The sequence below is a fragment of the Megascapheus bottae genome, chromosome 25 (genome assembly GCF_031878675.1).
Source record: "Megascapheus bottae isolate mThoBot1 chromosome 25, mThoBot2.hap1, whole genome shotgun sequence".
In the NCBI taxonomy this organism is placed as follows: Eukaryota; Metazoa; Chordata; class Mammalia; order Rodentia; family Geomyidae; genus Megascapheus; species Megascapheus bottae.
This window is the reverse complement of record NC_143533.1, coordinates 13436483-13580661: the sequence shown is the minus strand read 5'-3', so window position 1 is coordinate 13580661 and position 144179 is coordinate 13436483. Positions and strand designations below refer to the sequence as shown.

General features: G+C 44.4%; 3 protein-coding genes and 2 pseudogenes across 3 annotated transcripts in view; 2 read left to right on the top strand and 3 right to left on the bottom strand.

The window, feature by feature from the left end:
- Positions 1-46566, bottom strand: part of Aldh1a2 (aldehyde dehydrogenase 1 family member A2) — a 160277-nt gene extending 113711 nt beyond the window's left edge. The window contains exons 1-2 of the mRNA XM_090358323.1: positions 46467-46566; positions 29985-30085 (exon numbers count right to left, since the gene is read on the bottom strand). The gene's annotated coding sequence lies outside the window, so the exon portion shown is untranslated. The remainder of the gene's footprint in view (positions 1-29984; positions 30086-46466) is intronic.
- On the bottom strand, positions 12898-13340 carry LOC150046418 (large ribosomal subunit protein eL32 pseudogene; annotated as a pseudogene).
- A 30323-nt stretch (positions 46567-76889) lies between the features above and the next one.
- Lipc (lipase C, hepatic type) lies at positions 76890-143732 on the top strand. Its single transcript, XM_090358319.1, has 9 exons — positions 76890-77016; positions 124989-125176; positions 126110-126292; positions 126773-126890; positions 128878-129111; positions 132482-132724; positions 138449-138566; positions 139843-140061; positions 143363-143732. The coding sequence occupies exons 1-9, from the start codon at positions 76932-76934 to the stop codon at positions 143457-143459; spliced, it is 1485 nt and encodes a 494-aa protein (XP_090214445.1). The 5' UTR covers positions 76890-76931; the 3' UTR covers positions 143460-143732.
- LOC150046416 (U6atac minor spliceosomal RNA) lies at positions 83771-83879 on the top strand (annotated as a pseudogene).
- On the bottom strand, positions 96632-113904 carry LOC150046415 (uncharacterized). The gene is made up of 4 exons (XM_090357753.1): positions 113665-113904; positions 112303-112429; positions 110466-110558; positions 96632-96968 (listed from the first exon to the last, which is right to left on the bottom strand). Exons 1-4 carry the CDS (start codon positions 113720-113722, stop codon positions 96827-96829), a joined length of 420 nt encoding a protein of 139 aa, XP_090213879.1. The 5' UTR covers positions 113723-113904; the 3' UTR covers positions 96632-96826.
- Positions 143733-144179: the final 447 nt, after the last annotated feature.

The window sequence follows — 144179 nt, the reverse complement described above, 5'->3', positions numbered from 1 at the left end:
GTGTGTGTGTGTGTGTGTGTGTGTGTGTGTGTGTTTGTCATGGGGTTTGAAGTCAGGGCCTAGGTGCTCTCCCTGAGCTTTTTTTTTTTTTTTGCCAGTCCTGGGCCTAAGCTCAGGGTCTGAGCACTGTCCTTGGACTTTCTCAAGGCTAGGGCTCTACCACTTGAGCCTCAGCACCACTTCTGGCTTTTTTCTGTATGTGGTACCAAGGAATCGAACCCGGGTCTTCATGCATGCTAGGCAAGCACTCCACCACTAGGCCATCTCCCTGGCCCATCTCCCTGAGCTTTTTTACTCATGGCTAGGGCTCTACCAGTTTCTCTTATAGTGCTCTGGAGATGAGGGTCTCATGGACTTTCTTGCCTGGGCTGATTTCGAACTTTGATACTCAGATCTCATCTTTCTGAGTAGCTATGATTACAGGTGTGAGCCACCTGACTCTGGCCACATTTTAATATTTTGAGCAAGAAGAACCAAAAGAAAATGGATTGACACAGTCCAGGGCAGATGGTTACTGTGAACAGATGGAAGACAGAAAGCAACACTGCTTTTATTTTTTGCTTTGTTCTTCAACACAGAGCCCTAAGAATAGGGATAGACATGTGTTAGTCTATTTTCCAGAAAAGCAAAAGGAAGGAGGTCAGTTTTAAAGACTATGCATGAACGGCTTCTCATTATAACAGTACAATGGCATCATTTATAGACCTTGGCATATGTTAACTATTATTGGTCATGCATGGAGCTACTTTGTTTTCCATACATTGTCTTGTGATTACATCACACTCATATCTTAGGTTATTCTCTGAAGAAGATCTCCTTGGAGTTGGGAGAAGTTACTATAGCCGACATAACCTTGTGTTTAAACTCACATTTCCACTGGGTGCCAGTGGCTCACACCTGCAATCCTAGCTACTCAGAAGACTGAGATCTGAGGATCATGGTTCTAAACCAGCTGGGGCAGGAAGTCTGTGAGACTCTTAGTTCTCATTAAAAATGCTGAAATGGAGCTGTGGCTCAAGTGGTAGAGTGCTAGAGTGTTCACCTTGAACACAATAGCTCAGGAACAGCACCCAGTCACCCTGAGTTCAAGCTCCAGGGCCAGCACAAAAGCAACAAAAAATACTCTTAACATTTACAATAAACATATCTGCAATGTTATGCTGACTTAGTTTGATTATGATTGTTCAAATAATGTCTAGAAGTGGAGCTTTGTTTTTCTCAGTCTTCCCAACTATATTAAGGAGTTTGAGTAACAGTGACTTGGTATGTCTGTGAGGAATGACACGGACACAGTGAAAGCCAGGAATTTGAGGTGGGCAATGCTATTGTACCATGTCATACTGCCTTCCAACTAGTTTTTTGTCAATTTAATTATTAACACTAAGGCTACTGGTAATGCTCTTCTTAGGGGAAGTTCTTCAGGGATGACACAATGTATGATTTATGACAATGAACTAAGTTGTCCCCTCACGGCCTCTGTTCTCCACACACAGTATGTTAGTGGTGTTGTTCTAATGATCAACTCCGCCCCCCCCCAAAAAAATTACTCAGCCCTGTGTAGTTCCTACAGATAAAGGGTCTTTGGGGGCATGATATTCAGGACCTTCTAGAACAAGAGGCCTAATTCCAACTCTGTAGGTCACTGCCAATATACAAAATAGGGACATTTTCCTAGTGAAAAAATCTTGAAGACCTCTAGCATTTGAGATAAAATGTTGACTCTGATGCTTATAGAAGGAATCCTAATGAGGCAGAAAAATGTCACTTGAAATACCGAAACTTAAATTATAATATTAATTTGCACGACTTAATATTCCCCGAGTTTCCAATTCTACCTACATGGAGTAAAGAGAAATAACACCTACTTCACAGGATGTTCTGTCCAGGAAATGCTGGGTGAATAAGTGAATCATGGAGCTAATTAACTTGCTGAATAGATGAGTCATACCCCTCAGTTGTGAGCACTAGGAACCAGAGATGATGAACTCAGGAACAAGAAGGATTTACAGGCAAGGTACTAAGAAATCACAGCAATGACTAGAAGTCAGGAGAGCCAGCATGTGGCTAGAATCTAGGCAGCAGCCACCACAACCAAGCTCTGGCCAAAGGACACAGCTTCCCTGTCCTGCTGGATAAGTTCTGGTCTTCAGGGTTCTGGAAAACTTCTACTAAAGAAAACAGTGATTGGACTAAGAGCATGGCCTAGTGGTAGAGTGCTTACTTACATGCACGAAGCCCTGGGTTCAATTCTTTGGTTAACCCATATACAAAAAAGTCAAAGTAGTGCTATGGCTCAAGCGGTAGAGTGATAGCTTTTAGAAAGCCAAGGACAGTGTTCAGGCCCTGAGTTCAAGCCCCAGAACTGGGGAAAAACAGAGGGAGAGAGGGAGAGAGAGAGAGGGAGGGAGGAAGGGAGGGAGGGAGGGAGGGGGAGAATAGTGATTAGTGCATGTCTGGCTCTCCTAGCTTTACCACTTAATGTCTGAAACATGTATCAATATGAAGGAAAAACACATTTTGAAGTGACTATTTCTTCTACAGGCAAAGTGTTAAGCTTAAACTATGTCTAATTTCTGACAAGAACTTGGACCCTAATAACAGATTAAAATACAGTTTTATTCCCTCACAAAAATGGATGTATGCATCTATACATGGACAGAAGGTCTAAGAAGAAGAAAAAGTAACCACAGCAAAATATAACCTAGACACATGAGTAGATGAACACATTTTGACAATGAATTTAGCCATAAGCTAACTAGTACCCAAGACTTGGAAGAAAATGTGACAGATTTGGTAGTTTTAATTTTCTTCCTCACAGCAGAATTTTATCTAGGGATAAAATGTTATCGAGGGATGTTTTCTGATCATAATCCCATACCAAAAATTTCCAGCTAGGGTTATTATATATGTAAGGGGCTATATGAAGTAGCAGTATCCCCAGTGACACGTTCTCAAACACCAAGAGGGTAAAGCTCATGTGCAGTGTTTTCTGCAGTTAAGTTGTATTTCAGAAATGTAGGCTGGACACATGGGAGACAGAGCCAGGTGATCTGGCTCCAACTGGAGAAGGTGGCCATGTCTGGGCAGAGGCCCATCCTCTCATCACCAGCTATAGGAGAGCAAGACTGGGCACAGGTTGTGCCTCACACCACGATGATGATGTGAACCACAGATGTAAACCTACTGTGCCCTACCATGGTGGCAGGTCCTGGTAGGCAGGTACAGGGATGGGTTAGATCCAGGAGGAATCTAACTGGAAGGCAAGCTGGCATTTTGCTCTAGAAGGTTAAAACCTGACATGTGGCCCTGCCAGACTATGGCACAGGCAGAAGGAGTAATTCACAAAAATGAGTTTTCTTTTCTCTTTTTTTCTTTTTCTTGAAGAAATTCAGAAGCTGGCCAACCTTCTGCATAGTGATGGAGCCATCCATTTTCTGGGAGAAACCTTCCAGAAATGCCAACAGTGGGAAGTTTATCAGAAGCAAGGGAGTAAATTCAAGTGCTGATTTTCTTTATATACAAAAGAGAGAAAGTACAAAACAGCATGGAATTTGAATGATTAAAAAAAATATCAAAATTCTGGAAACATCAGCTTCCTTCCAAAAGAAGATTGGAGGAAGTGTGTGTGAGTATGTGAGTGTGTGTGTGTGTGTGTGTGTGTGTGTGCGCGTGCACACACACACACATTTCCCATTTTAGTAAGAAATTCAGACCAAAACCAGAATAAACTGGTAAGAAAAAGTCTGGCATCAAAGCGGGTCTTGTGGAAATGTATGCATGAGATCCTGTGAGAACTGCCAGCTGTCTGCCCCTGGGCCAAGACAGAGCTGGCCCCAGAGCAGGGGAGGAACAGTGACACAGCCTTTGCTGTTGTCTGCCAGGACCCCCTCCTCTCCCACTCTGTTCTCCACGGACGGGACCCAGCCCTCCTTCCTAAGACTCAGCTCAGACCTCAGAGCCTCTACACATCTCCTTGAACTCCACTTCCCCCCACTCAGGCACCCCTCCTTAAGGTCCCTGAACTCTTAGGGTGTACTCTCTCTCTCTCTCCTCTCCCTCTTCACTCACACTCCTTCCCCCTTTCTCTTCTAGCAGTTCTGGGGCTTAAACTCAGGGCCTTATACTCCACATGCTCTTACTGAGCTTTTATGCTCAAAAGACTAATGCTCTGCCATTTGAGCCACACCTCCACTTCCAGCTTTTTGCTAGCTGACTGGAGATAAGAACCTCTCAGATTTGTTTGGCTGGGCTGGCTTCAAATCATGATCGTCAGTACATAGGATTATAGGGATGTGCCACTGATGCCCAACCTTGGCTCTTCTTTTATAAAGCATCAGTCAAGCATGTAGAAGAGATAATCACAGTAAGTGCGTGCCATACAGAGCTGGAACCAGGGGAGAGAGAAAGGAATCAGACAATTGTGAAGACTGGATGAAGAGATTATCATTTTGCTCATAGGAGAGAAGCCAGGGCTGAAAAAGAAGAACACCCCCTTTTCTCCACATTCACACCTCCCATTTTTACCACCTACTCCCTCCCTCAGTCTAGGTCTGACACCTAGGCATAGGGAAAGAAGAGACTGCGAATAGAGGCTATGAGAGATCCTGGCAAGGCCAAGAAACGGTAGGTTAGGCTAGAATTCAAATTTTCTAGATATCTCCAGGAAAAATGCCGTGGGCTGTGAATGGACAGGAACTCACAATCTGGAATCTTTGTGTTCGGTTTGTGTGTAGTAACAGTATCAGACAGATGAGCAGTGTATGCACAGACACAGCAACTTATGGGGCTCTCACCCCAGTCCAGAGACATAAAACTATCTCAGTCATATAGATCCCAAACCCATACCTCAGGAAAATGATTTTCTTTACCCAAAGAAATTTTTAAAAATACAAGTTGGTTAGACTTCTGTTCCCAAGTATTCAAAGATACAGCAAGTTTAGACACTCTATCAGATGATGCAAAATTGATAAAAAGAAACTTTAGATGTATATAAGAAAAACACTTTGCCTTTGTAAAAATAGCCACAATTAAACTCCCTGATGTGAATTCTTAATCTTTGTGCTTGCTCACCATGAACCCAGTGTGATAATAGATATAATGAACATGTCAGATCAATACATTTTTTACACGTCTCATTTGATTGGTATAATCTAATGAAATTCATAGAAATGCTATTTTCACAAATTGTGTTTCTCATGGTGTCTGCTTACAATGTTCTTATCTTCTCTAAGAAATTAAGGTATTCAGTTATTTTTAAAGCTTCCTAGGCAAACATGAAGGTTATAAGGCATTTGTAAACACTGTTTTGCCCCAAATCGACACTGAATTCCAAATAAGAGCAACAGCATTATATGAGACAAATTGGTATCCTTATAATTAAAATTTTAAGATTCAATTTTCTAAAAGAGTGCACACGTGCACGCACGCGCGCACGCACACACACACCCTGTGGGTGGTTGGGTGGGGCAAAATTCAGGTATGCTGCCACTAGATGGAGGCAGAGCGCCATGCACAGTACACTTGGTACCAATAGATGGAGACTGCTAAAATTATAGTTCGCGACTCTGGATTCAAAGTGCACAGATTTAGAATTACATTTTCCCCCCTGTTACTTAAGTATTGGAAACATTGATTGAAATAGCAAAATCCAAACAAACTATACATTTTTTATTTTTCTGCCAGTCCTGGGGACTGAACTCAGAACCTCAGCACTGTCCTTGGGCTTGCCTCAAGGCTAGTGCTCTACCACTTGAGCCACACACAGCACCATTTCCCACTTTTTCTGTGGTACCGAGGAATCGAACCTGAGTCTTTGTACACGCTAGGCATGCACTCTACCACTAGGTCAAACTCCCGGCCTGAGCTATGCACATTTTAAGTAGCTTTAGTGTGTGTGTGCGCGTGTGTGTGTGTGTGTGTGTTTATATATATATTGGGGGAGTCCATCATGGGGCTTGGACTCTGGGCTGGGTACTGTCCCTGAGCTCCTTAGCTCAAAGCTACTTCCCTGCCACTAAGCCTGGGCATTGTCCCTGAGCTCTTCAGCTCAAGGATACTACCCTACCCTTTGAGTGACAGCCTCACTTCCAGTTTTCTAGTAGTTAACTGGAGATAAGAGTCTCTCAAACTTTAGTGCCCAGGCTGGCTTTGGACCTTGACCCTCATATCTCGGCCTCCTGAGTAGCTAAGATTGCAGGCATAAGCCATCACTGGCTTCTTACATTGAGCTCATGTGAAGCCCTCGAGATCTCTGCATTGTGTTTGGGATTTCACATCTCTTCTAGCCTCCAGTTCTCTCGGTTAGTATAAGAAAGACAAGGGGTTTTGGAAGACAGTAGCAAAGAAGGCTCAGAAGGTGACCATCTGTCTCCATGTAACCAACCAACACTGTCCTAGTGTTTCACAAATCCCAAGCAAATCTAAAGAAAAATACAACTAACTTTCTTCATACCTTCTGCTCCAAGATCTCCATTTTTTTCCATTAGGAGAATTAAAAAAAAAGTAAAACATCCCCCCCCCACACACACACATGTGATAGACCCTTGTCCATCTGAGGAGCCCACAAACCTTCCTTCATGGGAAGTCTTGGGGTGGGGGTTGGGATCTGAACTCACTTGCTAAAGCCAGCTCTCCACTACTGAGCCATGCCTATAGCTTTTTTTTCTGGTTAATTTTAGGACAAAGTCTTATTAATTCCTTCTCGGACTTGTACCTGAACAGCAATTATTCTACTTTAGGGGGATGCTAGTTACTGGGCTTGAACTCAGGGTCTGGGTGCTGTCCCTTAGCTTTATCTATTTTAGGCTGGCACCCTACCACTTGAGCCACAGTTCCATTTCTGGATTTTTTGGTAATTTAGTAGAGATAAAAGTCTCATAGACTTTCCTACCCAGGCTAGCTTTGAACCATGATTCTCAGATCTCAACTCCTGAGTAAAGATTATAGACATGAGCCATGGGTGTCTTGCTTCAATCTTCCTACTTTCAGCTTCCTACTGTTGCTGGGGTAACAGGTGTGAACCATGGTGTTTAACCTCCCACCATGGAGATAGGGTGTTGTGAACTTTTCTGGGACCAAGAATTTTCTTAACTCAGCCCTCACATAGCTTGAGAATGAGCACACAATATTGAGCCTAGCTATGAGTTGAGAAGAAGTCTCCTGAGCTTTTCTGTCCATACTTGTTTCAAACCAGCATCCTCTTGATCCCAACCTTTCAAGCATCTAGGATTACAGGCATGAGCCACTGGTGCCTAGCTGTGTGTCTTGAAGATCAATCAGAGTTATATACTTCACTGGGAGGAAGTGTGCACAACCAAGGCATAAAAGTGTGTGCTGGTAAAGTGCCAAGGGTAGTTAGCCATGTCAAGAAATAAGGCCTTTCAGAAGTCTCTGGGCTTCTTATGCCAACCTCTTGGGAGGTTGAAATTGACCCTTTTGTCTTCTGATGGGGCTGCCTGGTGACAGGAAAGCAGCAGAAAGATGAGGCCCAGCTGACAGAGGATGCAATCTAGGAGCAGAAGCAGGAGGCCCCTGGATGAGATGTACCCAGTCCAGCTCTGGTGACAGCTAATCCCTTGTGTCTCCCCAGGAAGGCAGCAGGCAAGCATGCTTGATAAAACATCAGGGGAGAAATATATATATATATATATATATATATATATATATATATATATGATCTAAAATAAGGATGACTCCATAGGGAGTGGATGGAAATGTTAATGTGATTTTGTGAATTGCTTTCCTGAGTCGTTCTTTTTGTTTTTAATATTCCCTTCCTGTCTTCTTTCCTGTAATTGGCCCAATCATAATCTAGGTTTTCTTTAGGACAAATGTTCTTTCTTGAGTTCATGTTGTCAGCCATCCAGTACCAGCAAATCCTGCTCTGTACACCTGTCACCTGCCAGTGTCTACTGATGAAGGAAGTGAAAGGGATGGGTGACGTGCTCCAAAGCCAAGACTGAGTAAGAATTACATCCAAGGAATAAAACAGGGATGCCAACCAGAGAGGCAGGTCACACTGGGCTGGCAAAACGCATTATGTTCTGAGTGTCAATGCCCAGAGAGAGTACAAATAATAAACAAGGGTGACAGTGTGGCAGAAACACTGTTAGAATAACACTTTTTATTTATTGACTCTGAGGCAGGGTGACTGAAGACAGTTGAGAAACAGCTCTGATTTCCTAACTTGACAATGAATAAGCAAACTCTAATTTACAATTGCACAGGTGTTAAGCTGGCATATGTTATGTGAATAGCTGTGGGTCCCTTTAAGAAAGGAAATGTTGGGGGCTAGGAATGTGACTTGGTGGTAGAGTGCTTGCCTAACGTGCATGAAGCCCTGGATTTGATTGTTTAATCATACATTATCAAAAATAGCTGAAGTGGTGCTGTGGCTCAAATGGCAGAGTGCTAGGTAGCTTTGAGCACAAGAAGCTCAGGGATACTGCCTAGGCCCTGAGTTCAAGCCCCAGGACTGCCCCCACCCCCCAAAAAAAAAGAAAGAAAGAAAAGAGGGGGCCAGGAACATGACCTAGTGGTAGCATGCTTACCTAGCATGCATGAAGCCCTGGGTTCAACTTCTCAGTATCACATACACAGAAAAATCTGGAAGTGGTGCTGTGGCTCCAATGGTAGAGTATTAGCCTTGGGAAAGCCCAGGACAGTGCCTAGGCTCTGAGTTCAAGCCCCAAGACAGGCAAAAACAAAACATGAAAACAAATGTTGGGAGAAAAGGCTCTTAGGTACTCCAGACTGACATGCTTCGTGTGTGTGTGTGTGTGTGTGTGTGTGTGTGTGTGTGTGACACACAGAGAGAGAGAGAGACAGAGAGAAAGAGAGAGACAGAGACAGAGAGTCAGAGACAGAGAGACAGAGACAGAAGATACAGAGAGAGACAGAGAGTGTTTGAACCCAGGGCTTGGGCTCTGTCCCCAAACTTTTTTTTGTTCAAAGCTAGTGCTCTACCACTTGAGCCACAACCCCATTTATGGTTTTTTTTTGGTAGTTTATTTAAGGTAAGTCTCACAGACTTTCCTGGCTTTGAAAACTGATTGTCAGATCTCAGCCTCCTAAGTAGCTAGGATTATAGGCATAAACCACTGGCATACAGCTCCTGTCTGATAATCTTGGCTGAGATCTACCTTGATTGGCCAAGAGATTAAGAAATATGATCCAAATGACAGAATAGGAAAATGAGAACTGAAAGACACAGAGATTCTTTAGAAGCAAGAGAGACTGCATGGTTATGAGCAAAAGCCTTGACATACACATAGATGCAAATATGCATGCACATTGGAGCTCTGTGACTGTCTTAATAGGCTATTAAAACAACAATCATCTGAGATCATACTAGTTAGTCACAGGTCCTTTACAAAGATTCCCCCAGGTTCCTCATCTGTAAAATGGGGGTGATGATACTACCTATCCCCTTCAAGTGACCTAAGATCATACATGTGAGAGGGCTCATACACATAGCAGAAATGTAGTCTACATGTCCTCTACTTGTCCAAGTGGAATATGATGTTTTCATAGTGACATTTGGGGTTAGAACAGTGGTTCCCAATAGAGTCCTCGGGCATCCACTGAGTCAAGGACATAGTTGTTGGGGCTCCTCTAGCTATTTTCTTCCAGATAGCCTGCCTGAGAGGCACAATTGCTAGCCATCAGCCTGCCCCAGCTTGTTAGCCACGTCACTTTCTTTCACCTCAGGTTAGAATTAGCATTCCGGGCATGGTTATATGTTGGCCAGAAGTTTGGGTTTGGCAGGTCTAAAAGCCTTTGATGTATTAATTCATTATTATTTAGAGAATACTGTTCATTGGGAAAATAAGTCTTTTAAACTCGGGGCGAGAGAACTAATTGAAGGGATTTGGGGAAGATGTTGAGAAGCCTGGCACCAGGGGGCTCTGGCCTCCTTCCAGTGCCATTATTTGATTTTTGGAGGATGCCCATTTGCTAGAGATGGGGAAGACAGCAGGGTAAAGCTCGGAGCCCCAGAGATGAGAAGTGCATTGGGGCAGGGAAGAAATGTTGCCTGACTCCTTTCTGGAAGCTTTCAACTGCTCAGCTCTAAATTTTGGCAGTAGAACCCCTCGTATTTTGAAAGCCATGCCAAGATATTCCAGTTCATATCCCTGTCACTCTGCTCATCTTTTATTTGGTGACAATACTAGGGTCACAGCCATTGCTATAAGTCATTATGATCCCAGGACAAATGGAGGCTTGATATGGCTTCTTTTGCCTCCTAAGTCAACTCTGATAAAGCCCTCAGTCTTCCACAGCAACAATAGCAGCAGAAGAGTCCCTTGCTAGGGAGAAGAAAGAGCCACCTGGGACTATGATTTCAGGTGTGGCTGATCCTGAAATGCCCCGGCAGCTGTGCACACAGCCATATGAGGTGGGAGTACCCTACTGGACTCTAGAGCTGCCTTCTTTGTCTAGGTGCCAGCTGGCAGGAACAAAGGAAGAAAAGGGCTTGCCTGGGAGTGCTGGCTGCTGTCTTCCAAGAAGCTTCTCAGAATGGCAGATACCCATCTCATGACTTGATCGGAGCCCAAGGTCTGACTTTGAGTAGAGAACAGCTGGCCAAGGTCAGCTGACTGACATGGAAAGCCATTTTCTTCCTGAACATGTGTCTGGGAGGGAAGCTTGGCTATGGAGTTGTCATTCTATGGTCCTCAATCAGCACACAGAAGACTTAGGAAGGGAAATGATGAAAATTGTTAAGATTATCTGGAGAAAATTGTTAAGATAATCCACAGTGGGATCTGACCTAACAGTGCATTGACTACTCAAAAAATACATGGAGTCTTCTGGGTGCTGGTAATTCATGCCAATAATCCAGGCCACTCAGAAGGCTGAGATCTAAGAATCCCAGTTCAAAACCAACCCTGGAGAGAAAATAAAAAGACATAATCTCCATTAACCAACAAGGTGCCAAAGTGGAGATGTGGCTCAAGTGGTAGAGCACCAGCCCTATGCAGAAGAGTGGAGCAGGAAGAGTGAGAGGTCCTGAGTTCAAATCCCAGTACTAGTGTGTGCACGCGCACACGCACGCACACACACACACACACAGAGTGATGCTTCCCCATACCAGGTCCACCCAAACAAAATTCACAAAGACACCTCCCATCTTTGTCTAAAGGTTTCTCCTTTTTTCTTAGTTTCCATGGTAATCAGGCCTTTGTGATTGGCTTTACCTTTTAAAAGCATTACAATATTCATCATAGATACAAGGCTGGTTAACATTCACGAATCAATAAATGTAATGCATCATATCAACAGATCTAAGGATAAGAATCATATGATAATTTCTCTGGATGCTGAGAAAGCATTTGACAAAATACAACATTCATTCATGATGAAAGCACTAGAGAAAATAGAAATAGAAGGTACATTCCTTAAAATAATTTAAAGCCATATATGACAAACCTACAGCCAGTATCATACTAAATGGAGAAAGACTAGAAAGCATTTACCTTAGAATCAGGAAGTAGACAGGGATGCCCACTCTCTCCATTTCTCTTCAATATAGTGCTGGAACCCTTAGCCAGAACAATAAGGCAAGAGAAGGACCTCAAAGGGATCCACCTAGGGAAAGAAGAAATTAAACTATCCCTATTCACAGATGACATGATCCTATACCTGAACAACCCAATAAGCTCCACTCCCAACCTCCTAGAACTAATAAACCACTTTAGCAAAGTGACAAGATACAAAATCAACCTGCAAAAGTCAGTAGCCTTTCTGTATGCCAACAATATGCAAACAGAAGGTGAAAATGATCCCATTTGCAATAGCCCCCAAAAGAATAAAATATTTAGGAATTAACTTGACCAAAAATGTAAAGGAATTATTTAATGGAAAAAAAAAACATTGTGATATTCAATCAAATCCATCCAATCACAGAGGCTTAGGGATCTAGCTGGAACCTTGTAAGACTGTCTGATCTCCCTCTTTTTGAGAGTGTTCCAACGTAGCCTCTGGACGTAAATAACAGCAGGCTCACATCCACTGATTGCCCAGGACATGCTGGGCGCCACACTGAGGATTTGGCATGAGTGAATTCATTTGATCCCTGTGACCCCCCACTCTGTTCTGGTTCTGTTACTAACTCCATCAACAAATGAGGAACCCAGGCAAGGACAAGCAACTTGCAAAAGGCTGCATAGTGGAGGTGGACTCAGAGCATCCACTTCCCAAGCCAATGATTCTAACCCAGTGTGTCACAAGTACTACAAACTGGTACTATTTGAAAGACGTACCCCTCAGGAAAGGAGAAATGTTAGATCCCAGATGGAATTTGCTGGAGATTCAAGATTCTTCTTCTTTTTTTTTTTTTTTTTTTTTTTTTGGCCCCCTTCTCTTTCTGGCCCCGCTCGCTCCGGCCCCTTCTCGCTCTGGCCCCGCTCACTCCGGCCTCGCTGGCTCTGGCTCGGCTCGCTCCCGCACGCTCCAGCCCTGCTCGCTCTCAAGATTCTTCTTAAATGAAGGGAAAATTCTACCCCTAGTCTCTCTGAATAAGTCGACTATATCTCAGAAGGAGAAGGAGGTGTACTCAAGTCCTGTGCCGAGTCACTTTTCTCTTGTCTAGTATGGATTCCATGTGCCATGGTCACTCTGCTGTATTGCAGAGGGTGGTTGTCCCAAGGCCCTCCCAGAAAGCATCAGAGATGGATGTTTGTCTTCATTTGTGTAACGCTGAAGAACTACCCATGACAGACATAAGCCTGGTGAAACCCAGTTATTGACTGGGAGAATGGTGGCTCTGGAAGATATAGCATCTACTACTCACATTCACTAGAGTGTACTTCAGTACTCACTAGGGGTTATTTTGAGTGTTCTGTCTTGTTGCTTTCATTCTACAAAATCTATCCACATGGCCAATCAGTTAGTGGTTTATTTAAGTACAAATGAAAGGTATATATGAGCCATATATTCATTTTCTTTGCTGCACAGCCCGGCATTGGGACTGGTGACTGATGGCTAGTAGGGCTGCTCTTTCCACGATGGCTTTTGGGCTCTTGGAGGAAGCACTGTGAACAATCTCAGCGCAGTAAGACTTGTTGTACATGAGCAGTATTTCCAGCTCCTTGACACTGTGGACCAGGAGCTTCCGGAAGCCTCTGGGCAGCATGTGCTTTGTTTTCTTGTTGCTTCCATAGCCGATGCTGGGCATCAAGATCTGGCCCTTGGATCTCCTCCAGACCCTGTTGTCAATACCCCCTGGGTTTCTACCAGTTACACTTAATCTTGACATATCAGTCTGATTGATGGCGGCTGAACTTCGTGGTCCTCTTTTTGATGATCTTGGGCTTCACCAGAGGTGTGAGGGCAACCATGATGCCAAGTAGGAGATGGTAGCCACCTCCCGAGGCAGTGCCAAAGTAGAGGACAAGACAAGAGATTTTTCAGTACACTAAATTTCTTGTCTTCTATTCTGAAAGTATGTCCTTCCTATTCTTTGGTATTAAAAGTCCACTTTATAAAATAATGATAGGGCTTTATTCTCTTTTTAATGATTTATATAGTAAAACAATATGTTCATAATCATGTTGATTTTCAAACCTGCTTTGTGGTCTTTGAACCACTGAGCTAAAATATGTATGGTCCCTGGGGTAGAAGGAAATGCCAATTGGCTTTCCAGTACCAGAGGGGACTCTCTCTCACCATCTGCAATGCCCACAATGTCTGAGGTCACGGACATGACAGGACTGGGATGCCATGATGGGAAGGGCAGGGTGCCATGATAGGAAGGAGAAATGATATGCTGCAGTCCTTTTACTATGCTGTAAGCCAGACTCACCACACAGCCAACACAGCCATGGCAACTAGCCCAAATGACAAGACTGATTCATTTCACAAGTGCATTATTCATGTGTCACCAAACATTGACTCTTATCAACTCCCTTCCCCCAACCATCTGCCCTGGTGTATCAAATCAAAATAAATCAACAAATACAGAGTGGCAGGCAGATGCCATACCAGGGATGCTACAGCTAGTGTTAGACTGAATTCCAAGTGGCTGCTCCATCCTCTTCCTCCCTTTTTCCCCCAGGTAACTGGGAGTGCATGGGCAGGTATGCACATGTAAACACACACACACACACACACACACACACACACACACACACACACACACACATTTAGATGGCATTGCTATTGCTTTGTGAAGGAAAGAGTTGAGGAGGGCAGTTAGACGTAAAAGATCCTACAAGTAGTGAATGACAATAGTGACCACTTGTTGAATTTAGTATATTTCAGACATATACATAACAATTAATATTTAATCCCCACCACAACAGTGAAATATAAGAGCGATTATTTCCTCCTTAGAGATGAAAACTAAAGTCCACTTACCTTAATCTACTTGTCCAAGGCCAAACATCTACTAATTTAAGATCTGAACTCAAAGTCAATGCTTTTAATCCCTGAATATGTCAATTTCCTGGTCACTGCCACCTACAAACATTCTTCTACCCCTTTGTGCCTCTACTTCTCCATCACAGTGGTGGGATAATTACCTGCAATCGCAGGTAGAATGATTACTGTCTAATGCCGGCCCCCGTCAAAACCTCATCTGAAAAATAACTAAGCATAAAGAGCTAGAAGTATGGCTGAAGTGGTAGAGCACCTGTTTAGCAATTAAGAAGCCGTGAGTTAAATATATGGAAAAAAAAAAAGAAGAATCCGTGAGTTCACACCCCAGAATCACAAAGCAGGAGGGGAAGAAGGAGGAAAAGGAGAAAGAAAAAAGAAAGAAGGAGGAGGAGGAGGAGGAGGAGGAGGAGGAGGAGGAGGAGGAGGAGGAGGAGGAAAAATGAATCCTAATAAGTGCTCAGTATTTATTAGCATTAGTATTGATATTACTTTTATTATACACTATTGCCTTCTGAGTGGAGTGCAGAGGACTGAGAATTTAGAAGCAGAAACATAATAAAGTATATGACTATTCTTTCTTTTTTTTTTTCTCTAATGGTCGTGGGACTCTACCACTAGGCCAAACTCCTAGTGACAACTACACTTCTGTTAGCAAGTGAAGGTAAGTCACCTTTCTCTATACTGGCACACACAAGTGTATACATTGTAACCTGGTAGATTTTTTTGTGGGGGTCATGGGGCTTGAACTCTGGGCCTGGGAGCTGTCCCTGAGCTCTTCAGCTCAAGGCTACCTTCCTGCACCTTGAACCACAGCTCCACTTCCCGTTTTCTAGTGATTAACTGGAGATAAGAGTCTCACAAACTTTAGTGCAGGGGCTGGATTTGAACTGTGATCCTCAGATCCCAGCCTCCTGAGTAGCTAGGATTACAGGTGTGAGTCACTGCACTCGGCCCTGGTAGAGTTTTGAGCCTCTTGTTCTTCCCATCTTTTTCCTTTACTCCCTGCCTCTGAAGCTCTCTACAGAAGCCACTCAGAATTGCCCAGAGTCCTCTCTCCACTGGATCAAAGCTATTAAACCATCTGTTCCCCCAAACAGGTCAGAAACTATATCAATGGCTTCATGGTGGTCTGTGTCATATCTACAGAAAGTTCCCCTGAGACATACAGAAGGAAATCACCTTGCATTCACATGCTCATCTTTATTTTACTAACATCTTGGCGTTATTTGGCAGATGCCTGATTCTGCTACTAAAGCTAAGCCTCAACCCCCTTTTTGCATTGATTATTTTTTAGTTAGGGTCTTGCTTTATGCTCAGGCTAGCCTGGACTGTGATCCTCCTATTGGTACTTTCTGACATCACTGGGGATGACAGGGCAACACCCATTATATTCAGTCACTGTGCTTCCTATGCAGCTGGGATGGCAAGCATGCAACACCATAGCCCTTAGCTGAGATGGGATCTTGAAAACTTTTATCCCCAGAGTGAACTCAAACCACAATCCCCCTATCTCCATCTCCCAAGGAGATAGGAAAACAGGTTTAATATATCACACATGGCTGGCCTATTCGGGTTTTTTTTGTTTGTTTTTTGTTTTTTGTTTTTGCCAGTCTTGGGCGTAAGCTCAGTGCCTGAGCACTGTCCTTGGATTTTTCTCAAGGCTAGAGCTCTACCACTTGAGCCTCAGCACCACTCCTGGCTTCTTCTAAGTATGTGGTACCAAGGAATCGAACCTGGGTCTTCGTGCATGCTAGGCAAGCACTCTACCACTAGGCCAAACTCCCAGCCCCTGGCCTATTCGTTTTACAAAGCAATTTTCCATTACTTTCCCTACCTCTGCCTCCCACCAAACTATGAAAAACAGAAAGATTAATTGACTGTAACATCTCTAGCAGCTGCTACTTGTCTCCATATGAGGTTAGTGGTGCACATTAATGACTTTAAGCTTAGACTTAGGTTTTGTAACTTGGAAAATATAAACAATAACCAGTGAATGTAAGTTATTCTAGCAATTTGTCTTTTCCAACATCTGAAGCAAAGGACTAAAGTCCCAGTTGCCAGCCAGGACATCTCACAAACCTCTTTCCCACCTGATTCAGCATGACTGAATTTTTTAAAGCAGCCCAAGGCCAGGGAACAGCTGTTTGTTCGTTCCCTCAAGAATGCACTGCAAGCAGTGCATGACTGGATTCATTCTTTGCTTCTCTGAGGAGCACATTTAAATGTGGAAAGTGGCAGAGAAGAAACACAGAATGGAGAAGAGGATGCTGAAGTGCAAGTATCCATTAGTGCCTCAGACATGATGGATGAGAAAGTAAAAAATGAAGTGTAGATTAAAAATAAGCAAGGTTGGGGACCATGACATGTGAAAGGGTATCACTGTGTGGGAATTAAGGCACCATTTATCTGGCAAATATCATGTAACCCTTCTATTAATTACAATAAAAATATATTAAAAAAATAAAAATAAGCAAGGAGCAACAGTTCTGTGCTCCTGGTGTCAGATTGTTGATTTGTTTCCCCTGAACATGTCATCTTTATGGAGCCTTCCAGATTTGAGATTACTGAATGGTGGGGGGGGGGGACGTGGCAAGACAGGAGCAGCCTTTCCTCTCTGGAAGTCCCTGTGGGTGTGGAGAGAGAGTGTTAAACACACAGGTACACTTTGCTGTAACCTCTTAGGTGGCTGCCATGAAGAAATAGCTGTCTTCCTGAGACTCCCAGGCCTTTCCTAGATGGAGGACATTATTTCCATTTTATAGGTGGCTCATCCCAGGGACAAGTCCTTGCAGTCAAATATGAAACAGGAGAGGCTCAGAAACAAAGTAAAATACCCCCACAGGTCCTTGAGGTAGGAGGGTCATAAGTGGGTAAAAAAGTGGCATAGGTGTTGTGTTAGGGTTTCCAAAAAGAAAGGCAAGGGGGCCAGGGTACTTTAGGCTGGTTAGTTTGAATAATTCCAACAGTTGACTCAGAACTCTAAGAGCAGGGCTCTGTCACAAGGCATCTGGCCCTGTCATGATTCAGGCAAAGGAGTAAGGCCCGCCTGGTACCTGGATTAACTAGAGGAGATGTGCTCTGGGTTGACTAGTTTCTAAGAATTGGCTGGCCCTGTTTTTGTTGTTGTTGTTGTTGTTTTTTCTTTCTTCAACTAGCAAGATCTTTCTTTCTAGATGTCAAAAAAACTGTATAGAAAATATAAATGCAATGTATAATACACAATATCCATGGGCACCTTTTATTTCAGAGCAGCCCATTCACTTTCCAACTACTGGTTGTGCAGACAGTGTGACTGTTACCCCACCCTAATCTGGCACCTTTGTACCCCTCACCTATAAGAGAATGTTTATAGCTAAGCCTAGGGGAATAGCTCTGAGCCTGTCCACTGTGCGGCACCCACACTCTCCCCATTTATTTGTATTTGTTCATTTTACTGATATACTCATAAATCACACTATCAGGGACAGAGGTGGTCATAAGCTCTCCAAGTGTGCAGGCAGTTCCCCTTAATGGACCTGGCGGGAGCAAAAGGTGAAGCTCTAAACGGAGCTCTGCAAGCTTTCTTTCCATGCTGGAAACAAATCTATTTGTTATTTTGAGCTCTGACTGAGATGACACTTATGACATATAGCAAGGAGAAATTATCTTTAGGAGCAGAAAGAAGAAGACATACTGTGAGTCTGATAAGATAAAAGAGGCAGCAGATAAAAACATTTATAAAGGGATATGATGGCTATCTGCCAGGCAGGAGAAAGGAAACTCACTCACTAAATAGAAAGAAGAAATGAAAAGAAGTCAAGCTGAATTTTATGGTGGGCATTCACATTCACATCCCTTCCTGCAGGAAGATTCAGCCACAAGAGAGAAAATGGAAAAGGATTGCTGCTGGGTGGTGGCATTTGGGGACAATATGTGGCCTGGGACGATGCTCTTAATGCCTCTCCCCCACCCACTCAACAGTTTCCTATATAGAAAAGGGAAGGGAGGCAGCCTTACTTCCCTCTTGGAATCATGGTGACATCAAATGAATTAATGCACATGAAATGATGTCTTAGCTGGAAAACAAGCCCCAGTGTGTGGAGCCTGAACCGTAATTCGTTTAAAAATCACCACTGGGAGGAACTGTTAAAAATACCCATCCTGGGTCTTAGCCCCAGAGAGGCTGATTTAGTAGTTATGAGCTGGGACCCGGGAATCTGACTTTTGGATTACTCTTTTTTTTTTTTTTTTGCCAGTCCTGGGCTTGAGCTCAGGGCCTGAGCACTGTCCTTGGACTTTCTCAAGGCTAGAGCTCTACCACTTGAGCCTCAGCACCACTTCTGGCTTTTTTTTTCTGTGTATGTGGTACTCAGGAATTGAACCCGAGTCTTCGTGCATGCTAGGCAAGCACTCTACCACTAGGCCAAACTCCCAGCCCCCTACTTTACTCTTCATGAAGCAGAAAGCCTTTACAACTTTGTGTGGTCCACAGTTATGATCTCCATTTTGCACAGAGGAAACTGAGGCACAGTAAAGTCAAGGTGCTTTCCTAAAGATTATCTAGTAAGTAAATGCTGGAGGAATCATCTCCCAAGAGATTTTCCACCCAGAAAATGGAGGGTCATGGGAATCAAGCCCGGCTCTCCTTCCCAGTCTTCTGAAGCAGTAAACAGAGTGCCAGCCCATTTCCAGAAGCAAAACTGGGATTTCAGAAGTCCCCTTCATTGTTTGAACCTTGGGCAAACACATATGCATGTGAGAGGCACAAAGAGAGGCAAACGTGAATGATGGACACAGAGGGAGGAAGGGAAGCGCCTAGTTAAAATGTATAATTTATAATCTATGTCAACAGTATGTTTCTCTGCATTAGTTATGAAGGTTCAGTAGGATAAAAAATAATGCTCCAAATATGTCAAGGCCAAGGTGATTAAAATGCCATTTTGTGACATCAGTGCACAGGCAGGAAAGGGCTCTGCGATAGGGGCTTAATGTTTTCAGAAAGTGAGTAAGTAGGTCTTTAAAACCCTGAGTCATTGGAGGTTGAGACTGGATGCAACTTTGCAATCATCTCTATTTTCTCCTTTAGATGAAGGGTGGGGAAACTGAGTCTTGGTATGGGAACTACCCATGTTGGCAGGCAAAGCCCAATTCTAAGCCTTGTAATACCTACAGGAAAGGATGTCTGGAATCTAGCCTTCCTTCAAAAAGCATTCTTTAACCTGTGCCTAGCCTGTTGGGGCTAAAAGAAGAATGTAAGAGAGGTGAGGAATTCCAATCAGCTGACACAGCAGAAGGGAAGACAGTCAGAATTAGTTAGCAACTCTGTCTCATTTGGAGACTCTGCAATGGGCCATGTGACTGAGAGGTAAAAAACCCACAGAAGGACTGACAGGAAGAGACTAGGGGAGGGAGGACATTTCCATTCCCCCAAGGATGCTCTACTAGGAAGTCAAGACCTTTAGGCCCCCAGCTGCAGCAGCTGGAAGTAAAATAGGAGTGCAAGATAGGTGCTTGACTTCCAGCCAACACTCTCACTTGGCCAAGAATCCCAGGTCCCACCATGATCTGACTATGCCCCCCACAATGACAGTGCACACCCCTTCCCTCCTCAATTGTTCTGACTTGCCTACAACCTGGGGAGAACTGGCTTCGCCTGGAGGGCTCGGCCAGGGACTACCTGTAGCAAGGGGAAGGAGTAGTTTCGGGGGGGGGGGGGTTTGCAGGTGAGGTTAGAGAGGGGCTGGGTGGGAAGCATGGCAAATCTGTAGGATCAGGCATGGGCTAGGATCTCCAGGATTCCTCGCCATCTCCGGGCCCTTCAACAGGACCTTCCCTCCACATGTGCTCATACCCCAGCCCAATGGTTACATCAGCCATAGGAAAGACAATGACCCAACTTCAGCTTCTGAGCTCCCAACCTGCCAATAGCCAGGTGAGTCAACACCAAGGCCTAGAGCAGTTCCTTGGCCTGGGTTTTGGCAAAAGAAGCATGTAGAAACAGAGTGTGGAGGAAGAATTATACACTATCAAGTCGCACCAGTTATTATTAGAAATGGGGATTCTGAAGCTGGTGGCTCAGGCCTGTAATACTAGCTGCTTAGGACACTGACACCTGAGGATTGTGGCTCAAAGTCAGCCCAGGCAAAAAAGTCCATGAGATCTTTATCTCAAATTAACCACCAAAAGGCCATAAGTGAAACTGTAGCAGTAGCCTTAAGTGAAATAGTACCAGGCCCCTAAGTTCAAGCCCCAGGACCTGCACACACCCTCCCCCCACCCCCACCCCCAAAAAGAAAGAAACAAAGAAGAATTTTGGATGTGAAAAAAGGCATTATCTTAATGGTGATAAACAAGTAAGATGAGTTGATTTTCCTGGGATTCAGAGTGTAGGCCATCTATTGGCTTTGTCTATAGCTTCACCAACTATTCAGCCAGCTTGCAAAACAGTTGAAGGGCAGTTGGGTACAGTGGTACAGGGAAGGTTGAAGCAGGATGATGTTGGGTTTGAGGCCAGTCTAGCCTATATAACAAGATCCTAACAACGAAATGGAAAGGAAGAGGCTCAAGAAAATGAGCCTCTAGGAAGCCCACTAAAAAACCAAGCTCATTTTCCAAAAGGAGCTGGGATATGGTGAAACACCAAAAAGAGTAATTGCCCAGCCGGCCCTCTGATGTCCTAAGGAGCCTCCTTAAGTGCCCGTTCTCCTGTTTATCTTGATCATGAATTCTCTGAGCCTGGGGCCTGCCAGTTCCTTATCTTCATCCTTCTCTGACAATAGCAGAGCTGTGGGGAAAGATAACATTTTCTTAATCAAATGAGGGCCAGTTCTTTCCACAGAGCAGTTTCTGCCTTATTTCTTAATGACTTTATCTCGGGAGAAAGCCTTTGGGTATGATATGAATATGAAAGAGTGTACTCAACTTTTTGTTTTAAACTTTAAGAGGTGGTGACAGGATCCCTGGAACTTTTGTAACTTTTTCTACATAGACAATGAAAAGGTGAGATTCTGACAATTTCAAACCTTTGATCAGTTTCAACTTCTAATTTGGATCCTTAGGCATATATACATATATATATATATATATATATATTTTAAAGAACATTAAAAGTACCTGTTAGAGCCAGGCACTGGTGGCTCACACCTGTAATCCTAGCTACTCAGGAGGCTGAGTTCTGAGGATCTTAGTGGCACCAAGCAGACCTAGGCAGAAAAGTCTCTTGAGCCTCTTATCTCCAATTAACCCCTCAAAAGACCACAAGTGGAGCTGTGGCTCCATTGGCAGAGTGCTAACCTTGAGCACAAAAGGTTCAGAGATAGTGCCCAGACCGTGAGTTCTAGCCCCAGAAGTGTGAGGTGGGGAGGGGAGAAGAGGGAAGAGGGAAGAGGGGAGGAAAGAGCGAGGGGCAGGAAGGGAAGGAGGGAGGGGAAGGGAGAGGCTTACAAGCTAAGAAGATGTTTTCAGGACCAGATAAAAAGATAAAACAGCTGAGCCAAAAGTAGGATAAAAAAATTAAATGTATCATCACTTACTTTGAACATTTTTTCTCGTATGTTTTTGAGAATACAATGTTCTATAAAGACATAATTAAACTACATGTAACTAGAAGAAAAAAAAAGTAAGATGAAAAGATGGACCAGCTATGAAAGCACCTGCTTGAGTGACAAGCAGGATTCTCTGTCTCTGCCTGTCCATCTTTTCCTCACAGGTCCCTCTCTGCCCTGGCCTTCACTCTCCCCAAGGGAGCCCTGGGAATCAAAAGGCCTAACAATTCCAGCTGTCTTGCTTCACAAATATAAATGGAAGTCAACTGTTCTTCCCCATCCTGGGGGAAATCCATCCAACAGCATGTTCCCAGCCTGCCCTCACTTTTAAGGCAGAGTGGTACTAATGCCAAGTGGCATATGCCACACATAGGACCTTCATGTCAGAAAGCAGTGTGAGAACTAGAGGGGGGGAGGGGGGGAACAGAGACAGCTCTGGAGGAAAAGGAGCCCATCATTTAGCTAGAAGCCTCCTGAGTAGTTAGGCTTAGCCAGCTCCAGGTATGGAAAGAGAAGCTAAAACTGCATTCACACTGACTCAGGAACAGACTCAGCAGACCTCATGAGGTAGGGCACATTTGACTTAGATATTAGGGAATGTTTTCATTGCTGTTAGGTTTTGGTGGTCCTGACAACTGAACTCTGTCTCATGCTGGCTAGACAGGCATTCTGCCACTAGCCATGCCTCCAGTCTTGTTTTCTGTTGTTATTTTTGAAAACCAGCTGCACCTCATTGTCAAAGGCTGGCCTAAACTGCGATCCTCCTCCTTCTCCCTCTTGTTGCTGAGGACGACAGGCATGTGATACCACTCTCAGCCAAAGGTTGAGTTAAGTCTTTTTGCCCAAGCTGGACATTAATGCTACTAAACTATGCTCCTAAAAATCAAGAAGACACTAATATTTTTTTTATGTATATTTTATCCAATGAAAAATGTTCAAAATTATAAGACTGTATATTATAAGATAAAGATGTCCAATTTTATTGCATTGTAACTTTTTGAACTAAAAGCAAAAAACTGAACCAAATATTGCAAATTATAATATATTCAAGCTAGATAATAGATATGTATGTTGTTTAACTTTAATTATTTTTTTTTGTTTTGTTTGTTTTGCCAGTCCTGGGGCTTGAACTCAGGGCCTGAGCACTGTCCTTGTGCTTTCTCAAGGCTAGCTTTTTCTAGTTATGTGGTGCCAAGGAATTGAACCTGGGTCTTCACGCATGCTAGGCAAGCACTCTACCACTAGGCCAAACTCCCGGCCAGACTTTCACTGTTTTTGCACTTTTAAAATGTCCTAATAAGCTATTCATTGTTGAAGGCAGAATCCACATTTTAGGACTGCAAGAAACTTTTGAGATCACTTGCTCTGAAGTCCTTGCTTGAACAGAGTAGAAGTGAATTTTTACAGCTTAAGCCCATGATTCTCAGTCCAGTGATTTATCTATGTGTGTTACTGAGAACTGACGCTTCTAACTGACAATAAAAATCAGACTTGTTCACTTTAGAAAGTTTTTTGGGTGCAAAGAGCCACACAAAGTATGATCAACTTTCCTCAGTCCACAGGAGACCATTTCTATGTAACCAGAATGGCCAATTAAGCTTGTGCTCTCCTCTCTCTCTCTCTCTCTCTCTCTCTCTCTCTCTCTCTCTCTCTCTCTCCCTGTGTGTGTGTGTGTGTGTGTGTGTGTGTGTGATATACACACAGAGAGAGAAAGAGAATTAAAATTTAGTTCAAGCCCCACAACTGACAAAAAAGTTACTGAGAATTAAAATTTACATAGCAGATCTCTTTAAAATGCTAAAGTAGTTTAAAAAGAAGTCATATAAATAATGTGTCAATTTTACTTTGAGATATTCTAATTGATCTAAGACATTTTAATTTGTTTCATCTTTTGCCAGCTGCCTATCTTTGTTCTCTCCTCCCACTCCACCCCACACCCACTCTTCTCTTATCTAAATACAATCCTATTATGAATAGCTTCCATGACCTCCTCTCACCCTGCCTCTAATCTTGAGTGAAGATTGCTCTAATTAGAATTGGCTTTCTTTAGAAAGTAGTACTCTGTGAAATTCTAGGGTGAAAAATAAATCTTTCACCATTGCACTTGCAAGGTTCTTGGTTGTAAGAACAGAAGTGACAAGCAAAACCACAAAAAAAAAAAAACAGACATAGAGGGCATTGCATGAGGAAAGAAGCTGGGCCAAGAGCTCCAAAGACTCTCCCTGAGGTGCTTTCTGTTATGGTGTGGAGTTTGGATGGTCCCCAAAGGGTCATATACTACAGGCTTGGTGCTAGGTTCTGGCACTATTGGGAATGACAGACCCTTGAGTAGATAGAGCCTAGTAGGAGAAAGTTAGGTCATTGGGGAAATCATGCTCTTAGAAAGGATGTTGGGACCCTGATCCAGTCTTTATGTTTTTTGCTCCCCACTCACTGTAAGATGAACTGCTTCCTCCTCTAGCTCTACTTTCATGACTCACTGTGCCACCACAGGCTCAGGGTACCAAGTGCAGAAACATCTGAAACCATGATCCAAAACAAACCTCTCCTTCTTATAAACTGAATTTTATAGATTGTTTTTCCCCCAGTAACAAGTTTCTAACATGCCACCTTTGGTGCCTTGGGCTACTGGCTGTGCAGTCATAGCTCTAATGAAGAATTTCCCCAGCACTGAAGTGTTATTCAGGGATCCTTCAATCAAGCCTGAAGGTGTAGGCGGGATACTCAAGTGACCAAGCCTCAGACCCCAGCCCATTCTCTACCTCTGGAAGCTTCTCAAAAGAGAGTCACAGCCCCAGCTGCCCCTACTCTCCTCCACCAAGCAAGGAGAGGAGCCTTCACTGGGGCAGCAGAACCAGGAAGAACTGTCCCAAGCAGTTTCCCCAGGCTTCCCGCCATCTATGCCTCCCTCTGCAATTGCTTCAGTCCCCTCACATCCCTCACATATCAAAAGCCACACAACTGTCCTGCAGGCAACTGACCATGTACTCACCCCTCCCTCCACAAAGAAGTCAGTAATTCTGTTCCAACACTCAGCTCCCCTAGTCACCCCAGTCATTTCACCTACAAAGTACAATGATAATTGGAAAACCGAAGCCAGATCTTATCAGTCTTCTGGCTCGACAGTCACTAGGCATAGGCCCAGTCTTCATAAGGGTCATCCAGTCCCTGTGTTACAACCCCTCCCCATCTGTCCAGCCTCGCACCCCAAACTTTGCTCACCTTGAAAACTTGGAAGAAAATTAGAAAGCTGGAGAAGAGGAGCAGTAGAGAACACAAGGAAAAGGCTGCCAAGCTTAGGGTCTTGTCAGAAATTGCCTTGGGACTTGACAGATGACTCACTGGACACCTAGACCTCTCCTCGGGGGCTCTACTAACCTACCCTCCCAGGCTCATCATCCAGGTGCTCTGCTCCTTCCTGCATGTGTCTTGTCCTCTGTAATCCTCAACTGATCCCCAAAACCATGCCCCCTCATGCTGCTGAGCCTTTGCATAGGACCCTTCCCTTGCTGACACCTTTATCAGCATGCCAAACTCTTTTTTATATATATTTTATTGTAATTAATAGAAGGGTTACATTATATTCGCCAGATAGAAGGTGCATTAATTCACATACATTGATACCCTTTCTCATGTCTTGGTCCCCGTTTCCCTCCCCCAACCCCCGCCCCTCATCTTGTTTTCCTCCCTTCCCTATCCGTCTTCAAATAACCAAATACACATATATACAATATATCAGATAACCAGGACAAATACTGTAACAATATGAGATAACCAAGGGACAGCAAAAGAGATGAGAGATAACAGAGTACATTAAAGACAACAATCACTCATTATATGGCTTTTGTTTCATCCTGGAGGCCCTTTCTTTTACTCATTCTATATCAGCCTGCCAAACTCTTTTTTTTATTGTAATTAGTAAAAGGGTTACATGATATTTGCCAGATAGAAGGTGCATTAATTCACATACATTGATACCCTTTCACATGTCTTGGTGCCCATTACCCTCCCCCCCACACCTTCCAGCCTGCCAAACTCTTATACATACTTGAAGACCCTGTTCAACATCACCACCTGTAGGAAGCCTTTTTGTTTCACTCAGCTAGTACACTGCTTCCAAGCACCCAGGAGATTTTCTATCTCTCCCCCCATTATTTTGTAATCATCTGTTTCCATGTCTGTCTTATTCACTGGACCATTAACTTGCAGAGGGCAGGCATTGTGTTTAATTAAAATTAGCTAATTGGATAATTAATTAATTGGGTTGTTATTAATTAATTAGGTTTCTCTGATTAGCCTCCATGGGAAGGCCTGGTTATTTGTCCCCATGCAAAGTACACTTGCGTTTCACCAATGCTGAAGACATAACTTAAGTAATTAATAGAGACCCAGAAAGCTGGAAAATATCCCAGAGGTATTTTATATTTAATGGATTCTTCTGCTTTTAAGCAGGCATCTACAGAAATCTGTTCAATTTTCTCCTTAAACCTGAGATAATTAGGACTAATCCCAATCCTAATACCTCACCTATATTTGCAGAATGTGTCTATGACTAATGTAAATTCCTCTTATTGCATTTTTTTTGCCAGTCCTGGGCTTGGGCTCAGAACCTGAGCACTGTCCTTGGACTTTCTCAAGGCTAGCACTCTACCACTTGAGCCTCAGCACCACTTCCAGCTTTTTGCTATGTATATGGTACCAAGGAATCGAACACGGGTCTTCGTGCATGCTAGGCAAGCACTCTACCACTAGGCCAAACTCCCGGCCCATCCTCCTATTGAATTTTACCATTTGCCTTGAGTTGTTCAATCAGAGGGAAGGCTGATTGTCCAATCATCTAAGGCCCTTTACTGTCATTCATACAGTTTTTATATAAAAGTAGGTACGGATGGCAATACCTGGTTTACTAGCATTACCAGAATAAGATCTCAGACTTAGTTGTTTATATGACAGGAATTTCTTTTCTCACAGTACTGGAAGCTGAAGTTCAAGTACAAAGTGACAGCTGCACTGGTTTCCTCTGTGGTATCTGGCTATGGCTTGCAGATGGTTGCTTTTGTGTTCTAATGCATGGCCCTCTCTCTGTCTCTCTCTCTTGCTATATATCTCTTATCTTTGTCTCTCTGTCTCTCTGTCTCTGTCTCACTGTCCGTCTCCCTCTCCCTCTCCCTCTCCCTCTCTCCCTCTCTCTTCTCTCTCTCTCTCTCTCTCTTCTCTCTCTCTCTCTCTCTCTCTCTCTTTCTCACACACACACACACACACAAACACATACACAAGCATGTGTGTGTGCGCATGCAAGCAAGAGAACTCAACACAGACTCATGGTAATACTCACAAGGAAAAAAACCCAGGTGGGAAACCCAGGAGTCAGTGGGGAGCTGTGAAGGTTTGGGCAGGGAAGGTGACTGGGGCCTGGACCTCTCTGGCAGGGCTGGGGGCAGAAGGTAGTGCACAGGAGCTTGTTGATGGTGAAAGGGAACTATGAGGCTGGCTGGGCTCCTTCCCAAAGGTCATCACTCAGGAGGAAGTTGTGTGGTGACGTCATATTTGGGACTGCATTTCACAACTGGCTTCAAAGGGAAGAAGATGGGGTGACAAAGAGGAATTAAAGGATCAGGTTAATAATTGGAGTGACCTCTGGGCTGGAGAAAACATCAGTTGTGTGGCTGATCATTAACCTAGCTGGAGACAGGCTGACGGGTGCACAGCTCTGGAGCTGGCACTGGGCATCTGGCCTTGGGAAAAGTGAAAGGATTCAGTCTGTACTCTAAATAAATGCCTTGCAAAAACCTTTCCAGTCTATCTGGTGAATATAATGTAACCCTTCTATTAATTACAATAAAAATACATGGGAAAAAACCTTTCCAGGCCCCCAGTGCGCCATTGACACCCCGGGGGCTACCCCCAAAGGGCCTGTGTCTCTTCAAGCAGTGCAGTGAAGATGTTTGAATCCCTCCAGCTGTGGGAGCTGGGGAAGGTGCCCTGTGAGCATTTGAGACCTCTGCAGTAAATGGACAGAAAACTGAGCAGCAGGGCCCAACCATTCTATTTTGACGGCTTATGTCTAAGACTAGCAGGAATCCCTAACTGAGAACTTCCCCCTGGAACTCCTGCACCCCCCTTTCTAGCTCATTCTAAACATGCACACACTGTTTACTCATAACGACGTGAAGATATGTCACAATGAACGAGAACATCTGAGTGCATAACAAACTTAACGTTGGGCACCTTGGCACCGGGTAAACATACTACATATGCTCGCAGGTGTTCTCAGGACAGATTTTTTTTTAAATTTCCTTTTTGACTAAAGAAACCACAGGGAGATGATGATACTGGTAAATCAATTCCATAAGACCAGATATATACCACCATCTTCCATTCCTTCCCTCCAGGGTTGGCATATTGCATCTAATTGTCTCCTCTGGTCTGTGCAGTTTCCCAGTCTTCCCCTGCTTTGCACAGTTCTTAAGATTTATTGGAGTTACTATCTGGAATTAGTATTGTTTTGAAGGTTGATCCTCAATTTCAAGTTATTTGAGATTTTGCTCAGAATTGGACTGGGGTTAAGAGGTTCAGGAACAAGAGACTCAAGATGGCATCACTAATGCGCCCTTCAGAACAGGGAAACCTCTGCTTAGTCTAGTTGTCAGATCATTTGGAGAGGACCATAAGCGAAGGGGGCCTTGCTTTCACAGCACCTAGGAATCTCACTTTGGCTGAAACCCCAAGTCCCTGCAGCATCACAGTTGTGTACTTGAAGTTCTCATCACTCCTCTAAAAGTCTTGCCTGTGTAGTTGCATACTCCATATCCCATAATCTATATCATGGAAAGGTAAAATTTTCAAGAGGACAAGCAATTTCACTACCCTGAATTCTACCAAATCATCCTATGTTCCCTGCAAAATCTACCTTCAAAGAAAAGAGCCAATGCTTTGTCCCTCGCCCCCCACCCAGGAAGATTTGCTGCTCAAAGGCTTTTGGAAACCATAGTAGCCTAAGTCTTCCCCTGGACACCTTGGTGGTATCTTTGGGAAATTCTCTGTTGCTTTTGAGCCAGAATCTCAGACCTATAGAAAGAGCGGAATACAATTATTCCTATCTCTGCTTGAAGAAGCTCACCTAGAGTCAAGAGTGCTGCAATGTGAGGCTAATTACTGTAGCCTTTTAATATTCTCTTCTTCGTGGCTCCCCAGGGAAGGATAAAATAAAATGCTGCATTACAACATGTGAACTGAAGGGTGGACTGGGAACCTTCACTTGGCTGGGCAACCTTGGACAAAGTAGTTGACCCAGGCTTGCAATCTCATTAACACAAAGGAAAAAAGAGAGAGGGGAGAGGGGTAGAAAGAGGGAGAAAAAGGAGGAGAGAGAGGGGGAGAGGGAGAGGAAGAGGGGACAGGTCACTTCTCTTTCATGCCAGAGCTCACAGAATCAGAAAGAAGCCAGGGTGTACAGAGATGTACCTATAGAACTGGCCCTGGGAAGGGACATAACCTTGGCTTTGGCAGAATACAGGACCTGGGCGTTTGGCCCTGAGTTCTCCATTATAGAACACCTTTCATTCTCCATGCAACTTTTCTTCACTTGAAATTGTCAGTTTTATTTACTCTATAGTTGTTCACATGTAAACTAAATCATACACACAGAAGGGTATAAAAAGTTGAAGTTCAGAGTCAGGTACTGGTGGCTCACATCCAGCTATGAACAAAGCTGAGATATGGAGAAGTGTGATTCCAGGATAATCCAGGCAGAAAAGTTCACAAGAGTCCCATCTCTAAAATAACCTGCAAAAAGCTGAACTGGAAGCATGGCTCAAGAAGCAGAACAGCAGCCAAGGAGGTAGGTGGTGGGGAAGTGGGGATGAGGAGAAGAAAGAACAAAAAGGAAAAGGAAAGGAATAAGAAGAAAAAGAAAAAAGCTTATGTTCAGTTAAGAAAATAACAAAACATACACATAGATACCAACAGTCTAATGTTAATTTGTGATTCCTTGGCTTGTCTTATTCCATTTCCCATCGCTGTATATAATATAATACCTGAGACTGAGTACATTATAAAGAAAAGAGGTTTCTTTTGACTCACAGTTCTGGAGCCTAGGGAGTCACAGGCCTTGGCATTTGCATTTGCTCAGCTTCTGATGAAGGATCATAGGGTTTCAATTCTTCAGAGAAAGCAGAAGATGCCTGCAAGACAAGGAAAATGGGTCAAAATTCTTACAGTGGCTTATTCATTCCCTGAGAAAAGCAATGATCCATTCATGACTGTTCTGACAAAACACCATCCATCAGGCTCTCACTCCCAAAACCACAGCAATGAGAAAGTAAGATCTCCACATGGGAACTCTGGAGGACCTACGCACACCATGCTATTAGTTAATAATGAAAATGGGTGTCATTCATATGACTCTGGAGTCATGAGCTTTCTTCTCTTGGAAAACTCCTGTTTATAGCATTTGCGTGCGACTAAGTCATTTGTTTTATTCTCATTACCTCTTCTGAATTATTATATATTCTAAAAGTCCTTTGCAATCATATATTGTAAATACCTCATCTCCATTTGTACCATCTGTCTACACGCTTGAAGCTATCTTCTCATAAAAAAAAATTATTATTGCTAGGTGCCGTGGCTCCTGTAATCCTAGTTACTCAGGAGACTGAGATCTGAGTATTGTGGTTCAAAGCCAGCCCAGGCACTAAAACGTCAGTGAGACTCTTATCTCCAATTAATCACCAGAAAACAGGAAGTGGTGCTGTGGCTCAAGGAGTAGGGCAGTGGCCTTGAACTGAAGAGCACAGAGACAATACCCAGGCCCAGAGTCCAAGTCCCATGACAGTCAAAAAACAAAACTAAAAACAAACCATAGTTGAATTTGTAATCACTTGTAAGAAGTTGTTCTACATAGCAGGACAGTTCCTGACATGGTTCTGGGATTGTTTTAACCATTGTTAGCCTTTTGATAATGTATGTAAGTTTAAAACTTTTTTTTTACCAGTCCTGGGCTTGAACTCAGGGCCTAGATGTTGTTCCTGAGCTTCCTTTGCTCAAGGCTCGTGCTTTATCGCTTGAGTCATAGCGCCACTTCCAGCTTTTTTTTTTTTTTTGCCAGTCCTGGGCTTGAGCTCAGGGCCTGAGCACTGTCCTTGGACTTTCTCAAGGCTAGAGCTCTACCACTTGAGCCTCAGCACCACTTCTGGCTCTTTTCTATGTATGTGGTACCGAGGAATCGAACCCGGGTCTTCATGCATGCTAGGCAAGCACTTTAACCACTAGGCCAAACTCCCGGCCACACTTCCAGCTTTTTTTGTAATTTATTGGAGATAAGTCTCACAGACTTTTCTGCCCAGGCTGGTTTTGAACCATGACCCTCAGATCTCAGCCTCCTGAGTAGGTAGGATTACAGGCATGAGCCACCTGGCTAACTTTGAGACTTTTATAGAACAACAACAAAACTCATCCTGGAACTACACTAAATCCTAGACTAGAAAGAAAGAAACTTGCACCTTTATAGTACAACATCTTTCTATTCAAAAATATATTTGAAATATGTTTGCATGGTTTTAGGATTCATTTAAGTTCTGTGCAGGGTTTGTTTACCTTCAGTTATATTAGAAGGGGAAATGTTCTGGCTATCTGATTGGCTGTAGTACTGGAAATAGACACAATCAAGCTGCTTTATTTTTAGCCAAAGCTAATTTCCAGATCATCCTGCACCTGTGAACCTGAGCCAGTTTGCAAGGACATGCCTTCCCTTTCTAGTGCAAAAGAATTTCTAAAGAGGAGAACCAATAGACCTTCCATTAGAGAAGAAGCAACAAGCACATTGGTCCCCTTGACCTAACAGCTCCTGGTTCTACTTTGAATCATGCCAAATGTATGGGTATCAATATCTGCTAGGATAAGGCTTATTAGGCCAAACACTAAGGGCATCATATACTATTCCTCAGTTTTCACAACAACCCTCTGAAGTGGGTACCATTAGTGACATCTTACAGATGATGAAGAGTGAAAAGGTTAAGAAATTTATCCCAGAAGTGTGGTATAAGTGGGAGGTAACTGGGTCTTACTTAACAGATATACTACTGTTGATATACACAAAACTATCTGTAAAACATAATTGCTCTTCCAGTCCCAGCATTCTCAACCTGAGCAGCCCATTAAAAAGGTCCTGGAAGGACTCTCAACATATCTAACAACTTTCAAGCAAAGATCCACAGCTGGCCTGGGTGGGACCACAGGTATTCTAATGGGCCACCTTGATTAGAGCCTCCCCTGTGTGAATTATCCAGAGCCCCACCCTTAGAGGGCTTACTCTTCTTTTGTTTGAGCCACCTAGTAAAAGGGACATTGAATAAGCCTGAGCTGAGCTGTTGTATTACTAGTCTCTTGGTCACCTGATAAGTCCAATTTCTTCTGAGTCAGTGCCCTGCATCTGTAGGTCTGGGCTTGGATGTGATTGCTAGGCTTCAAGTACCCATCAGTCGGTTTGCTCAGATGTTTGGAAGTGAGGGTCACCGTGGGATGCTTCCACCCTAGGGAATCTAAATGCTTCCCACACTGGAGAGCCTTCTGAAATCTCTGTTCTGTCCTTCTTACGTTAAATGCTTATGAAAATCAAAACATACAATTTAACTGGGAAAGAGTCACAAAGGGACAGAAGCCTAAAAAAAGAAGAGGCTCAGACTGAGAATGCCACCTACCTCCGCATGTTCTAACACACACACACACACACACACACACACACACACACCTTCTGTCAAGGCTGCTGGAGCCATCTGGACAGAAAGAGGCTGCTTTTAAGGAATTGGCTCTGCTGGGGCTGCATAGGAAGAGACCAACAGAGATGTTCCTAAGCAACTCCATGTTCTGGACCAATATGGCAACACTGTTCCCTCTCTGGCTGGTTCTAACTCTAGGTTTGTATCACAAGCTTAGGCCTTCCAGTCAGGGCTTCTTGTCTGAGCCCTCCTAACTTACTGCACTAGATCCATCCAAGAGGTAATAATTCCCCCACAGGACTCAGCCTGATGTCTGCCGCTTTGCTCACTATGAGCTCTGCAGGGCTCCAGTGGGCTGTACAGCATCTTTCAAACTTTAGCATACAGATGTTTTGATTATAACATGTTACATGAGGTCAGATGTAGGATTTTCTGGATTTCATGTCAACACAAAAGGCGTCAAGGTTAAGATTTTAGGATTAGGGATGCTCAATCTGTGTGGAAAATGATATCCTTCACGATTATCATGTCACTCTTCATCATGTCAATCAAAGCACCTCACCTGTTTGTGCATCCCCAGCTTTAGCATTTGTGCAAAATGGGGTTCAGCTTTGTTCACTCTGCAAACATCATTGAGCAGGCACTTTATTCCAGGAATTTTTCTAAAAAGCCGGGGGGGGGGGTGAGGCAGGAGTTTGGTCTAGTGGTAGAGTGCTTGCCTAGCATGCATGAAGACCCAGGTTCGATTCCTTGGTACTACATACATAGAAGAAAGTTGGAAGTGGTGCTGTGACTCAAGTGGTAGAGCACTAGCCTTGAGTAAAGTCCAAGGACAGCGCTCAGGCCCTGAGTTCAAGCCCCACAACTGGCAAAAAAAAAATTAAAAAGCTAGGGAAACACAAGCTGGAGTAAGACACGTTGTTGATTCTTGGGAGCCCATACAGGAGACAAATCATTATGATGTATTCTGAGAACAGCTTCTAGCAGATTCTGCAATGAGTCCAGATGATCCCATAGTTGTTGTTGTTTTCAGAGACACACCCTGAGGACAATCCTAGATGGAGAACATACATGCCTATTCCTTAGCAGCTTAGATCAAGGGCGGAGGTCTCTCCATATATGTGATTCTTGCCCTACAGATATCCATGTTAATTATGTGCAGAGTGTCAGATTCTGGTATGAATCAGATTATATCACAACATGAAAGAACTAGGCTTCAGTGGGAACATGGTGATTCCCCTTCCACTGTGATTAATCCATTTCCCAGAATCCTCTACTTCCCAGAAATCTCCCTTGGGGAATTCCCAGATGCATTAATGAACTCTTCCAAAGGGCATGATTTCAGATCATAGTTGCCTTGGCCTTCCAGTAAGGAAAACTCAGCCTTCCAATATGGCAAAAATCTTTCCTGTTGAAGATCTGATTGAGTTTTATCTCTTTAAGTCCTTTCCCCTTGCTTCTTTTTATGAGTTAGTTTGGAATTACTTTTCCCCTCACAAGTACTGGACTTGAACTCAGGACCTCTCATTCTTCAATGAATTTTTTGATCATGACTGGTACTAGCCCAGGTACTTCAAAGCCTTGAGACTCTTTTATCTCCAATTAATCTCTATAAAATGGAAAGTGGGGCTGTGACTCAAGGGTAGGGCAGTAGTCTTGAGCTGAAGAGCTCAGGAACAGCACCCTAGGCCCAGAGTTCAAGCCCCATGACCCCTTCCCCCCAAAAAAGAAAACTCTGATCATCAATTCCCAAACAGAAGCTTGAAATCCTCTGGGATACACCTAGAGCTACTGAATACTCTTCCATAAAGATCAGTCCCCTCCCAGGCCCCCCTGTCTGGAAGCAAAAGACATTAGTACTGGCAGATTTGCTCTGGCTTCCACTGTCTGTTAAGGAAAAACACAAAAAACAAAAACAGAGTTAGGAAAGTGGCTTAGTGGTACAGTGCTTGCCTAGCATGCATGAAGTCCTGGGTTTGCTTCCTCAGTATCACTTACACAGAAAAAGCTGAAAGTGGTACTGTAGCTCAAGTGGTAAGAGTGCTAGCTTGATCAAAAGAAGCTCAGGGACAGTGTGTAGGCCCTGAGTTCAAGCCCCAGGACTGGCAAAAAAATAAATAAAGCCTCACCAGATATTATTAGGCTCCAGTCTCCAGTACCATAAGCTATTTTATAAGCCTCTATTTATAGTACCCTGTCTGAAGGTCCTGTTTGTTGACAGGACTTGGGATGGGAGGCTGAAGACTTAAAGGATACCCCTTCAAACACAGACACAGACCAAATGTGAGCCATTGAGGAAGGAAATTTCTATTTCCATGAACTCTTTTAGTCTTCTAATTTCTTGCAGCAGAGCAGACACAACATGAAAACTTCAGAAAATTAAAATAAATACACCATACACTGACATAAGGCTGAGCAAAAGAAGCTAGACACAGAAAGAGCTCACACTTCCTGAGTGCACTGCTATGATGCTCAAGTACAAGAAGATTCACTGACAGAGAAAGTGAACAGACAGGTGGCCACTTGCAGGGAGGAATGACTGGAAAACTCACAAGGGTAGTTCCTGAGGAGACTAAGAGGTTCTGTACTGTGAGGGCTATGGGAGATTTACTGGAGCATTCATCTGTGAAAATTAACAGTAAGGACGATGTGTTTTGGGGTATGAATTTTATCCTAAACCTACATAAAGAATACAATGAGCAACATTTTCAAGTCACCCCAACCAAGATCACCTATTGGCATAGCTTCAAAGGGCAAATAGCTCAGATCAAACAACCCATGCAACGTTCTTTTTCCCTCTTCTTGCTGACATGACAAAAGCATTTCCCATATCACTAATGTCTTCATTAACACATTTTTGGTAGCTCCCTGGCATTTTGCTGTTTGGGTTGTACTCTAATTCACATCCATTTGCACAATATTGGCATTAATAAATAATTTTGTGATTGGCACCAGTACCTCCTTTACATCCTTGTCTGCATTTCTGATTATTTCTCCAGAAGATTCCCAGGAGAATTACTGGGGAAAAAGTAGGAATGTTTTAGTTTTTTTTCTTCTTGCCAAATGTTTCCCCTTCAGCAGTTAGGGTGACTTCTTTCCCACCCTCAGGAGCTTTGAAGAGACTTGTAGTCATAATCTTGCATGGCATACCAGGGACAAGAATGGCATTTTATTGCTGTGATTTGCATTTCTGTGATTACTGGCAAGGCTGAACAGTGTACCATATGTTTCTAAGACACTTTTATTTCTTTATCTGTGAATTGTCTACTCATGTCCCTTGTCCACTTTCCCATAATATTGAGGTTTAAATGTTTTCCTTATCAGAGTAACAATTCTTTAAAGACGGAAGCTATTCACTCCTTCTTGAACACATGGTTGATTAATTTTGTGTGCCTTTTTAAAAGAGATACAAAATATCCACCAACTACACATCCATCTAGTAGAATTATTTGCTTTCTTTGTCTTCACGCTTAGTAACCCAAGCTGGAGTATTTTAAGTGTAATCAACCAGATAAATGTGGTCTAGATGATGAAGCCAACAACAATAGCTGGCAGGGTGGACAGGTCTGTCTTGGGGAGGAGCCAAGAGATGTATGAGGAGGGGAGTGAATGGGTGGAGCTCTACCTATGGGCTGGGAACGGGGAAGGTGTGGCAAGCAGATGCAGCCTAGATTCTCAAGCTGAACACCAGCAACAGGTGGCTATCCAGTCTCTGTGCTGAATCCAAGCAGCATGGGGAAAAAAACAAACCTCAAATCATTTCTACATAGACTGCATGCCAAAATGATGACATGTTCACTACCCTGCATTAAGGTATAGTATTATCCAAATAATTTGACTTACTTCTTGTTAATGAGGCTACCTGAAAATGTGAAGTTACATTCATGGCTCACCATCCGTAGACTGGGCACTCAGTCTATTGGGCAGCTTTGGAATAGAATCAGAGGTCAGCCTTCCTGGGAAGAGCCTGTTATCTACATGCTGAAAACCTCATCTATGAGTTAGCCAAATAGTGGTGGGTACTACTGGGTTTCTCTGCAGAAAGATTCACAATAGCTCTGTGAGTCAGCTCATATAAGAAGAGGGAAATAATGGCTGGGACTTTCCTGTGAATAAAAGCACACCATTACTGACCGGTAAAACAAGGACATCTGATTTCGGTCTTGTGATGTTTCTCCCTCATGATGGAGAAGTCACTTTTATTTCTCTAAGTCTCAGTTTCCCCATTTTTAAGATGTGTGTGTCACAGGTAATATTCTTTAGGAACCAAATGAAGCTATATAATGAGGAAGTAACTTATCAAAAGGGTATTCTTTTTGTGTTAGGTATAATAGTGAACTATTAGATGCATCATGTTCAACAACACATTTTTAAGAAAGGTAACACATAAGCCAAACACATGGCAATGCCCACCTATAATGCCAGCTATGCAGAAGGTACAGGTAGGAGAATCACAGTCTGAGGCCAATCAGGGCAAAAGTGTGAAACGCTATCTAAAAGAAAACTAAATCCTCCCAAAGTAGAAAGGGTTGCAGAGATAGAAGCATGGGTTCCACAGAAACTGAAGCCTCTGAGTCCTAGTGTACTGCCAGGCTCAGGTAGGCATAAGGTCTTTGCAGGATGGAGGGAGGGAGGGATATTCTTCAGTTTCCTTTCTGATCCTGGTACATTTTCCTAAGTTGTCCTCTCTCCTCATGAAGGGCATACACAACGTTTGGAGAGGAAGTAATTAGTTAAAGACAACCAAGTGTGGGGGCAGCGGGAAGGGGGGGTTATGGGAAGAAAAGACAACCAAGTGCAAAAAGAGACATCAGCTCCTGTGAGAAGCCATCCAGGGCTATCAGGAGAGCCAGAGAAGGTAGATGGGCTTTCAGTCTTTGAAAAAGCACCCTGGTCGTACCTCTTCACCAGACAGCTTGGGGACCACAGGCTTTCATTTCCAGCTCACCTTGACTGAGCAGCAAGATGCTGAGCAAGCCTCATGTCTATGATTTCACTTCTCCCAAAGACTTTCTCTACTAACTGACACATACTATTATTTTGCCTGATTTAAAAATGGGTAAATTGCCATGTGTTAATGGCTCATGTCTATAACCCTAGCTACTCAAGAGGCTGAGATATGAGGATCACAATTTGAAGTTACGGGCACATACACATCTGTTAGGCTTATCTCCAACTAACGGTGGAGAGGAGGAGCTGGAAGTGGAGGTGTAGCTGAGTACCGAGAGAGAGAAAGAGAGAGAGGGAGAGGGAGAAGGAGAAGGAGAGGGAGAGGGAGGGAGAGAGGGAGGGAGGGAGGGCACAAGAGTACAAAGCTCTGAGTTTAAGCGTCATACTGGCACTAACACAAAAAGTAAAACAAATTTAAAAAATCAACAACAAACATATGAGGAAATATAGGCATAAGGTCAAGTAACTTAGCCAGATCCCACAGACTAATAAAAATAGTAGAATTGAAGAGGATTCTTTAGTTTTTATTTTCACTGAAATGGTTCCATTTTATTTTTTAAAATATCACAATTTTTCCAAATGTTCAGGTGTCTTGGAATGTGCTATTTTCATATCTAGCCATGAACTACAGAATGGTAGGGGTGGAAAAGCCTTGGAGAAGGATTAGTTCTGTCTCCAGGTAGGAGAGGAAAAGGAAGCCCAGCTGAGCAGGCTGGGAGCAAATCCCTCCACCCCCCCCAACACTCCCATGTTCGTTCTGCTACAAAATAAAACATAACAAAAGAAGACAAGAAAGTCAGTGTGTGAGAGCATTCAGTATGTCCCTTCTGAATGCCCTGTGATGTCTTAATTCTAGGACCTATTTTCTGAAGCAGGCAGAGACCAAGTTCACTGCGGGGGGGGGGTGATTTTACAAACAGAAGAGAGAAGACTGCTGTATTTCCATCCATCAGTCTGGGGCATCTTCCCAGGGCCAATGCTGCTAGGCTGCAGACTACAAACCCCGGAGTTTGTACTGGGATTGGCCTGGGGAAAAGACTAGCCAGCCTTTCAACAACCTTCTCCTCCCATCTGTGTCTCCAGTTGGCATTTTCTATTGCTTTTCCCTGGTGACTTCATTTTTCACTCTTGGCTTAAAATGGACCTCTGCTGATTTACTCTATCCTGAGTGTTGACAAGCTCAAGAAATTGTGCTCAGCCTGATGCCAGGCCCTCTAGTGACAAAGCATTATTCACCACTAAGAGGTGTGGGGACAGGGGACAGGGAAAGTAGCTGACAACAGTCACTGCCCTGCCACCAGGCCCTAGGCCCTCTTCTGCCAGGCAGCTGCATCTTGAAGATGGAAAGGAACACCTCTGAGCCCCATGAGGGACATGGGACAGCAGCCCCCATGTCTGTCACATCCCAAGGCAGATGATCTAGGCTCTACCTCCAGTGCCACATACTAACCGCCTTATAGAAAGAGCCCTATAGCCTGGAGTATAGACTAGTAGTAGAGTGCTTGCCTAGCATGCACGAAGCCCTGGGTTTGATTCCCAGTACTACATACACAGAAAAAGTTGGAAGTAGTGCTGTAGCTCAAGTGGTAGAGCATTAACCTTGAGAAAGCCCAAGGACAGTGCCCAGGCCCTGAGTTTCAGCTCCAGGACTGGCAAAAAAAAAAAATTAAAAGAGCCTCATGAGGAAGTAGAAACTCAGCTTTCCTCACACGTCTCTAATCACATAGTCACAAAACATCGACAAAAAAGAAGGAAAAAGATAATTTGTCTCAAACTTCTTATTTTGTGGAAAACTGAAGCTCACAGAGATCAAGCATCTTGACCAAGGCTACAGTGTGAGTTAGAAGTGTTGAATGACAACACTTCTGAACTGTGTCACCCAGCCCTGAGAGGGGCTGACTCTCCCCTGCCTTTTATAACAAAAGCTGGAAGGTCTGACCTTCAAGGGGAGATGTTCTTAGTGGGCTTTCAGCCTTACCCTCCCTCCACTGGGGAGTTTGGCAGACAGCTTCTTCTCAGCCAGTGGAGCCTGTGGTGACGGGGTTAGGAATCTCATCTCTGTCCTAGGTGAAATATCTCACTCTGCAGGAAAATATAAACTACGGATGAGCCACAATCCGTGTCTTGGCTTAGACAACAGCCAAGTTGTACTTATAAGGGCATTCAATGAGGCTAACATCCTCTTAAAGGCACACCACCAATGACCTCATTTTTTCCCACTGGGTCCCTATTCCTAAAGGTTCCATAACTTCCCAATAGTGTCTCGGGCCAACAAATTTGCCTTTAAGAGCTCTTGAGGCACATTTCAAATTCAAACTATAACAGCTGGTGTCAACTGAGGTGAGGCTTGGGGGATGAGGTTTGGGTTCTATCTTAGCAGCTTCCATTCTGCCTTCACAGGTCCTTGTCTAAGGCAAACACCTCAGCTGCTTTGTTACCTGGCTGTGAATTCTGAGCTTAGAGCTAGTCAGAGCTGTTAGTGTATATGCAAGAGGTTGCAGAAGGCTACTGAGAGGAAATGTTAAAGGTAATTGGAAGGATATGGACCATCCCTGTCCAAAGGAGAGAGAATGTGAGCCACACACGTGAGTTTTCTAGTAGCCACATTTTTAAAGACATATAAAATTGAGTGTAACAATATTTTAACTAAGCCTAACACATGCAAAATAGGATCTTGCCACATGTAATTATACTGAAGCATTATTGGTAACTAATATTATGTTTCTTCACATGAGGTCTCCAGACAAGGTCCATTCTAAGTATTTCATCTGGTGGCTACCATATTGAACAATACAGATTCAGGTACTCCTGAGTCCCAAAGATAATATCTGCATGTGGAGCCACCTACAAACTACTTACTCATGCTCTAAGCACATCCACACCAATTGCAGCCCATTTGCAGAGTTCATCAAATCATCACCAAAGGCAGTGTTCCATCGTAACTCTTTTCTTGTATGCTAGGATATGTAAAATACACATTCTGAAATAAAATATTCTTGGGATTAAGTTCTTTGGAAACATGTGAGAGATGAGATCCTGTCACCATTTTAAATAAACATTAAAAAGAAGAACCCCGACAATTAAAAAAAAAAGAAACAGAATTGGGAGAGAGTGAAGGAAGGGGTGATACTGTCCAGAAAAAACTGTACTCATTACCTGATTATGTAACTATAACCCCCTTTGTACATCACCTTTATAATAACAATTAAAACAATTTAATGCAGGAAAAAAGAAGAGATAAGTGCACAAGACCTCTAAGGCTGTTTCTTTTTCTCCCAGACATGTCTTGATTCCAGACATGTGTCCTAAGCACAGTTCCAAACTTAAAAAAAAAAATTAAACACCCACTCCAAACCTTTTCACTAGCTTAGCAAACATTTACTAAGTACATCTGTGTGTGAAGCACCACTCTAACAGCAAGGACCCAGCAGTGGAAGACAATATATGAGGTAAAAGATGATTCCTGCTTTCCTAGAGAAGTTGCATGCACAAATACATTAGCAGCACATCAAACTGTCTAGCAGCCACCACCAAAGGTAGAAATAGTCAGGTGGCAGTGGTTCACATTTCCACTCCTAGCTACTCAGGACGCTGAAATCCAAGGATTATGATAGAAGGACAGCTGAACCGAAAAGTTATGCCAGATGGAACCCCTAAGAACACTGTCATTCTAGTGGACCCCATGTTGACTTGGCAGAGGGAGTATGGTTAGTGGTTGAAAGTCTAAGTTATGGAGGAAAACAAGATGATTAGAATGGGGTGGGGGGAGGGAAATAGGGACAAAAACATGAGAAGGGGTACCAATGTGTGAGAAGTAATGCACCTACTACCTGGCAAATGTAACTGTAACCCCTCGATACATTACCCTGATAATAAAAAAAAACAATAAAATACACAATAAAAGTACACTAAATCCTAAAAAAAAAGAGTAAGCTATGAAGCCCCATAATTTAAATCCCCATTTTCCCACCCCAGTCCAGTGATGTTAGGAAACTTTCCTAATCTCCTCATGTCTCTCTTGCCTCAGTATAAAATGAGAGTAACAACAGAATATGCAGGAAGGGACACTGCAATTTAGAACAGACCCTGGCACGTAGTAAACACTAGATAAGCAAATGTAAAAATCAGCCTCTGGCCGGGTGTGGTAGCTTATGCCTGTAATCCTAGCTACCCAGGAGGCTGAGATCTGAGGATCATGGTTCAAAGCCAGCCCGGGCAATAGAAGCCAAAGCCACGACTCTTATCTCCAATTAATCACTAGAAAACAGAAAGTGGGGCTATGGCTCAAGGAAAAGTGTCCAGGCCAGCGTTCAAGCCCCATGATCCCCTAGACCCCCAAAAATCAGCCTCTGAAGTTTTTAATATAAAGATAATGGGCTAGATGTGCTACCTTATGCCTATAATCCCAGATAGTTAGAAGGCAGAAATCAAGAGGATCTTAGTTTGAGGCCAGACAAGGGTGAAAAGTTAGACAGATGTCATCTGAACAAGAGAGTTCAGCATGGGGGTTTCTTATTGATAATCTGTTATGTGGGAGACTATATGAAAAATAATATAAAGAAAAAAGGGCTATAGACATGGCTCAAGTAATGGAGAAGAGAGTGAGGTGGAGGGATGAACAGAGAGAAAAAAAGACAAATACAAATGGAAGGAAGGAAAGAAAGTAGGTAGGAAGGAAAAGAAAGGAGAAAAAGAAAGGAATGTGGGCAAGATGTCTCTAGGCAAGTAGAAGTTTTATATGGCTGTAAGTGACCTTTAAGAGATGCTCAAAATAAGCTTGTTGAATAAATGAGTACATGAATAAACAGATAATACATCAGAATGGCACCCTCACAATGCCAGCTTTGTTCCCCAAGGATGAGAATCGCCAATCCTTCCTGTGAACCACAGCTTTGCTTTTATCTATCTCTCCTCCTGGATGTTAACCTCAGAGCTTTCCAAGAATCATTTGAGTGTAACCTCGATAAATGCTTTTCATAATTGAAGACATTCCAAGGCGACATTCAGCAAAGCTCCCAGCATGAGCAGAAGCAAAGCTAACACTTTGTATTTATAGAAGGTCAGAGGATTAGAATGTGGCAGCAAAAAAAAGTACAAAATACAAAATAAAAACTGGAGAAACAAGGCAATGGATTTTCCCCCCCTGGAGTTTTAATGTTACCTTACTAAAAAAGGGAACATTCATTATTCTTCCCTAAATGGTGCTGATCAAATTGAGCTTTTAGTTTCCTCTAATGGGTCCAGGGAAGGATAATGGACAAAAGAAGAGGAATTTCTGTGCAGGTATCTCAGAATACACAGTTTGCCAAGTTCCAAGACTCTGAAGAGAGATTGGTGGAGAGGAGGCATGGGTAGGATAGAGGAGTACAAGAGACTCTATGTGCAAATCTCCTCTGGATCATCTCCCAGAGAACCTTCTCCACAAGTCCTGGCACCCCTCTCTAAATTTTCCAACGAAGTTGCAAAGCTGATTACCTCTGGCAAATCTTGTTGCTGAGGCAAAGGAGAGACTCAACAGGAGAATAAGACAAGCTAGAAGTTTTGAATTATTTCCTGGGAGCATGAGCGTTTCTGGCAGGAAGAAAGTAGTTGGGCTGTTTGTTGGTCTATCTTGGAAGGGTAGAGAGGCTCCCTGGAGCAAACCCTGAGGAGAGGCACCACACAAACTACAGTGCTCAGGGCCAAAAAGCTGGGCTTGCACCAGGAAGAGTCCTGGAGCTTCCTGGGAAAGAGGAGGCTAAGGGTACACACTGGTCCTGGAGCAGAGAAGGTTCTCATCCCTACCATATCATACATATATCTAGCTAGCTAGCTAGCTAGTTGTCTACCTACCTACCTATCATGCTAGTTCTGAGGCTTGAACTCAGGGCCTGGGCACTATTCCTGAACTTTCTTACTCAAGCTAACACTCTACCCTTTGAGCCAGAGGTCCACATCTGGCTTGTAGTTGTTAATAAGAGTATTACAGACTTTCTTGCCTAGGCTGGCTTTGAACTGCAATCCTTCAGTCTTAGCTTCCTGAGTTGCTAGGGTTATAGGCACGAGCCATGGGAACCCAGCATGCCCTTTCAATTTTTATTTTATTTATTTATTTTTCCCTGTGTTCTACTTAGGCATAAACAACCCAAGGGCCAGGACATGTGTCTTTATCATAGCTATATCCTCAGGCCCCAGCACCAGACGTTTAGGAGGTGCTCTGAATGTGTTTGCATAAATAATTTAAAGCAGTGAAACTGAGATGTGCTCTCTGGAAATAAATAAATAGTTAATGACAGTGCTATGGTTTGAATTGCAAAGGCCTCCAAAGGTTTATGTGTTGCAGACCCAGTCCCCAGTGATAGTAGTGTTCAGAAGTGAGGCTTGGGGGATGTGACTGGATCCTGAGAGCTCTGACCTCATGGATGGACTGACCCATTGGTGAGCTCCTAGCTGCACAGACTCCTGGGAGGTGGTGGGAACTGTAGGCAGGGCCTCGCTGGAGGAAATGGGTCCTAGAGCACAGGCCCTTGGGTACTATTTCCTGTCCTTGGTGTCTTCCCCCTTTTCTTATGAGGCAAGCGTGATAGTGTAGTAGAGGGAGTTGCTTTCCTCCTGCTCCCAGATGGGCGGGGAGGAGGCAGGGCGGAGAAGATGAGAATTGGTTAGGGAAATCAGCTCATCTGATTATGGAGGCACAGAAGTCCTCCAAGTCACTGCACAGGGATATAATTCTTTCAAATAGCTACCCCATGGTGCACGAGATGAATGTGTACTTTACTCCGCTGTTTTCCCATAAGAGGATATTCAGATTCTCTTCTGGTAGGATTTTTCTCTTTGTTTGATTTTTGTTATGGTCATTACACACATACATTAAACATCTTTGTACTAGATCCTTACCCAGGAAATCTTTCGTTTCTAAAGGAAACATGTGCAAAAATAGAATTGCTTGGAAATGGGGATGTGTTCTTTTTTTAAAAAATAGATATTACTAAATTGCTTTCCAAAATTAGAAATCCACCTTCCCAAAAGCAAAATATGAAAATGTCAGCCTTCCCACACCTTCACTGGTACTCTGGGAAAATGAGAAAGCAGTTTCCCTGTTCACCACCGCCCTCCATGCATCAGATCTTCCCATATGTTTGAAAGGCCATTTCAGCATACATTTTGTGGCAGACACGATGAGTGAGGCAATCTCCCAGATCCACAAAGAGCCTTTCCCCCACCTGCCGGGAGGGAGATGAGACCAGCTCTTACTGCTCAGCCACTCCCCAACTGCATCAGATGAATGCAGAGACTACTCCCCAATGTCATGGGTTTTGTTTTGACTTTGGTCTTGTTTTGGCAGTACTGGGGTACTCTAGACCTCAAGCTTGCTAAGCAGGTACTCTATCATTTGAGACATGCTTTCCAGCCACCACCACCACCTTCATCTCCCTTTTCTTGTGTGTGTACTTGTCCTGGAAAGTAAACTTACAGCCTGGACACTGTCCTTGAGGTTTTTTTCTTTTTTCTTTTTCTTTTCTTTCTTTCTTTCTTTCTTTCTTTTTTTTTGTTGTTGTTGTTTTGTTTTGTTTTGTTCTACCACTTGAGCCACAGCTCCACTTCTGGTTGTTTTGCTAGACATAGAGTCTCACAGGCTTTCTTACCTGGAACAGCTTTGAACTATGATCTGCAGATCTCAACCTCCTGCGTAGCTAGGGTTACAGGCACCAGCCACTGGTGCATGGCAGCTCAGCCCCCTTTTGCTTTAGTTGTTCTTAGGGTAGAGTTTTAAAATTTTTGCCCAGTTTGGCCTAGACTGTGATCTTCCTGATATTGGTCATCAGTTTCCTTGATCTCAATTCTCTGGCAGGCAGCCTCCACATTTCCACCTCTAGAGTGTCATTTCATAGTGCTCCACTCCCAATGGCGGGGTCTGAGTTCTGCATCATGTCTTGAAGGCAGGGATTACGTGCATCATTTGCTAGCATGGGCTGTTCACTGCTAGAGGCTACAGGGGGCTGTGTTAGTGGAGAGAGCCTCCCTTGCTGTCTCCACTACTCAGACGCCGATGGCCCCGAAACACTACAACCAAATCTCAACTGTTTATGTATGAACAGTGCAATTAGATCACCCTGGAGTCAAAGATTCTGAACTTGATCTTTGCTCACCACTTAGCAGCCTCTTGCCCTGCTTTCTTCAACTGAAAAAGAGCCAAGAGTTACCGCGAAATGACAAAAAGACAACGAACACAAAAATACCTTCAAAAAGGAAATTGTCACTGAAACATTAGCATTGGTCTTAGTATTTTAAATGAAAGATTTCTGGTCCCTTTAAGCCAATTTTGGTGGCCCATGGCAGGGGCATAGTAATATACTCTTTTTTTTTTTCTGTTCATGCTGATCATCAACTATGATTCTCCAGACCTCAGCCTTCTGAGTAGTTAAAATTACAAGGGTGAGCCGCTAGCACCTGGTGTTTCATTCTTTATTAACTTCTTTGGGAAATGTTAGATCATTTCTGGGTTTTCTCACTGGAGAGGCAGACTTTGAGGACATGTTTTGTGTGTGTATTGGGCTGAGACTTTGAAAGTTCAGAAGTGTGAAAGGAAGGCTAGGGACAGTTCCTTTAAAATTTCCATATTGCCAGGCACCACTCTAATTCCACAGGACAATTACCTTCTAGTCCATCATCTACAAAGTGGGGAGGAGGTATTTGAGAAGCAGATTTTAACATGACAGGAAACCTACCTAGGCCTCTGGATGAATGAGTCTCAAAGGATGTTCCAACAGAGTTTTTTCAGCAAAGAGTTTCTACTTTATGTACTGATAAACAAAGCCATAGTACTGTTGTTTACCCCTCTTTTGTGGAATGGAATTAACCATACTCCTTTTTATCCATGATATAGAGGAAACATACCCTAAGTGATAGTCGCACTCACCTGGAAGCTGCCTCCAAGTTACCCCTCCATTTAGAGATGCTTGGGAGACAGAATTGCTCAGAGGATGCTTTGTACAGCAAGTCTCTGCCAGCCACAGACAACAAGATGACAGCATCATTCCTCTGCTGGGGACAGTGATCTGAGAAGAAACTTTAAGAAGAAGGAAAAATTAAGTTGAATCCAGGCACTGGTGGCTCACATCTGGAAGCCTACCTACTTGGGAGACTGAGAACCTGAGGATCTTGGTGCAAGGCTAGCCCTGGGAAGAAAAGTCCAATAGTCTCCATCTCCAATCACCCAACAAAAAGCAGATCTCAAGAGAGATCTATGCATCCTATGGTGCATGGTTATGTACATGCGCTTCTCTAGCCATCTTCCCCAAGACTCCGTGGTCTCTCAGTGAGTAGCTCCATCACACACAGGAAATGTACAGCCTGGAGAACTTCTGTGGCCACAGCAGAACCTAAACCTTGGGGGTGGTGGATCTTAGGAGGCCTCTTTAGTCTCCAGCAATGCAGGGTGAGGACAATAGGAGCCTGGAAGCCACTCCTTCTTGCCAGTCCCCAAATCCATTGCCAGGCCACACGGTTCAGCAACAAAGACTGGCAGACCTATACTGTAGAGGAAGAACAAGCTCCAAGACCTTCCATGTGCAAGGTCTTGTGGTGAAGCTAATGCTCCAGAGAATACAGCTGGACAGTGGCCTGGCCAGTCTCACGTCCAGAAAGACATGGCTGTGTCAAATACGCCACCATCTTCACAGAAAGTGGTAAAAAACCCTGCTCCAAATCCTCCCAATGGGGCATTCATGTGCTGCTAGTCCTGGTTACCCCACAATTGCCAAAGCTGGGTCTTCCTGGATGCACTTCCCTCCTCTCCTCCTGGGCTACCTCAGGGGTGGGTTCTGCCATTCTGCCTTCAGAAGCAGGGAAACTAGAAAGGACCACTTCTCCCACTCTCCCCTCAGGCATGGCCACTCCTTCCCAACTCTCTCGCCCTCAGCTGCGTAGGCAGAAGTGGGAAATCAGAGCCCTAAGGAACCCCAACTTCTTGTAGGTATGAAGGGGCTTCCTTTCCCTCCCACTGGAGCCAGACTGTGGGGACTCACTTTTGGGGGCCACATGACTATTTCTGCCTTCTCTTTCTAGTTCCACAGCTCTGTTTCTCTTTTGAAAAGCTCCCTCTACCTCCAAGTATTTACTCAGGGCTCATCAAAGGCAAGAGCCCTTGAGATGTTAAAGAAACCCCAATATTATAGAACTTCTGCAAACACTGGTTAGTCTGATCTTGAGAGAGCCCTGGCAAATAACTAGAAAACATAGAAGGCATACTATCAGCACTTCTATTCCTGTGGTCTAAGTACCCTATCACACCCCATCTGATCAAGAGGATTTTAGACTTTTTCAGATTCTGAAATATTTCTATCCCATAGTTATGATCTGACCCCAAGCCTACACATGAAACCAGTTTATGTTTCATATACATCTTATGCCCATAAACTGAAGGTAATTTTAGATAATTAGTGTGTCTATATTTTCTTATTGCAAACCATCTCTGGAGGTCAAGCATGGAATTTTCTACTTACAGAATCAAGTAGGCAATTCAAGAGAGTTTGGGGCTCAGGTACATTTCAGATTTTATATTTTTGCATAAAGGATACTCAATTCATGTATATATTAACATTACTACTTATATCTGTGTTCCCCTTAGTATTAATATGTGTATCCACATTGATGTCTATGTTGGTATTTGTAAGTACTGATATCAGAACTAACTCTTTACAAGGAAAATGGGTGTAGACACAAACAGGTAGAAACTCAGGGCCAGGCCCCCTTGTTCTCTATCCTCAGTAAAGATGATATGGATTGCCTTTAGCAATCTGAGGATTCATCTTGATTGCCAACTTGATTGGCTTGAGAAGCACCTAGGAGATTAGAAAAGCACTCCTCTGGGTATGCCTGGAAGGACATTTCCAGACACAGGATTAACTAAAGCAGGGAGACACACCCTAAATGTGGGTGACCACTCGATAGGCTGGAGCCTGGGTAATGGAAAAAGGAAAAAGTCATTCTCTGGGCTTCCTGGAAGCCATGATGTGAGCTATCCTGCTCTGCCACACTCTTCCCACAGTGATGGGCTGAAACCTCTGAAATGCTGAAGGAAATAGACCTTCCTTCCTCCTTTGTTAACTCCAATATTTCATGAAAGTGACACAAAGTAACTAAGATCAATTCTATTTAATCTGGGACAGGCAGGGGTGTGCTAGTGCCTCCTTCTAGGACTCTAAGTTTTCTTGAAAACAGTTCCTCACCCTGAAAAGTGAGGGTGGGACAGCAGCAAGGCAGTTGGAAATTATGCTGGAGATGAAAACCGGAGGGCAGACCCAAATTCTAAATTACATTATAGTCATACAACCAGGGTTTCCTTACCAGCCCCCTCTCCTTCCAGCCCCCCAACCCCTGCCCAACCCAATAAAAATGGTCACGAGGCAGTCCCAGAAGGCAGGTCCACTGTTTTTTTCCCTTGCCCTAAACATGCCTCCAAGCATGCTTCTGTACATTCACACACTATACACAAAGCCTCTGACAGCCACTCATCACTGGTTCTGTTGCTTTGAGAAGGTTCTCAGAGCAGTCAAGCTTGTTAACTTAGCCAGGGAGAATCTGAGACTTGTCTCAGATGTCAGCCGCAGGGCACAAGGTGGCAGATGATAGTTGCGTTATTCCTGGGGATTTTGTGTGGCCTCAGCACTTCTTTAGGGCAGGAAATCTAAACCTTCTTGCTCTCTGAAGCATCAGCAGGCTTGCTCTTTATGGTACCTTTAGCCTGTGGTCAGCCTGGAAGGGGAAGAGGTAACTTTGTGGGCAACAAGGCCCAGGGTGCCTTAGTCACCCTCAATGCCCATGGCCCTTTCAGAAGGGGCAAGCACTTCCTGTCCAATCATTCTTTCATCTCCTATCTTCTGAGAAAGGACTCAGTGTGAGATTTCACATCTCTGAGACCTTCCACTGCAGGAGGTCAATACAAAGCCAGGGGGTTCATTTTTTTTTTCCTTCATGTTATTTCATGACATAAAAGAAAGCACCCACCCAGGGAGCCAGGTTTGAAATGTATGCATGCTCCTTTACATTAGCATTCCTTTGATCTGTAAGGGCAGCAGAGGGAGGCATACTGAAGCAGGCTGTGGTAGCAGCTTGGTCTTTTCCAGTTCATTGCCTCTTTCCTGCCCTAGGACCACAGATTCTCCTGCTACCTGGAAACCAGGTAGCAGTGAAATAGATGGCATCCCCAAACACATTACCAGTCCAGCTCAGGCGTCCAAGTGTAACCTTTTAGCATCACACAGATGCAAGCTCCTGGTGCTTATTATAGCTATTTCACACCACTGGAAAGAAGTCAAGAATTTTCCACTTCAACTTCGAGTGTGACTTCATTTTTACAGGGGAAAGGTAAAAAGCCTTTTTTTTTCTATATGATTTCTCTTTCCCCTAACCAACTGCAACAGAACCACAAATGAGTAGATGAACCCTTATCTCCAGCCCACAACCATCACCATCCCCTCAGCCTACCCACCTGATGGACTCAATCAAGATTTGGAACAGAGCCAGGCAGGGGTGGTTCATGCCTGTAATTCTAGCTAATCAAGAGGCTGAACCTATGAGGATCACAATGTAAAACCAGCCCTGGTAGGAAAGCCAGGAAACTCTTCTCTCCCAGTTAACCAGTCAAAAGTTTGAAGTGATGCTGCTGTGGGGACTGAACTCTGGGCCTGGGCACGGGCACTTTCCCTGAGCTTTTTTTTTTTTTTTTTGCTCGAGGCTAGTGCTTTACCACTTGTGCCTCAGTGCTATTTCCAGTTCTTTCTGAGTAGTTTTTGGAGCTGAGTCTCATAGACTTTCCTTCCTGGGCTAGTTTTGAACTATGATCATCTGATTTCTGCCTCCTGAGTAGCTAGGATTACAGCTATGAGTGTTTTTTCTTTGCCAGTTCTGGGGCTTGAACTCAGGGACTGAGCACTGCCCTTGGTTTTTCTGATGGCTAGCACTCTACCACTTGAGCCACAGCAACACATCCAGCTTTTTCTGTGTATGTGGTAGCAAGGAATTGAACCCTGGTCTTCGTGCATAGTAGACAAGCACTCTACCACTAGGCCAAACTCCCAGCTCCAGCAGAGCACTAATCTTGAGCATAAAAAGCTCAGGGACAGTGTCTAGTCCCTAAGTTCCAGTCCCAGCATGTGTACACACACAGCAAGTACAGCATGTGTACACACACACACACACACACACACACACACATACATTTTTTTTTGCCAGTCCTGGGGCTTGAACTCAGGGCTTAAGCACTGTCCTTGGGCTTTCTCAAGGCTAGCACTCTATCACATGAGCCACAGAAGCACCATTTCTGGCTTTTTCTATGTATGTGATACCGAGGAATTGAACCCAGGTCCTCCTGCATGCTAGGCAAGTACTCTACCACTAGGCTAAACTCCCAGTCCCCACACACAGATTTTTAAGAGAAAAACTAGAAATGTACATATCAAACATTCTCTAGTATACTCCCATCCTTGACATTTTTTTCCTGATGGTACAGTTGGTTTTGACACTGTAACAATAATAACTACAAGCACAATTCTTTCTTTCTTTCTTTTTTTTGCCAGTTCTGGATCTCGAACTCAGGGCCTAAGCACTGTCCTTTGGCTTTCTCAAGGCTAGTGCTCTACCACTTAATCCACAACACCACTTTTGGCCTTTTTTATGTATGTGGTACCAGGGAATTGAACCTAGAGCTTCATGCATGTTAGGCAAGCACTCTACCACTAGGCCACGCTCCAGGCCACAAGACCAATTCTATTTTTTTTTTTTTTTTTTTTTGGCCAGTCCTGGGCTTGAGCTCAGGGCCTGAGCACTGTCCTTGGATTTTCTCAAGGCTAGAGCTCTACCACTTGAGCCTCAGCACCACTTCCGGCTTTTTATCTATGTATGTGGTACCAAGGAATCAAACCCCTGTCTTCGTGCATGCTAGGTAAGCACTTTACCACTAGGCCAAACTCCAGGCCTCCACAAGCAGAATTCTTAAAAGAGATCAATTTGAATAGGCCCTAGGGCCCCGCTCTCTCTTCATCTGGGAATCTAGCGCTGGCTCCGTGCGTTCTGTGCCCCACACAGGCCCAGAAGTACCTTCTCCTCAGCTTAAGAGGGGGCAGTTACTCTGGAAGGGGGCAGTTACAGTGAAAGTCCTTCTTGCCTGGCAGGAGGCAAGAAAGTAAGGAACTTCTTTTCCAAGGTGGCCCTGAAGGGGATACTGAGGAACATGTCCTTCAAATGGCCCTAAAGGTAGGCTTCATGTCCTCCACAGGCCCTGCCTCCAAGGAGTTGCTCATGGAGTTGTCGCTAACTTGGAAAGCCCAAACCGCAGGCACAAAGTCGTCACCTAGAGATACAGACCGGCTCTGGTGGTTCGCAGTCCCGGAGGCAGCAGTCAGCGAGGCCTAGTCCAGACCCACAGCCCGGCCTCAAGCCCGGCCGCTTCCATATCACTTGAGACTGCACACGCACGCACAGGCGCATGCGCGCGCCCATGCACGCACAGGCGTGTACGCACGCATGCGCACGCATAGCCATGCGCGCATGCGCATTCACAGGCATGCGCCACTACAGATAAAGCAGGGTGGGCTGCGGCCTGTGCTGATGTTGCCCTAACTGGGCTAAGTTAGGTTTCTGCCTGAAATGTCTGCTCCGGTCGTGTGACTGATGCACCAGCTCAAGCAGTGACCACTCCAGTCCTCACCAGCCTGTCCTCAAGAAACTCTAGCACTAGCTGCCAAATTGGTTCCTTTTCCTGTGCTGCAAGGTGTTAAGAGTCAGACAGGCCTGAGCTACAATCAATCCCCCGGCCATCTCTTCCTTGCTGTATTACCGTGGATAATTTCTTGGTGTTTCTAGTCCTCAGTTTTCCAAAATGAGATCCTTCTCTCCAGGTACGTGGTGGGCTACAGATGGCCATCATAACATCAACCATCACAGCCTAAGTAGGTGCTTCGCAATAGCAGCTTTTGCTGTCACCGTCCATGTATCCTTGGTTAAATGACCTAAATCCCTCCAATGAACCCATACTTTGGGAGATACTTGACTGAGCACCTACTGTAACCCAGGCATTGCCCTAGGCATAGGAAATGCCACCCAAGTGAGACAGAATACTGGAACTGACAAGGCAAAATGGCTGCATTCCTTTGCTAGGGATGCCACAAAAGGGGGTCTGGTAGCTCTGGAGCTGAACATCCAAGATCAAGATACCAGCAGCATTGGTTTGCTGAAAAGGGCCAGGGGGAGAATCCACTCAGGCTTTTCTCCTCACTTCTGGTGGTTGGCTGGTGGTGTTTGGTATTGTCTTCTGGATAAAGCATCCCTAAACTTGCCTTTGCTATCAGATAGCACACAAATATGACAATTTCTTGCAGCTGTGTTGTATGTCTGCTTCTAGATGGAGGTTTTCTATGATAAGGACAGTAATCAGACTGGATTAGAGCTCTCTCTAATGACCTCATTCTAACTTGATTACCCCTATAAAAACCCAATTTCCTAACAAAGTACCCTTCTGGCTTACAGTTGGCTTTCTGTGGGGATGACACAATTCAACCATAACAGGACTCCTTTCTGCTCACTTTCAGCCTCATTGGATTTGTGAATTGACTCCATACAGACCTCCTTCTAAGCCAGCTTAATGTTAAAATTTGAAATGTCCAGTACATCCAACACCTTTGAAGGCTATCTCCAAGACCTATCTCTGTCATTCTCCTCTGCTCTCAAGCAAGTAGATAGATCTTTCCCTGTTTCAAAGAAACTACATGAGCTAGGCTGCCTGTAATCCTCACTACTGAGGAGCCTGAGATCTAAGAATGTGGTTCAAACTCAGTCAAGGCTGGAAAGTCTATGAGACTCTTATATCCAGTTAATCACCAAAAAGCCAGCAAAGTGGCTGTGGCTCAAGTGGTAGAGTACTACCCTTGAGCACAAAAGTTCAGGAATAATGCCTAGACCCTGAGTTTAAGCCCCGAGGACAGTGCACATGCACAGGCACACGGGCACCACACACACACTGAGACTGAATGACCCCAAAGGAGTTCAGATCATATTACTTAACCCCTCTCCTGGCTAACTACCCATCATACACAGTACTTGATGCATGTACCCTGGTACCACTCATTGGACAAAAGACTTCCCTCCCTGCACCTTACATTTCCTTTTTTTACAAGTGCATCTTATATAAATGGAGAAAGCATCTCTTTGTGAAATTGACTATCTCCTACAGCTTAAGTTGGAAAAATGTTTACTGATTTGTCCTCAGGGATTCATAAACATCTTGCAGCGCATGTTAACCAATACTACATAACACTATTCATTTTTAGTATCTGAAATTGCAAAACACCCCCACCAGGCTTCACCTCCAGTGGTTTTCAACAGACTCAGGGCCTCTTTTCCTTGTCTCTGACCTCAGATGGAGTGATATTATTGTTTTTAGTTTGTCCCTTTCAAATAACAACAACAATCTCTTGATGGGGAAAAAAAAAGACTAGACCACCAGGAGTGAATTGTATCAAAAGACATCCAGAAATGCTCACATGGAGAAAAATCCAATTACTTAAAAGGATCCATGGTTACCAGGAGTAAGGGGCAGGGGTGGGGGAAGAAGATAAGAGGTAGAGCACAGGGGAATTTTATGGTAGCGAATTTTTTTTTTATGTAGCAAAGAGGCTACCTGTTATTGAAAAAAAAAACCCTCTGGGAAATATGACACTAAAAGGATGAACTGTGGGGGACATAGGGAGGTGAGTCAACAGTGTCCAAACTGCTGTGGAAGGGGTGGGGGAAGGCTCCTTTCCCAGGCACAGGACCCAAGAAGGAAACTCCCCCAGTGTCTCTTTGTGAGGATGTTGTGAGAACAGCTCTGATCTTCCTCCTCAGGATCAACAGGTCAGCACACTGGTAACTTGTATCCCCAAACCCATCCCTACACAAGTGCTCCATTCATTGCTACTGCTGACATGTTGGTCTATGTTTGTTGTTATTGTGTGGTGGTGTGGTGGTTGTTGCTGCACTTCTCCTCCTCCTCCTCCTCCTTCTTCGTTATGTCCTCCTCCTCCTTCTTGCTAAATTTCCTATTGACCTTGGGAGAAAAGCTGACCTTAGCAGTGGCAGAGGACATAGCTACCTATTGGCTGTGATTGCATTCTATGGTCCTGTAAACAACAAGATTTGCTGACTGGGCCTGTCCCCATGCCTAGAAAGCCCTAAATCACACAGTAGATTCTTGAAGATCACAGTTCAAAGACCCTTTTTATGATGTCAACCAACATTCTTCCTTTAACTGAAAGGATACAGGAGATCTGTACAGGAGATCTGGTACCTCTGTTAAATTCCCTCTTTCTTAAAGGAAGTTTTTATTTGTAGAAAGGAGCACGAAAGGCCTGACCTTGTAAGATGTACTTCATGTACGTCCTTACAAAAATGCTAGCTTGCTCCAGAAATGAAAACAACACCTTACAATTTCATAGCTTGTTTTTATTGCTCTATTTCTGCTGGTTTCTTCACCATCGCCTTGTAAGTTAAGCATGGAAAGCAAATATCCTTTCTCTACTCAACAATCTAAGAAAGAAAAGAAGATGTACTATCTTGAAGAGATTCTGATTTTTTTTCTTTCTTTCTTTTGATTCTTAACTGAGAAGTATAAAGAATGTCAAGATTTACAAATAGCGAAGCGTAGTGGCTCATGCCTGTAATCCTAGTTACTCAAGAGCTGAGACCTGAGGATTAAGGTTCAAAGCCAGCCCGGCACAAAAGGACCTGAGACTCCTATCTCCAATTAACCTTTAGAAAATGGGAAATGGGGCTTGGCTCAAGGTTAGGATGGTAGCCTTGAGCTGAAGAGCTCAGGGACAGTGCCCATGCCAAGTACAAACCCTACAAAAAAAGAAAAAGAAAAAAAAGATTTACAAATAATTGTGGCATATTAAGGGACTTTGATTTGCTAGACTTATTCACTTATTGGATACAAGAATAATTTAAATGCTTATTCATAACATAAGTTTATGCTGCCAGGATTTAAAAAGTAAACATGTTAAATTTATAAATGGGGTTGAAGATGTGCTTGAAGAGAACATAATTAATGAAGTTTGTCAATGGGACTAATTTTAATCTGTGCCCATGAGTTCACTGAAAAAAATTGCCCAACATGTGAAAACACTTGCTTTTTCCCCCTTTTACCAGACTTATGAGATGTATGATGTATAGAAAATACTTGAATGTCAACTTTAAATGCATAAGCAAATCTAGCCTTTCCATTTGAACTTGGTGTCTAGCTAAGTGTTCGTCATTATTGCTCAGTTAAAACTGAATGTTTGTCTCCACTGTGCTTCCCCATCTTAGAAAATGTCATCTTTATTCTTCTATCTGTACAGGGCAGGAGGGAAACTTACAAAATTAATTACCTTTGACTCTTCTCTTTTACTCATACTAATGCAAACAAAAAGCTTAAAGTCCTTCAAGAGATCTTCAAAATTCAGCCATGTGTTATGGCTATCCTTTCTGCCTTCCTGACTAAACCATCTTCTTTTTCTTCTGCAGGATTACCGTCATCACCTCCTAAGAGGTCTACCCTCCACCCCCACTCATCTTGGATCAACTCACAGCCAGGGACAGACCATTAAAACAGCTCATGTTGCTTCACCTCTGAAAACCCCCAGAGGCAAAGCCAAAGACCTCACAGGTCCAGAGCAAACAGATTCCTCTCTTTTGCAAACCATGGCAGAAACATAGAACGGACATATACAATGTCCTTGCACAATGTCAGAATTTATTGGCTAGCAACGTATTTACAAGCTCTGACAATTTGATCAGCATTCAAGTCACAGTGAAGATGACATTTGATCACCTAGTAATGACAGGTTCTTTATTCTTCATTCCTAATTGTTCATATTCCTAATATGAACTCCTAGATTGTACATCATATTTCACTGGAACAGAATTACGGGAAAGGGCTCAAATGGCCATCATGGGTGAAAAAGCCTTTGCCTAAGAAAAGTGCAGAAAAAAGATAGAGATGCAGAGTCATTGTGGGTGGCCAGAGAAGATACAAGTAAGGAACATGGAGAGTGATTGAGGCCCCCAAGTTCAGACTTGTTCTGAGGGGAATTACAGAGGGGAATTTCACACACAGTGTAGAGTCCAGCCGAGACCCTACTGGACATGGCTGGACTGTAATCCCAGCAGGCCACACGGTCTTAGAGCCATATTGGGGTATGGAACAGGTTATGTGCCATGAAGAATAATTCTCCCTGCAAGTTGCTTAAACTTTGCTTATCTATAATTCCAGAACAATGATGTCATCTTATGTTAAAGGGCTTTTGTGAGGCTCCACTCATGCACAATGTAAGCAGACAGCCACTATCTTTCCAACCAGGATGAGGATTAAAGCGTGCACATATTCTACTCTTGAGAAAAATCTTTCAGGAGGGAATTATTCCCCTCCAAAAGTATCTCAGAGGAGATCTTTTGTACTTTTTTTCCTGGAAGGCAAAAAGTCTCCACCCTCTACTTATTTCACCATGCTGTTGATTTCTCATTAAGCTGAGATGCTGGCCACGGTCTGCGTTTCACCAGGATGCACTGGAAATCCTTATAAATAAGAAATGTGGATAAACCTCATGAGAACAACATCATTACGGACTGTAGCCGGGAGGCTCATGTCTTCCTCCTGCTCTCCCTGAAGGGCCTACTCTCTGAAAGCTCAAAGGCTTTGCGGACTTGCATGGATTAGAAAAAAGCATTCCCAGCAATGCAGGCGGCACTCTGTCTGAATGCTTTAATCATATGCGAGGCTATAGGTAAAGGGAACAAGTAAACTAGACCTCTGTAGCCAGGCTTTATCCCTGCCTGGGGAGGTTGAGGAAAGAGCTTAGTGAGCTGGCCAGCATTTCACACAGAGCAGTCAGCTAAGTTCAGAGACCAGAGGCTATGAGACCTGTGGGTCTACCAATGGGCCCAGGACCTCTGAACTGCTGAGTGGGAGGCAAGGCAGGCTACTAGGCAGGGACATGTCATGTGGGGACTTGCTATGTGGCACATTGGAAGGTTCCTATGGTTAACTGAGGATGTTTTCATTGTCAGTGACAAAGGAAGAAAGAAAGAAAGAGAGAAAGAAAGAAAGAAAGTCCAACTTGCCCTCGTTTAAAAGGAAAGGAGATTTCATGGTAAGATATTTCACAAAATCCAAGGACAAGAGGCCAGAACAAGGAGCATTCAATCTCATTCTCAGCCCACTGACATCCCCCCATCCCCCTTATGAACTTTCTCAGCCTGAGCAGAACACATGGGTGATAAAAATGCTTATCACATTGCACCCACGCTGACATCTCTCAGATTTTATGGTCTGACTTTTTTTTTAATTCAATTACAATATTCTAGGAAAGAGGCTGTGATTGGCTACCTTGTGTTCAGTATGGTCCAATCAAATGTACCTTGTTGAGAAGCCAAGACCTATTGTCCAATAGAAATGCTGGGGCTTAATTGTGGATCAAAGTTGAGCAGTGATGGGCTCTTTATAAATCAGACACTTAGAATGGGGTAGCACTGGGGAAGGTTCAAGCAAACTCCAAAGTTCTTACTCACCTGGGTATTTTTTTATTTGATCTTTGTGTTTAATAACGTTCTCTCCCCATCATCAATGGAAGGGGGCAAACAAGCTTCGAGTCTGGTGGCCCTGTTGATAAGTTTAGACCAAAAAGATGAGACTGTGACTAGCTCTTGGGTCACAGACCTGTGACAAGGTTTGACACAGTGTTCTCAATGGTGATGACATTGTAAATATCAATGGAACCAACCTGAGTTATTATTCAGGGAGGTTGAAAAAAATAAAGGGCCAGCAAGCTAGCAATTCGTGAAGAAAAGCCTTCTCACAATTATGTTTTTGTAAACCATAAACAGTAAATTAACAACATTCAAGTTCTAGAGGAAAAAAAAACCACCCACCCATCTATGCTCCCTCTGTTTCCTCTGTCCCTCATTTCTTCCAGAAAAAAAAATCTCTTACATCGTTTGAGAAAGTATAAACAACATTTTGAGCTCCAGATTATGTAAGGAGTAATTTCCATATTGCTTTGCCATCTTCCTATCTTTATCAATATACCATTTTTCCAATTAAATATGCTGTGCTTTCCTTAGCACAGAATTAACATCCAATTTTAATTTGAGACTAAGGAACAAGCAGAGATCCTTAGAAATCAAGAAAAATGAACAGAGAGAATGCCTTTCCCCAAGGTCACAGAGCTGGTTAATTCCAGAACTTGATGCCATTTGCTTTTTCCAAACATAACTCTGCAGTTTATGTTAGATAGTGAGTGTTGCGTGAGTTTCACAACACTTCAGAACTCCTGGTCACATTGCATGGCTAAATTAGAATTTGTTAGATAAAAGCTCTTTTCTTTCTCCTTTCCTCCATTCCTCCCTCCCTCCCCCTCTTCTTTATCCTTTTTCTTTCTTGCTTGCTCTTTCATTCTTTCTTTCCCTCCTCCCTCTTTCTTTCCTTCTTTCTTCCTTTTCTTTCTCCCTCTTTCTTTCCCTCCTTTCCTTCCCCCTTTTTTTCTTTCTCTCTTTCTCTCTTTCTCTCTTTCTTTCTCTCTCTCTTTCTTTCTTTCTTTCTCTTTCTTTCTTTCTTTCTTTCTTTCTTTCTTTCTTTCTTTCTTTCTTTCTTTCTTTCTTTCTTTCTTTCTTTCTGTGAATATGTATTCCAGTAGTGGGAGTGGGGCTTATGAACTCAGGCCTCTGTGATATCTCATATCTTTTTTTCACTCAAATCTGACACTCTACCACTTGAGCCATGGCTCCACTTCTGGCTTTTTTTGTTGTTGTCCCAAGTTTGGAGTTTCATGAACTTTCCTGCCCCAGCTAGCTTTGAACCACAGTTCTTAGGTCTCAGCCTCCTGAGTAGCTGGGATTACACATATAAGCTGCCAGGACTCAGCTCTTACTTTTCTTCACTGTCATGAATGTAGAGGTTGTAGGGAGGACGTGAATGCCGTTAATTTTCAATCTGACTGGTTTCCTGACAACTAGATAAGTCAGCTTGCAAGGACATCTATGTTTCCCAGGTTTGGCTTGCTTCCTCTGCGCCCTTCACAAACTCCACAGGGATTTGAAGCTTTAAGCCTGGTTATAAGCTTATGCAAGCTGTTAGTCACCTTGTTCCATGAAAAGCACCACAGGCTGGTGCTTGAAAATGTTCTGAGCTTCACTATGGATTTCTTTTGAGTAATTCAGCCAGGGTGTGATTTGGACATAGAAATGATTGAGCGGATACATTTCAAAAAACACATTTGCATTTGAAAACAGGAGTTTATCAGCTAAAAGAAGCTATTCTTGAAAGGTACACATGCAGAGCAAATTTAGAACAAGCACAGAACCATTTAAATATGATAGCCATAAATTGCCCCAAATTTAAAATACTAGAGGTATTTGATCATGCTGAGGCCTGGACATGGATTGAATTTTGACTATCTGGTGGTTTTTCTGTGGAAACATATTAGAAAAGGAAATTTGGTCTCTGCCATATTTGCTACAGAACATTCTAAAAAACATTTTAGAAGCCTGCACCAGCACAATTACGAACACATATTTGACCACATTTGGGATTGTGAAATCTGGGGGGAATTCTGGGGTCAGATTTCTTGAGTTGGTTTCTTGATTCTTCTTGAATCTACCAGTTGCCAGACACACAAACTTGGCAAATGCAAAATGGGAGAATACGCTGAGAACCAGTGGCTCGTGCCTGTAATCCTAACTACTCAGGAGACTGAGATCTCAGTGTCAAGGTTCAAAGCCAGCCAGGGCACAAAAGTTAGTAAGACTCTTACCTCTAATTAACCACCAGGAAACCAGAAGTGGTGCTATGGCTCAAAGTGGTAGAACACTAGTCTTGAGCTGAAGTGCTCAGGGACAGTGCTCAGGCCCAGAGTTCAAGCCCCACAACTGACACAAAAAGGAAAAGAAAAAAGAGAGAATATTTTTTTTGTTTGTTGGGGTGGTGTGTGTGTGTGTGTGTGTGTGTGTCCATGAGACCACTAAATAACCACCAAAAAGCTGTAAATAGAGCTGTGGCTCAAGGGGTAGAATGCTAACCTTGAATAGGAAAAGCTCAGAGACAGTGCTAGTCTCTAAATTTTCAAGCCCCAGGACCAGCATTATTTTCAAATGGTAGATTTCTTTCATTGGAAGAGATGTGAAATACTGAAGTAAGAAAAAATACAGCTTTACTACCCTTTGTCCTAGATAATCTTATTTCTAAGGAAGTTATTACTTTTCAAGTATGGGGAAGATTTGCTAATGGGAGAAAAATTAGTCATATGTCTCAGCTCCACTGTCTAACTCTAGTGAGTGACAAATCTCCTGTCCAAATGCACTTATAAATTCTACAGGAGGCCTGCTAGTTTTGAAGAATTAAATGGTTCTTCAAATGAATCCATAATCTATTGTGACTCTGGACACATTTAATAACAGATTCTGGGAGTGTAAGATTAAGAGACACAATTCTTCCATCTTTTCCCCAAACAGTTTTATTACTGAAATGATTCATGCATTGGAAGTCATTGAAATTGATCGTAAGTGATTTATGTTCCTTCCACACTGTGCTTTTGAAGTTCTTTTCCATACTCGTTCAATGTCAGTCATTCAATGAAAGTTGCCAGTTGTTCAGTGAAGAATTTGGTTCAATTCTCTTAAGAAATGCAGGGTCCTTTAAGCATTGTAGTCTTCAGGGTTTTGAGAGGTAGCTTTGTATGCTGGTTTTTAAGCAAGTTGCCATGTGGCTGAATATAAAATACAATAACACTAATCGGAGATACAATATGGCAGTCAATAGCCCTTCCATGTGTGCCGAATTGTCGGACTCAATATAAGCTTAGTTGCAATAAGAAGCTGGACCAGAATCAATGGAGGGAGTGTGGAATGGCATGGGGAAAGATAGCACTTGGGTTCAGCAAGTGCATCATCTAGAATTAGATGAGGAAATTGGCCTGAGCACTTGGGGCTGAATTCAAAGCTGGGCTCCAGCACTTGAATTTATTTTAGAGTCCCTTGTCACTTGTGAAGTAGAGCTCATGGAAATTAAGAGTTGACCTCTGTTCTACCAAATCACCACTGAGCTGAAAGGACCCAGAGGGCACATGACTGGACTTCTTATTTGTGTAGATGAGGAATTGCAAGTCACAAGTGAAAATATAATCCTAGATGATGATCATCATCATAAAACTCAGCACACAGGGAGTGCTGCCCAACAGATCCTGCTGAATGCTCCATCCACACACTGTCAGATTTCTTTTCTAAGATGTAGACAACCGTATTGCTACAGGTGAGGAAACAATTCAGCCACTGGGCAGAGTCATTCTGAAAGCAAGGTCTAGTACTCTTCCTCCAGGGCACTGCTTGTTGGGCTGGTTCTCTTCTACTTGAACCATACCTTCAGCCAGGATTTTGGCTGCTCCATCTTGGATTTTAGCAGGATGAAGAGCAGGCTGCTCTTCTGTGATACTTCTGTAAGATTAGTTTTTCTTAGATTCTACACATGACTTGTTTTGATACAAGCTGAGAGAGAAGACTCTAGTTTCAGTCTTCTATATGTGGATACTTCATTTTCCCAACACCATTTGTTAACAAGGCTGTCTTTTTTCCAATGTATTTTTTTCATAGTGTTGTCAAAAATCAGATGGATGAAGCTGCGTAAGTTTATTTCGGAGTCCTCTATTTTATTGGTCTATGTCTGTTTTGTGTGTGTGTGTGTGTGTGTGTGTGTGCCAGTACTGTGATATTTTAGTTCCTGTAATTGCATAGTAAAATTTCAAAAAATTTCAAATTGAGTGTGGATTACCTCCAAACATTGCTCTTTTTACTCAGGAATATTTTGGCTATTTTGGGTCCTTCGGGGTTTTTTTTTTAAGGTGAATTTTAGGACTCTTTCTATGACTGTAAAGAAAGTTATTGTCAATCTAGATAATGGTTGTGTTGAATCTGTAGATTGCAGTCAACAATATCACTATTTTAGTACTAATTCTGCTGGCCCAAGAACATGATAGGACTTCCTCTCCTCTTCTACTCAGTATGTCTGGTGTTACATCTTTGTCTCATCTTTTCTAATCTGTGGCTTCTGATGTACTGAGCCCTTGGAAATCAGTTGAACTGTGTAGCTCCCCTGAGTTCAAAGAGTAAATATTATCTGAGTCAGAGATCAAAGTATGAGCTGAGTGCAAGTGGCTCCCACTTGTAATTCTAGCTACTCAGAAGGCTGAGATCTGAGGATCACAGTTCAAAGTCAGCCCACGCAGGAAAGTCTTTGAGATTTTCTTATCTCCAATTAATCACAAAGAAAGCCAGAAGTGGCGCTGTGGCTCAAGTGGGAGAGAACTAGCCTTGAACAAAAAATGAGCTTAGGGATAGTTCCCAGACCCCAGGACCTGAGAACCAGAGAGGCGGGAGTGGGGGGGGGGGGAATTCACAAATAGGCTTTCTTGCCACCTCAGCTGCACACAGCCCATCCTGGCTTGTCTCTTGGTTCCTGAGTGGACTCTAGTTTTGTGAAGTTGCTGGGGACAGATTTCCTACATACATGAAAAGGTTTTTCTAGAACAAATAGCTGCTTGGTGAAGAAATAGCATGTCTCTGACTTTCTGCCTATTTCCCTCCAAGAAGGGGCTGCAGATGGCAAGAGCAGAGCCAACTGGGGTCTCGTCTGTCCTGATCAAAATGAGGTTATTTAGGTTCACCACCTGGCTATTATGTGTGCCAGATGGCAAGTCTCTGAGTAGCTACTTAAAAAGAAAGGCGCTACCCAATCCATCACTGGAGCTCAGAAGACAGTGTTTAACATGTGAGGCACATAACTGCACATACCGTGAGTAATGAGGCATCAGAGCCATGATAAAGGCCACCATCTGGGCCTGTGTTGGACAGCTCTGTGCACAATGGACACTGGAACCACACAACTGAGTTCTATGGAGGCAGGGCTGGGAAGGAGTGGTGGAGGTGGGGCAGGGAGAGCGGATGGTGGCCAGAGAGAATGGAAGAAGGAGAGCGGAAGTGGGTGGTGCCTCTGTGCACACGTGCCCCACACCCTGCTGTCCTTGGTGCTGAACTCATTTTTGGCCCTTAGAAGGTTAGTTGCTTCCAATAGGACAATTGTGGCTTCCCATCCAACTTCGCTTACATCTCAGTTTCTCTTTGTTATCATTTTCTACTTGGATGGAAAAAATAATGCTATTTTTATACCAATGCAGGAAAAAAGTAGAACTGTGCCCAAAAAAATAATAAGTGGTTTGAAGACTTTGACAGTTTTAGTTCTACTCTGACATTGACCAAAAAATGGCTTTCCTTTAAGAAATAGTATATGTAACTGTCTGAGAGGGGAGGGTCCATGTAACTTGGCTATTCTCTGGGGAACAGGGTGCTGACCTCCCTTCCCCAAAGCTCTGAATGGTCCAACATAGTTGTTAGCGGTAGGTCTGAAACCCACAAGATCAGGGTACCACAGATATTTCAGACCAGGAAAAAAAAATAAAAGCAGGTGAGCAAATACTGACAAGGATGTGGAGGAAGAGAGACTGTTACTCTCTGTGGGTGGGGATGTAAATCAGTAAAGCCATTATGGAAATCAGTCTGGAAGTTACCCAAATGCTAGTTCCTGCCCAACTTATTCAGGCATTGTAGATACTCAAAGTGGAAAGCATTTCAGGTCACTGTTTTGTTTGTTTTTGTTTTTTGCCAGTCCTGGGGCTTGAACACAGAGCCTGAGCACTGTCCTTTGGTTTTCTCAAAGCTAGAGCTCTACCACTTGAACCACAGCACCATTTCTGGCTTTTTCTATGTATGTGATACTGAGGAATAGAACCCAGGTCTTTGTGCATGCTAGACAAGCACTCTACCACTAGGCCAAACTCCCAGCCCCATCAGGTCATTGTTTATATACCTTTGTGCTCCTCCTCTTACCCCACAGTGCCCAGCATGGCACTGCCCAAAACAGACAGTCTATTTCATGGTTTTTGCTAGTCAATTCATTTATTCAGCAAATTTTAGCACCTAATGGTGCTAAAAATATAAGGTTAAATCAAACAGTCAGGGTTCTTTCTTACATGGAGGGTTCAACTACTATACCAGAGTATATGCAGAAGGAAGGAAGAAGGAAAGAAGGAAGGAAGGAAGGAAGGAAGGAAGGAAGGAAGGAAGGAAGGAAAGAAGGAAGGAAAGGCCAGGAGGAAAGACAGAAGCAATAGAAATGGAAGAAGAAAGAGAAGGAAAGAAAAAGAGAAAAGAGAGAAAGAGAGATGAAGAAAAGGAGGGAGGAAGGGAGGGGAAAAAAGACCATAATGAGACATCATTTCACTCCACTTAGAATGACTATAATCACAACGACAAAAATAACAAATGCTGACAAGGATGTGGAGAAAGAAAGACTTTTATATCCTATGGGTAGGGAATGTAAATTAGTAGAGCCGTTATGGAAACCAGTATGGAGGTTATTCAAAACACTAAAAATAGAACTACCATATGATCTAGCCATCCCACAGTAGAACATCTAGCCAAAGGAGATGGAATCAGTATTCCAAAAGACATCCTTCCCTGTGTTTATTCCAATACTAGTTGAAATAATGAAATACAGAATCAACTTAGCTGTAAATGGGCAAAGAAAACATAGTATACCCACATAATGGAATATTATTTCACCCTCCACACACACACGTAAAATTCTGTTATTTGTAGAAATATGGGTAGAACTGAAGGACATTATGCCACATGAAATAAGCCAGGCACAGAAAGGCATATTCTATTGGTTCTTCATATGCAGACAGACACTAAAGCAATTGATTTCCTTGAGGTAGCAAGTATAACAATTTCCACTAGAGGCTAAAGAGAAGTTGGACAGTCAATTACAAATGCAATTAGATCAGAGGAATAAACCCTAGCATTCCATTACTAGAAGGGTGACTATAACTCATTGTATATTTTCTAAAGAATTTAGAAGAAAGCTAAAGTCTCCAGCAAAAAGGTATAAATAAACAAGTGGTGCTGTGGCTCAAGGAGTAGGGTAGTAGCCTTGAGCTGAAGAGCTCAGAGACAGCACCCAAGCCCAGAGTTCAAGTCTCATGACCGACATAAAAAAAAAAGATGCCAGCACAGTGGCCCACTCCTATAATCCTAGCTATACAGGAGTCTGAGATCTGAGGATCAAGGTTCAAAGACAGCCCAGGCACTAAAGAACTTGAGACTCTTATCTCCAATTAGGAAATGGCACTGTGGCTCAAGAGGTAGGGTGGTAGCCTTGAGCTGAAGAGCTCAGGGACAAAGCCGAGGCCCAGAGTTCAAGCCCCATGATCAAAAAAAAAAACAGATATAAATAAATATTTAAGGAGATCGAAATATTTGTCATGGAGGCTGGAAGTGTGGCCTAGTGGTAGCGTGCTTGCCTAGCATGCACAAAGCCCTGGGTTCCATTCCTCAGTACCACATACACAGAAAAGGCTGGAAGTGGCACTGTGGCACAAGTGGCAGAGCATTATCCTTGAGCAAAAAATGTGTCCAAGGACAGTGCCTAGGCCCTGAGTTCAAGCCCTAGGACAAGAAAGAAAGAGAGAGAGAGAGAGAGAGAGAGAGAGAGAGAGAGAGAGAGAGAGAGAGAGAGAGAGAGAGAGAGAGAGAGGAGGAAGAAGAAGAAGAAGAAGAAGAAGAAGAAGAAGAAGAAGAAGAAGAAGAAGAAGAAGAAGAAAGATTACTCATCCAGATTTGATTATTACAAACCACATGCATATATCAAATTAACATTCTGTACCCCATACATATATACAACCATTTGTCAACTAAAATTTTTAAGTGAAGGTTGGGGTTGGTACCTCACACCTGTAATCCTAGCTGATCAGGAAGCTGAGATCTGAGGATCAAGGTTCCAAGCCAGCTTACATAGAAAAGTCTGTAAGACTCTTATCTCCCATTAACCAGCAAGAAAACAGAAGCAGAAGTATGGCTCAAGTGGCCAGAGCCCTTGAGAAAATAAAAAAGCCAGGCAAAAGCATGAGCCCTGAGTTTGAGATCTACCACAGACACAAAGAAAAAGGTGAATTGAAGAATTGAGGCACCAAAGGAAAAGTGTACCTGGCTATTTGGAACAAAAGGTCATAGGAAGAGGAAATAAGTCTCACAGAGTTTATAAAACACAACCCATATGTTGCAATGCCCTTATTTTTTGTGTGCTGGTACTGAGGCTTGAACTTGGGTCTTGGGTACTGTCCCTGAGCTTTATTGTTTACGGCTAGTAACTCTACCACTTGAGCCACAACTCCATTTCCAGCTTTTGGTAGTTAATCGGAGATAAATCAAGTAGCTCTTCCTAGGGGGGGAAAATCTCATGGATTTTCCTGCATGGATTGATTGGCTTTGAGCCACAATCCTCAGATCTCAGCCTCCTGAGGAGCTAAGAAGACAGGTACGAGCCACCAACACCCAGATATGCATTTTTATGGGACTTTTCACATTAAATGATAGGCAAGACTTAATAGCTGAGTATCCCCATCATAAGAAAACACATTCTGTCTCCTAGATAGAGTCCAACTCTTCCAGCACATTGATTTCTGTTGTTTGGCCCTCAAACCACACTCAAATCCCCTGTGATCTATATTCCAATTAGCGACATTCCCTGGTTCATAACATCTATTTACATGTGACTCCCTCCCCCCACTAACAGAAAGTCAGTTGTCTCCAAGGAATTTATACTTGTTTGAACAAATAAGTGAAAATCCTTAAGAAGTACAGGATCAGTTCAATGCCTGGCAGAAGTCTTGACTTCGATGGAGGCTTGTGTTTACCTTTTATTTTAAGTACTTTCAAGTCTGTCCTCTTTGAAGTATCCTGCCTCACCAGACATGGCTTTGCTCTTGAAACTTTCTTCAGGTTTCCTATGCTTGCAAGAAGAGACTGACTCCTGGACTCAGCCAGGCTCGACATTTGCCTTTCACTTGGTGGATCTGGGTTGGCCAAAGTTGGAACGTTTTATTTCTTCCAAGTGATTATACTTCAAAATTTACATACAGCTCCCCTGTTACCATGGTTACCACTTCAGGACCAAAGACTCAGCTGATCCTTCGGCCAATGGGCATTTCTTCTGTAGCTGGGGCCTCCTCCTTTCCTAATATGATTTGTAAGATTCGACAGCACGTAGCTTTCTGTGACATTTCCTTGACTCTTCTGCAGATTCATAAGAACCCTGATGTTGATGAGGATTTAAAGTATTGTGTTAATGGAAAAGTCAAAAGAATTGTTCAAGATGGGATAGATAATCACCCCAATAGTGAACTCTGAGGGTCATCATCTTTGTCTTTTGTCTGCAGAGGATTTGCAGTGAGTCCTAGAAAGTCCTGGGCTGAATGTCTAACCCACCACTGGCAAATCCAAAGGATAATGCAATTTGTATTTGCTGCACAATTGCATCTGTACAGTCACTTATGTTTTCCCCACCTACAAAACTTTTCTTTTTCATATGTCTCATATTGTTTTTTGTCAATAAAAGGGACTTTCAAAGGAACACATTTCACTGGAAATGTGTTAAACCCTAACCAGTAAGATGGCAGAGGAAAAAGTACACAAGTTTTGGGATCCAGGAAAGAAATTTTACCTAAACTATATTCTCTGCTGTAAAAGCAAATAGGATCATTTTATCATGTATTTTCCTATTGAAGAAAAAGATATCAACATGATTAACCTTAAGAAAACTGGAATTTCCGGTGCAAGAGAAAGACGAGGCTGTGGCATTCCTTCTCAGGAAATGACCATTCCTAACTAAGGGACAGCTTGATCAAATTGCTTGGGCAAGAAATTTGGAGGGTACTTTCTAAGCCTGGGAGGGAGGGGCAGGGGAGGGTTCTGCACAGACACTTCACACCAGCAAGGAAAGCTTTAGGGATTCCCAGATTCTCCAAATAGAACAACATCAAAAATCACAAAATTTTCCCAAATAAACATCCAAGGGAAGTAATAATCTCTCCACCTACATAAGATGGATTGCACAGATAATTTCCCTATTATCCTAGATAGGAAGACATCATTTGATAATATCAAGAAATTTGGATGCTATGAGGCAGATGTGTAGAGACAGACATGATCTTTTCCGTATTTTTTTTAAATAGGATTTTTTTTTTGCCAGTCCTGGGGCTTGAACTCAGGGCCTGGGCACGGTCCTTGAGCTTTCTCAAGGCTAGCACTCTACCACTTGATCCACAGCACTACTTCTGGATTCCAGGGCTTCATGCACCCTAGGTGAGCACGCTACCACTAGGCCACACTCCACGCCCAGACATTTTCATCTCTACTTTTATTCAGATTCAGTTAAGGAAGGTGTCCCAAGGCTACAACACTAGTGAATGAGACAGCCAGGATTTAAGCCCTGTTTCTGAAAGCAGATTGCTCACTCTATTGACTCTCCTACTTCCCCAAACTCACATAAATAACATGAGTGTGAGCTCCTCACCCACACAGAGTCTCCTAGATTGGAATCTTTGGGAAAGGATTTAGAAATATTAACTTCCACAGAGCCATAATGGTGATTACTTACCAGAGATGGGCTTGAGAATGAATGCACTGGATGGAAAGTCCACTTGTGTCTTCCTCCCAGAGACAGAAGAATGAAAATCATCCAAGATATGAAGTTCATGTGACTAAAAATAGTCATGTCCTTCTTGAGTGATCAGATTGTATTATTCCTCCATTTGGCACAGACAGCACGGTGTAGCTGAAGGTTATCTAGATTCTAAAATACCAAGAATATTTTGTGACGTTATCAAGGGCTTTCATTTAAACCTCAGGCTCATTGTTACAGCAGCTCTTCTTCTTCTTCTTCTTCTTCTTCTTCTTCTTCTTCTTCTTCTTCTTCTTCTTCTTCCTCTTCTATTGGCATTATTATTATCTTTAATGGTACAGAGCTGTTTCAATTCAACACGTCAGTTTGTAAGCATAATACATCTCGATCCTTGTCATCCCTTCCCTCACATTCTTTCTCATCTCTCCCTACCTCACCCCTCCCCTCAGCTTACCTGGTTCCATATTCACATCTGTACATTGAACATTACAATTGCATTCACCTATCCTTCTCTCCACCAGTCTGCCCCCCTCCACTAGACATTCCCACTCCTAACAACCTATGTTCCAGCTTCCTGCTATTCATTTTGTGAAACTGTAAATTAGTTGCAGTCCTACCCTGACGACACCATAACTTCAGTCAATATATTTGTGACTCTATGCATATGGCCCTGAAATGTTAAACCTTGGACTTTTTTTTTTTTGGTCAGTTGTGGGACTTGAACTCTGGGCCTGGGCATTGTCCCTGAACTCTTCAGCTCAAGGCAACCGCCTTGAGCCACAGCACCACTCCCAAACCTCAGACTTTTTAAGCTCCCCTCTCTGCCCTGCTTGAAGCAGATAAGAATAACCATGGGGTTTTGCATTCCCACCACTTGTAATGAATCCAGCGGTTGCAGCTGTGCACATGTAGGAGCGGGGCCGGAAAGAAGCAGAGACTGAGAATCTGTTCTCATATTTAGTTGTTCCTTCAGAATTGCCTTTCATGGGTGAAGCAAGTTAACACCATCAGGGAAGTAAGAATACAGCATTGCTTGGTTTGTTTCCGTTGGTTTTGGTGGGCTTTTTTGTTGTTTTTGTTTTGTTTTGTGGGTTTGTTTGTTTGTTTTTTTGGCATGTCTGATTAGAAGAGCCAAAGGCACAACAGAGCTGGCAGCTTCAATATCCAATGCGACAGAGATACTGATTTTGTTATGACCTCAACCCTTTATTCACTAAAGCAAAGCAGTCATTCCTGACCTGACTGGATTGAAATCAAGCTATAAAGCTCCATGGTACTGTCAGAAGTGAAGATGGACAATTTATCTGGAAGCCCGAGAACATCCAAGGGAAATACTGGACCATTTCATCCCAGCAAGTTTTATTGTAAGTGATTCCTAGCATCTCAGAGAGAAACTTGATGTCTAATGAAAGCATAACAGATTTCCCTCATTCCAAGCATGGATCTTGCTTTAGAGGCTCTTTCCGAGAAATGTTCTTTCGATGATATTCCAGACATGCTGTCTATAATAGTGGGTGATAATAATTACATTTTATGAATCATTTAATTTAATATAGTTTAGAATGCTTGCCTTCCTGTTCTTGGTTTCATTTAACCTTCACAGAAGCTGGAAAGTTTGTGAGACTTTTACCTCCAATTAACCACCAAAAAGCTGGAAGTGGCAGTGTGGCCCAAGTGGTAGAGCATCAGCCTTGAACAAAAAAGCTCAAGGACAGTGCCCAGACCCTGAGTTCAAGCACCAGAACTGGAATTATTTTTTTTAATTCAATGCCATTGAAGTTTATCACTAGTTAGCTGTTTGTGTTCATCAAAATATCAATAGTGGTTATCTCCAGATGTAAAAATTGTGAACTGCTGATTGTCTTTATTTTCTTTATGCTCTTGTTTTTTAATAATAACCATTCATTGATTTTATAATAGGAAAACTTATTCAAGATAAAATTTTCACTAAATAAGAATTGGCTGATTAAAGATTTACATATAAAATCTAATTATGGAAGAACTTACACAAAATTGAAAAAAAAAACCTGTTCATCACTTCTCTGGGGGAATTTTAACTTTCCAGCTTTGAAGTAATTGAAATGATAACATTATAAAAATTAGCATTACTGGGGGAAAACAAGATGAGGGGTGGGGGTGGGGGGAGGGAAATGGGGACCAAGACACATGAAAGGGTATCAATGTATGGGAATTAATGCACCATCTATCTGGTGAATATCATGTAATCCTTCTATTCATTACAATAAAAAATATATAAAAAATTAGCATTACTAAAGTTTTTTTAAAGAAAGAAAATATTTCTATCAAACATTATAAAGCACCAAGATCTATCATAAATAGCTAATTTGAATTTGCAAAAGATACGACTATTCCCCTAAGGGAAATATAATTAGTAGAAAACCATAGTAGGGAAATATTAATTCTCACTAGAAATCAAAGAAATGTAAATGAAAGCAGCCTGAAGATGACAATTTACATATTCTAGAACAACAACAACAAAAACAGTGAATGCTAATATCAAATGGCAGTGAAGTTGCCCAGAAATTGGTTCTTAAATATATTTATAAAACCATAGTTTTGCTCATATCCTTTTATCAGAGATGTCACCACTAGAAATAAGAAATAAATGTGGCAACCGGCTGCTAGTGCCTCAGACCTGAGATCCTAGCCTACTCTGAAGGCGCTGAAATGAAGCTCAAGGTTCAAAGCCAGTCTGGGCAGACAAATCCAAGAAATGCTTTCTCTCCAATTAACCATCAAAGAAGCAGACGTGGAGGTGTGTTTCAAGTGAGAGAGCACTGTCTGTGAGGAGAAAAAAATCAAGCACAAGCCCTGAGATTAAGCCCCAGTATCAGCACAAAAAAAGTGGGGGGAGGGAGGGAGGAAGGGAGGAAGGGAGGAAGGGAGGAAGGGAGGAAGGGAGGAAGGAAGGAAGGAAGGAAGGAAGGAAGGAAGGAAGGAAGGAAGGAAGGAAGGAAGGAAATGACTAAACCAGAAAAGTGCCTATGCTCAAGCTCAGGCCTCTGGCTTTCCTGTGCACTGGATGGCACCTACATACCTACAGGTCAGAACTCAGTGTTCAGATACGCCCCTAGCAGTAGAGCAGAGGAGGCTTCAGGACAGGTCCTGGGTCCTGAATCAGCCAGATCTGACACTGAAGGAAAAAGGGACCAGAGAAAGGAATATGATAAAGAAAGCTCCAAATCCTATTAACCAAACATCCAGGCTTTATTCAGTGGGGTCTCCAACTGCCCAAGTCCTTGGCTCACCTCTACCCCACACTCCAAAGTCCAAGGGGACTATTTCTGTGATAAAGTTCACTCGTGTTTGTTCTCCTGGCAGAAGCCCATGAATCACAGAAGGAGAGACTTCAACTCCACACCTCTCCAAAAGTCCTGGCCTTGGCCAGGCACGGGTGACTTACACCTATAATCCTATCTACTCAGGAGACGAGGAGGGAGGTTTGAAGCTAGCCTAGGGAGGAAAAGTCTGTGAGACTCTTACCTTCAATTAACCAGTGAAAATAAGCCAGAAGTAGGGTTGTGACTCAAGTGCTAGAGTGTTAACCTTGACCACAAAAGTTGAGGAACAGCACTCAGGTCCTGAATCAAGCCCAAGTATACTAACACACACACACACACACACACACACACACACACACACACATACACACACACACACACACACACACACACACACACACACACACACACGGAATTTGTACTTCATTTGACTAAGGAAATCCAGACAAAAGATAGCAACACCCAGGAGGCTATAACATGGAGGATTGAGGATGGAGGCCAGCCTACCTAGAAAAGTCCAAGAGATTCCATCTTCTGTTAAGCAGCATAAAAAAGGATAGAGGCATGGTTCAAACAACAGAACACCGGCTACAGGGAAGCAAAGCTGAGCAAGAGTTAAATAACCTGCCTGCTTAATGGAGCTTTAAAAAATAGTAAAGTAAAATAAGAAAAAGGAGCCAGACCAGCTTGGAAATCTAGTTCTGGGTGCTAACAAAATCTCTACATTAAAAAGAGAGAAGGGGGGCGAGCACTGTTCCTTTGGTAGGGGCAAAGGCCACACTGCTATTATTAGAATTCCGCAGCTAAATACTTCCTTTTCTTAACAATAGGAGAAATTTTGTGCTTCCGTGGAGAACAATACAAGGTCTCCCTCAGCACAGTCTCCCTGGGTTACCTGATCCTAGCATTCATTACCCTCCTAGCATTTTACAACTAATAGCAATCTCACCCACTAAAGTCATCCATCCTACGAGCAGCTAGGCCAGCAGTCTGGTGCCATAGAAGTTCATTTGGTCTCCATGTGCACACCCCTATCGCCCATCCTTTATCTGTCTCCATTTGTGGGCTCTTCAACTTTTCCTTTGAGTTGGTTATATTGCCCTTACTCATGTCCTCATTATTCATTCTACATGTATTCATTTTATATCTCATGCTTATCTAGGTTTGAAAAAAAAAAGTTCTCTTGGTGGGGTATAGTGGCTCACACCTGTAATTCCTGCTACTCAGGAAGTGCAGATCAGGAGGTTCAAGGTTCAAGGACAGCCTGAGTTAAAAGTGAGACTTCTAGTTGGGCGCCAGTGGCTCACACCTGTAATCCTAGCTACTCAGGAGGCTGAGATCTGAAGATCATGGTTCAAAGCCAGCCTGGGCACAAAAGTCAGTGAGACACTTAACCACCAGAAAACCAGAACCAGAAGTGGTGCTGTGGCTCAAAGTGTAGAGCAGAAGAGCTCAGGGACAGCACCCAAGTCCAGAGTTCAAGCCCTACTACCATTGGGGGGGTGGAGGGGAACTGAAACTCCAATTCAATGAATCAAAAGCTGCCCTTGTGGCTGCAGCTTTTACCCCAGCTATATGGGAGGCATCACAGGAGGATCACAATCCATGCGGGCCCAGCTTGCATGAGAGACCCTATTCAAAACCATAATAAAAGCAGACAAGGGTTGACAGTGTGTATTAAGTAGTAGACTACCTGGCCTAGCAAAGCAGAGCCTCTGAGTCCAAACCACCATCATGCGACAAGAAAAAAAATCTCTTCAGGGAATTCCTGAGATGCTTGACAAAACTATTTTTGTTGTATGGACTTTGGAGAGAGACGAGCATAGTTCTATTTATGAGAGGGTTTTGAGCTTACCACAGTGAGGTGGTTTTGTTAAAATTGGCTTTTTTTTTTCTTTTTCTTGGCCAGTCCTGGGCTCGGGCCCAGGACTGTGTGGGTATGTGGTACCGAGGAATCGAACCCCGGTCTTCATGCATGCTAGGCAAGCACTCTGTCATTAGGCCAAACTCCCGGCTTTGTTGTTGTTGTTTTGATTTTTGGTAGTTCAGTAACCTACTTGGCTTTAGATTGCTTGTGAACAGAAGGACTTACAGCCAAGGATTCTTCCTGAAGCTGCAATGAGATCTCCTAAAGAGATAATCCTGCTTTCCTAGAGCCATGGATGCCACTTCCTTCTCAACACTGCCCTTGGTGTGCAGCAGGCAGCCAGATCCATCACTGATCCCACTGTCCTGTAAGAAACCCAACACAAGCATTGCTCACCGCCTCCTGCAGGGCTGGAGGATGCAGGCTGAGTCAACACTCATGAATCGAAGAAGGCCCTGGGGACACTGTGGGAAGCCAGCAGTGTCCACTAGCCAGTTGCTCAACATCTGCAGCAATCTCTTTCTTTCTGCTTCACTGTGTCATACAAAGAGGGAGGAAAGGCAATTTATTGTGATAACTGAAATTATAAAGTGAATGATTGGGTCTACAATATCTAGACACACCCTCTGTCTCACATACACACACATAAATACACACACACAGACTTTATATGACTTCAAGAACTTGGAGGCTTTGTTATTGTTGCCTTCCCCCTCTCTCCCCACAATGATTCCATTGCTTCATTCACTTGCTGTTCAATTATTTTTTTTTAATTTTTCGGCCAGTACTGGTGCTTGAAATCAGGCCTTATACTCTTGCTTGTTTTTGTTGTTTTTTTTCCTCCTCAAGTTCTGGGTGCTCTCCCTGAGTTTGTTTTTTTTTTACTCAAGGCTAGGACTCTACCACCTACCTCTTGAATCACAGATCCACTTCTGATTTTTTTTTTTCCTTTGGTAGCTGATTGAAGATAAATCTTCTGGGTTTTCCTACCTGGACTGGCTTCAAACCACAATCTTCAGATCTCAGGTGACTAAGTAGCTGAGATTACAGGAGTGAGCCACTGGCATCTGTCTTCTAAATGGTATTATTTTGATTGCCCCTTCGGTGAGAATACCACCAACAGCTGCCATTCTCAGGTAAAACATCTTTGGTCCCTCTAGATGGTGAGATGCTTGATTCTGAATAGAAAACTGCTTCATCCTCAAACTTCATCTTTCTTCCTGGGCTTCTTCTGGCTGAGATTCCCCCCACCACCACCTTTTATCCTTTAAAGTACGTATTGCTCATTTGTGTACAACCTAGATTGGTTAGTCTACATAGCTGAATGAAGAACTGAATATGGCTTAAACAACACTAGAGAGCTAAGGACTATTGTCAGAGCTGTACACATAGCAGTTTTGACTAAGTGTTCTCAATTATTGTGCTGCAACTGAGCTGACTATTAATTAACCCAGAAGAGTAAAGCATTGTGTTTACTCTGGGAATCAGTGAGGCCCATCTTTGCTTCTCTCCCAGCTCCTTCTTACTCTAAGGTGAAGAGTTTCCTGCTCCTTTTAATTGTGCAAAATCAGTGGTCTGAATTTGCTTTGTCATGCCACAGGCATTGGCTATTTTTGCTGAACACAACAGAACACAGACCATGACTCTTTCTCTCCTTCAACCTCCCCCACCCCTTGGTCAGTCATGGGACTTGAACTAAGGGCCTGGGCACTCTATCACTTTGAGCCACATCTCCACTTCTGGTTTTCTGGTAGTTTATTGGAGATAAGAGTCTCACAGCCTTTTCTTCCCCAGGTTGGCTTTGAATGTGATCCTCAGATCTCAGCCTCCTGAGTTAGCTAGGATTACAGGCATCAGCCTGGGTTCCAACTGGAACTCTTAGTTACAGAGACCTTTTTCTTCCTCTTTGAGCTTAGGATGTGATTTGAAATAACACATCCATCCATGAGGTTGAGGCCCCTTTGCAGGGCCATCACAGAGAGCTTGAGCAATGCAAAAGCCATCTACCTCTGACCTTTGATATAAATCCCAAGCACAACATGAGCATTTTAAAACTGACTGATTTGGAACCATATCTTTGGGCCAGGAATATGAATGTATGTATGCATGCATGCATGTGTGTATGTATGTACGTATGTATATGTATATGTATATGTATATACATATATGTGTGTGTGACAAGGTATTTTCTTTACAAAATATATCACCCTACTTAAAAAATATAAAGGAGGGGGCGGGAGTTCATCCTAGTGGTAGAGTGTTTGCCTAGCATGCACTAAGACCGGGTTTGATTCCTTGGTGCCACATATCATAAGCCGGAAGTGGTGCTTAGGCTCAAGTGGTAGAGCTCTAGCCTTGAGAAAGTCCAAGGACAGTGCTCAGGCCCTGAGCCAGAACTGGCAAAAAATAAAAAATAAAAAAATTAAGGGAATCACTTTTCATCCAATACTTAAGGTATTAGATATAGTTAGATTTGGCCCTGGGAGATGCAAAGAAAGTCTCCAAACAGGAGATAACATGTTGAAAAGGTTAATAATTAATGGGCACCCTTCCCTGACAAAGTATCAATAGGAATTCTGGTCTTCTGGGCTCCAGAAATCAGCGAGAGAACTTGGGATCCTGCATGAGACAGGAGAAATGGGAAGTCCTCTACGAGCCGTCATTGTCTTGGCTATATGCATCTTTATTCAATCAAGAGTGCATGGTCAGATCCTGGCATCAGGTAAGAGCCCATCTTTTCTCCAAGAAGAGATTTATATGTGGGTTCTATGGATCACTGCCGGGGGTGGGGGTGGGGGTGGGGGTGGCCTGAACTTCCTTTAGAGCAAACCTCAAGATTCTAGAAGCAAATCGCGGCTCACAGGGGACACGTAGCACTTTGTAAACGGGAATGGGTGCAGACATGACTGATGTCTCTTACAGGTCTGATTTGGGAGAGCAATCGTGCCAAGACTTCTTCAGCAAGGAATGATGTGATAGGTTGGGGATCTACCTTAGTGGTACTCTGGCATCTAATGATCGCTAGCAGGGAGCTCAACATGTGTGCATTGGTGGGTTGTCGGCTTGCTTGGCTCTCTTCAAGGAAAGAGAAATTCATGAGTCCTGTTTCTAACTGGGTTGGACTATTATTGTATGATGTTTTGTTTTCCAATCCTGGGGCTTGCACTCAGGTCCTGGGGCTATGTCCCTGAGCCTCTTTGTGCTCAAGGTTTGGGCTCTACTACTTGAGCCACAGTGTCACTTATGGCTTCTTCTGAGTAGTTGATTGGAGATAAGGGTCTCATAGACTTCTCTGCCTGGGCTGGCTTTGAACTGTGATCCTCAGATTTCAGCAAACTGTGATCCTAGATTTTAGCCTCCTGAGTAACTAGGATTACAGGTAGGACACTGATGCCCAGCTTAGCATATGTTTTTGGGTCTTTACTGTGTTGCCAAACACTTGCTCTGAGACTGAAGAATCAAACAGTAGTCTGCCTATTTTGTCTGTAATTTCATAAACTAGACTAAAGATGGCTAAAGATGGATCTGAATGGCAGAATAAGAAAGTAGAATTTAGGTTCTTGGATGAATAATGCCTTTCATCAATAAAGGATTGACATGAAGTTAACTGAAAAAGGTTGACCAAAATTTTGAGCTGTGGTTCAAAAGAAGTTAAGGGGACAGTGACCAGGCCCTGAATTCAAGCTCTAAGCCTGGCACACACACACACACACACACACACACACACACACACACACACACACACTTTAAAAATATCAAACTTAGGGGCGGGGAGTTTGGCCTAGTGCTTGCCTAACATGCACAAAGACCCGGGTTCAATTCCTCGGTCCCACATACATAGAAAAAAGCCGGAAATGGTACTGTGGCTTCAATGGTAGAGCTCTAGCCTTGAGAGAGCCCAAAGACAGTGCTCAGGCCCAGAGTTCAAGGCCCAGGACTGGCAACAAAAAAATCAAACTTAAAGAGAGTGGGCATTTGCTTATGAGATGGCTATAATCAGGAATGAATGACACTATGATAAAAAGTTTAGATTTGTTTTACTTTCCTCAAAGATGAAGCTTAAAGGGGATTCCAAATTCCTTGAGAATGGGGAATTTATTAATGGAAAATGTATCTGAAAAAATTCCAGAAATGCTTTTCCCATTTAAAAAAAATGGTTATTCCCTTTCTCTTAGGTGTTATTTTCTATACTATCTTTTTAGTGGTATTATTACCTCTCCCTCTTCACTAAGCATTTTATGAACCAAATAATTAGGATTTTTTTTGCATTCATCATCTCAGTTTTAAGAGTATACCCCTGAATGACTATTTCATAATAATTTAGCACCATGGAAGTAAATTGCTGGTGATTTTTAATACTTGGATTCAGTGGTTTAGCTAAATGGTCTTTCCTGCATTAGAAACGTTCTGGTTAGCTTTTTTTTTTTCTTTTATCAGTGTCTGAACTCAGGGCCTCCCACTTGCTCGTCTCAATTACTCACCAGTCAGGTATTCTACCATTTGAGTCACACTTCTAAACAAGTTTTTGCCTGTTGGTTGGCGATGGAGTCTCATAGACTTCTCTGCCCAGGTTGGCTTTGAACCTTGATCCTCCAGATCAGATGGAAGCCTCCTAAGTAGTAAGTGAGATTTCAGGGGTGAGCCACTGCCACCTGGCTGTTTGTTTGCTTTTACTGACATATGACATTGATCTAGAAAAGAGCCTTGAAGTCCTCCAAGGATTTTCAGAAAGCCCCCAAAACCTCTTCGATCCTTAACCTACATACCTCTGTATGTTAACCAAAAAACGCTAAGTTTCTTTCACTGAGCCTTGCGGTTCTGAGAGTCAATCAGACTGTTTCATTCAGTGGTCAGTGCGTTCACTGTCATTTCCAGAGCAGGCCGCTGGGGGAAAGCACCATACTTTGTTACTGTGCTATAGATCAGCCCGCACTGTTTGCAAAGCTAGCCGTGCCGAGGTAGACCTTGAAGGGGGAAAATGGCCTCCTCCAAGAATCTGAGAATGTGTTGATTTTTCTCAAAAGATCTCCCTGTCTTGCCGTTTCCCTGGGTTTTCACTCATCCAGAAGGAGAAGGAAGTGGCTGTGACTAGAATCAGGTTCCTCAGGCAGGAAGCCATTTCCTCTTCTTGCAAAGAGAACATTGATGAATCTTTCCCCAAAGCCCCTCCTGTGTGCAGATGGAGAAGGCACAGAATGTGGTTTTGGTTGTGATGCCAAAATCAAGTGATTTCCTCTGATATGCAGTGGGTACGGGACCAGGACTGCTGGCAAGTCTCCTAGAAGTTCCAGGAGAACCTCCCTAACAATGAGCCCTTGACCCAAATAACATGGAGGGTGCGAATGCTGCTCACTATGTAGCAAGCTCTAAGAGTCACTCATCAAACACCAGGAAGAACAGATCCCTTTTCCTGTGTGTGTGTGTGTGTGTGTGTGTGTGTGTGTGTGTGTGTGCTCTTACTGGTACTTGAGCTCAGATTTAGGGCCATGTGCTCTTGCTTGGTTTGTTTGACTCAAGGCTGGCACCCTACTACTTGAGCTACAGCCCCAGTTGCAGATTTTTGCTGGTTTAATGGAGCTAACAGTTACAAAGGCTTTTCTTTGTGGGCTGGCTTTGAACCATGATCCTCAGATCTCAACCCCCTGAATAAGATTACAGGTGTAAACTACTGGTGGCCAGTTTGGCAGAGGGTGGTTGTTTAAATTAATGCCAACATAGAATATGATGTGTATTAAACAATAACTAGTAAAAACATGATAATCTGAATATTACATATATATATTAATAATACTCTACTGAAGTAACCACAGGAACTGTCTAGAGCTTAGACCCAAAGCTATTTTGGCTAGTAGGAGCATTCATAAATCCTGATATTTATCAGAATTGAGACAATGGAAGGCAGAAAAACGTTCAGTTCTAATATTGTATTTAAACTCTCTCTAGAGGACAAAGGTCCTCTTCTTGACAGTTTTCAGGGCAGACAGTAGTCATTTTTCCAAAAAGACACTGACCTGATGAATCATCCAGCCATTGGGTGAGGAGGAGGCGAAACATTGGTGTGTCTAGAACAAGTAGATACCACCTACACTATTACACTAGTAAGTCCACTAGGAAATAAATTGCCACTAATAAGATTGAAAAGCAGTAGTTTGGAATTGTCGCTGGTGACTCTTATCTCAAGTAGTAGAGCACCAGCCTTGAGTGAAAAAGCCAAGGGACAGTGTCCAGGCCTTGACTTCAAGCCCCAGTACCAGCACACACACACAGACAGACAGACAGACAGACACACACACAGAACACACACAGAACACACACAGACACACAGACACACAGACACACACACACACACACACACACACACACACACACACTTGCGCCTGCACACACTCACAGTATATTAAAGATACAAAAGGAGTTTTGGGGGCCATGGAGGGCGGGGAAGGGGTTGTAATTGCGCAAGAGAAGAAATAAAAGGCCCTCACTCACCACAATTCAATTTCATCCTGGTTCTGGGGATGTGGTTCTGTGGTAGAGTGCTTCTACCAGCTGGGTTTCATCCCTAGCACTGCAAAAAAGAGAAAAGTTAGAGTCATTGTGGCTTTGCTTGTACCAAGAAAGCCATGGGACAAGAGGTCTTGCCCTGGTCATTCACTTGCCTCCTGTACCCAAGCTCACAGGCTCAGCCAGACACAGATTAGTGCCTGTGTTTGTCTGTAGCGTGCAGGTGTGTGTGTGTGGGGGGGGTCCTGCTAATTCCTCTCAGGGCTCCCTCACCACAAGGAACATCATTCATGACTAATATTCACGACAAGGTCCAAGGAAGGAAGTCACCATCCAGAAGTGTACCTAGATCCAAGACAGCAGCCAACCAGCCCCCCAGGTTCAAATCAAATACTCTTCACTCTGCCAGATTTCCTAGCCATACCTGATGAACCTGGAGCTCCCTAAGTGTGTATGTGGGGTTGGTTACCCTAGAGAGAAGGTCAGAGGACAGGTCTCTGCCTCCCAACTTGCCTGCACATCACAGCGACACCCCCTCCCACCCCAAACTTTGATCACATTTTTTCATTCTGGGCCCAGAATTAAATAAACCATTGGTACAAAGAGAGTCTGTAGAGCCGATGGTGGAAGGCACAAGGGCCTGAAAACTGACCTGACAACCCACTTCGCCAAGTGGGAGCCCCAGCCAAAAGCAAGCCTGGCATACAGTGTATCTCAATCTTCACTCCCTCCCCTCCCGGTGCCCTATTTCCACACCAGCTGCTTCAGTGCCACAGTGGTGGCAGGCCAGGGGCTCACAGGCTGCTCAGCAAGGAGGGAGGCCAGAGAGGAGCTGGCCTGAGCAAAAAAAAAAAATTCCAGTAACACCATCCAGGGTGAAGTGAGCAGCTCTGACCTACGCCCCCAACATACGTAACCTTATTTTTCTCCCAGCTTAGGGAGTTGGCTTGGAACAAGTTCCAAGGAGAGTGTCGAGGGTGTCTGTGTCATGGTGGGATCTTCTTTGTTGAGAACTGGAATCCAGCCCACCAGAGAACATGACTGCCCACAGCTAGGGAAGGACATCTGACCTTCCCTCTGCTCCTTGCCTGGCTAAGGGCTGGTAGGAGCCACAGTTAGACTTCAGCCTCTGTGGGAGAACCAGACAACGGGACAGAATTTAGTCCTGAAAGGACCTGTATTAGGGTTCACACACAGCCTCTGAGCTTGGGGGGAAGGAGAGAAAAATTCCGGCCTTTGACACATTTTGAGGACCTCAGTGCTTGCTTGGCGGCTCTAGAAAAGATGCAGTTCTTAGATATGACCACTAGGGAGCGAAGTGGCCTCTTTGCTTTCTTCCACGGAGAGGGCTTCAGGCTTGGGAGAACCTTGAGTTTCTGGATGACAGGAAACCTAGAGGTTGGTCTCTCTTTCTTCTCTGTGTTGAACTTTGTTTTCCTGATAGTTTTGACTCCCCGCCTCCCTCAGTGGAGTTTGGGCTGGAGGGTGAGCAGGATATGTTGGAAGAAACTCCAAGTGGTAGAAGCGCAGACTTCCATCTTTCACCTCCCTATCTGGGGTTGACATTCAGGGCCTATGGGATCCAATGAGGAGATGCACAGCCATTTGAAAATAAGGGGGTGACCTCACTCAGCATTATATTCGTCCCAACATTATGTAAGAAGATAACAGTGCACGTGTCTTATCACAAATGTGTGAAAAGGTACAGAGAGAAAAAATGTACAGAAAAGATCTTCAGCTAAACTTACATCTGCATGTTGTCTGTTCCCAATTCTATGTCATGTTTTTGCACTGCATCTATCTGCTATGAACCTATTGTTAACTGTTTAAAAATAAGTTTACTTCAAGATGAAGGGTTCTATAGTTTAAGTGCACATCATTTGCTAAAATAAGATTTCTGAGACTCACCTGCAGAGTTGGTACCTCAATGGGCCTGGGGTAGATCTACAAATTGTTGTGTATCACAAGTGTTAAGAGTGTGGCTGGGCTAGGGACCACCGAGGACCAGTAGAACAAACAAACAATATGATTTATGAGAGACACAAGGCTTAAACGCAGATCTCCTCATTCCTAGGCTGGAGCACTTCTCACAGAAGCCATTTGATCCTTGAACAAACCTGCTTGCTTCCCTTCCCTTCTCTTCCCCTCCCTATTCTCCCTCCATTCCTTCTTTCCTTTCATGATGATGATGATGATGATGATGATGATGATGATGACGTAGTTGTACAAAAGCTTTATCGTTCCATGAGTCAGGTATGAGTACTATACTTCTTAGTCACTATCACTCTTCCTATGTCCTCCTCATCTCCCCTCTCCCATCCCTACCCTCAAGTTATGTAGTTCATTTTGGAGGGGGGGAGCAGGGATTATGAGGCTTGAACTCTGGGCCTGGGCACTATCCCTAAACTCTTCAGCTCAAGGCTACCACCCTACTCTTGAGCCACAGTCCCACTTCCCGTTTTCTAGTGATTAATTGGACACGAGAGTCTCACAGCTTTGTAGTGCCTGGGCTGGTTTTGAACCAAGATCCTCAGATCTCAGCCTCCTGAATAGCTAAGATTACAGGCATGAGCCACCGTGCCTGACTGTATTTCACGTTTAATGCAATGGACAGTCTGCCTCATTTCTAACTCTGGAGAGAAGGGCTGGGAGTCAACATCTACTGCTTCTAGGGGTGTGTGTGTGTGTGTGTGTGTGTGTGTGTGTGTGTGTGTGTGTGTGATGGTCACAGCTCTATTTCTAGCTTTTTGCTGGTTAATTGAAGATGAGTCTCATAGACTTCCTGCCTAGGCTGGCTTCCAACCACAATCCTCAGATCTCAGTCTCCTGAGAGCAGCGATGATTATAGGCATGAGTTACTGGAGCCTGGCTCCGCATAATATTGTTTTAACCCAAGAGTATTCTCCTCCAAAGTACAACAGCATCGTGTTGAAAAAAATAAATAAAAAAGAGTGTCTCAAAGAAAAGATCCTCTTGTGTTGTAAGAAAGGAGAGAAGGTCGGCACTCCCCTTGACAAGAAAAGGTTCTCAAGCTGAGATGCGCTTAGAATGGGCAGAAAAACTAGCCATTGCACTTAGCTAATTAACTGTCCACTCTGAAATACCACTCTGGCAGCCCTGAAAATATGATCAAGAACATTCTTTTCCCCTGAGCTGGGCATTACAGAGCTGGGTAGGGCCAATTTGTTCTCAGATGACAAGGACTGGCCTTTCTGTGACTAGGAAAAGTTTCCAGAAAAAACATCACTGCTTTATACTGAAATCGAACAAGATCAACAGCAGAAAATGTCAGCATTCTTTCATTACCCACTGTGTGCCTGGCCTATTGTCAACACAAAAACACAGTTCCATTCAACAAGGACCTTCCACCCAATAGAAACTCCAGCCCCCTGCAGGGGTGTGTGTGTGTGTGTGTGTGTGTGTGTGTGTGTGTGTGTGTGTGTGTGTGTGATAAAGTTGACACAACAGAAATCCAATAGAACATGATATATATAAACAACATTATGCATAGAACATAACAAGAATGTAGAAGCAAACAGCAGTCAGCAGTTAAGGAGGAGTTATACAAGAAAGAATATTTGAATTGGGTCTTAACAGAAGACCATAACCAGCCTTGACTGGAACACTTGAAAACAAAAAGTGAAAGTGGGACTCCAGGAGGTTTTAGTGTGGCACAGTAGGAAGGGTTTGAGGCGGTCATGCAAAAGGAATGATCAGAGGAAACGGCATGGAAAGCCATCTGAGGGAGCATGGCTGTTACCCCAGAAGCCACGTTGGCCCCTTGGCTGATTCACAGGGGGAGAGATTGTTTGCTGACCGCCTTTTCTGGCTGGGTTGAGAGCCTTATCTCTAAGTCTGACTAAAACCCTGGCCACTCTCTACTAGAGACAGGTGGTAGGAACATGAAAACTCAGGATGGGGCGTAGCAATCAGAAAATTTTCCACTCACCAGCCCTGTAAACTTCCAAATATAACCCTTCCTCCAAGGAAGGGCCCAGCCTTGGTTGGCTCTCTCTGGAGTTGTGGTATTCATTTCTGCTCTGTACGTAAGTCATAGGGAGTCCAATCTTCCATCTTGAAATCCCTTCTTTGGATTCTGAAAAGAGAACCATTTAGAAATGCTCCATCACCTAATGGAGTGATAAACCTGAAGCATTGGCGAAATAGAGAAGTAGAGTTCTACCCATATTTCATGCCACTCTTGGGGCTTGAACACATGGACTTTGCACTCTCACTTGGCTTTTTCGATCAAGGCTGGTGCGTTACCACTTGACCCACATCTCTACTTCTGACTTTTTGCTGGTTAATTAGAAATAAGAATTTCTAGGATTTGGCTTTCTGGACTGGCTTTGGACTTCAGTCCACAGATCTCAGCCTCCTGAGTAGCTAGAATTGCAGGCATGAGTTATCAGCTCCTGGGAAATTTTGCCCATTTGAGATAAAAATCCTGGTACCAAAACTGAAACCCAAGTGACTTAACTGCCTGGTGGATTTTGATTTCCAGATTCATGGTAAACTCAATCCAAGCCAGCAAATGTCTGTCTGGGGCAGACACATAGCAGTATTTGGTCAATTGCTGACAGTGAAAATAAAAAATTGGCTGGCCCTTGTTAGCTCACACCTATAATCTTGGCTATGCAGGAAGCTGAGATCTGAGGAATGTGGATCAGAGCCGACCCTGGGAAGGAAACTTCCTGAGACTTTTACCTCCAAATAAACCTATACTCACACACACACACACACACACACACACACACACAGCCAGAAATGGAGCTGTTACTCAAGTGGTAGAATGCTAACCTTGAGCAAAATAAAGCTTAGAAACAAGAAACAAAGCCTAGGCCCTGAGTTCAAGCCCCAGGGTTGGCATACCCACAGAGAAAGGAAGGAAACCCTCACTTGGCTGTAATAGAGTAATTGAAATGTACAGAATAACAGCTACTATTTTTAGGAACTTTCAAATGTTCCAAGAGCTGGGTCTATTTATTTCACTTTAATCCATGAGTTCACCCTAGAAGATAGGTATTATTAGGGCTGGTTTATAGATGGGGACATTGTAGCTCAGAGTAATAAAGCCACTTACCTTAAATCACTCAGCTAGTGACGCCACCCCAAAATTCACAGCCAGATCTGTGAGCCTCGAAACCTACCCATGTCAGGGAAGCCTTGTCTCTGGTTCTGCTTAAGGGTAGACTTGTCTACAGGATGACAGAACAGGAGAAGCCTGCCCCAGTCCCCGGGTTTCTCCTTTATCTGATGTTCAGGGATACAAATTACCCTTCCCACAGCTCACTTGAGTAACATACTTTCAGAAGGGTTCCATTGTCTACATCGGTGCCCAGGCTTGAGACATCTGAGCCTCTTTGGGCCTGGCAACTTTTTTTTTCTTTTCCTGTTGGTTGTGGGGCTGGAACTCTGGGCCTGGGCACTGTCCCTGAGTTCTTCAGCTCAAGGCTTGCATTCTACCACTTCGAGCCACAGCACCACTTCTGGTTTTCTGGTGGTTTCTTGGAGATCAATGTCTCACGGACTTTCCTACCTGGGCTGGCTTCTAACTGTGTTCCTTAGATCTCAGCCTCCTGAGTAGCTAGGATTACAGCTGTGAGCCACCAGCACCTAGCCTGACCAAGTTTATTTCTAACTAAATGTTTGTGCTCACCTTAACCGACTACGAGGGACAAAGTCCTAGTTTCCCTGTCATTGCAGGCTCCATCATGGCCTTCATTATTGAGCCAAAGTCAAGCCAGAAAGAGAGGTATAATTGCCAAGCCATTCCTCAAAGAATGAGCAACCATGCAATGTCAAACCTGCACATTTTACAGTTCCTTCAACCCAAGTATCCTTCAAGTTCTTGATTGTCTCTTGTGCTGTTTTGCGTTTCCATGGTTTGAATTCAGGGCTTCCTTCTTGCTTAGTTTGCTTACTTAGTGGGTGTTCTCCCACCCAAACCACATGTCCTAATTCCTGCTTTTTGCTGGTTATTTTGAAAATAAGACTCTTGAAGACTGTTTTTTTTTTTTTCCCTGCCCAGACTGGCTTTACACTGTAAGCCTCAGAATCTCAACTTCCTGAGCAGCTAGGAGGACAGGCCACCAGTGCCCAATTCAGGACTGGATATTCTATAAGCCGAGAGGAACCCTCTTGGCTTCCCCGTGGCTTCGTATGAACCCACAGAACACCTGAGAGATTTCTTTTTAGTGAATACGTGCTTCCTGCCTGTGAGGTAGGCAGGTCTTGGAATCTTTCCTGCGGCCGTGTGCTGCTTCAGCCACCACCTTCCCCTCCTCCAGCGGAGCTGTCTTTCTGGCGATTGACGGATCTAGCAGTCAGGAAGGGGAGCCCTGAAGCAAGAACTCCAAGAAGGGACTCAGGAAAGAACGGTGGGGAGGGGATCCAGGGCCCAACCCACCCCTAGGTGAGAATAGATGACCAAGGTAACAGGGAAAAGGAACAGAACTCAACATGGCCTTTCAGCCGTGTGTGTGTGTGTGTGTCTGCACACACATGTGCACACTGTGTTAAGGGGCCGGGCACTGTCCCTGAGCTTTTTCAAACTCAAGGCTAGTGCTCTAGCACCTAGAGCCACGGCAACACTTCTGGCTGTTTTGGTGGTTCATTTGTGGTTCAGGGACTTTCCTTCCCCGAGCTGGCTTCCAACCATGATCCTCAGATCTCAGCGTCCTGAGTAAGCTAGAATTACAGGCATGAGCCACCAGCACCCAGCCATCCACTGCTCTGTCCCAGGTCCCAGAGGAGACATGGGGAAGACTATGCACTGTGAACTCTGCAAACCCTCTGCTGCTCCTTGGAGGGCTTCAGACTTGTATATAGGCACAACATCAGAATGAGGGTGCAGTGTGCCCCTGGTCCAAACAGGGGCCTGGTGGGGGGGTCATGTAGGAAGCAAGGGTCAGCTGAAGCTCACAGAGGTCAGCTGGATGCTGAGTGGTGGAGGGACATTGGCCCCTGACAGCAGCCCCAGCCCAAAATGTCTGGAACCCAAGAAGTTACTACTTTGATGATAGATATGGGATAAACCCCTTCTCTCCCCCTCCTCACCCCTGCATCTTTCCAGAGTGTTACACAGCATAAACTTAAAGCAAGTCACCTGTGCTTTAAGAGGCCTTTCCCACACACAGGCTTGTATTCTGTGTCCAGCCAAGCTGTTACCTAGGCTCACTCAATCTCCACCATGGACAAATGGCCCAAGGCCAGCTGTCCCCAGCCTAACTCCCCTCCGTCCACCCCTGCTGAGCCAGCCCCAAAGGAAGGTGTAGGGATGGCTGGTGTTTAAGGGCAGAACCAGGACTAGGATGGCAGACTCTAAGCTCTGGGAACCTGTGTCTGCCAGGGACTCCTACCTAGGTGGAAATATAATGTGCAATCCAAGATAGGCATTGGTAATCCTAGCTACTCAGGAGGCCGAGATCTGAGGATTGTGGTTCAAAGCCAACCCAGGCAGGAAAGTCCATGAGACTCTTACCTCCAATTAACCTCTAGAAAATGGGAAGTAGGGCTTCGCTCAAGGGTAAGGTGGTAGCTCAGGGACAGCACGCTTGAACTCAGGACCTGAGTTCAAGCCCCATAACTGACATCATCATCATCATCATCATCATCATCATCATCATCATCATCATCATCTAGAGTCCTGAGAAAGACCTTGGGGATCAAAAGACAGGTAGCTGTGTGTCTTAAAAGCTGAATCTAAGTTCCAGTAACATCACTATAGTGAGAAGTGGCCTTGGGCAAATTACTCATGGTCTAGCCATTGGTTAGTCATTCTCTATGATGTGAGTAATCAAGACCCCATTAGGCTGTCCCAGGGAGATAAGACAATGAAACATTCTGCAACCTCTCATGACTGGCCATGAAAGCCATGTTTGTGTGGAGATCAGAAGGACACACACAAGTTCAAGGCTGGCCCTGGCAAAAAGTGAGACTTCATTTTAATCAACAAACTGGGTATGGAATCACGGAAGTGATCTCACTCAGAAAATTATAGATAGGAGGATCTTAGTCCAAAATCAATCCTAGGCAAAATGATGAAACTTTAATTGAAAAAAAAAACCTCAAACAAATAGTTTTTAAAAGAAGAGCTGGGGGGGGCTAGGAGTTTGGCCTGGTGGTAGAGTGCTTATCTAGCATGCACGAAGACGCAGGTTCGATTCCTCGGTACCACATACATAGAAAAAAGCCAGAAATGGTGCTGAGGCTCAAGTGGTAGAGCTCTAGCCTTGAGAAAGTCCAAGGACAGTGCTCAGGCCCTGAGCTCAAGCCCAGGACTGGCAAAAAAAAAAAAGAGCTGGGGATGTGGTTTAAGTGGTAAAGTACCTGCCTAGCCAGCACATAGCCCTGAGTTCAAACATCAATACCATTAAAATTAAATTTTTAAAGGAAGCACAAGTGCGGGCATTGTTTGGTTTTCACCTGTAATCCTAGCTACTCAGGAGGCTGAGATCTGAGGATCACAGTTCAAAGGCAGCCCATGCACAAAAGTCCTTGAGACGCTTATCTCCCACCAGGAAACCAGAGGTGGAGCTATGGCTCAAAGTGGTAGAGTGTCAGCCTTGAGCAAAAAAGCTGAGGCAGAAATCAGAATAAGCATTCCAAAAATACAGGAGTGCCAGCATAGGTCTGGACCTAGTTTCCTTTGCAGAATCAATTGCGAAGTTGCTGAGGTCTTGCCGAGTGTTTATGACAGCCCTGCGATGTTAACCCTGTCCCTGTGCCTGTCTCTGTCTCTGTCCCTGTCTCTGTCTCTCTATCTCTCTCTGCAAAATGCATACAGGGTACCTGAGAAAAGCTGGCTGTGTGCCCACTATGAATCTTCCAGAAGTGATCCCAGGTCCTTTGGGTTTCCATGGCACCAGGAAAGCACATCCTGTGTGTGTGGGGGGGGAGGGGTGTGATGTGCCTCTATTGTGCCTTTTTTCTGAATGCATTCCCCATGATGCTTTATTAGCTTAATGGGGAATTTAAAGCTTCCCTGGGCTTCCAATGCTGTTTTCTGAGCAGAGCTTCTCAAACTTTAATGCATTCGTGAACCACCTGGAGAGTTCTAGAAAATGCATGTTTCAAGAGATCTGGAGTGGGTTCTATTATCCCGTATGTCTAAGATATGGCCAGGTGATGCCACACTTTGAGCATCAGAGTTCCCAAGCACATCACAGAGCCCCTCATTTGCTCAGCAAGCTGGCAGGAAGCATGCACTAAACCATCTTTCTCTCTTTCTTCTTTTCTTCCTTCTTTCCTTCCTTCCCCTCCTCCTTCCCTCCATCCCTTCTTTTCTTTTCTTTGTCAGTTGTGGGGCTTGAATTCAGGCCTTGGGCACTGTCTCTAAGCTTTTTCACTCAAAACAAACTGAACAGCAGTGTCTGTGGCAAAGACAAAATAAATGTTTGCCTTAATCAAAGGGCAGAACAGGGGATGAGTGGAAAAAAGGAATCAGGGAATAGGCAAATGAGGGAACAGGGCAAAAAGCCTCTTGTCTCCCTTGGTGGACAAAGGCCTGACTTGGAGACTAGCCAAGGCCTGGTGAGAAAACTCTAGAAAGAGATCTCAGAAGAGGATGTGGCTGATGGGAAGTGCTTGGTAGATTTGTGCAAAAGCAGCAGTGATGTTAAAGCTCAGGGGAGAAAGGACAATTCATTGTGCAGGGGTGGGTGAGGGGCTACCCCCCTCCCCAGGGCTCCTTCTCAAAAGCTCTTCTCCCCGAACCCTGGCTCAGCTCCTCTGTGTCTCAGCTGTCAAGCTCCTTGTCTGAATAGATGGTGGATTAGGAAACAAGATAGTGGCCATCGATTAGTGTTCAGCTGCATGGCCCCTGGGTTCTATTTTCGAGGAAGCTCACCGCAGATCCACAGAGGAGAGGTTTCCATTCCTTTCCTTTCTTGTCCAATTCCTTGGAACAACAACAACAAAAAAGCCACCCAACATTCTCTCCCAAAGAAATTGAGATTTATGGGTTGCTGTCAATATCAACACATGTTAGCCATTATTTGAATGTCTCCTTGCTCCTTGAGACTGATTGCTATTTACTTTGAAAGATAAATGTGGCTTTATAATCCATGCTGGTTGCTAGGAAGAATGAATCTTGGCTGTGTGTGTCTTCCCTTGGAGATATTTTTATTCTATTTCCTTTGTCTGATAGTGAGAGCTCCACTCTGTCTCCCAGCCCTCCCCCCCCACCACCTCCCTCCCATGGCTCAGGGTGAAAGCGCTGAGGTTCTGGGAATAAATGACAGGAGAAGCCAGGCTGTCCTCAGTCAAGGATCACCCGTGTGGCCATCTGGGGTGACCTTTGGCATCTTAGCAATGATAAACTGAAGGCATGGAGCTTGCTGTCTAGGCCCAAACTGAGACTCAAAAGGAGCTTGCTGGAGGAGTAATGGGTGGAAACTGAGGTAGAAGATGAATCATTCCTATTAATGGGTCTCCATCTTTGGCAGGCATCCAAACTCCAGAAGATCTTATTTGTCACAGGTCATTGGTTCAAAAGTTCCAGGCTCAGTAGGCCAAGGAAGGTTCCAGAGATAGAAATTTCTGAACAGCTCCAGGTAATCTTAATAATGAGGCTTCCTATTCCTTGACTCTTTTATTTAATTTTATTTTTCTTTTCCTGCCAGTCCTGGGGCTTGAACTCAGGGCCTGGGCACTGATTCTGAGCTTCTTTGCTCAAGGCTAGTGCTCTACCACTTCAGCCACAGTGCCACTTGTGGGTTTTTTTTTTCTTTTTGTGTGATACTGAGGAAACAAACCCAGGGCTTCATGCATGCTAAGCAAATACCCTACAACTATGCCCCATTTGAAGCCCACTTCTTGATTCTTATGTATACTCATGTATACTTACTGTCTTAGGGATTGGAAACAGTCAATGAAGATGTTTTCTCACTCCATGTCCATTCACAACACATTGGCAGCTTAGCCACAGCTTTAGTGGTTGTATTTACACGTAGGGATGTAAACACTATAAATCAAGATTAGACTGGAGTCAGCAAACATTGTCTACAAAGGGTCAATGCTGGAGACTTTTTTCCCTTTATAGGACGTGAAGTCTCTGTTGTAGCTCCTCAACACAAATTTAGATAATAGACACACAAAGGAACATGGTTGTGTCCTAACAAAACTTTACTCAACACAGATGGTGGGCCACATGTGTCAAGCCCTATAGACTGATGACTTTCTGGTCTAGCTTTAAGAAAGGTAGAAAGAAGATGTTAACAGTAAGTGAACTTGTCTACTGTGTAGACAAATTGTCCCAGTTACAACTGGCACAACAACAATAAAATAAGGAGTATTCTTCCAGTGTTGAAAAACAATCATCTGCCAGGTATGAGTGTCTCACACCTGTAATCCTAATTACTCCGAGGCTGAGATCTGAGGGGCACTGTTCAAAGCCAGCCAAGGCAGGTAAGTCCATGAAACTCTTATCTCCAATTCACCACCAAATAGCTGCATGTAGAGCTGTGGTTCAAGTGGTAGTGCATTAATTAGCCTTGAGTGAAAAAGCTAAGGGACAGCACCTAGGTCCTAAGTTCAAGCCCTAGTACCAACACACACACACACACACACACACACACACACACACACACAATTATATTTCTAAAGTGCAAGGGTAAAACAAAGCAGTTTATACTTGTTCTAAGAACATAGGTAGCTAGAGGATTAAAAAATACATTTTCATGAGTTGGAATAATAACAGAAATTATATGGCAAAAAAAATCCTGCTTCCTTGCTAGCCTCAGTAACTAGAGAGCTTTAAAAATAAAATAAATAAGCACCTGTTTGGGTGTTTTATTCCTATAGAGACAGGACAATTGTTGAAGAAAAATTATGCTTATATATTCTGCGCTAGGCCTCTTGGAGGAAGAATAAAATTCTGAGTGGGGTTATCAAGAAATTGCTTACTAAATGTGAAGTGTGTGTGTGTGTGTGTGTGTGTATGTGTATGTGTGTGTGTGTGTGTGTGTATTGCTTAAATATTCTGCTTTGGATGGTTCTCATGAAGACTGGGGGCAATATTTACTATGTCATATTTTAGCACTCTGTTAAGTTTGAATGAAACTATCTCTCAACCAGGCATTTAGAGCTCTGACCTCTCTCCCCCACCGCCACCGACTTGCCCCACCCTGTCCTGCCTTGCCCCTCTTCTGGAGTTCCTTTTAGAGAATTCATGCTAAGTACATAAATCAAATTTCAAGTCAGAAAGACTTGAAAAGCTCCAGCTTGGTCCAGGTTTTCAGGAAAGCAGCTGCTTCTGGAGGAAACAGAAAATAAAATAAACAAGATGGGGATCTACCCCAGCCCCTACACACACACACACACACACACACACACACACACACACACACACACACACAGACCATAGACATACACACAGGTATTTGGTATTTCCGAGTCACATAAATAGTGTTTTACATGTATGGGGAAACAAGCATTGTCCCCCACAAGCATTGTGGCCCCATCACACTGTAGAAAACGGTTCTCTCTGCCTGCTTCTGGTTATTTCTGTGAGGCCACAGGAAGGACTCTCCCCGCCCGCTCCTAGGAAGGGAGGAGTGGAATGGATTCCTGCTCCTTTGCCCTGGGGTGGGGAGGATGGAATTACTCATGGCCTGGAAGCCTGGGGCAGGCAGATGGCTTCCCCCTTGGTACACAAGCCCTGGCCTAAGCTAATGGGGTCCTCTGAGGTCAGAACAGCAGCCGGGGGCCAAGCGGCACACTGCCTCCCACCTCCCAAGAGCCAGCCTCTGCCTTTCTAAGGAAGAGAGCCTCTGAGAACACCCTGAGAGCTCTTATGCACATTCTTGTGCCCCACCTTCTGATCTCCAAGTCCACGTGGATGTCTGGGACAGGCCTGTTGTGTCCTCTCCAAAATCCTTTTAATTCCTACCAAAGCCCATTCAAATCAATTTCAATGTCGTCCAAACCTCTCAGCGCTTAGGATGATTAAGATATAAAATCACATGTTAGAAGTGAAGGAGGGCCCAGCTTCAGTCTCTGACGCGTGTGTGTGTGTGTGTGTGTGTGTGTGTGTGTGTGTGTGTGTGTGTATGTATGTTCCTGTCCTAGGGCATGAACTCTGACTCTGTCCCTAAACTTCTTTTTGCTCAAGGCCAGCACTCTACCACTTGAGCCATAGCGCCACTTTCTGCTTTTTCTGAATAGTTGGTTGGACTCGTAGACTTCTCTCCTCATGCTGGCTTCCATGGTGAACCTCAGATCTCCTCTCAGGCAGCTGGGATGATGGGTGTGAGCCCCTTCCAGGAGTCTCTGGTCATATTACCTGTGGGCTTCCCGGAGAGCAGTTCTAGATTCTCCATTAGGTTCTCCACCACCACCACCACCACCACCACCTTCATTATGTGATTTCACTTGAGGTTAAGGTTAAACAAGGCAAAGCCACCTGCTTTCCTGCCTTCCCCATCCCTCCTTGCCCATTCTCTTCTAGGCATGTGGAAGCCCAACAGTTGGCTATCTCCTCCACTGCCATCTTATTTCTCTTGGTCTTCTCCTCTTGCTCAGGTCTGGTTCCCATGTTCCTCTCGCATCAGGTTTCTAGGCCCTGCTCTCTGTCATCACATGCCACTCACAGCTAACCTTACCTGACACTCACAGCACCGGGCATGGTGCCAAATACGACCCATGAGCCATTGTTTTCCAGCTTCCCAGTAAGCTTATGATTCTTCAGACGAGGAATTAAAGGCCAAGGAAGTTCCCTGACTTTCTGGAAACTACCCAGCTAGTCACTGGCAGAGCAAAGGTCTTGTACTGGAAGCCAGTGAGTGTGGTGAATGGAACGAGCACAGCTTTCTGTTCCCCAGCCAGGAGTTTGACTTTGAACTTTGTCAAAGGCAGATGCCTGTCAGCTACCTCAGTCCTCTGAGTGGAAGACCAAGGCTTAACTCCTCCTGGGTCCAACAACTGGCTACTCCCAGGACAAGCTCCACCAATAGGTTAACCAGCTGGATGAAGTCTTTTTTAAAGGTTGCTTTATCCAAACAACTTGTTGTTATTGTTGGTCTTGGGGCTTGAACTCAGGGCCTGGATGCTGTTCCTGAGCTCTTTTTGCTCAAAGCTAGCACTGAACCACTTTGAGCCATATTGCCTCTTCCCATTTTCTGGTGGTTAATTGGAGATAAGAGTCTCAGGAACTTTCCTGTCCAGGTTGGCTTTGAACCACAATCCTCAAATCCCAACCTCCTCAGTAGCTAGGATTATAGGCATGTGCCGCCAATACTGGACTTCAAAGTATCTTTTTCTGGTAGTAGGACTTGAACTCAGAGCCCCAGCACTGTCCCTTAGTTGTTTCGTTTTGTTTTGTGTTTTTGCTCCAGGCTGACACTTCACCACTTGAGCCACATCTTCACTTTCAGTCTTTTGTCAGAGCTTCTAGACTTTCCTGCCTGGCCTGCCTTCAAACTGTGATTTCAGATCCCAGCCTCCTCAGCAGCTAGGATTACAGATCTGAGCCACAACTTTTGCTGTTGCAAGTATGGGCCTTGGACCAAGCCAAGCCTTACGACTCTGTTCCGTAACTTCCCTCGGTCACATGCTTCCTCCAGGCCATTTTTGTTGTCATCTGTCTTTGATGTACTCACTCAGCTGCCTTCCCACTGCTTATAGCATACACACTCTTAGCCACGACTCTTTCAGGCCCTGAATTCAGCTTGTGTCAGCCAGGTTACCAGAAAAGAGAGGTAGTTCCAGGTCACTTTCCTGTTCCAAGACAAAGCAGGTGAGCATTGATCTCTGCCATTTCCCTGTCCCGTTTCTTGCCTCTCCCTTGGGGATCTGACCAGCTTTCAGCTCTATCTATCCCTCACTCCCTTACAATTCCTTCAACTGTTGTGCTCATATGAGGCAAAGTCCTCGGAGCTAGGCACTGGTGGTTCATGTCTGTAATCTTCGCTACTTAGGAGGCTCAGATCTGAAAAATCACAGTTTGAAGCCATCCTGGGCACACATATCCAAGAGACTCTTATCACCAGTGAATCAGCAACATCCCAGAAGTAGGGCTGTGCCTTAAAAAGTATAGCACTAGCCTTGAGCACAAAAGCTCAGGGACAGTGCCCGGGCTCTGAGTTGAAAACCCTAGGACTAGTACCAAAAAAATAGTCCTCATTATTTTTGAACATTTGATTTTACAGTACATCTTACCTGATTTTCAAATATGAAGTCAATACAAATAAAATCATTGATGTGGTCCCAAGGTTAAACATTTCTGACCCCACCTCCCAAAAAACAAAAGCAAAAAAAGTGCTTTTAAGTGATGGTTACATGGTTAAGAGAGTCACAATGACAGATTCCAAAGATGAAAGCAATGGATCAGAAAATGGAACCATAGAGAAAACACAGATGAAAGGCAAGTAACCCATCTGAAAATCCAAAGCGTTGGGTCATTTTTTTTTCTTTTTGTGAAAGAAAGAAATTGCCAAAATCTCTATCTTGTGTTAAAATAATGATCATAATGAAAGGAGCAGGCACTTGTCAGCTCCTAGAATCCTCATCCCCCACCTAGTGGTCCTTTCCTGCAGTTAAGTAATCTGGTCTTTGTTCTGACTTGAAGTTGGCTTCAATGTCCAAGGCTGGTGCTCTCAGACTGTATCTTCCCAGGAGCTACACCTGCAAGCACAGGTGCTGGACACACCTGAGGGTGGGTGGTAACCATCTGAAAGACCGAACTAGACCTCCAAACTGCCTAACTCCCCAGCCATGTGGTTAAACCCAAATAGACACCAATGATCTCCCACACAGCCAGAGCTTCCCATGAAGGTAACACAATGTATCATTCACTAGTACCAATAAAGCACTTTATTTAGAGCAAGACCCATGAACACAAGGCAGCAGAACCACTCATTCTTCAGCTGATCAGTTAGCACAGCCTAAGCCCATCCTTACATTCTCACCAGTGGAATAGATGGCAATTTTCTGATTCATCTCCCATTTGCAGTCCTTCCCAGTCTTCTTGTATTTCTAGAAGTTTCCCTGGTTTCATCATATCATCAAGAAATAGAGAGCTTTCCTGAACTTTACCTTGAAAGTCCAATTATTATCATGCCTGGCTTGCTGTTGGAATAAAGAACAGGCTTCTTATTTCTCTGATCATGCAAGGTCTCTCTCAATCTGGCAGCCAGAGGAAAAAGAGAAGAAGCCACCTCTTGAGATCTTGGCCTGTTAGAGTGAGATATATTGATTGGCTGAGCCATTAACCTCTACCTGTTACCTGATAGGCAGCTGCTTGCCTGCCTTTTTTTTTTTAAGTATACCTGGCGTCTGACCAAGATTGTGTTCTTAAATAGTTCAAATGAAAATTAAAAACTTAGAATTCCATGAGATCCCATGAAAACAATCAAAAAGGTGTTCCATGGCCAATGGAAGCGATCTATGACTGACCTAAAAATGCTGGTCTGGGCACAAGAAGCAAAGACCAAATGTCCATCTTACAGTAGAATTGTGGCGTCGGGTCCAGATCGGAGCCAAAGTTGGATGGACACAGTGTGGTGCTAGAGGCAGAGATTCATGGGCTGAGGAAGTCAGGTAGGGCAGGAAGGCTCAAATGAGTATTGGGGTATCCAGGCATCATAAAAACAGAGTCAGAGGGCACACCACCACCAATCTCATGTTAGAAGTGCCAGGTTTCCCATCCTGTTCTTTCCCCCTGCTGATGTACTCTCAAACTTGGTATAGATACTCATGAAAATAGAAAGAGAATTGCAGTCCCCAGTGCAACGTGTCATTTTAATTCAAATAAGGACAGAGGCTGCCTTAAAGTCTTCTTCAGCACCATGGGGTCCCATCTCCTCATCATTCCACACCCCTTTCGAAACAGGAAGGCTCACTCCCAAACCACCAGATGTCCAGGCTAACGCTAGGATGCTTGTGCCAAACCCCTCTGTGATGTCCCTGTGAGCCCTGCCTACAGGACAGATTAGGAATCACTTATGTAAGGTTCTTGGAAGCAGCCTACCAAATGCAAGGTTTCTCTGTGTCTCATCTCAATGATTTGTCTTTGCGATGAGACATATGAGAGAGTATTTTGTCAACTTTGTACCTCATCAATCTCAAAGGTTCTGGAAATTTTTCCATCTTCTTGAAGGGGACCGTGATGGGGCTCCCTTATTTTCACCAAAGCCACCACAGTGCATTCCATGTTGTGTGCAATACATGCTCTGAGTAACAACAGATCCCCGCACAAGCCATATGGCTCACTGGGCCTCTGTCTTCTCATGTATTAAAGCAAAGGCATCAATAGGCTTGCCTTGGTATCCATAGCTTTTGTGTCCTAAGGAGCTTGAGTTATTTCAGGTATTATATCAGCTGTCGTGATCAAGGCTTTACTGGGCAGGCAAGGTCAGCAACAGGCTACTAACAGCAGTATTCTCCTTCAGCATTTGCTATGAGGACAAAGCCATCTTTGCTTGTTTTTGTTGGTTATGGGGGGCTTGAACTCTGACCTGAGTGCTGTCCCTGAGCTTCTCCACTCTACCACTCAGAACTACAACTCCACCTCTGAAACTGTCTTTAAATATAGAGTGGGGTACTTTGCTCAGCCACACCATGGCTTTGATCACATTGTCTGATCTTCTGCCCATTCCCAGCCCACAGTCAGCTGAGAGCTTCTTAAAGTGCATATGCATTCTCTCCTCTCTTCCACATCACACAGAACTCATCCAGGGTTATCCAAAAGTCATTTCGCAGTTACTGCACTCTTCACAGACCTTCAAAGAGCACAATCCCAATGGCTATGCAGCTCTTGGTTCCCCTGAAGAACCATTCTCCTTCTCAAAGCCCTTGTCAGATGCCCATTGTCCTGCCCGACCCCTTTCAACTTCATCCATGATTAAGCAGGTGGTTATGCAGGCCTCATAATCTATCTACAATTGTTGCAACAACTTGCTTTTCCTAACAAACTTTAGCGTGACACTTCCTCCAATTCTTTCAACCAAGTGTATTTCATCAAATAAATGTTTGATGTAGAATTTCATCAAGTTGTTCATAACATTTCACCAAGACAGGTTAGGTATATATGTACACACACACACACACACACACACACACACACACTCACATTCCTATCCAAATAGCTACTTATCCTAGAAGTAGGGAGGGGATATTGGTAGACAGACTCTGACCCTGACCGCAGGATCTTGTCTACTGTTCTCCCATAACCTCTGATGCTGGGTAGGGGTGGAGGGGCGGGGGGCGGGAGAGTTGTCATGTGACTAATCCCCCTTTGATTGCTCTCTAGATCACAATGTTTAATATGCCCAACTTTGATCCTGATGGCTGGCACCTATTAGTCCACTTCTATGAGCAATGTTTTTTTTTTTTCCTTCTTCAAAGCTACTTTTGCCCCCACATAGCTACTTTTACTTTGTTAATGAGTCAGCTGCAAAGTCTGTGGTCAGGAGCCAGGCCTTCTGGGAAATGGCTTTTCTGAGCTTTGGGGCAGGCTGGTACAGAGTCCCCTGGTTTGCCTGCCAGCTATTCTACTCCATTTTTCCTTCCTAGTTAATACCTACATCCCATCAGAGGTGTCCATTCTCAGACAGAGTAACTGAGTCATGGGGTGTGTTGTGTTTTCTTTTCCAGCCCTCCCAGACTTAAATTAACTGGAGTTTGCTTACAGTTGCTCAGTAATTCACCCATTAGATATCCCTTCTGTCAAATCATGCTCAGCACTTAGCAAAAATTAAAAAGAAAAGCACAGCTACAGGCTGTTCAGCAGGTCTGTGTTCCAAGGTTTTCCACTGAAAATCAGGGAACAGCTCAGGCTGTGGGATCCACAGAATCACTTCTAACACAAGTACTGCCTTTAACAGAGACTGATGCTGCCTGAGCTCCAGTTTCTAATCTATAAAATGAAAATAATAGGACCCACGTCCTAGAAACATTGAAAGGATAGTTGAAAGGCTGCATATAAAATGTCCATCCTGATTCTATTTAGCAGCTTCAGTGATTCTCCCTGCTGTGAGCGCATTGGAATCATCTGGGGATTTTTTTAAATAACACCAAAGTCACCCAGACCAGTTCATGTTCATTTCCAAAGACACCCTGGATGGATAACCACATAACCACCTGGCTGCCATTTGGGTCCCACAGAGCTCTGCTAGGCGAGAACTATTTTTTTTTTTTAACTTCATGAAGCTTTCTATGCTTTTAGATCCAGTTCCAGTAAGCGGGTTTCTTTCTGCCCTGTAAAAGGTGGATTCGAGGTTTGGAGTCGAGTGTGCCTCACATGACTGCTTACGTGCACACTTGTTGGGACTCATGCTGAGGTCTGTGGCCACAGCCCCTTAGCTCAGCTGCTCAGGTCATCCATCCTGATCTAGAAAATCAACAGCAAGATATGGGAACATTAACCGCTGACTCATCATCATTCTCTTTCCTCTCCTCGGAGCTTAGAAGGGCTTGAGGGGAAAATAGCTGTATGTTGGTGTATCAAGAATCCTAAAACTCAATCCTTTGGCCCACCAAAGTCACAACTATGCTCAGAGTGCTGATTACCGAAGAAGAGAGTGCAGTGTTAGCTTTTCATACATTCATGAGGGACAGGAGGACACGAGTGTTTGATTTGGACCTGGAGACCATGGCAAGATGGCTTTATGCTCCAGCTCTTGCCCAACACACAGGGAGGTGCGTGCGTGCGTGCGTGCGTATGTGTGTGTGTGTGTGTGTGTTTTAATATCAAACTCATTGTTCTCCAAACTCTTATTCCTAAATGCTGGGATTACAGGCGTGTACCAGACTGCCCATTCATCTAACCTCTTCCCTTTGGGGTTACTAATTTCTGGAAAACTGGGTTTCCAATTACCTGCCTGTCCAAAGCAAGGAGGCTGCGAAGTTGAGACTGATTTATTCTTTAATCACCAGTAAAATAGAGGGATGAGGGAATGAGGGACCCCCTCCTCCCAGGGCCTCTTTACAGGAGGACTCCTCCGGGAGAAGGAACCTCATCTGGTAGTAAAAGCATGACCTGGTCAGTTCTAGCCAGTAAGCAACAAGGCTCTGGGGAAGAAGCAAGAAAGGGGTAAAGGTCAAGTGTTCCCTGCAACCACTTGGTGAGGGACCAGTTAATTGGGACAACTGAATTCAACTTAGCAGAAATGAAGGACTGTTCAGTCTTCCTTGTGTGGAGGATTGGAAGGGGTCAGTCACTAGAAGTCCTCCACCCTCCTCCCTCCTCACCCAGTCATAGCTCTTCTTAAGGGCACTGCTCTCCAGCTGGTCCAGTCACATCTTTTCATCCAAATGGCTCTTGGCTCCCAGAGGAGCTCCCTAAGGCCTGGCTCCCCACAGTTTACAGCCTCTCTTTATATCCCTCCAGCCTTGGATGGCTTCCTAGGAACTTTCCAGACTTACAGAATGTAATTAAGCTCTTTGAGCCCTATTGATACTGGGTGTTGTTCTTCTGCCCTTCAGATATTTACTGGGAATTTTGTCTGCTCCTCGCATTCAGTGATGAAAATAATCTGTGAAATTATGAAACTCGTTAAGACTTTCTCCATTTAAAAACATGTAATTGAATCACCATAATTATTTAAATTAGAAAGGATAAGAGGAACTAAATGCCAAGAATGGGCGCCACATGATATATTTCATATCACCCTGACAAAGAGCCCATCAAGATTTACAATGTATTCCCCTCATTTTACAAGGCATCCAGCCTTTAATGGAGTCACTGGAAAAGTCACAATTCCAACCCAGGTATGTCTAACTCTAGCTGATCTCAAAGGGAGTCATCTCAACTTAGATTTGACTAAGAGAAGTACATATTTCTAAAAACTTTAAAACCAAGGCCCACCACCACCTCTCCCTGCAACACATGTAGAGGGGAGGAGTTAGCCAACATAGGACAGGACCGGACTGCAGTCAGAAGGAACTCATCACACTTTAAAGCCTTCTTAAAGATCACCAGGCCAGCCCTGACCCTGATCTCAGATCAGAGAAGGGATTAGGGCCTGTGGTTCTTGTGTTTCCTGTGTTCTTGCTGCTGTGGTAGATTTCTGAGAGCATAGAGACAAGGGGGAAACTGATGAGAAATCAGAGATCTGCCAGGGAACCAAAGAGGAGCCCACAGGAAATGTTTTGTCTAAAAATATGCCATTTCTGAAAGGAAAACAGTCATTAGAGGGTGTGAGAAGCCCCCGGAGTGAGGAAAGCAAAACCGTAAGATTCACATGGAGGCCAGTGGAACAACAGAGAGGCCCATTACCCACCCACTTCCTGTGCGATTAGCTAAGCAAGCAGACAACCCACAGACAGCACTCCAGGGGAAGTGTCTGGGCATCCGACAATGCAGCCGGGAGGTAGGAGGGGAAGAAACGGTTCCAGTTAATATTTTCCTCACATCAGCTGGTGCAGCTATAGATTTGGCTAACGTTGCTTGTGTACTTACTACAGGCAGGCACCCTTCCGGGGCATTGCATGCATTATCTCCTCCCATCCCCCAAAACAACACCACAAAGGAGGAAAGTGGGTCTGAGAGGATAAATGGCTTGTCCAAGCTGGTCCAAGGCCACACAGCTAGTAAGGAACAAGGCATAGCTGCATTCCAACTTCTCAATCCTGTGCTGAGGCCAACAGACCAAGATGCCTTTTTGTAACATCGAGTCCTGACCTGAGTGGGTTTGCAAATGTTTGTAATCCTAGCTGCTCAGGAGGTAGAGATAGGAGGATCACAGACTGAGGCTGCCCAGGCAAAAGCATGAGACCTTAACATCAAAACAAAAAAGAGGGCTGGATGTATGGCTCAACTGGTAGGTAGGGTACTTATTTGGCAAGCATGAGGTCCTGAATTTGAACTCCAATACTGCAAAAAGGAGAGAGGAGAGAGACCTGATCATACCAGTTTAATCAGGCTCATTCACTCCAGTCTTCCCAGAAGATGGTAGAGATTTTACATTCTTTATCTTTCGCTTGCAAATCTGGTCATGGAAATCTGAAAGGTTGTTACTGAAGGCTCCTTGTCAGCTGACATATGTTATAGCTACAGGCAACACAGCTAGAAAGGAGCTCTCTTGGAGTAGGAAATGCTCTTAGAATTTACTGCTGGGCCACGGAACCCAGAGTCCCCCATCAGCGGTGAGGGAAGAGGTCTTTTCCTAAAATTTCCAGGACACGGGCAGAAGACATGGCAGCAGTGGGGACCTTAGGTGTTTCTTCAGAAACATCAGATCAGTAGGAAGGAAATGTACCCACTGTTCCAAGAGCAGTGAAGACCTTCTAATCCACCCCAGACAGACATAGCAATCCATCAGCATTGTGCAGATCGAAGTCTCTCCTATCACGAGTTCAAATCTAGCCCCTTTAATTCTCCAGGGGAAAGTAGCCCTTTTGTAGCCTCTAAAGGTGTGATCAACCTATGACATATACTGGCAGCAGTTGGACTAACAGGAAAAAAAGAAACACGGATGTGTTACCCTGGCCGGTGCATCAGGAAAGACGGCAAGAGTTCAAAGATGTGGTTGATTTAGCAGGCCTGAATGGGAAGGTCATCTAGGGGAGGGGAAATGGTTGGAGGAACTCTCAAACCTTTTGGGCCAAAGGAGAGGTAATGACCATACTGGGTGGGGTATCTACCACTTGCCCTCTTCCTGGGATGTGAGTCAGTCTACCATGATAAGATTCTGATAGAGATGACTCATGAGAAGTGAATTCTCTCTGAAGATCCAGTTTCAAGGCAAACAAGGAAAATCCAGAAAGGCAAGAAGAGGTCAGGGAGACTGGTTTAGCAGCTGCATCTGAGATCTTCCAGTCTCCTTCAACCAGCATGCCAAAGTGCCCTACTCCGGGGCACCATTTCCTGAACCCTGAACAAGCTCACTCATGACAGTTTGGCAAAGAACTGGGTTCCTTGTAAATGACCTGCAGAGCCTTTGTGAGGTGACAGCGTTCCCAGCCCCTGTCAGTCCTCTCTGCCCCAGCTGAACTTCTTCAGGTCCCTCTAATCTCCTCAAGGTTTAGTGTCCGTCTCCAGTGGACATCCCTGGATTCTTTTGTACCAGTCTTGGGGCTTGAGTTCAGGGCCTGGGTGCTGTTCCTGAGCTTTTGTGCTTAAGGCTGGTGCTCTACCTCTTGAGTCACACTTCTGGATTTTTGGTAGTTAATTGGAGATAAAGTCTTGTGAACTTTCCTTACCCAGGCTGGCTTCAAACTGTGATTCTCAGATCTTAGCCTTCTGAGTAGCCTGAGATACAGGCGTGAGCTACCAGCACCAGGCTTCTGTAAGTGTTTTTCTAAGAGACAAGTGTCAGGGTGCTTCTTTAGTACATGGTAGTCTCCAGAGAAAATGTCCACCTAATCTGGTTACCAAGGCCTCCACATGCTGTTCCTGCTTGCTTTCTATGTTCAGTGATCTGCAGTTTTTAAACATTCTTCTGCCCAACAACGGTCTTTACTTCCCTTCAGGACCCAAGTTGAATATTTCCCTCTCTCTCTCTCTCTGTGTGTCTCCTCTGTCTCTGTCTCTCTGTCTCTCTCTCTGTGTCTCTCTCTCTGTCTCTCCCTGTGTCTCTGTGTCTCTGTCTCTGTCTCTCTGTCTCTCTCTCTGTGTCTCTGTCTCTCTCTCTGTCTGTCTCTCTGTCTGTCTCTCTGTCTGTCTCTCTGTCTCTGTCTCTGTCTCTCTCTCTCTCTCTCTCTCTCTCTCTCTCTCTCTCTCTCTCTCTCTCTCTCTCTCTCTCTCTCTCTGGTCCTAGGACTTGAACTATGGCCTGGGCACTGTCCCTGAGCCACAGTGCTATTTCTGGCTTTTAAGTAGTTGTTTGAAGGTATAACTTTCATGGACTTTCCTGCCAAGGCTGGCTTTGAACCATGATTCTCAGATCTCAGACTTCTGAGTAGCTAAGATTACAGGCTTGAACCACCAGTACCAGCTTTATCTTCTCTTAACCATGCTTTCTCTGACCTTCCTGCATTCAAAACCAAGCTGACTTGTCCTCTTCTGGATTGCCCAACTATGTCCACACTCACTCCTATTCTGAGACTTTTTTTTTTTGCCAGTCCTAGGGTTGAGCTCAGGGCCTGAGCACTGTCCTTGGACTTTCTCAAGGATAGAGCTCTACCACATGAGCCTCAGCACTACTTCCAGCTTTTTTTCTATGCACATGGTACCAAGGAATCAAACACAGGTCTTCATGCATGCTAGGCAAGCGCTCTATCCCTAGGCCAAACTCCTGACCTCACTCCTATTCTGTACCCCTGGAACTCAGTTGCAGCCACCAGTTCACACCTGGGTCTCAACTTGGAAACCCTGAACTATGAGGAGGAGCTTCTGAACCAGGCAATAAGTGAGCTGGCCACAAAGAAAGACTGAGAGACCAATCACATTAGCTAAGTCATGGCATTTGGCCCCAGGAAAGCAAACTTCAGAGCAGGACCCACTATCCTATTAACCAGTACCATTCTGAGCTATCTGGAGCCCTTTGCCTGCATTCAGTAACTCAGAAGAATTTGCATGAGTTAATATATAGGATCTAGCCATCACTGTGGCAGACACAGAGTAAGCATTGAATAATATGAGCAATAAAAATGACAGATCAACGGCTCAGGGTGTAGCTCAGGGGCAGAGCACTTGCCTATTTTGTGCAAGGCCCTGGCTTCAATCTCTAGCACTATAAAAAAAGAATTGCTAGATCGAGTCAGGCATGGTGTGTGCACCTTTAATCTCAGCAGTCGGGAGAGGCTGAGATAGGAGAATTATAAGTTCAAGATCAGGCACACACACACACACACACACACACACACACACACACACACACACACACACACAAAACCAGGACCATTTAAATGTTCAGCAAATTCCCACTTCACTTTCCAACCTCTAAGACCAGCATTTTTTCAAAGATTGATTTTCAGTCTCTTAGCAATTCTTGGTGCATTATTGCTTGGTAATCAATGTGATTTATGCGCTAGACATAGAAGAGGCAATGTAGTTATTCCAACTGTCGTACTACTAAATTGAATTGAATGGCAAGCCATGGATAACTCAACCTCTACAGGATGGTAAAAAAAAATCAGTTTGAAAATAACCAATGCAATATTATTGCAGAAACAACTGTACAAACAGTTGGGAAAGTGATGTCACAACTGTCATTTATTAATGTGCAGAATTTTAGTGCCCTGAATTGAGATGAAACCACTGAGATGTGAAACTAATTTGTCCAAACAGAATTTCTAATAAATACTTCTGATTGTTCCTTTGTCTCTATTTTTTTTTAAAAAAACTAAAGACAGGCAATTAACTGTGTTTACAATATTACAAGCAAATGAAATTGGGTCTCTTCCCAGCCTGCCTACAAAGGACTTCTTACAGCAATAAAAATAATCAATTGGATTTTTCGTTTTCTTCTGGGGCCATGTGATTTTCTTAATAATGTCAATGCAGATCTCAATTTGGGGGGAAGGGGAAGGGAAGAAGTATAAATACTGCTTGCACAAGGCATGAAATTTCAGACCACAGAAATGTCATCTTTTCTTACAGAATTGTTTTTGTCACCAAGGGTATAGGGCTTGGGTAATTACAATAGAACTCAGGTCTGGTGCCCAATTCTTTCAATAGACTGACCTAAATTCTTTCACTGAATGTGCCTAGCAGTGGTTAGTGAGGGAAAGTATGACAATTAAGTACCAGAAAATCAACATTAACCCCACCAGCTTGTCATTCAGCCTCAGGTTGTTTCTGTGTCTAATAAAGCAAACTAATGTGAAAGCTCCTAGAATCTTGCATACATTTGCACACCTATGCACATGTGCTTGCACACACACACACACACACACACACACACACACACACACTACTAGTGGGGAGTTGAAGAGGAGCCTGTTATCAGGACAGAAGAGACACCATTTGTGACCCTTGCTTTTGTGACTGTCTTTGCTTGTGTCTCTATTTGTCATTCAGATCTACTCCCCCAAATAAACCATGCACAGAAAGTTTGAAGAAGGTTCTCCATCTATTTCTTAAAAATCTGGGAAGTTCAGGGACACTGTTATCTCAAATTATTCCAGGCTCATCGAGTAAAAATATCTCTTATCAAGTTGTCTTAAATTAAAAAAAAAATGGACCAGTCCTGGGGCTTGAACTCAGGGCCTGGGCACTGTCCCCAAGCATTTTTTCTCAAGGTCAGTGCTGGAGCACTTGAGTCACAGCTCCATTTCCAGCTTCTTGGTGGTTCATTGGAAATACGAGTCTACAGACTTTCCTGTCCAAGCTGGTTTCTTACAACAATCCTCAGATCTCAGCCTCCTCAGTAACTAGTATTACAGGCATGAGCCCACAGCACCTATTACTAAATCAAGTTTTTAAAGTGAATCTCCCTTGTTTTCTTACTTAGTATTAGTAATTTAAAAGCTCCATGGAAAGAGCCATCAAATCTTTTTTCCCCCAGTCCTGGGGCTTGAACTCAAGGCCTAGGCACTGTCCTTGGACACATTTTGCTCAAAGCTAGTGCTCTGCCACTTGAGTCACAGTGCCACTTCTGGCTTTTTCTATGTATGTGGTACCAAGGAATCAAATCCAGGGCTAGCAATCTATCACTAGGCCACACTCCCCAATCAAAGAATTGTTTTTGTTTTTAAAAAGATTATTTTCTAGTTTCTTCTCTGGGACATTTATCTGCTAATCAAATATCTTAGTTCCCACTGTTGTGAAAAATGACATTCCCAGATCATTCACGAATTTCACCATTTGTGGGTTTTTGTTTTAATGTATGTCCACTATGAGCTTTCCTCTCAAGGACATAGCTATTTCAGAAAATCTTGATGGAAATTTGGGAATAAATATACCTATGATACCCAGAATGGCAGTCCACAAAAACTCAGGCCACTGTGGGCACCGGCCCCTCCCCCTGTCTGTCAGCATGCCTGGTCTAGGAAGAGTTAAGCACTGAGTACCAGTGATACACACACTACCTCTGACACCTGGTTCCATCAAGTCTGCCCTTGGCATGTCAGCTGTCCCCTTCCTCATGCGCTGTTTCATCTCACCTTGTTGTTCTGCTCCAACCCTATCTGTTGACATTTTTCTCTGTGCATTTGGATCCCTTTGAATCACACATCAATCCCTACCCTCAAAAGATATTGACTAGCTAGGCACCGATGGCTCATGCCTGTAATCCAAGCTACTCAGGATTAAGGTTCAAATCCAGCATGAGTGGACAAGTCCAAAAGCCTTTCCTCTCCAATTAACTTTTAAAAAGCTAGAAATGGGCCAGGAGTTTGGCCTAGTAGTTAAAGTGCTTGCCTAGCATGCAGGAAGACCCGGATTCGATTCTCAGTACCACATACATAGAAAAAAGCTGGAAGTCGTGCTGTGGCTCAAGTGTTAGAGCCTTGAGAAAAGTCCAAGGACAGTGCTCAAGCCCTGAGTTCAAGCCCCACGACTTAGGCAGAGTTGGGGAGCAACCTGCCTTAAGCCACTTGGCTATTGGTAGCAAGACCTCATGACATATCTATGGTAGTCGCACTTAAACACCCATGCCTGGCCACCAATAACCACTGAAATCAACTTAATGTGTGTCAGAGGTGCTGGGAGTGGAGTAAGTAGAGAAGAAAATCCTGTAAAACCTGTTAATGGCCCACTGATTTCAGTCCCAGCTCCTGACTGTTAGGATGAGTGGTGGAAATGCTGTTAATTAGTCATCTTGTTTGGGCCCTCCAATTCCCCCACAAGACCATTAGATAAAAAATAATCTGACCCATAACTCAGAAATGTGATCAGTTTTCAACCACCAGCTTGTCTGGAAGCTATGAAGAGACTGTCTCTTGCTTCTGAGACCCAGTAGAATGCCCAGCTTGGTTACACAGCTTCAAGTGCCAAATGAAAGTGATGTTCTTGCCATCATTAAACATGATCGCTTGGGTTTATTGAGTATTTATGGTCTACTGGACACTCTGCAAAGTGTTCTGCATGCCTTCTCCTTTATTTAACTCTCCCAGGGGGCACAGCTCCCCTCATTTGCCCATGGGGAGAATGGACGTATCAACTCATGAGTTACCAGTGGGACAGCTAGAACTCAAAGGGCTTGATTCTAAGACTGAGCGTCATATCTTTACAAATAAAGAGGGGAAATCTGGCCACTTGATCCTGTAAGTCTTCTTCCAATTAAGAATTCATTCTCAGGGACTGGGAGTGTGCTTGCCAAGCATGCACACAGCCCTGGGTTCATTTCCTCAGTACCACATTCACTAAAAAAGCCAGAAGTGGTGCTGTGGCTCAAGTGGTAGAGAGCTAGCATTGAGAAAGCCGAAGGACAGTGCCTAGGCCCTGAGTTCAAGCCCCAGGACTGACCAACAAAAAAGATTTCTCAGAGACCACTGTTCATATTGGGTCACAGGGTTCCACATAGATACGCCTCTGTTTCTTTCTCTCTGACATTCATGCAACAGCTGTTAGTCCTGAAGTTGGAGCTTCATATTCAGATAAAGCCTCCTAAGTCATGCCACTGCCTGTGATTTGTTGCTACCACAAAGAAAAATTACATTCACTGGGCTCTTGACATATTCTAGGAAGTTGGTAATATTGGATTCTTTATTCATCCCAACCCAATCTGAAAGATAAGATTTATGATTCAATGCATTCTTCAAACCAGAAAACCTAGCCAGATGCTGGTGGCTCATCCCCGTAATCCTAGCTACTCAGGAGACCGAAATCTGAGAGTCATGATTTGAAGATAGCCTGGGCAAGAAAAGTCCAAGAAACTCTTATCTCTAATTAACTACCCAAAAGCCTGGAAATGGAGCTGTGGCTCAAGTGGTAGAGTGCTAGCACTAAAAAAGAAGAAAAAGCACAGGGAATGTCAGAGGCCAGTGGCTCACGCCTGCCAACCTAGCTACTCAGAAAGCTGAGATCTGAGGATCACAGTTGAAAGCCAGCCCAGGGAAAAAAAAATTGTGAAACTCTTATTTCCACTAAACTACCAAACAAACTGGAAGTGGAGCTGTGGTAGAATTCTAGTCTTAAGCAAAAGAAGCTCAGAGACAACACCTGGGGCCTGAGTTCAAGCCCCGTATCAGTGCACACGTGTGTGTGCGCACACACACACACACACACAGGACAGGTCAGGACTAAAACATGTAGGAGTTGATGGAGCAGATATCAGGCCAAGGGGAGAGGATTCTTGAAGCAGAGGTGTTTTAGCACCAGTGACTTAGCCTACTGAGCCACTTCTAGCCTTGTGCCCCAAATTCCCCACCACCTCAACAAAGACAACTAGAACTTCTGCCAGGACAGAGAGAAAGAATGCCGATACCCTTCATTTTCTGAAGCAGTGAAATTCCTGTGGCTAATCTGGTCTCATTATTTACAGGGCTCTTCAATGGCCCTTTGTAGCCTCACAAATATTTGGCCCTGACTCCCCTGAGAGCCAGCCTGGTACATTGGATAATTACCCTGTTGTCTTCTCACCTTGGGAGAAATACAAGGCGACCTCTTTCCAAATGTGGCTCATCACACTAGCAACCCCTTGTATTTTTAGAAACTCTTTATTCCCTGATAGTTTCACAACCTCTAATCTGCCACTCTCCACTGACTATAAATTAAAACACGACACAATAAAATAAAGTGACATGATGTCATCTTCAGATCTCAGAACCCAGTGTCAGTAGTGGGTGGAACCTTGGATTCATCTCCAAGCAACGGAGGGAATGGGAGGGGGGAGGAGGGCTTACCTGTCACTTCTGGGTTTGATGAATGTCTGCCAACTGGTTAGTAGAGATGAGGGCAACACTCTTGCAAATTTCCGGGTGTCTGTGAGGGCAGAGCTGAGGAAGTGTAGAAGATTATAATTATACCAGTGGGAGCCTGACCACAGCTCACCTGCCAAGCACGAGTGAGCCCATTAAATAGCAGAGAAGCCATGGAGGCTGTTCACAGGGAATTAGATTTCTTGCACTGCAGCCTCAAAGTCATTCTCAAGTTTACCTCCTGAAATCTGGGGGTGAGGGAACTAAAGAGCCTTTGAAGAACAGGTAAAACAAAGTCTTGTCCTCATGCTTAGTTCCTGACTACCAGGGCGGATTCCACTGAACAGCTCAGCAGGATCTCAAATGTTGCCTGCCACAGGACCCCAGTTGATTTTCGGGGGTGTCAATGGATCTGGGGGGACTAAGAGGCTTCATCATTTCCCCCCTCACATGTGACTTGCAGTAAGAGTGCCTATTCTCTGAACTATATACCTGACCCAGTTGGACACTTTTGACATGACTCCAGCCAGCAGAGGTGTTACCCAGATTCGGGCAGCAGAGAGAGATGCCCCAGTCCCCCCCACCCAGATAATGTGGGGCCCACCCCACACTCAGTTCCTACGGGGGCCCCATAAATCTGTCTGCTTTCTGCTTGTGAAGAACAGGTATGGGAAGTAAAAAAACAATAAACAAACACGCACAAAAAAACCAGAAGAATCTAAACCCTGGTGGCTAATTTTACTATAATTAGCTAATTAGTTGTTATACTGCTGCAACATATAAATAGCTATAAGTACGTTATCCGTGGCAATCACTAACTTTTTATTCTTGCATGTCTGTACTAAACATTATCTAATCCTCCAACTTCCACTTGCTATTAGGGAGCAGCTCCATCATTCACCCCCATCGGCTAAAGTATTTGCTCAAGTCCAAATAGTCCATAAAAGCCCAAATGTCTCCCCAGGACAGTCTGGCCACCCCACTCTAAAATATCATCATCTGAAGCCAGAAGCAGTTGTAGCAGAGTCCTAACAGTTCAATCTGGGATCTAGGAAATCCGATCTCCTGCTCCCCTCCACTCCCACCCTCCATCCCATCACTCCATCCCATCATCTGTGGGTGTCTGAAATTCCCCCCTGTGTGTTTTAGAGCTGTGTCGTATCCTTCTATGCAGATCCCCCTTGCTTTGGTCCAAGTGGAAGTCTGTCATCTGATGTCTGAGTGGGCCATCATTATTAAGCCTTTTCTCCAGGAGGCCCTCTCAGAGCAGGGTCCCAGGGTCCTGGGGAGATCAGGTTTCATCAGGGTGATCCTGTGTCATCCAGTGGTGATGCACCATCATATGCATTTGTTTCCTCCTGCCCCTCTCATTTCTGCATCTTTCCCACCCTCCCAATGATCCAGAACTGTCATGGGGTCAAAAAAAAAAAAAAACAAACCAGAAGTCAGACATGGTAGTGAGGAGAGTCACAGGTATCTACGATTGTGAGGGTATGATTGTGAGGTTCGAAGCTAGCCTCAGCTACATAACAAGATCTTGTCAAAAAGGAGGTAGGGAGGGAGAAAAGGAAGGAAAGGGAAAAGAGGGAAAGAGTGTGGGAGAAAGATAGGGAGGGGAAACAAGGAAGGGAGAGAGAGGGAGAAAGGAAAGAAGGGAGAGAGAAGGAGGGAGGAAGAAAGGGAAAGCGGGAAGAAGGAAGGAATGAACAGACAAATTCAGGAAGGAAAAGATGGGCAAACTGGCTTAATGAATCATAAACTCTACCCCTCCCTCTTCATATCTCATGAGATCATCGCCACCCAAAACTACCCATAACCTCACCAGAAATGTTTTAGCAAAATTAATTTCACATGATGAAGACGCTTCACATGACCAGCAAAGTTATGAACTGCTCTCTGCCACCACTTCCTCCCCCGACACAGCACAGCGCAGCCTGCCTTCTGTCTGCCTGTGGGGACAAACATCAGGAGGTGTGGAATCATTTGTGTTGCTGTACAACTTTGCACCCAGGAAAATCGTGTCCACAAAAATCAGGATATCAATGGCCAGTTAGAAACACAAAGAGTAGGGCCAGGAGTTTGGCCTAGTGGTTAAAGTGCTTGCCTAGCATGCATGAAGACCCAGGTTCGATTCCTCGGTACCCCACATACATAGCAAAAAGCCAGAAGTGGTGCTGAGGCTCAAGTGGTAGAGTGGTAGCCTTGAGAAAGTCCAAGGACAGTGCTCAGGCTCTGAGCTCAAGCCCAGGACTGCCCCCCCCCAAAAAAGAAACACAAAAAGTAAAAGTTCCCATATATACTTGACCTATATTTTCACATGGCCCAGTATACATACATTGAATCCTATAGTTCTTCATTTAGAACACTTTCTAGATAGATAGATAGATAGATAGATAGATAGATAGATAGATAGATAGATAGATGGATAGATAGCTGCCTTAAAATAGCTCATCTATAAAGACTTTTTAAGCAGTGACTTCCTTTTTCAGGGCATATTCTTGGTAAAAGGCATGTGAAGATGGTAACAGCTGACACAAGGGAATGAATCGCCTGAGGTGGAACTTCGATCACTAAAACAGCCCAGGGCAGAGAGGTTTGGAGAGGTCAGAGAAGGAATTCTAGAAGGAATTTTGTACCTGTCACTACAGAGGGCAAAGCAGTTGATACTTTGTCTTATTCATCTTTAGTACCACTGCTCAACCTAGCACCTGGTGTGGAGTAAAAACTCATTGAGCCAGCTGTGGTGGCCCATGCCAAGAATCAAGATGAGGCAGGAGGATCGTAAGTTTGAGACCACCCTAGGCTACACCTCTGGCCAGAAAGCTCATGCTCGTGCCTATAATCCTAATTGCTCAGGAGGCTGGGACTTGAGGATCCTGGTTTAAAGTCAACCCAGGCAGGAAAGTCCCTGAGACTCTTACAGTCAGTTAACTACTCAAAAAAAGCAGGAAGTGGTACTGTGGCTCAAGTGGTAAAGTGCTACCCAGGAGCAAAAAGGAATTTAGGGACAGTGCCCAACCCAGAGTTCAATCGCCAAAACCAGCCACAAAACTAAAGCAAAAAAACCCCAAAAACCTCACTGAATGAATGAGAAAAGGAGGGAATGGCAGAGGATACCAGACTTTCCTGGCAGTCAAAGTCCAATACCATACGTAGCTTTCTGTTCACACTGAAGGCTACTGACCACTTGAAATCAATTCTTGCATATCTTTCCAGAGGGATGATGCTACGAACGCTGTCATCAGGCTTTAGACCAATCCTTATGAGTGATTGAAGCCAAGAACTCAAGGGCAGCCTGCAGAAAGGTTTTTTTCCCCACTTAAACGAGGTCTTGATTGATGGAGCCGGTGAGGCACAAATGCTCTGTCCTTTTTGAAAATAACCGGTTCTTTAGAGGTGTCCGGTGGGAAAATTGCAGTAGTTACAGCTGCCACTGAGGAAGACATAATGGACAGCTCTCATTCCAAGCCAGCAGAGCCACAGAGGAGGGCTGGCTCCAAGAGAGCTGTAAATTCCAATACCCAGTGCAGTTCCTGCCTCAGCCCCCTACCGAATGACAAATGGCTCCCCTGTGGGAGCAAGCTGGCAGGGAACACACCCTACCGCGATGGCAGTCTGTCAGCAACCACTAACTCTTGGACACTGATGATAAACAAGGCCTCTGAGCCCAGAGATTTTCAGAAATGTTTCTGCCCTTTACAGCAAATTAGGCTCTCAGCAGGCCACGCCCACACCACACCCCATGCATGTCACGTCCCTCCCAGGCCGGCCAATACCTCTGCCCTGTTCTGCCTATCTTCTGTTTTGCCACCATATTCAACCTCCTCAGTACCTTTGTGGCCTCCCTTCTGCTGAGCCACCACAGGCCAATTTACCATGGACCAACAGAGCTTAGGGTTCAAGACTCCCCCTCTCTCATCAACTACACAAGTCTCTCCAAAGCCTCTTTCTTAACTAGGACCCCAAATTATCTCTACAGACTCAGGTTCTATTAAACTTGGCCCTTTCTTTCTCTACCAACACTAAGACCAGCCCCCAGAGCACTACCTGGTCTTCATACATTATGAAGTATGGATCCTGACAGTGAATACAATTAATTAGGAGCCAGGGTATCATAGGAAAGAGAAGATATATGTTTGCCTTCGGCAAGCTTTACTAATTCTCCCTCAATTCAAAAAGAACCTATCTTCTCCTCTAGTGTCTAGTCCAGTGGTTTTCACTCCAACATGCTCAGGGAAAGGGTCAAACACAACCAGGCCCAGAGTAATTGGTTCTCTCTGTCTGTGAGTTTGCCCTGCTCACAAGTTCCCAGATGCTGCTGCTACCCATTTTTCCAGAACCTGTAGCTCCCTTGCATTTCCAATGGCATCCATATTGCCTCAAGAGAATGATATTGATTCTTGGGTAAGGGATGGGGATGTAATCTTTTTAAATCTTTTTTTAGCATAAAGCACACCTATACATAATTCGTAAGTAGATCAGCAGTGTATACGTGACATTACAATTTCATGAGTAGGAGAGAACACTGTAGAAAACTTCCTTCATAGTCAGGTGTCCGATGGCTCCTGCCTGTAATCCTCTCAGGAGGCTGAGATCTGAGAATCAAGGTTCAAAGCCATCCTAGCCAAGAAAGTCCAGGAGACGCTTACCTCCAATTAACCGCCAGAAAACTGGAAGTGGTTCAAAGTGGTAGAGTGCTAGCCTTGAGCAAAAAGAGCTCGTGAACAGTGCTTAGGCCCTGCGTTCAAGCCCTATGATAAACAATGGGGGGGGGATTCTTTCATGTGTAATAGTGAAAAGCACGGAGACAGCCCAACTTCCTGTTTGGGCTTAGTGTCCAGTAGCCTGTGCCAGCCCCTCCCCAGAGACTAGGAGCCCACACCATAACTGCTCAGGAGGAAGGAACACTCACAATCAAGAGACCAGGTTCTGCCCCGTAGCACTACCCACATCTATATTAGCTTCTGTACTGAAATAAGAAGGTTACATTGGTGAAAACCACAGCTGGAGGGGATGCTGTGGATCCCAGAGAGGGAATGGTTGATGGGCTTATGGCTGTGGTGATGAGCGGGGCCCCATCTCCCCAGGAAGTGGGCCTGGGTGTGCAGCTTGCTCAAAGAAGGCCAGAATGGTGCTGTAGAGTAAGAGAGAGACAGCACAAAAGTAGGAGGAGTGAGAGCACCACATAACACACATGCCAATCCTGTGTCTTCTCTTCGTCCTCCTTTTCTCTCTCCTCCTTCTTTCTCTCCCTCTTCTCTCATTCACTCACATACGTACACACTCACACACACACACACACACACACACACACCCCTTTGTGAATTTTTAAATTATTTCTGCTATTATTCCGAGCTTCTTGACATTAGAAATTCAGTGAACTCACTCTATTGCTATCCAAATCAATGACAAAATTGCTGACTGAGACAAATCCATGCCTTTGGATCATAAATCAAAGCCCAGGAACCTTCCCTTCAAGGGGACACCTGTGTTGTTTCACCTCTCAACTCTTCATCTGATCAGCCCCTAGGTTCTGTGGGTTCTGTAGGGTCCTGGGGCTTGAACTCAGGGCCTTGTTGCTATCTCTGAGCTCTTTTGCTCAAGACTAATGTTTTACCACTTTGAGCCATAACCCCATCTCCAGTTTTCTCAGTGGTTAATTGGGATAAGAGTCTCACAGACTTTCCTGTCTGGACTGGCTTTGAACTGTGAATAGCCAGGATTATAGGCTTGAGCCATCACACCAGCTCTGTTTGTTTTTTTTAATATCTGCATTGGTAAAATTATAGCTGGTGAAAGGTAGGAAGGGAGAACGAAGAGAACCTAATCAGCTTCTGCTTTTGGAGGAATGTCCACAGGGGCTGGTTGAACTGCGATATGACATTTAATTGGGCAGGAAACAAAAGTAATACTAAATTATCACAAGTGTATGTGTCATTTTTATAATACCATTTGTAAAACTCTCACAAACGCCAGTTTCCTTGCAAGAAAATCTATCTACTAAGATTTGTTTTTAATTTTTAGGATAGGCAAATCCAGATTTTTTCCCCCCTTAACCTAAATTAGTGCATCTGGCTCTAACATTGTGATACAGAGATTGATGCCTTCTTGAAGTTTCTGGCTCTTCACACTTCAGGAATTTTCTACAGCCTAAAGTAGGTAAAGAATCTTGAGGATGGAAAAAAATAGGCATCTGTTACATCTCTTGATGTTAGAAATGGGTGTGAAATCCCAGCCTACCTCATTTGTGGCTAAGCGAACTTTTGAGATGCATGGGCTGAGAGTGCGACAGTAGCTGAAAATGTTCAAGTTGCCTTATTGTATTGCTTAAGAAAAGAAGTCTGCCCACATTAATTCAGAGATGGCCCTGGGGATTCAAATCCAGGCACTTTACATATGTTAGGCATATACTCTACCACTAAGCCACATCCCCAACCACAATTCCTTTTCTACTTTTATTTATTTATTTCCTTTGTGTCAGTCCTGGGGCTTGAACTCCTGGCCTGGGCACTGTCGTTGAGCTTTTCTGCTCAAGGCTAGTCCTCTCCCACTTTGAGCCACAGCTCCACTTCCAGTTTGTAGGTGGTTAACTGGAGATAAGACTCTCACAACCCTTTCCTTCCTGGGCTGGTGTCAAACTGCCATCCTCAGATCTCAGCCTCCCAGTAACTAGGAGTGACTCACTGGTGTCTAGCCAGTTAGATCTTACTTCCCACCCTGTGGGTACCCACTGAGGACAGAGGACACATTACCACTGTCAATATCTGCCTTTCAGAGTACAAATGAAGCCTGGTGTGGTGGCTCACGCCTGTAATCCTAGCTACTCAGACGGCTGAGATCTGAGGATCGCAGTTTAAAGCCAGCCCAGGCACTAAAGACCATGAGACTCAAGCCCCGTGATCCGCAAAGAGAGAGGGAAAGAGAGAGGGAGAGAACACAAATGGCAGGCTAGGGACCTGCCATGGATAAAGCACAGAATGATACCTGCAAGTGAGTTGCCTGGATAGAATCAGGGGCCAGAAAGCAAAGATAGGTGGATCTTCCAGACAGGTCTGGCACCGAGCTTCAGGCAAATTTTTGTGTGCATTTCATGTCTTTGAAATTGGACTATACATTACAAGTGCCATTGGTTGGCTGTGAGAGAAATCAAATGTGCTCATCTTGCCATTACTTCATTGAGTTTCAGTCCTTGCTGGGTGGTAAGGCATAGTTAAGCCTAATTGCCAATTCAGATGTTGTTTTTGAAACGTGTGACTTGTGATTTTCACTCAAAAAAGACATTGAGACAGGAGCTGTAAAATTTAATATACTGCCTGGAAGGAAGTGACCACCACCCGGTATTTTCCTGCAAAATAGCAGGGAGTGTTGGACGTGAAGATCTTAATGTAAAAAGTCGAGCTCTACGGATGCATGCATTAAACACATATCCATCACGCTCCAGCAAAGCATTCAAGAAACAGCCAAGTGGATGAAAGACATCTTCAAAAGGGAAAAGGGGTCAACCCAAGTGCTATCATTAAGACATCCTGTCAACAGTTTGATCTGTAGCTATTTTCTTTTTCATGACAAGGGTGCATTATACTATCTGGAGTATATTCGATTTGATAAACTCCTGCCATAAACCAGTAAGCAAAGCATAAAATCACATGCCTGTGTTTGCGCTGCATAAAAGGGTAGAAGATGAAAATGTAAATGGTCATCCATGGTCTTATGTGATTCTGGCACATTCTGATTCCTTGAATCCCTGAGATGAGGAGAAAGCATGTCCTCGCAAGCACAGGATTTGATCCTAGAATATGAGATCCTAGAATATGAGGCCTTATGTCTACCAGGCCACTAGGCCTTGCAGGGACCAAAGAAATCCACTGCAGGAAGTGGATGAAAACACCACAGCCCTAGGGGTTGGGTCCAAGGCAAGTCCTCCACAGAGAGGTGGAGAGGTGGCAGGCAAGACTTAAGGGGTTCAGAAGGCCAAAGTCATCCCTGTTGGTTTGCATGATTACAAAATATCACTTAGAGTTAACAGACAACCAAGAACCTACAGTAAGTCTTTCAAAAGTTCATAGACAGAAGGTGTTGGTGGCTCATGCCTGTAATCCCAACTACTCAGGAGGCAGAGATCTGAGGATCGAGGTTCAAAGCCTGTCCCAGGCAGGAAAGTTTGTGAGACTCTTATCTCTCATTAACTTCCCCCTCCCCCAAAAAAGCCATAAGTGGAGCTGTGGCTCAAGTGGTGGAGAGCTAGCCTTAAATACAAAAGGGTAGGTACGGTGTCTAGGCCCTGAGCTCAATCTCCAGGACCAGCACACAAAACAAAAAATATGTAATATAATGGTTCCCTGTAATTATGAGATTGAGGATAATTTCATTTAGCTTTATTATTTTGACAGAATGGTTTTCTATTTTTTAATTTAATTTTTAAAGTTTATTTTCAGTTTCTGGTTATTTTATTTTGATTTTATTATTATTTTTTGAAGACAAGATCTGCCAGATGTCAGTCTCTACAGCCAACTCTTTTGAGGAAGCAGATAGACTTTCAGATCTGTTTTTATCACATCTCATTTCTTTTAGACTCAGGGCCTTATGCTTTCTAGGCAGGTGCTCTACCACTTGAGCTGTACTCTCAGCATTTTTGTTTTAGTTGTTTTTCGAGTAAATTCTCAGTTTCTACCAGAGCCAGCTTGGATGATGATCCTCCTATTTTCACCTCCTACATCACTGTGATTACAGACGTGGACTACCATGCTCTACTATCCAGACCCAGATTAGGGGCCTCTGGGCAAAACCCCAGAGAGGGGATTTGCCTGGGATGGCCTCAAAGTATAATCCTCCAGATTTTCACCTCCCAAATACTGGAATTATAGGGGTGAGCCACTGTACTCAGCCTAACCCATGCCATCTTAAAGTGGCCTGCCCTGGTGTTGGATTTTTTGCATATGTGTGGAATTAAGAAATAACACCAGACAGAATATCTGCACACAGGGGCTGGGGTGAGTGGCAGGGACAGGGGCAGGGAAGGCAAAATCCTGATGTCTGTCCTCAAGACATACACAGTCCAAGTAAGGAGGCAAGATGGCTGTGATAAGATGGCCTGAATCTTTCTACTTCTAGACCTCGGTGTGCTGGCTCTATTTTGTCTCCAATAAACCAAGCCAAAAATCCCCACAAAAAGTTGGGCGCAGTGGCTCACCCCTGTAATCCAAGTACTCAGGAGGCTGAGATCTGAGGATCAAGGTTGAAAGCCAGCCAGGGCACAAAAGGACCTGAGACTCTTATCTCCAATTAACCTCTAGAAAACGGGAAGTAGGGTTTGGCTCAAGGGTAGGGTGGTAGCCTTGAGCTGAAGAGCCCAGGCCAAGTTCAAGCCCCCCGCACCCCCCCAAAAAAAACCCCACTAATGCAAATAGAAGCAACTGGAAATACACAGCAATGAAGACAAGAAAGCAAAGCATCTCCTCCAAACTGATGAATGTGGCATCCCAAGAGAAATTCAGCTTTTCTGAAGGGCACTGCCAGTGAGGAAATTCCATTGTCATCGGTTTCCATGCAGCACAGGCAAGAATTAGGAAATCCACTTCTACAGCTCCACATCCCCTTCTGCCAGAGACTCTTTTGAAAGATGCCACTCCCCTAATGAGAGTTTGCAGCCAGCCCCATTAATATGGCTTCATCAGAAAACATATTTAGAGCTAAGTAAGCATCCATGGTTCATGCCTGTAACCCTAGCTACCCAGAAAGCTAAGATCTAAAGACTATGATACTCTTACTTCCAATTAACCACCCAAAAGCTGGAAGTGGAGCTGTGGCCCAAGTGGTAGAGCTCCACTTGAACCTAAAAAAAAACAAATACTAAAGGACAGAGTCCAAGTCTTGAGCCCAAGCTCCAGTACTGGCAAACCAAAAAGGAAAAAGAGAGAGAGAGAGAGAGAGAGAGAGAGAGAGAGAGAGAGAGAGAGAGAGAGAGAGAGAGAGAGAGAGAGAGAGAGAAGAGAAAGGGAAGAGGGAACAAAAAGAAAGGAAGGAAGAGAAAAAGAGACAAAGAGAGGAGGAAGGGAGGAAGGGAAGAAGAGAAAGGAAGGAAGGAAGGAAGGAAGGAAGGAAGGAAGGAAGGAAGAAAGAAAGAAAGAAAGAAAGAAAGAGAGAAATAAAGAAGAAAAGAAAGGAAAAGCAAGTGTTTTTAGATTCATCCCGTTCTAGACACTTGCTCCCAAGGACAAACTAGAAGAAACTCTTGCTCCAGCCCGAATCTTTCTGAGCTCTTTGATGATCAGAAATGAGGGAAAATTCTAGCACATGTTATTAATCCAAATATTTTCAACAAGCTTCAAAGCACACTGCCCCTGTGGGTGCAACCAAAGCAGAGCTCATGCTGAGCTGTTCCTTTGACCTGGACTCCTATTAGCCAAGCCAGGGTCTAAAAACAAACAGCTCTCAGAACAATGGCGGGGAAATGGGGAAAAAAAAAATCAAAGGTAAGTATAGAAAAAAGGAATAGGAAGTAGATAAATAAGAGAAGGTGAATAGAACTAGAAACCCAATTACCATCAGTGTGTGGCTCATTTGTAATTAAAAGAAAAATAAAAAGGAGATAAGGTAACCCCAGCCATGCAGCCCCCTGACGCAAACTGCTTTAATTCATTCTTGGACAACTAAGAAATCTGGAGAGGTCAGAGACAGGCAGTAGCTGCATCCTGAATAGAGGCTACATGGACCAAAATTTTCTTTATAGTCACAACTGAATTTCTGCCAGGCTTGGTGACTCATGTCTGTCATTCTAACTACTCAGGAGGCTGAGATCTGAGATCACAGTTCAAAGCCAGCCACAGCAGGAAGCTCTGTGAGACTCTTCTCTCCAACTAGGCACCAAAAAAGCCAAAAGCAGACCTATGGCTGGTAGAATGCCAGCCTTTATAGGGAGAGTCCCTAGGCCCTGAGTTCATATCCCAGTATTGACACCAGAAACAAAAACCAAAACAAATAAAACTACTTGTATTTCTCTCATGATAGGGTTGTGTATTGCTTCCTAAACCCCAGAACCATTTGTTCACAGATAAACAAACATCTCCTCTGCCTTTGCCAGCTTCTCCCAGCCAGCAAGTCATCGTGAAGAATTAATAGAATTTCAACCACTTCTGTGACAAGCTGGTGACAGCCTGGAATATGATGAGGGAAGCAATCAGATAGCATTATGGGAAAGAGGCTCGAGGAAAGAAAACCCAGGTGGTACAGGCATCTTCAGGGCCTCATTTACATGGGATTTCCCTCCTTCCCTCCTTCCTTCATTCCTTCTTTTCTTCCTTCCTTCCTTCCTTTTCTTCCCCTCTCCTTCCCTTCCTCCCTTCCTCCTTTCCTTCCTTCCTTCTTTGCTTTCTTTTTTTCTGCCAGTACTGGGGCTTGAACTCAGTGCCTGGGCTCTGTCCCTGAGCTTTACTGTACTGAAGGCTAATGCTCTACCACTTTGAGCCACAGCTACACTTCCAGCTTTTTCGTGGTTAACTGGAAGTAAGAATCTCATGGATTTCCCACTCCAATTGGCTTTGAACCCCTATCCTCAGATCTCGGCTGGTATTATAGGCATGAACCACTGATACCAGACTTTTTTGTTTTTATTGAGTGTTAGGTTACAATAAAACAAGTTCCCTTTGGGAACTAAGTCCCAGGTTGACACCAGACTTTTACATGAAGTTTCTAACTGGCCAGCGTAACAGAATGGAGTTAGCACAGGTCAGAGCATTCCAACTCCTCCTCTCCCTGGCACCCTGGTTCTGAACGCACTGCTTGAACTCCAGAGTCTGCGTCCCACTGAGGGATATAAGATTGTTCAAGGGCTGGGAGTATGGCCTAGTGCTTGCCTAGCATGCATGAAGCCCTGGGTTCCAGTCCTCAGTACCACATACACAGAAAAAGCTAGAAGTGGTGCTATGGCTCAAGTAGTAGAGCACTAGCCTAGAGAAAGCACAAGGAACAGTGCCCAGGCCCTAATTTCAAGCCCAAGGACTGGCCAAAAAAAAAGTTCAAAGGTTCCAAAGCCTGTCAGGTGTTCACATGGCATTAGAAGCAGTGTATGGGAATGTTGCTGTTCTCAGGAATTAAATGAGTGTGGGCCCAGGCCCTGGGCTCACCTCCCGCCTCATGCTGCACCCCCACCCTCCCAGCTGCCTTCCACAGACCCAGGCTTTGCAAACTCTGCCACTGTCAGCCTCGGACCCCGCTTGGCTACTTCTATTCTAACCCACTCCCCTCCCTCTCGCTCTGCTGGCCTCTCTCCATGCTAGCTTTTTCTGCCAACGCCTCAGGCATTGCAACAGCCATCTTTTCTCCCACAGATCTGGTCCTGCTTTGTCCTCCAGGGGAGGCCATTGCTGCTCTCACTGCAAGGAGGGGTGTTTGCAAGATTTCCCAGTTTCCTTCTGAGCTTCATCTCTTCTAGAAAGTTGGAATGTGTGAATTCTGAGTTCCCAGAGACACCCAGGGCACTGGCCAGCATTTGTCTCTTTTGACACATCTAAAGTCTCTTGGCTCCCTCATCCGCGCTGAGCCACCAGCCCAGATGGGCTGGCTGCTAGGAAACGGGGTGTCTGGGAAAGCCTGGGGTACAGGGGAACAGGCTTAGCAAGTGCCTAGCGCACAAAACACCTGCTTCCCTCACTCCTTTCACCCTTTCAAAGCGAAGCCCACAGCATGGGCACCTCTGGCTCCCGGCACAGGCCTGGCAGCCAAACACCATGCCAACTTCCTGTACTTCACACATTGCTTCCCGCACTTTGGCACCTGCTAGGTCCAGTTCTGCCAGTGAAGAAGCTGCCTGCGGAGGAAGCTCCCTGGAGGGAGGGAGGGGCGTGGCTTCCCATGGCAGGTCACCTGAGATTGTGCAACCCCACGATTTGACTGTGACACATGCCCCAGCCAAACCCCCTGGGCCACAGACAATTCTCCTCAACTAACCTCTAGGAAGGAAGTTAAGAAGGGAGAGAGGGAGGGAGGGAGGGAGAGAGAGAGGAAGGGAGGGAGAGAGGAAGGGAAGGAAGGAAGGAAAGAGAAGGGGGAGGGAGAGAGGGAGGGAGGAAGGAAAGGGAGAAGAGAGGAGGGGGGAGGGAGGAGAGGGAGGGAAGGAAAAAAAGGTGGGAGGAAAGGAGGGGGCAAGGGAGAAGGGGGAGGAGAGAGGAAGGGAGCCACGAGCAGGGGCAGAGGGCTCCATCCTCAGCAGAGGAGAGTCTGTGTGCATGCTCTGCAAAGAAGATGGAAACATAGATTCTTCTATGTTCCCAGCTCTGGAAGTGGTTTCAGCAACACATGTTCACAAAACAAGAGCACACGTATGCACACATATGCACACACATGTCAAGTAATCAACTTAAATAATGGATGCAGAGATGATTTACAAATAACTCTTAGAGGAACAGATTAACACCTGGACACTTATGTAAGCTGATTCCCAGCAAGCACTTCACAAAACTTCACCCACTACCCGCCCCCCAGGCAAGGTAAGTCTGGATTATAGTTAGCTTGGCTTCTGGGTTTGTGACACCCCAAGATCGCCAAGTAGAAGAGGTAAGAGCCAGACACAATGGTGTATGCCTATAGTCCCAGGCAAAGACAGGAGCATCACAATTTGACTCAGTCGAGGCAAACTTATCAAGACTTTTCCTTCCTTCCTTCCTTCCTTCCTTCCTTCCTTCCTTCCTTCCTTCCTTCCTTTCCTTCTTTCCTTCCTTCCTTCTCTTTTTTTTTCTTTTTGTACAGTTTCTTTTGTGCTTGAACTCAGGACCTGGACACTGTCTCTTAGTTATTTTTGCTCAAGGCTACTGCTCTTCCACTTCAGTCACAAAGCTCTACTTCTTGCTTTTTCATAGTCAGTTGGTGAGGTAAGAATCTCATGGACTTTCCAGCCCAGGCTGGTTTTGAACAATGACCCTCACATCTCAGTCTTCCTCAGAAGACTACTACTCATAGCTAGGATCACAGGTATGAGCCACCAGTGCCCAGTTCAAGATCCCAACTTACAAACAAGAATTTATATTTGTCCTGGCTTCTTCCAGCATGAATGTTTGCAAACTAAAATCAAAAGTGTTCTTCCATATCGTTTCCAACCATAGATCCTGGATCTGGCTCTGCCTGTTGCATAAAACTCAGCTCCTCTTTGCCTCCCTGTACCCCCAGAGGTACTGGGGCTCACCTCTACAAATCAGGTCTCAGTGGCCTCATATATGTCCCTCACACCCCAATCTCTCTCCAGTGTGTGACTGGCATGTCACTGGGACAGCAAGACTGGGGAGGGGGCAGACTGCCCTCCCCCACTGTACTATGTTGGGTCTCCTGAAATCTTACCTTTCTTTATTCTATAGTTCCACCATGAATAGTGAATGCTGCAGGAGCCCTCCAAACTGCTGACCTCTAGCTTCTTACAGGGCCCTTTCTGGCCATTCCATGGTATGGGGAGGGTGCTCCAGGCCTGGCAAGGACAGAACAGATGCCAGGCTGAGTACTGTCCCCATCTTTCTATTGAAGCGCCATTTTGGAGAAGATCTGAAGCTCTGGAGATGCAAAGCTCACTGCAGGAAGCCAAGACCAGATTCCTGCTCTTCCAAGATGAGGCTGCACAGAATTGTCAGCTCCAGCTGCACCACCCCGAGTCCCTACAGGAATGCAGCTTCAATTCCTCCTGGCCTCTGGTGATGATCGTCCACGGGTGGTCGGTATGAAATGCTGCACTGCTTAGCCTTTTCCTCTTCATTTTACCTTGGCTCTTTACTTCCTAGAGTGGATTTTGAATTCAGGACTGCACACTTGCTAGGCAACATTGAGCTAAACCTATCTATAGTGCCAGCATTTTGTTGCTTCAGTTATTTTTCAGATGTGGGTATTTAGTTGTTTTTCTTTTCCTGGCCAGCCTCAGGCCCCAAGTCCTACTTGAATCTCTTGAATAGATGGGATCACAGGGTGTGAACCACCACACCCAGCTGGACAGTTAAAATGAGGTCTCAAGTCTCATGCCTGTATTCAGACGGTTGAGATCTGAGGATCCCTGCTCAAAGCCAGTTTGAGCAGGAAAGTCCATGAGACTCTTATGTTCAATGAAATACCAAAATGCTGGAGTGGAGGTAGAGTGTCAGTCTAGAAGGAAAAAGCTAAGAGATAGCATACAGGCGCTGAGTTTAATAAGCCCTAGTACTAGCACAAGACAGACAGAAAGAAAGAGAAAAAGAGAGAGGGGGAGAGAGAAGGAGGGGGAAGGAAGGAGGAAGGAAGGAAAGAAGAGAGAAGGAAGTGAAAAAAAAAGAAAACTAAAGTTAAGACATGGGCTTTGAGGAAGAAGTGTTTGTCAGAACCTGGAGCTATTTTGGGGTTGTGAATTCTGGAGTGGGGATGGGACTGGGCCTTAGTGGGTGGGGCCAGGATGCTGCTGACTGATGGATAAGCTGGTGAGGCCCACAGTTAGAGCTCTCTCAGCCCAGATGGCTGAGGACTGGGCTGAGAAATCTATGTGCATCAGCCCTTTTTCCTCGGGTAAACAATCCAGCATTCTGCAACAGTGGAAGGAGGCAGAAGGGAGCCCAGAAAGAAGTGAAATTAGCACCACTTGCTCAGTGCCCTCTTGGGGATGCTAATGGCGTGTGGCCTGCCCTCAGCTGGATGGCATGATGGAGAACTGGATGTGGCAGATGGCGGCCATGCTGAAATCTGAGCTAGCCCAGTCAGTGAATGTGGTGCTGGTGGACTGGATCGCCCTGGCTCATAACCACTACAGCATTGCCGTTCTCAACACCCGCCTCGTGGGCCAGGAGATCGCGGCGTTTCTCAGGTGGCTGGAGGTAAGACCTGACTCCAAGAGCACCCCAGATAGGACACCTCATCCCCAATGCTCAGATGCCTCCCATGACCCCCAACTGGCGGATTCACCTTCTCCCTGCTCACTCACTTGAACATGCAAAGGGATCTAACCACATCCTAGAAACTTTCAGACCCCTCCCCCTCCAATATATATGATCATTGCCCCTTGGGCACCCATTCTAGATGGGAGCCCCCTCCCCCATAGGCAAGAAGCTCGCCCCTCCAAAAAAAAAGGCAAGCCAGACCCCTCCTCCCAAGGGGCAGAGCTCTGAGGGGACAGAGTCAATGAGGTGAGAAATCAGCTTCAAATGTGGACCATCAATAACCATGACAGCTCATTTGTGAGTCTCTCAAATCCCAGGGAAGAGTCCAGAGCTAGCAGAGACACCTTTCCCACCACCACACACACCCCTACCTAAACCCAGCTTCTTCCCACACTCTTCTGTGCTGCTATCTTCCAGGAAGCTGTGGAGTTCTCTCGAAGCAGGGTTCACCTCATTGGGTACAGCCTGGGTGCTCACGTCTCAGGATTTGCAGGCAGCTACATTGGAGGAAAGCAAAAAATTGGGAGGATTACAGGTAACTTTGGCTGAAATCTCACCTTCTTTGAACCCCACCACCACTCTGGGAGTCAGGCAAACACCCGCCTTTCCCCAAAAGTCAAGTTTTCTTATTAAGAGACCCCATTCTCTGATGTGTGAAAATATGGTGGGTGGCTGACCCTCTCAAATATCAACACTGTATTCAATTATGGTCAATTTCAGCCTCAGTTCTGCTGACAGGTGTGCCAAAGTGCACCTTCTGCTCATTCCTGTGGCAAGAAAGTGTGTGTGTGTGTGTGTGTGTGGTCCTGGGCCTTGAATTCAGGGTCTGAGTATTATCCCTTAGCCTTTTCACTCTAGGCTAGCGCCTCTACTGCTTGATCTACCGCTCTACTCCCAGCTTCTTGCTAGTGAATTGGAGATAAGAGTCCAATGGATTTGTTTGCCCAAGGTTGCTTTGAACTGTGATTCTCAGATCTCAGTCTCCTGAGTGTCTAAGATCAGACTCATGAGCCACAGACTGGTTCTCCCGTCCCTGCCATGGTATTCTGTGAGAAGGTTCCACAGAGGGCAGTACTGGCTCTCATGGAGAAAGCAAGCCCAACAGGCTGGGTCAAAATTTAGCAAGTTGGCCTCAGGCCTGAGCCACAGGCCTTTGGCCACATCTGGCTTGGTGGTTAGCCAAGCCAGTGACCTGTAGGACAGCAGGGGATTAAAAAGATTATCATTTTATTAAAGGAATGGGGGGTAGGGAGGGGAAAGGCTGTGGGCGGGGCTAGAGGATAAGTGAACTCTCTTGGCAGCCGTCTGTCAATCAGTCCTTCTCCCCAACCCCAGTGGAGGTAGCAGCCAGGGCCAATAGCACAAATGGATTCTCCAGAGATAACAAAGGAAGGAAGATGAGGAAAATCCTTGAGTGTATAACTGTGACCCAAGTCAGCATGTACTTGCTGTTTCCCTCATGCAAACACATCTGTCTCTCACTTGGCCCAGCTCTTTGGACAGCCAGATCTACTGACATTGTCACCCTAGAACAGTGATATCCTGAGGCTGTGCTGGGCCCTGCAATACAATGACATTCATATAGGAGAAAAAGTCAGCTTTGTTTAGGGAAATGATTCACTGCATATGTCAGATAAGTTCTTCCTCTGCTGGATGGACTAGAACTCCATATCATGTAAGAACACTCTGGGGTTTTGTGTTTGTTTTTGTTTTAGGTAAATAGATACTCATGCAAGTAGCCTGAGCAGGAGAGTTTTCTGAAATAGCCAAGCATCTACTTTTTGTGTGCAGGCAAGTACTGAGGTTTGAACTCAGAGCATGGGCATTGTCTCTTAGTGTTTTTGCTCAAGGCTAGCACTCTACCACTTGAGCCACAGCTCCACTTCCAGCTTTTTGGTGGTTAATTGAAGAGATATTATTTTCTTTTTTTCTCTTTCGTGCTGGTCATGGAGTTGGAACTCAGGGTCTGGATGCTGTCTCTCAGAGTCTTTGCTTAAGGCTAGTACTCTACCCTTTGAGCCATACCTCCATTTCCAGGATTGTTTTTGCTGTTGTTGTTTTGTTTTTGTTTTGCTGGTTAATTGGAGTTAAGAGTCTCAAGGACTCTTCTTGCCCAGGCTGACTTCAAACCAAAATCCTTAGATCTCAGCCTCCCGAGTAGCCAGGATAAAAAGAGTGAGCCACTGGCACCTGACACAAGCATCTTTCCTTAACCTTATTTCTTACCACTGGCTCATCTCTGCAAACATCTCTCTTCCCTTAAATAAATGGTTAGCTGATGTCTAATTCTAAAAAGAAGGAGGAGGAGGAGGAGGAGGAGGAGGAGGAAGAGGAGGAGGAGGAAGAGGAGGAGGAGGAAGAGGAGGAGGAGGAGGTGGTATAATAAGGTTTCCTGGCAGGTTCTACCCTAGGTTTTTCTACTTCCTGCTAGTTCCCCAAGGAGGATTAACATCAGACCTCAAAGATTCACATTTCTCCTCCCTTCTGGTCTCTTCCTCACCTTAGCCTTACTCTCCCATCAGGGTTGGATGCCGCAGGTCCTTTGTTTGAGAAATCATCCCCCCAAGATCGCCTTTCCCCAGATGATGCCAACTTTGTGGATGCCATTCACACCTTTACGCAGGAGTACATGGGCCTGAGAGTGGGTATCCAGCAGCCCATTGGACACTATGATTTCTACCCCAATGGGGGCACCTTCCAGCCTGGCTGCCACATCCTGGAAGCCTACAAACACATTGCTCTGCACGGCTTGAATGGTGAGCAAGACCACATGGCCGAGAGGGCTAGCCAGCTTCCCTCAGCTGCCCTAGGCCTGTGGGAGCCATTAGAATCCATTAACCATGGGACCTGGGAGTATGTTGCCAAGGTTGAGCCAAGGGCATGTTCAGCAATGCCTCTCAGTGAGTGGGCTTGTGGGAGAAGCTGCCAGAAAGCCCTCTTCATACTAAGAAGATATCTCCAGGAAAAAGGGAAAACTCCATTCAGTTTTATCATCTCTTACCTCCCTGCCCAGGGGGGCACAAGCAAAGTCACTTCAGGGGAACTGACCTTCCTGACCACTGGTAGTTAGTCCTGTTTTTTCTAGTAGTTTCCTCACTCAGAGGTTTCCTCTATTCTGAGCCACAAAGGCATCATCTATCTGATTAGGCCATCCCTTTTTGATTTCTGGTTTTATAGGAATAGGACCCCAGAGCTCTGTCCTACCAGGCAGGATGTGACTGAATTCTTCCAGGATGAAGTTCAGCTATTAATCTGTCCTTCCATACTTTTCCTGAGGGCAGAAATGGACGTGGTATGATCCGGGTGGGCTCTCACTTGTCTCAGATCCCCGAAACCCAGACATTCACATACAAATCTATTACCAGTTACGGGATTAAAGAACGCAATCTCAGCCAGACACCAGACACCAGTGCCCCATGCCTGTAATCCCAGCTACTCAGGAAGTTGAGACCTGAAAATCATGATTCAAAGCCAGTCCAGGCAGGAAAGTGTGTGGGAGTCCTCTGCCCAACTGACCACCAAAAAGCTAGAAGTGGAGCTGTGGCTCAAGTGGGAGAGCACTGGCCTTGAGCAGAAAAGCTCAGGGACAGAGCCCAGGCCCTGAGTTGAAGTCCTAAGACCAACACACACACACACACACACATACACACACACACACACACACACACACACACACACACACACACACACACACACTGACCACAGGCTTTCTGCATTTCTCATTTTAAAAACATCACCCTGTCAGAAACATTCCCAATCACTTACTGTAAATCAGCTGCAGACACCCGCCCCCACCCTGGCACACTGCCTTCTCACCCCCAAAAGTCCCCCAAGCATGCGCTCTTTGGGGCACTTACATCACCTCTCTTACCTCTCCAATGTCAGTATGACCTTCATGGTCCACATCATGTCATTTTGGCCAGACTCCCAGCCTTCTGCCTGCCCAGGCCACCCCTTTTATCATGGCTTACATCTCTCATGGGTCACCCCAATCTCCCTCAAATCTGGTCACCCACAGTTCCCAACTGACCACCCAGCCTTCCTTTCAGATTTCCATAGATACTCGAGATAGGGATGATAAATGGCCTTAGACATATGTCATTCCATGCCCTGCTCCAAAATGTAACCATGAAGATGAGATCAGGCCTGGAATGGGTGATTGAACAGTAGGAAACAAGAAACTATTGGCCTCGAGAGATGATGTGGCTGTTCTTGGCATTTGGCTCAAAACACTCAGAGAATTGGGTATGATAGCTTGAGCCTGTGCCCCTTGTTACTTGGGAGGCAGAGTTCAAGGTCAATCTAGCTAAAATAAAGGTTTTGGAGATTCCATCTCAAGCAGCATTCTAGGTAAGGTAGCACACTCCTATTGTCCCAGCTTAAGCGGGGAAATAGCTTTCAGCAAAGTAACCTGGGCTATGCCTATTAGGTGCTTTGTATGGCTCTGCTGTATCTCCTTACTAGATTAAGAGTTAGAGACTACTATTTTTTTTTCAGTAATAGGGCTTGAACTCTGGGCCTGGCTGCTATCCCTGAACTCTTCAGCTCAAGACTAGCACTCTACCACTCGAGTCACAGTGCAACTTTCAGTTTTCGGGTGGTTCATTGGAAATAAGAGTCTCACAGACTTTGATGCCCAGGCTGGCTTTGAACTATGATCCTCAGATCTCAGCCTCCTCAGTAGTTAGGATTACAGGCGTGAGCCACTGGCAACTGGCTAGTTAGAGGGTATTTTTTTATTTGTTATTGTAAAAGTAATGTACAAAGGGGTTCCAGTTACTTAAGTGGGGTAAGGAGGGGATTTCTTTCACCCTTTTCCTTGTTCTCTCCCAGATTTTCCCCTCCCAGCCCTACCAACAATATGTATAATTAATTTTCAACATGGTGTCCAGTGAGAACCACTGCTGCATGTGTTTACCCTTTTTTTTTTTTTTACCAGTCCTGGGCTTGGGCTCAGGGCCTGAGCACTGTCCCTGGATTTTCTCAAGGCTAGGGTTCTACCACTTGAGCCACAGCACCACTTCTGGATTTTTGCTACATATGTGGTACCGAGGAATCGAACCCACGTCTTTGTGCATGCTAGGCAAGCACTCTACCACTAGGCCAAACTCCCGGCCCCTTGTTTACCCTTTATCCCTCCATTTCTGTGCCTCCTCACCCTCCCAGACAGATAAGTACACACATAAGATCAAAAGAAACAAAAGCAAAAACAGCAACAAGGAAACACACACACAACTCTTGTTTCCATTTCCTAGAGTTCATTTGAGAGTACTTTTTTTTTAAGGTAAAATAAAATCACTTCTAGGAAGCCCAGATGCTGGTCCAATGGACTACCAAAAAGCTGGAAATGGAGGTGTGGCTCAAGTGGTAGAGCACCATCGAGTGAAAAAAAAAAGCCAAAGGAGAGCATGAGCCCCTGAATTCAAGCCCCCAATACTAGCACACACACACACACACACACACACACACACACACACACACACACACACACACAGTTATTTGTTGACCCACCTTAGACAAGACTCTGTCCTCTATAGCCATGGAAAGCTTAATTACAATATAGAGCTCTCGTGGTCTCTCTCTTTTTTTTTTCTATCTTGGGCTTCCTGTGTCTTTCCCATGGCTCATGGCTAACTACTATCCATCAGTGACATTTGGTTGCCATGGAAACACCTTCCCTCCACCCACCCTGACATTAGATGATGGAGAGGGATCTACTGCCACATCTCTCTGCTGTGCCGGGGGAGGAGGGGACCACTTTAGCAATGTTGCCTGCCCTGAGTGCATGCTGCTGCTGCTGCTAACCTGCTGTGTGGCCAAAAGCAAGAGGACCCTCTGAGGTGAGGCCATTTGGGGGTGCTTAGGCGATAATGCCTTTTTCTTTTTTCTTTTGTGTGTGTGTGCCAGTCCTGGTGTTTGAACTCAAGACCTGGGCACTGCCCCTGAGTGTCTTTTGCTCAAGGCTAGCGCTTGACCACTTGAGCCACAGCACCACGTCTGGCTTTTTCTGTGTATGTGGTACCCATGAATTGAACCCAGGGCTTCATGCATGCTAGACAAGCACTCTACCACTAAGCCACCTTCCCGGCCTAATCATACCTTATTTTTTTTAATCTTATGTTTTAGCCATCTTTCAGACCTTAAAATGTTCCCACGAGAGGTCGGTGCACCTGTTCATCAACTCCTTGAGGCCCAAGGACCAGCAGAGCATAGGCTACGAGTGTACAGACATGGACCGCTTCCAGCAGGGCCTGTGCCTCAGCTGCAAGAAGGGTCGTTGCAACAGGCTGGGCTACCACATTCGCCAGGACCAACCCAGAAAGAACAAGAAACTCTTCCTCATCACCCGAGCCCAGTCCCCCTTCAAGGGTGAGTGCAGAAGAACAAGCTGAGACCAAAAGGAAAGAGTGGAGTCTTGGGGTTTCAATATAGCACAGGCTTCAGGTAACAAAGGTAGTGCCTTATCTCCTTTCCCAACTATGCCATACCTGGCTGACAAGGGCCGGAGAAAACTCCTTGGTAGTTTCTAGAATGGTCGGCCTTGGTGTAACCTCTCTGTCTGCATTTTCCTGGTCCCCTAGAGTGTTAGCTGCAGAAGGCTCCTCCCTCCAGCTGTAACATGGCTCGTTGTCCAGGGTTCTGGACGGTCTGCAGCGGAGAACCCAGCTCTTTTCCTCTCAGTCCTCCCTGATGTTTGAATCTGAGGAAACTTAAATCAATTGAGGCTCCAGTGCTAGGTCACTATAGCCTTGAGTGAAAAAGCCAAATGAGCCAGGGACACCTGTAATCTTAGCTACCCAGCAGGTAGCCAGCCCAGGAAGGACAGTCTTAGAGAGACTGTTATCACCAGAAAATTGTAATGGTACTGTGGCTCAAAGTGGTAGAGTGCTAGCCTTGAGTGTAAAAGCTCAGGGACAGTGCCCAGGCCCTGCCCTAGGACTCTCTCTTTCTCTCTCTCTCTCTCTCTCTCTCTCTCTCTCTCTCTCTCTCTCTCTCTCTCTCTCTCTCTCTCAATCTCTCTCTCTCTCACACACACACACACACACAGCCAAAGGAGAGGATAAAGCCATGAGATCAAGCCCCAATATCAACCTATCTCTCCCCCAATTCAAACCAAAAATTCAGTTTCTCATACTAGCCACAAATACATGGTTGATGCATCCAAAAGCTGAGGAAATAAAAGTAGCTTCATCTCTGCACAAACACAAAAAAGCAAAAGCCAAAACCCCAAACTCAATGGATGGGTGTGGCTGGTATGATGCCTTCCATCTTGGCCACCTGACTATGCCATGACCATCTATAGCATCAGCCCTAAACCTTTGTCTGGCCACCACTTGTAATTGAATGAATATGTGTAGATTCCTAAAACAGAGGACTTTGCCTAATCTTGGTGGGCAGTGAAGGCCTAGTGGGTATTTTTTCAAAGACATGTAATTGTGTCCTTATTTTCATGCAGGGTCTGCTTTGACAAGATAAATATCGCCTCTCTGTTGTAGCTTCCCAAGGAATGACTGGCCTCACTCCCTCCCGGCCAGTTCCCAAGACAGTGCTTCAAAACCATCCAAGGATCGATTTTCTACTCCTGTACCCCAGAACTTGCTAAACACAATGGTGGCAAGCAAGAATTTAGGCATATTAATCATTGCCTCCTCCTTTTTTGTTTTACTCCCCAGAGAAAGCCTTCTAAACTTGAGAACCATTCTGAAACTTGAAAGAGGGAAACTGGTCAGTATTAAGGCAGGCCCAGATTCATGTCATAAGCAGGATAGCTCCATAAGATGACTGGGTGTGTGTTGGGAGGTGGGGAGAGTGTTGGTGTACTTATAGGTGCCTTGCCCAGGCATCATGATGGATGTGTTGTCATAGCATCTGGGAGAAACAGACAGAAAGAGAAAGGCAAGGAGGTGCCCTCCATTTTCCTGTAAAGGCAATGAGATGCACCTAGGTTGAAGCACCCACACAAGGCGTGGCAGTGCAAATGTTCTTTGCAGCTGATCTGAGCATCTAAGACCTGGTTCTCTGCATTCTTGGCCTGTGAAGTGCAAGACCCAGCCTAGTCCCTGAGTGATCTTTGCTCTGGAGGACTTCCACCTGTGTGTCATCCTTTTCCTCTCCTGACCTCTTCCAACTCTCGCTTCCTCTTCTTGGCTCTCTGTGTTTTTCAAGGCTCCCCTTACCTGCACTTAATCCTCCAAACTCAATTCTGTTGCTCACTCTAGCTAACCAGTAACCACTGTCCCTCTGTTGGTGCCATGACCAGGTAGGCTGTGATTTTGAACTCACCTATCTTCTCAGTGGCTTTTTCTCAGCTACCTCTATGGAAGGTTTTCACTGCCTTCCATGGAAAGTTCTAAAAGAAGCCATGAGATACTTAAGATTGAGATAAAGGAATAGCAAGAACCTTGGCTTTGCTGCCCAACTACTATGAAACCTTGAACCAGTGGCAAAATATATACAGAGCCCATGGCTCCCATGTGTAATCCCAGCTACTCAAGAGGCTACGATGTGAAGATTGTGGTTCAAAGCTATCTCAGAAAGACAAGTCTGTGAGACTCTAAAAGTTACCAACAAAAATGGAAGTGTGGCTCAAGAATAACAGGCTTCCAGTGAAAAAGGTGTGAGAGCCTGCTCTGACTCTGAGTTCAAGCCCAGAGCAGGTAGGCATGCGATCTCAGAATAACTAGGCCACATGTAAGTGGGCTGTGCTGTTAAACCTGACAGAATAATCACAGATGTGGACAAACCCTCCTGCCTCTCTTTCCCACACCTGGGTTAATACATCCACCCCCCAGCACTAGCTGTCACTCATCCATCCATTTGCAATATTCAAACCACATCCTGTGGTCATGACCTTGGGGTCATGAACTTGACCTTCTCACAAGCTGGACACATTTGCACTCAAGAAACCCAGATTTAGAAAAATTTAAGCAATACCATTTCCTTTATCCCTGTGAGAGAAAAATCCACCCACAGAGGGAGAAAAAAAGTATTTAAAAATATTCACAATGAGGAATAAGGTCAAAAGATCTCCCCAAACCAATAGCTCATGATTCAAAGAGAAAGAAGAAAAAAAAGAAAGAAAAAGAAAGAAAGAAAGAAAGAAAGGAAGAGAAAAGAAAGGCAAACCAAGACATTCTTATTGTAAATTCCTTTTAAGATCATATATTTGTATTGCTTCCAAAGGGTATACCTAGCTTGCAAAACCTAACCATCAGAGAGACATGGGCAGGATCAATGGTTCAAATTCTGCTCCACTTTTTACTAATCAGAGTAGCCATAGGTCTCTAAATCTCAACTTCTGTGTCTGTAATTTACCAAGACCATCGGCACCATATCAATGTAGGTCTCGGCAGAAAACAGGGCCCCCTGACCCTGGGTCAATGGAAGAGAGGCAGTAGGACTCTGAAGCGGTGAAGAGAAGCAACCCCATGGGGTTGTGTCTGTACTCTGAGTCTAAAGGCAAGAGGGAAGATCAGAGGAAGAGAACAGTCCATGGAAAAGCAGCATGCAGGGAGGAGAGGCTGTTGCTAATTGTGGGGGCTCAGCACCTTTCCTTCACCCTGATCCCCCACTTGTGGCCAAAGCCAACCAGAAACCAGTAAGCAAGGGATTGTAGGAGGTGCAACCCAAGGGACTGTGAGAGGTTCACCCCCAAGGGATTACAGGGAATGTAGCCCAAGGGATTGTGGGAGACACAGCTCTGATGAGCTGTGCAGAGCAGGGCAGAGAGTGGATGAGATGCCAGTTGTAGAGGTGGCCCAAGGAGACTGGGCAGCATGTTTATTAGGAGCTGTGGTGAGGCACATAGAGCACCTGGTATGGAATGTCATGCATAGCAGAACCTCGACAAGTGGAAGGTGTTTGTGTCCTTCTTCCCAGTGACAATGAGGATCTAATGTGGTATGTCCTGTCCCACAGAGTGCTCTGCAGATGCCTAGTGGCACTGTGGAGGCTATGATTTGCACAAACACGATTGCTAATCAAGACTGCTTTCAGGACCTAAGACATGGACAGCGACATGAGCCATGACAGAGGCTGCATGTCATCTGAGCTACAATCAGAGCCCAGGTGCAAGCTCCTCCTGGGTCAAGACACTGCTTAGAGCCTCATGCTCACACAGCTTTCTTGCTCACAGCTGGTACTCTGCTACTTGAACCATGCCTCCAGATGAGCTTTTATTTCTTCAGGCTATTGAACTCAGGGCCTGGGCACTTTCCCTGAGATTTCTGGCTCAAGGCTAGTGCTCTATCACTTGAACCATAGCTTCACTTCCAGCTTCTTGGTGGCTAATTGGAGATAAGACTCAAATGGCACTTCCTGTCTACACTTCCTTTAAACCTCAACCCTCACATCTCAGCTTCCTTAGTAGTTAGGATTATAGGCAGAATTCTCTGACTTTCTTTTTAAAATGCCTTTCAAAGCTCTTGCTTTTTCCAGTAAGATCCTAATTAAAATACATAGTTTTTTTTTTCAAGAAAGCATGGATCTTGTAGAAAAGCATAAAGAAGAGAACAAAATTGCCTCTCTGTGTCTCCAGGGTTACTATTTCTGTAAGTTCCCCTCCCTACTTTTGTGCCTGCTGTTACAGAGCTGGTCTCACGTTAGATATACAATTTCATATGGTTTGGAAAAGCTTTCTTCCCCTCCTCTCACTTCTAAGCATTGGAGTCTCTCCAAAAATATTGTTTCATGGCTTTCTGGGAGTGAGTCATATGGCTGGGAGTATGAAGTCAGGATCACCTGACTAGCATCTGACTGTCCTTCTTCACCAGTAAGCCACCGGACATAGATCCAGTGACTTCACGTGAGCCCTGCTTCTTTGCCAAGTGACATAGGAAGGAAAAATCAAAGGAGCCTCGGACAAAGTGTGTACAGAGAAATGAGATAACTGAGTGAAGCAATAAGCTTGAAATCAGTGACTTAGTCAAGCATGAAGTGGTAGTTATCAGAATTATAATCATTAGTTGAGCAGGGGAGTGTCTATAGTCTATAGTCTATAGTCCCAGCTACTCAGAAAACCAGAACAAGGGAATTATTTGAGCACCCAGGGTTTCTGAGACAACCTGGGCAAATAACTTAGTCTTGAAACTCCATAAACATTTTCTATGGCTGAATAATATTTCTGGTTTATTTTTTCCATAATTGCTGTGACATTTTTAAAAATTGAAATCTCATTTCACACTTCAACTTCTTTAGTCCCAATATAAAACAGTATAAATTTGAAGTTCCAGAACTAGAATGTATGGGTTTTCATTCTGGCCCTGCTGCTTACAACCAGCTACGTGGTACTCAAAAAGTCACCTCAGGGACGTGAGTGTGGCCAAGTGGTAGAGTGCTTGCCAAGCATGCACGAAGCCTTGGGTTCAATTCCTCAGTACCACATATACAGAAAAAAACAGAGCTGGTGCTGTGGCTCAAGTAGTAGAGCACTAGCCTTGAGAAAGCTCAAGGTTGGTGTTCAGACCCTGACTTTAAGCCCCAGGACTGGAAGAAAAAAAAAAGTTATCCCAGACCAGGCACAGTGGCTCACGCCTGTAATCACAGCTGTGAAAAGGAAGAGATGGGGGAATTGAGGTTTGAAGCAAGTCTGGAAAAGAAAGGGTGGTGGTCTGGGGACATGGCTCAAGTGGTAAAGTGCCTGACTTGGCTTGGCTCTGAATTCAAACTCAGTTTAGCACCAATGTCAAGCACTGATGGCCCACACCTCTAATCTCATCTAATCAAGAGGCTGAGATCTGAGAATCACAGTGTTGAAGCCAGCCTGGGCAGGAAAGTCCTCGTGAGAGTCTTTCTTTCCAATTAACCACCAGAAAACTGGAAGTGGCACTAGGGATCACAGTGGTAGAGTGCTACCTTGAGCAAAAAGAGCTCAGGGTTAGCACCCAGGTCCTAAATTCAAGCTCAAATACTAATAACAATAATAATAATAATTAATAATCATAATTGTTTAAAGGAACTGGAGGCACAACTTAAGTGGAGGTCTGAGTTCAAATCTCAAAAAAATAATTAATAAATGAACTCATCTAAAAGAGGAAAGTATTTTCAAAAAATTAAATCCCATGTTCTGTCTCTACCCACCCCCCCTCCACCTAGTTAATCACTACCAATTCAAGATTCAATTCATCAATGAAATTGGGAAACCAATAGAACCGACCTTGAGCATGTCACTACTTGGAACAAAAGGGGAGAAGAAGAACATTCAGGTCACACTGTGAGTACATCCAGGTCATGCTGTTGAGTATATCTGGGTCACCTTATGGTTGGTGACAGCAGTCTTTCTCTTATGGGCTCTGGATTGATTCTACTTTAGGCCACACTGGAGCCATTTTTCCTGGCTGATGGCAGCTCTGGCCCTTTGGAACCCTCCTCAAACTTCTAGGGTCACAGCCCCCACCTCCTGGGTTGGTGGCATGTGTGGTATAGATAGTGATGTCAGAGATGACACTACCAGAGTTGGCCATTCAGAAAGGAGATTCAGCAGAAAGATGCTGTGCGGGCAGAGTAGGTAACCACAAGGGTCTGGGCATCTTTCTAGTAAGTTCTGGAAGCCATGACAACTGATATTTTCATCACAGCAGACTCCCCAGCTTAGACAGGTAGCAAATGAATTAGGCTAGATATTCAGTAGGCAGAAGATCAGGAGGATCATGGTTTAAGGCCAGCCTGGGCCAAACATTAGCCAGCCTGTATTTCAACGAACATGCTAGGTAATAAGTGTTTATGTAATATGGTGATATGTGTTTATAATCTCAGCTGCCCAAGAGGTGTAAGTAGTAAGATCAACATTCAAAGCTGACCCCAGACAAAAACAGAGGACCTTATCTGAAAAATAAAGCAAGAAAGGGCTGGACTCCACACAGGGTGCTCACAGCTGAGCAGGTGGGTCAATTCCTACACAATGCTTCCCAACGTATTTCAGTAAGAGGGAGGAAGAGTGGTGCCAGGGACCATCCCTCCATCTACCTCATCTGGGCCCAGCATCGCCTCAATCCTGCTCTGTGGATCACCATCCCCAGGGGAGTGGCTCTGGATGGCAGGCAGGGACATTATCTAGCTGTTCTCTCTCTCTAGCTGTGATCCTATAATGTCTGGGAGATTACTGAGTGCAACTTTTAACAGTACCTCAAGTCTGTATGTATAAATTGGTGCAGCCCTTTTCTAGGCAATTTTCCCCCTAATACCTTTGTGCATTGATGCTTTACTAAAAGCTTCTATTTATACGGTAGAAGAAAGTATTACTAGGGAGAGAAGGGGGGGGAGATAGGGAGAGAAGAGAGGAGACAGAGAGAGGGGAGGAGGGAGAGAGAGAATATAAAAGAATTTCCTATACTCCACTGTCTACTGTGAAGAGTAGGGAAAACTTTTTTTCTAGAAGCCATGAAGACACAGCCCAAGCTAATGAAGTCAACTAACTACACCTATGCTAACTAAACACATCTGAGTGCTACAAAGAGGACTCACTGTCTGCCTTCCTCCATGTCTTCCAGGGGTGAACGCATCATCAGCAACAAAACCTATAGCTTCCTTACCACACTGGACTTAGACATGGGAGAGTTGAGCGTGATCAAGTTCAAGTGGGAAACCAGGGCAGTGTGGGCCCATGTCTGGAATACTATGCATACCATTATTCCTTGGGGTCCAGCTCCCCACCACCCAGGCCTCATTCTGAAGACCATCCGAGCCAAGCACGGGGAGACCCAGCAAAGGTGAGCCACAGTGGTTCACCTCTCACATGAAGCATAGGAAGAAGGTATCACTGTGCTTTCAAGATTAAGTGTAGACCTGGGTGCTGGTGGCTTATAACTAATCCTAGCTACTTAGGAGGTTGAAATATGAGGCCTGCAGTTTGAAGCCAGCCTAGGCAGAAAAGTCTACTATGAAGCACTTATCTCTAATTAAGCAGCAAAAAACTAAGTGGAGTGTGACTCTCAAGTGGTTTACCAGCCTTGAGTGAAAAAGCTAAAGGATAGTACCTAGGCTCTGAGTTCAACCCCAGTATTGGGGAGGGAGGGAGAGAAGGAAGGAAAGGAGGGAGGGAAGGAGGAAGGGAAGAAAGAAGGAAGGGAGGAGCTTATCTTCACAGACCCTGGAGAAGAGGAGGACCTGGGAGGAGGATGCAATGAAGAGAAGGAAGGGTGGTCCAGCTCTTCCTACCGATTTCCTGGAGGGATGCTCAACATTTTGCCATGGCAACCATGCTTTTCTGTAGCTCTGTATTCTCCATGATAGGATCAGTCTTTGCTTCCTCAAGGCCTTCCCTATCTCAACCCTTCTGTATTAAGGAAATTCACCCCTCCCCTCCCATCTTTCTCCATCAGCAAATTCATTTGACCCTTTGGCTTCCCTTAGTGGGGAGGGGATACAGTGTGCTTCCAACCTCTGAACCTCATACCTCCCTCAGCCCTGGGTATCCCTGCAGGGAGCCAGCCCATGGCAAATTTATATTCTTATACCTTATATGATTGCATGCTGAGATTTTTATCTCCCAGGGATGCAAAATCCTGGCAATTACTTAGAGCCCCAGTGTGCAGTCTTCCAGTGGATTTTTCTTTTTTTCTTGATGATCTCTTCTTACGTCTTGACTTCTTTTCCCATGACCTTTACACTCCTGGCAATCAATATTGCTGTTTCCAAGCCAGGTTACTCTCGAGTTCTTCGCTAGAGAGCAGTTTCTCAGCATGGGGACCTTGGTCCAGCAAGGTGACTGGATGCCATCCACACTTGTGCACAAGCTGAGGCCTGAAGAAGGAAGAGAGGGAAACGATTGTTCACAAACATTACCTTTCCCTAATCTTCTCAGCAACTCTTGGAAGTGGACCTCAGCTGTACCTGAACATCACATTTATTCATACAGCTCAGGATCATGGTCAATGGTTGAAGCTCACATCTGCTCCACCTTGGATTCACTGGCCATTTGTTTCCATGGCCCATTTCTCCCAGATCCTTTCTCCATCAGTTGGGCTCACTGTCCTGTCTGCCCGTGGTCTAGTGATCCATATAAAATTAGTTGCAAGGATAAAGAAATGGATATTCTCAAAAATAGTGTACATTCTAGAAGCTCCCAAGGCAATCCCATTCAACTAAAGCTTAGTGAGGGATCTACCTTGTGTCAGACAACAGATATATAGAAGTGACCAGAACAAGTCCTTAGTCTCATAGAACTTACGTTACTGAAATTTTCATTATGTGAAGAGTTGTACTTCATAATAGTTTAAAAAATACTTTGAGGGGCCAGGAGTTTGGCTTAGTCGTAGAGTGCATGCCTAACATGCACAAAGACCTGGGTTCGACCAGCTATGGGGTGCTCAAAAAAGTCACCTAAGGGCTGGGAGTTTGGCCTAGTGGTAAAGTGCTTGCCAAGCATGCACAAAGCCCTGGGTTTGATTCTTCAGTACCACATACATAGAAAAAGCCAGAACTGGTGCTGTGGCTCAAGTGGTAGATCTCTAGCCTTGAGAAGCCTCAAGACAGTGCTTGGGCCGAGTTCAAGCCCCAGGACTGGAAAAAAAAACAAAAGACAAAACAAACAAACAACAACAACAAAAAACTTTGATCCAGAATCCTATTTTATGTATCTATGGGCTATTTCTGGGTTATTTATACATGTGTCCTAAAAGTATGCACAAAGGATATGAGCACAGAAAATGTTGTAATGTGATTTCCAAACTATACAGAAATCTTCAGTGTCTATCAACAGGAAACTGATAAATGCCCTGTGGTATTTCTAGATGATGGAATGTTTTATTAGGTTATGAAGGATAAAACAGACTTGTTAGGTACTGATATGAACAGGCGTTTGAAAACATTATTTGATGACAAGGGAAAACTGCAGAACTTTCAGAGTAGCTGGCTTTGGTGGCTCATGCCTGTATTCTCAAGCTGTCACCTGTCATCTACCTATTTATCCATTATCTATCCATCCATTCCTCTACCAATTATCTAGCTAGCTAGCTAACATCTACCTATTTATCCATTATATATTTATCTACCTATTTATATATTTCTATCCATCCATTATCTTCCTATCACCATGTATCTATTCATCTATTCATTATCTATGTATTACTCTACCACATAGAGAGGATCATTACATGATAGAGATACAGATAGAAGATAGATGGATAGATAGATAGTAGATATAATTGAAGTTTATATAAAAATGAAATCTCAGACCACATGAATGCTCCAAGCAACCTGGTGGTTGGTTACCAAAAGAGACTCAAAACCCATGTCCAGGTTTCCTTAGCTGTCTGTGTGTCTTTACCTATATAAGGACTCACAGAGCTTACAGGGTTGGCCCAGGTAAAAGCAGCTGAGAGTAGCCTCCTGCCAAAACCCTTGAGGAACAGCTGTGCGCATTTCCAACTAAGGAGAGCTGGGCCAGTGAGCCTGCCTGGCAGGGAAGAGTTGAGGGACTATGTCTGCCCTAGACCCTTGATGAAGGGAATACATCACCCTTATGCTGGAGTCTTTGCGGCCCTCAGCAAGAGAGAAACGATGAAGGCCTCCAAAGAGTTTCAATGATTACAGAACTGAAATCACTCAGGCACGCCCTAGGGAACTTCTCAAGAATTGTTTTCAAACTGGGCACAGGTGGCTTATGCCTAGAATCCTGGCTACTTAAGAGGCTGAGATGTAAGGATCATGGTTCAAAGCCAGCCCGGCAAGAATGCCCATGAGACATATCTTATCTCCAAGTAACCAACAGAAAACTAGAAGTGGAGCTATGGCTCAAAGTGGAACTAGCTTTGGGCACAAAAACTCAGGGACAGCACCTAGGCTGTTCAAGCCCCACAATCTACAGAAGAGGAAAAAAGAAAGAAAAAGAATTGTTTTCACTAACTTGCATTTTATTTTCTCTGAAGTTCTAGGAAATATAGGCAAACATAAGGATTCAATGCAAAAAAATCACATGATCAAATACAATATGTAGTATTTGATAAAGGATTACTTCCACAAGCTATATATAAAATATAATGCCGTGTTTGTTTTATGTTACCTCTTCAGAATGACATTTTGCTCAGAAAACACGAGTGATCTACAACTCCACCCAAACCAGGAGAAGGTCTTCGTGAAATGTGATGTAAAACTCAAACTGAAGTGAAAGAGCAGACAACTTTAGGAATGACCTCCTGCAAAGAATAAATGAATCAGCATCAGCTGGGAATTTGGCCTAGTGGTAGAGTGCTTGCCTAGCATGCACAAAGACCTGGGTTTGATTCCTCAGTACCACATACGTAGGAAGAAGCCATAAGTGGTGCTATGGCTCAAGTGGCAGAGCTCTAGCCTTGAGAAAACCCAAGGACAGTGCTTAGGCCCTGGACCCAAGCCAAGGACTGGCAAAAAAAAAAAAAAAAAAAAAAAAGAAAAAGAAGAAGAAATGAATCTTGCCGGGTGCCTGGTGGCTCACTGTAATCCTAGCTACTCAGGAAGTTGAGAGCTGAGGATCATGGTTCAAAACCAGCCCAGGCAGGAAAATCTGTAAGACTCTTATCTCTAATCCCCCAAAATGCCAGAAGTGGAGCTGTGGCTCAGGTGGTAGAGTGTTAGCCATGGGCAAAGAAAGCTAAGGTTTCAAGCCTCTAAATTCAAACCCCAGGACTGGCACAAAAATAATTAAAATAAAATAAAATAATTTTATTTCCCACCAGCAGTGACTATCTTATTTAGAAACCAAAGTTACATGAGACTCTTCCATAAATTTAAAATGAAGTTTTAACTTAAAGAGGGGTAGCTTTCACTGTCATAAATTAAGCTTCCAAAATTCTATTATATAGCTATTTTCACATAATGGTAAAATTAAATGTTTCCCAATTTTATTTGA

Coding starts and splice junctions, on each gene's coding strand:
- Lipc (XM_090358319.1), top strand. CDS start 76,932: ATGGGAAGTCCTCTACGAGCCGTCATTGTCTTGGCTATATGCATCTTT. Junction 125,177..126,109: donor TGATCGTCCACGGGTGGTCG/GTATGAAATGCT, acceptor GCCTGCCCTCAG/CTGGATGGCATGATGGAGAA. Junction 140,062..143,362: donor CACGGGGAGACCCAGCAAAG/GTGAGCCACAGT, acceptor TTACCTCTTCAG/AATGACATTTTGCTCAGAAA.
- LOC150046415 (XM_090357753.1), bottom strand. CDS start 113,722: ATGACAGCGTTCGTAGCATCATCCCTCTGGAAAGATATGCAAGAATTG. Junction 112,430..113,664: donor GCAAGAATTGATTTCAAGTG/GTCAGTAGCCTT, acceptor TTGTCCCCACAG/GCAGACAGAAGGCAGGCTGC. Junction 96,969..110,465: donor ATCAAACCCAGAAGTGACAG/GTAAGCCCTCCT, acceptor TCACTCTAACAG/GCCAAGATCTCAAGAGGTGG.